The sequence below is a fragment of the Mustelus asterias genome, chromosome 23, assembly GCF_964213995.1.
Source record: "Mustelus asterias chromosome 23, sMusAst1.hap1.1, whole genome shotgun sequence".
Classification (NCBI taxonomy): domain Eukaryota; kingdom Metazoa; phylum Chordata; class Chondrichthyes; order Carcharhiniformes; family Triakidae; genus Mustelus; species Mustelus asterias.
Window position 1 is genome coordinate 45,148,946 of NC_135823.1, and position 121,896 is coordinate 45,270,841.

Here is a 121,896-nt window from a genome sequence, read left to right on the forward strand (position 1 = left end):
AGACTATCTACATAGTCCACAATCTGCTTTTATTATCTAATTATTGGACAGAAATCTCAAGTGTGACTCATTTATCAAGTATTACATGTACGAAAAATAGTGTCACTATTGTCTGCTGATTCATAATTGTGGACACCATTCTTCAGCAAGTGATCACAAAAGATCATACAGATGAGAAGCCTATTTGGCCCATCTAGTCCATTCCTCTGTAGAATTCCTCCATTTTCCCTCCCCCTGTGCCCATCACAGCATCCAATTGCCTCTTTACTAACTGCAGAATTTCAAGATGGCGCCGGAGCATCTAACATACCCTCTCATTCTATATTTTACTCTTGTTTTATGTTTTTAAAACTCTATTTTAATTCTCTTAAACTCTCTAACAATCCTTTAATTCAATATCTTACAGATTTGGTGATATGAGTGGAACACTGCATTCTGCACCCTCTCTTTTCCTTCTCAATGTATGATATGATTTGTCTGTATAGTGCGCAAGAAACAATACTTTTCACTGTATAATAATACACGTGACAATAATAAATCAAATCAAATCAAAATCCAAGTGTTTTTGCCTTCTTTACCCCACACCAGTCTATTCTAGGTATTAATACTTCCTCTGTGAAGTTTTTTTTCTTGAAGTCAGTCATGAACTTGCCCTTTACCAATACATGAATACATATTTATTTTCAATTGAACTTAATGGGCATTTGTAACAAAGCCCACTCTCCCAGTTCCTCAGTTAACAGTAATTCTAAGCACAGTTTGGGACTCTCATGGGAAAGACTTGTATTGGTGTAGGGGCCAGTATTTGTAAGTCCATTCTGCCTGGATCTATCATGCTGGAAAGTCACCCAGAGAGCAACCTGTTGCAACGTTCAATAACATAACTGAAACCAATTTCACTGCCCCCATGATGATCTGTTGAGCAAGAATAGGCATGGCTGAGGGAGCTGACCCCAGACCTGACGTATGTAACAGTGGACCAAATGACCCGAAACAGGTCATCCAATGCAGTTTAACAAGAACTAGTTGCTTAGAGGTATCAGGCAGTGGAGGCTTTCACTATCACCGCAACAATTACCCCAATCATGCTCTCAATGGTACAGTTTTGTGACCACTTTTATGTCTGTAAACAGTGAAAATAAACAGCATTCATCACTGGGCTGGTGAGTGTCAAATAACATTCATGCCACACAAGTGGCAAGCAATGATCATCTCCAACAAGAGAGAATTTAACCATCTCTCTTTAACATTCAATGGCCTTATCATTGCTGAATCCTCCTCCATCTGCATTCTGAGGGTTACCATTGACCAGAAACTGGACCGGATCTGCCTAAGAAATACTGTGACTACAAAAGCAGGTAAGAGGCTGGGAATTTTGTGGTGAGTAACTCAACACCTGACTCTCCAAAGCCTGTCCACCGTCTACAAGGCACAAGTCAGGAGTGTAATGAAATACTCTCGACTTGCCTGGATGAGTGCAGCTCCAACAATACTCAAGAAACTCGATACCATCATGGATAAAGCAGCCCGTCCGATTGGCACCCCATTCACCACCTTAAGCACTCACTCACATAATGTGTACCATCTACTAGACACACTGCAGCAATTCACCAGGCTCATTCGACAACATATTCCAAACCCGTGACCTCCACCATCTCAGAGCAAAGGGCAGCAGGTGCATGGGAACACCATCACCTGCAAGTTCCCCTCCAAGTCACACATCATCCTGACTTGAAACAAAACTGCCGCCGTTCCTTCACAGTCTCCGGGTCAAACTCCTGGAAGTCCCTAACAGCACTGTGGGTGTACCTACTGCCCATGACCTGCAACAGTTCCAGAGGACGGCTCGCCTCCATCTTCTCAAGGGCAGCTAGGGATGGCAATAAATGCTGGCCTAGCCAGCAAAGCCCACACTCAGTGAAAGAATTAAAAGAAAGTAAAGTCGCAGGTCCTGAAACATGCCCAAGTAACTGGCAGTGCCTGTACACTCAAATTCTTGGGGATAAACAGATTTACCAAATCTTCTTTGATGCAAGCACCCTCATCTCTTCTTACACTTCCTAGAATTCCTTCTCAACCTCTAGTTCCCTGAGGGATAAGAAATTCCGAAATGTATCTCCATCCCTTGGTGAAAACCTGGTTCCAGACACCTCCCTTGACAGTAGCTGATTATTTAGCACTGCTGCCTCACAACGCCGGGGACCTGGGTTCGATTCCAGCCTTGGGTGACTATCTGCACATTCTCCCCGTGTCTGCGTGAGTTTCCTTCGGGTGCTCCGGTTTTCTCCCGCAGTCCATAGATGCGCAGGTAGGTGGATAGGTCATGGTAAATGTGCGGGGTTACGGGGATAGGGCAGGGAATAAATATTCTGTCAGAGAGTCGGTGCAAACTCAATGGGCCGAATGGCCTCTTCTGTACTGTAAGGATTCTATGATTTTATTCTATGATATTTTTTAAAATGGTAAAAAATCAACTGTAAAGTGTCAACTGATCTATAAAACTAATAAAAAGTGAGGAAGTATAATAATAAGTGACACTATTCTTGAAAAATGGTGGTTCCTTGTACTTTGCAAGATACATTATTGCTTTCAATAACTTTGTGTGTGGCAGTCATTCCCACATGCCCAAGTTTTATATAGATACAGCAATGATATTGTGCTGGTGGGGAAGGAATTGGCCACATGTTTTTTGAAGCTTTAGTGTGTGTGTCCACTCCAAAAACACAAGCTTCTTGATGCCCCAGCATTGTATTGTCAAAATGCACCAGGTAGGATGCAATAGGCACTCGGGTTTAGCATTTGACATTCTGCTTCTTCTTACCCCAAGTAAAATGAGCTCAAATTTATTCATTAAGAATATATAATAATGGAAACATTCACTTTCTTATTTAAAAAAAAGATGACTTATTCATCCACGCATTTCTCTGAAAATATTCTGACCCACGTCTTGTTCTGCTGTTGAGACGTTTGATCCAATTTCCCACAGAAGGACCTTCACATGTTATCTGGCAAATCCAGCCCTATTTCCTAATGTTTGGATCAGTACCTAGGTATTCTGGATAATGTATCCCACCTGAGACCAGTTTTGTGAGTCTGCCTGCTATTGAATCCAATTTAGTCGACTGACGCAGTTGGATGTTGAGAATACTGTTATCCACGCTGAGAGGGAACACCAGTTACAGCCTAATTTCTCAAAAGCCCACTGGTGCGTGATGCAAAGAACTTGCCAAAATCCTGTGTTTGTCAGTAAATAATTGAAATGTATAATTTCCTAAATGTGGCAGCACTCTTCCTTAAACAAGAAATTATTACGATGAAATGTGAATAAATCTGAATTGTCATAACTAATTTCACAGCCAAAGGGAGAGTGAATATGATGTGGCGATACTTCTTTTGACAAGAATTGATTCATAGAATCATGAAACAGTATAGCATAGAAGGAGGCACTCTGGTATAGCAATGCAATTAATCCCATCCCTCGGATCTTGCCCTCTGTTTCTTTTCACACAAGTTTTTATTCAATTTTCTTCTGAACGCCACCATTGAATCTGCTTCCATCAGCCTTTCATTTCGCACATTCAAGGTCAGAACAACTCTGTGTTCAAGGAATGTTTCCTCCTGTTGCCTCTGATTCTTTAACAATCAACTTAAACCAATATCCTCTGGTTACTAACCTTCCTGCCACTGGAAACAGATTTTCCCTATTTACTTTTCTTACTAAAATCTACTGCATCAAATTTCACCTGCCATTTCACCAAGCTGTCTATAGCACTGCTGCGTCATGGTGCCAGGGGCCCGGGTTCAATTCCCGGTTTGGGTCACGGTCTGTGCGGAGATTGCACATTCTCCCCGTGTCTGCATGGGTTTCCTCCGGGTGCTCCGGTTTCTCTTACACTCTAAAGATGTGCAGGTTAGGTGGATTGGCCTTGGTAAATTGCCCTTGAAATCTGTTACTACCGTCCGCAATGCCTACTGCATTTCAGAGTTTCAATCTGCAAACTTTGAAATTATATCCTTCCTCCCAATTTTGGCTCATTAACATATATCAAAAAGAGCAGTAGTCCTAATAAAACCATGGAAATCACTGTATATATACACCCTCCAGTGTGAAAGCAACTGTTCACCATTATTCTCTGGTCTCTGCCCCATTGCTAGTTTGATATCAGCACTGTCACTACCCCTAACACCATGGACATTCATTTTGTTAATCCACCTATTGTGTGGCACCTTGTACTTACACATTGTGTTGTCAGTGATAAATGCCAAGACCCTGTTGAATTCTGAGCCATAGTTTGCAATAGCTTTTGCTGTTGTGAAATTCACAGGCCTGAGCTGAACAGGTTTTGTTGGAAATACAAAAAGGTCATGTCCGTTCCAGCTGCCAGGTACAAGTAATATGTTGATTGTATAGTCATTCAATGCGTCTAATGCTTCAGCAGCTAGGACTGAATTGCATTCCGAGAATGCAGATTTAACAGACTCAATGTGCAAAGTAATTACTTCTGGTAAATAATCCCGAGGAAGCTGTTTGCACATGGAAAGCTCAATGGAAAATGAACTCATCAGTGAATAATTCAACTTATTGAATGAGGTACTGATAAGGAGTACGTTCCTTCAAAACTTCTCCTTAGAAAACAACTAGAGGAATTATTCCCTCCCCCCACCTCTCGCTTCCCCACCCACCGACCCCTACGCCCAGACTTGATTTATGTAGGACAACTGTGTTGCAAAGAAAAACAACAATAAACCTTCACGCACGATAATTCAAATCGCTTAGGGTTGCAATTTCCTCCAGTTATGTTAGTGGAAATATCGATGCAATGGGAAACACTGCTTTAGACTGAAATACAAACAGAAAGAAAGCCATCAGCATCAGTGATGAGCAAGGGCAGGTTACGATACTATGACTGTGACTGGAACCACTGGAGCAGAGAGGGTGAAAAGGAGATAGAATGATGTAATGCTTTGGGAAAGTATGTCGGGAAAGATTATTTCCTCTTGTTCAGTAGTCCATAACAAGGAGCCATCAATTTATAATGTCACTCGGCGAACAAGGAGAGAGGTTAAGAGAAATTTATTTACAAAGGGCATTATTAGAGCATAGAATGTTTTATTGCAATGACTAGTTTAGGCAGAGACCTTTGTTTAAGCTAAAACATCTAATATTTTGTCTGGATGAGGGTAGTGCAGTTGATGTAGTTTTTATGGATTTCAGCAAAGCCTTTGACAAGGTCCCACATGGGAGACTTGGAAAGAAGATAAATTCACAGAGGATACAGGGTAATTTGATAAAGTGGATTCAAAATTGGCTCAGTTGTAGGAGACAGAGGCTGATGACAGAAGGCTGCTTTAGTGACTAGAAGCCAGTGTCCAGTGGCGTAGCACAGGGGTCTGTGTTGGGCCCCTTATTATTCTTCATTTATATAAACGAGATTCATGACTACGTAGGGGGTAAGATTAGTAAGTTTGCGGATGACACAAAGATTGGATGGGTGGTTAACAGTGAGGCAGAGTGTCTTGGGCTACAAAATTATATAGACAGAATGGTCAAATGGGCAGATAAGTGGAAGATAGAATTTAACCCTGAAAAGTGTGAGGTGATACACTTTGGAAGGAGTAATTTGATAAGAAAGTACTCAATGAATGGTAGGACACTAGGAAGTTCTAAGGAAAAAAGGGACCTTGGCATGTTTGTCCATACATCTCTGAAAGCGGGAGGGCATGTTAGTAGGGTGGTGAAAAAGGCAAATGAAACATTTGCCTTTATCAATCGAGGCATAGATTACAAAAGCAGGGAAGTTATGTTGGAGTTTTATAGAACTTTGGTGAGGCCACAGCTGGAGTACTGTGTGCAGTTCTGGTTGCCACATTATTGGAAGAATGGGATTGCACTGGAGGGGGTGCAGAGGAGATTCACCAGGATGCTGCCTGGGATGGAGCATTTAAATTCTGAAGAGAGGTTGGGTATTCTTGGGTTGTTTTTGTTGGAGCAGAGAAGACTGAGAGGCGACCTGATCGAGGTGTACAAGATTATGACGGACATGGACAGAATGGATAAGGAGCAGCTGTTCCCCTTAATTGAAGGGTCAGTCACAAGGGGACATGGGTTCAAGGTGAGGGAAAGGAGGTTTAGGGGGGATGTGAGGAAAAATGTTTTTACCCAGAGGGTGGTGACGGATGAACACTTGGCACATCATAACATTCAGGGCTATGCGCCAAGTGCTGGCAGATGGGATTAGGTGGGAGTTCAGGTGTTTCTAATGTGTCGGTGTAGACTCGATGGGCTGAAAGGCCTCTCTGCGCTATATGATTCTATGTGTCTATAAGATAGAGCAGTGAAGTCCAGCAAAGAAACAGGGTAGAGATGTTGGGCTGAATGGTTTTGTTCTGTGATATAAGTGCCTGTGTTTAATGATGAGAGCTGTTTGCAAGGAATATTTTTAACATTTATTTGTTTTATTTATTTTATAATCATCCGTACTTTTTGATAGCATTTGTCAATGAGGGACATGCAAGCCCTAAATTTCTATCAAATTAGCATAAGTTTTTTCACATTCTGGGCGGCACGGTGGCACAGTGGTTAGCACAGCTGCCTCACAGCTCCAGGGACCCAGGTTCGACTCCAGCCTCGGGTCACCGTCTGTGTGGAGTCTGCACATTCTCCCTGTGTCTGCGTGGGTTTCCATAACATGCTCTGGTTTCTTCCCACAGTCATTGGGACAGCAAAGAAAATAAACTCGGAGTAAAATTTGCAACAGTAATGTCACAGACTAAAGAGCTGCCTTAATTTTAATTCAAGATAGCAAAAACAAAACAGATAGAAAAGTCTGAAGATGGCAGGACAGGCTATGTGTCAGGATTGTGGTGTGTGGGAGTTTGCGAGCAGCAAGACATCGGAAGGAAATTTCTCTGCCTTCCCTTACTTTTTTCTCAGAGTCATTGAGCTGGAGTGCAAGGAAAGCAGAAGTAGCGGGTTCAACTCTTCAGGAGCCGGGTAGGCGAGATTGAGAAAAAGGTCCCACAACCACTGATCCTGCCCAACAACTACAATGTGTTCTCTACTTGTGAGGACAATGGGAACCACTGGGAGAGGGCAGCCACACTGCAGGCTATGGCATTGTGGCTCAGGTGGCTGTCCAAGGCTGGCTGAAAGAGCAGAATAGAAATGTAGTAATGATAGAAGATTCTATAATTGAGAAAGTGGGCAGCATTCTCTGCTCTCTTGAAGGGTGTGTTGTTGGACTAAGGGATATCACGAGGTGGCTAGAGAGGAACTTGGAAAGTAGAGGGAAAATGTAATTATAGTAGTCCAAGTCAGAACAATCGATTGTTCTGAATGCCAGACATTATAAAAATGGTTATACTTTAGACTGTCTCTTTAAATTCAAGATAAAAGGCAACATGTTACCTGCTAGTGGTTCTGCTTGAGTATAAGCCAACGGAAGAGTGGTGTAATAGATAAGATGTGGAGATGCCGGCGTTGGACTGGGGTAAACACAGTAAGAAGTTTAACAACACCAGGTTAAAGTCCAACAGGTTTATTTGGTAGCAAAAGCCACACAAGCTTTCGAGGCTCTGAGCCCCTTCTTCAGGTGAGTGGGAATTCTGTTCACAAACAGAACTTATAAGACACAGACTCAATTTACATGAATAATGGTTGGAATGCGAATACTTACAACTAATCCAGTCTTTAAGAAACAAAACAATGGGAGTGGAGAGAGCATCAAGACAGGCTAAAAAGATGTGTATTGTCTCCAGACAAGACAGCCAGTGAAACTCTGCAGGTCCACGCAACTGTGGGAGTTACAAATAGTGTGACATAAATTCTGATTCTAGGATCGCATGATAAAGACTCAGGAGGAAAAAAGCAGAAATATTTATGTGAAATAGTGTGACATAAACCCAATATCCCGGTTGAGGCCGTCCTTGTGTGTGCGGAACCTGGCTATCAGTTTCTGCTCCGCGACTCTGCGCTGTCGTGTGTCGCGAAGGCCGCCTTGGAGAACGCTTACCCGAATATCAGAGGCCGAATGCCCGTGACCGCTGAAGTGCTCCCCAACAGGAAGAGAACAGTCTTGCCTGGTGATTGTCGAGCGGTGTTCATTCATCCGTTGTTCATTCAGACGCTGCGACAACGGATGAATGAACACCGCTCGACAATCACCAGGCAAGACTGTTCTCTTCCTGTTGGGGAGCACTTCAGCGGTCACGGGCATTCGGCCTCTGATATTCGGGTAAGCGTTCTCCAAGGCGGCCTTCGCGACACACGACAGCGCAGAGTCGCGGAGCAGAAACTGATAGCCAGGTTCCGCACACACAAGGACGGCCTCAACCGGGATATTGGGTTTATGTCACACTATTTCACATAAATATTTCTGCTTTTTTCCTCCTGAGTCTTTATCATGCGATCCTAGAATCAGAATTTATGTCACACTATTTGTAACTCCCACAGTTGCGTGGACCTGCAGAGTTTCACTGGCTGTCTTGTCTGGAGACAATACACATCTTTTTAGCCTGTCTTGATGCTCTCTCCACTCCCATTGTTTTGTTTCTTAAAGACTGGATTAGTTGTAAGTATTCGCATTCCAACCATTATTCATGTAAATTGAGTCTGTGTCTTATAAGTTCTGTTTGTGAACAGAATTCCCACTCACCTGAAGAAGGGGCTCAGAGCCTCGAAAGCTTGTGTGGCTTTTGCTACCAAATAAACCTGTTGGACTTTAACCTGGTGTTGTTAAACTTCTTACTGTAATAGATAAGTGCAGTATCAGGTTTTTGAATTGTTAAGCTAAGGGGGAATGTCTTTTCGGCAGTTTATTTTATTAGTTGCCGACTATGTAATGTTTACTTGACATTGAATTTAGTTTGGTTCTTACAGGAAAAGCTTTAAAACGTGAAATCTTTCTGTGATCCTTTGGGTGTGAATTCAAGTATTTTTTTTAAGTTATCAGCCTCCAAGGGGATCGTAACACAAACAGGGAGGAGGTCTTGTTGAGGGAAAGGAAATGAATGAACTAGATGGGTCTCTATAACAATCGATGGCCATTTCATGGTCACCATTACTGTGACTAACTTAATTTTTTAAAATTCATTCGTGGGACATGGGCATTGCTGGCTGGGCCAACGTTTATTGCCCTAGTTGCCCAGTTGAGAGTCAACCACATTGCTGTGGCTCTGGAGTCACATGTAGGTCAGACCAGGTAAGGATGGCAGATTTCCTTCCCAAAAGGGCATTAGTGAACCAGATGAGTTTTTCTAACAATTGACAATGGTTTCATGGTCATCAGTAGATTCTTAGTTCCAGATTTTTTTATTGAATCCAAATTCCACCACTGCTGTGACAGGTGTCCCCAGGACGTTAGCTGAGTTTCTGGATTAATAGTCTAGCGATACTATTCCAGTATTCCAGATTTTATTGATTGAATTTAAATTCCACCAGCTGTTGTAGTGAACTTTAAACCTGTGTCCCCAGACCATTAGCCTGGCCTCTATCCAGTGACATTAGCACTAATGACCATCACCTTCTACGCAGCAGTGACTGTAGTGTCATATAGTTTAAGGTATAATTAAGAGGATCATAAGACCAAAGACCAGGGTAATAGCTTGTAGAAAAGTCGACTTTGAAGGGCCGAAAATAGAATGTGGGTCAATAAAATGGACAATAATAACGACACACAATGATATAGGACAGCCATGGGAAACATTTAAAACAATATTCAACAGAATCCAGGAAAAAATATAGTGTGCTAAAAACAATAAGAATATAACCACTGATGAGAAAAATTGGCTGAATAAAGACGCAAGGGAATAATTGAAGGAAAGGAAAGAGGTAATCACAAAGGAGAGCAGGCACGACAAGGGGGATTTGAGGAGATTAGGCAAAAGTCAACACAACAGTTGGAAATGCAAGGAGGAGCTCAACTAAATCATCGAGGGAAGATGAAGCAAAACAATACAATATTTTCCGGGCACAATAATAAAGGAATTTGGGGATGGGAGTGGGGCCACTCGTGGAAGGACAGCATAAGATCACAGGCAGGGATAACAAAATGGTGACATTTGCCTCAATATTTAACGGGGAGACGGATCAGGTGGGCGTGATAGAAAAGGATGTGATCGGAAATGATACAACTGCATTTAAAATAAAAAAAGGAGGTATTAAATACACTGATCAAACTCAAAGCGGATAAAACTGCTGGTCTGGGCAGATTGCATTGATGCATTTTAATTAATCTATAAAGGGATATCCGAAACACTATTACACAAATTTAATAATTTGGTACAAAGCGGTGTAGTGTCAGAAGGCTGGCAGATAGCTAACATTATACCTATATTTAAGAATTTGGACATCACAAGTACTGACGATATCTGTTTTATTCACATATGAAAATAGAAGTGTGAAGAAGCTTGATGGACTCTGGAGTAATGTTTTAAAGAACCAAGTATCCTGATTGCAGCCAAGCAAATAATTTTTAGCTTTTTTTATTGGAAAGTGTTTGAAAGGATTCTGGAGCATTTTTGGAGATGTTTTGGTGAGTTTCTAAATTTGCCAGAGATTGTTGTTGGAAGATTCACAATGGTGGAATATGGGAAGGTGATTATCCATTCAGGGGCTATAACCGGTATGAGGCCTGAGCCTATGGATCTGCTGCACTTCAGGACTATTTAACAGTGGCTGTGGAGAGGGGATGCTCTGTGCCATGCCTTCTGCCAAGTTGGAGTTGACCTCCTCCTCTTTAACAGTGGTAGGAGGCAGTATGACAGGCCAGACAATGCACCCAGAAGCTCAGGGTGCATGTCCAATCAGTGTTCTTGTGTATGCCACTCCATCATGATCCTCACCTGAATCCTCTGCGGCACTACCTATCTGACATCTCACCCTCTGGTGGACTGGCAAACAAGCCATCTTATCCCCCCTGGCCGACTGCAGAGAGTGGTGTCTGACGGCTCACCATGCGCTGAGTGTAAGCTAGCCTCCAAGGTAAGTGCGGGGCCAGTGTCTGAGCCTGAGGCTGCCAGTGTAGGAACAAGGAACAGGGTATCTTCGGTAGTGCTGTATTGCTGCTCTCTCTCCTCTTCCTGCGATTGCTGTGGCTGGGCACGCAGCAAGTCTTGAGTGTCTGAAAGCGGAAGCTTTGCAGGGGAAGGTTACTGTGAGGGACGGGGAGTTGGGGATGGAAGGTATGAGGTCTGTGTATGGTCACACCTCCTGCAGCTTGCTCATTGTGTCAGACAGCAGGATTGGGGTGTGTTAGGAGTCGAGTGGGGACATAAGGCAGGAAGATGACACCGTATTCAACATTCCCAGGAACAATGAACGCTATCGGCCCTCTCCCAGCCAGACCATCATGCAGAGAACTATCCCCTCTATTGGACTAAAGAGATGCAGCCATCTGTGTCCCCTCTCAGCTCTGACATGCTTCCTTTTAGTACATGTCACCTTGTCCTGCAAGAGAGAGCCAGTTATTGTGTAGCCTGTGATCGGGTCGTGTGCCTACCATGGCTGAATAGATGGAAGTATGTGGATGTTATAAGAGGTGAGACTAACGACATTGCTAAGTATGTGGGGTTGAGCTGAAGTATCTGGATGTTAGTGTGAGTCCCGTGAGGGAGTGCTGCTGGATGGGTGTTGGGGTTCAGGAGCATTGAGCAGCATGAGAGATTGGTGGTGTGGTTCGGAGTGTCATGTGAAGATGCATTGGCGTTACAATGGCACAGTGGTTAGCACTGCTGCCTCTTGGTGCCAGGGACCGAGGTTCGATTGCCGGCTTGGGTCACTGTCTGTGCGGAGTTTGCACGTTCTCCCCGTGTCTGCGTGGGTTTCCTTCGGGTGCTCCGGTTTCCTCTCACAATCCGAAAGACGTGCTGGTTAGGTGCACTGGCCATGCTTAATTCACCCTCAGTGTACCTGAACAGGTGCCGGAGTGTGGCGACTAGGGGATGATGCGCGATTAAATCACTCGGGAGGCTAGAATGTACCCGGGAAATAAAGGCTTTTATTACTGACAAGAATGGAGCACACTATATACAATACAATCCCAGACTAAAGGGTCTCCAGGCAGTGCAGTGACCTTTATACTTCCCCTGGTAGGCGGAGCCAACTGGAGTGTACCACAGAACAATATCAACAGGTAGAACAGCCCAACCCTAACACCAACAGTAATTACAGTAACATATCTACAAACCCCATAGTGCTGACCATCCATGGCTCAGCACTCATAGTGGTAACCAACTATGGTTCACCACAGGGTACTTTCTCAGTAACTTCAAAGCAGTGAGAACGTAAGCCTACTTGTAACACTAATAAATAAACTCTAAACTTTAAAATCATTTGATCTCTTGTGGAACTGCTGCCAGAGCCACGAGTCTAAATTTGACTTCTCTGGCCAGTCCCTTCACCCACGTCAAAGTGTCCTGCAATCCCCCTCCGTCGTCACTCGCAAGGACCCTGGTGCCTCCCCTTCTGGCCATCTGCATCATAAATGCCTCCAGTACCTCACCGTCACTATGAATTCCTGTCTATCCTGGAGTCCAGTTTGCAAACATTTCCATTGCAGCAATCATTTTGTGCAGCTTCCCTTTAAGGAGTAGCCGGCCTTTCAGAAAGAGAAGGATGCCATGTGGTCGATAACAATGTTGCTGGGCCTCCTTTATTCAGAGCTCAGCGGCAGCATCAAGAGGGAGAGAGAGGACAGTGCTGGGGACACACTGATTCATATGAAGCAGGTTGATGGATTTTATGCCTTACCCATATTGATCTGAATGGACACAGACAGCCTCCACACTCAAACCCAAAGACAGATGAATTTAGCATCCTGAGTGCCTTCAACATAGAAGCATTTACCTAGTGAATTGCAGGCTCCTGGAGCCCAAATGGAGAGACTGATAACTATTGGATTTGCTTCTCCCTCGAGCAGCTCCCTGTGATCCTTACAGGACATCAGGTGTACTGTGTCTCAGAGGCTCCATATCACTTCTCCATTTCCTTCCAACCTTAAGTGCAATTCTAGCATAAATGGCAGAATTCCTACAGATGAAAGTTCATAGAAACTGGAAGCAGGAGTAGGCCATTCAGCCTTTCAAGCCTGCTCCATCATTCATTATGATCATGGCTGATCATTGAATTCAATATCCTGCTTCTCCCCTGCTCCCCATATCCCTTGATCCCTTTAGCCCCCAGAGCTATACTTATTTTCTTCTTGAAGTCAGACAACGTTTTGGCTTGAACTACATTCTGTGGTAGTGAATTCCACACATTCACCACTCTCTGGGTGAAGAAGTTTCTCCTCACCTTAGTTCTAAAAGGTTTACCCCTTATCCTCAAACTGTTACCCCTAGTTTTGGACTCCCCCACCATTGGGAACATTTTTTCTGAATCTATCCTGTCTGATGCACAATCAATCGAGTCAAGACTAGTTGTGAGCAAGACAAATAGGCTTTTATTAGCAAGAACTTGGAGCCATCCCTGTCGGTGATCTGGTCTGAACTGAGGGCAAGGGGAGGAGCTACCGCCTTTATACCCAGACCAGGGGGGGGAGACTTGGGCGGAACCGACAGGGATGTGCCACATATACAGGTACTGAGAAATACTAACTACGGTGGTTAACCACTACAAATAACATATAACAGTGGTTTACCACACTGTCCAACCCTGTTAGAATGTTATAAGTTTCTATGAGATCCCCTCTCACTCTTCTAAACTCCAATGAATATAATCCTCACTGACTTAGTCTCTCCTCAAATGACAGATCTGCCATCCCAGGAATCAGCCTGGTAAACCTGCACTGTACTCCCTTATTGCAAGGACATCCTTCCTCAGATAAAACTGCACACAATACTCCAGGTGTGGCCTCACCAATGCCCTATACAATTGCAGCAAAACACCCCTACTGCTGTACTCAAATCCTCTCGCTGTGAATGCCAACATACCATTTATCTTCTTTACTGCCTGGTGTACCTGTGTGCTTACTCTCAGCAACTGATACACGAAGAAGGTCTCGCTCAGTATCCACCTCTCTCAATTTACACCATTCAAGTAATAATCTGTCTTCTAATATTGCTATATTCTGTGTTACCAGGTTTGCCAAAATATTCCCTTAATTGCATACATTCAACAATTTGCAGTGTGCGCATTCATTATTGGCACCCAATTCCCCTCAGTATTTCACAAATGTTATGGAAGAAGTGCCACTCACAGACCTGATTTAGGCCTTAACTTGCAATAGCTGTTCTGGAACAACACCATTTCCAATTTCTGTGTTTCACAAGTTCGAAGAATGAGCGCTGATGTGAGGTACCAGAAAATGTCTCGTATCTGTGGACCTGGGCCCAGCAGGAGTCAATACATTTGGCAGAGCAAACAAGCGAAACCAGAAGAAAATTGGCAATAAAAGATTATACTGATCCAGCAATTGCAGCAATTTGTCAACCAGTTCACCTGCACAGTATGATGGTTTCCTTTTCAGCGCTTGCCGATTCCACAAACCTTGCGTTGCTGAGTTTACAAGATATCTTATATTGTGGGATGTTCAATCCAATGGAAGACCAAGACAAACAGTTTTTGACTACTTACTGTAAGTATTGAATCATAGAACCCCTACAGTGCAGAAGAGGCCATTCGGCCCATTGAGTCTGCACCGACTCTTTGAGTATCTTACCCAGGTCCTCTCCCCCACCTCATCCCGGTAACCCCAGAAATTTGTCATGGCTAATCCACCTAACCCACAACTCTTTGGCCTGTGGGAGGAACCCAGAGCACCCGGAAGAAACACATGGGGAGAATGCACAAATTCCAAACAGTCACCTAAGGCTGGAATCGGTTCCTGGTGCTATGAGGCAGCATTGCTAACCACTGTGCCACCATGAAGAAGCTCATTTTGCAGCTGCAAAGAAGATTGAGAACTTCATTTTTAGTTTTACTCAACTTCAGAATTCAAAGATTACCAATGATACTTTTGGAAAGTTACTGTATCGAAACCAAACACAGCATGCTGAAACCAAGATGACTGATTGGTCATGTGCAAAGGCTCCAAGAACTTGAACAAAAGCACTTTCACACTTTCAAAGGAAATTAACTCGTGGATTGGATGTCGTACTCAGTAAATTGGATGTATTCAATCAGTAAATTGTGATGGGAGTAGTTACTTTTTTAAAAATACTTTTCCAATTCAATCAAATCAAGTCCAATTCAGGGTCTCAACAAGTTGAGACATTTCCAATCCAAGCTGACAAGACAGGGTATGCAACCCTCTACCCTGTCTTGGGCCTGATCTACATGAGCCAAGCTGATTGGAGTAGGCAGACGTCTCCACCTTCAAGGCTTGATCTCATTTGCATCTTAGCCAAAAGGCCGAGATGCCGCTTTTAAAAATTGCTTCACATGAAAATGAAGCTTAAATGCAACCCAATGATCTCAACCAAGCGCAGCATCAGCAGACCACACTTGATCTTAGCCAAAAGGCCGAGAAGGGAGTAGTTACTGCTTCAACTCACCTGGTTTAACCAAAAAACACCACAGTTTCCTGCAGAAATAGCATTGTTCCCCTAGAGTGCCTTCAAGGAACCCTTCACCGTGTATTTGAATTGGGCATAACCTTCTGTGGTATTTTACCCAAATCCAATCCGAATTGTATAGTATGAGCAGGTGGATCCAACATCGAGGAACATATTTGTTTATTGGAGTTGAAGATTTGCTTTACTTTTCCTGCATTGAGCTTTTAATCAGTTGTTATTCAGGAAGTTTTATTGCCCTATTTAATCAGCTGTGTAGAGAGTACGGGGAACATGGATTTTCCAATGATATATTCCTATCAGAAAAAGAGGAGAAGGAGAAAACGGAAAAGGAAATCCTTCGAGTGAGGCATCACACAAGTGTCGTTTCCCTAAATGCGCACCCATTCAGCAGGGTTTTCCTGAAGGTAAGAAGGTGTTAATTAGATTTCTCTTCACATCGTTGCCTCAGAAGGCTGGACTTCTCTCTGGAGGCTATTGGGGAGATATGTCAATGATTGGGTGGAAGGACACAAATGCTTTGAGAATGTACATCAAACTGACACGTAGAATTTTCCTGTCCCGTCCACCACGGGAATCATAGAAGGCAGGTAGTGGGCCATACAAAGGTCTGCTGCCCTTGGGTGCGGTTTTCCGGTTTTGGGGCAAACACAGCTAAAAAATCCCGCCTTGTGTATGGTGACACGAAAACAGAACATGCAAGAGAAACTCAGCAGGCCTGACAGCATCTCTGGAGAGAGAATAGAGCCAACCTTTCAAGTCTGGATGACCCATCGTCCAGCTCTGATGAAGGGTCATCCAGACTCGAAATGTTGGCTCTATTCTCTCTCCACAGAGGCTGTCAAACCTGCTGAGATTTTCCAGCATTTTCTGTTTTTGTTTCAGATTCCAGCATCCACAGTATTTTGCCCTGTACTATGTATGGTGAGCCTTGCTGAATTACCAACTTTTTCTTGCCACCACATCTCCAAACTTGCCATCTCTCACAATATTTCTTGTCTGTCTTATTATCTGGACCACTTATTCTTTGCTCAACCTCTACATTTTCAGAATGGGTGCTTATCCCCAAGTTTGCTGCTGCTTTTTATACTCAGCCACTTCTATTTGCAGGGAGACAACACAATGGTGAAGAAATATGACAAAGCAATAGACAGTAGTTTTCACTCTGTTCATCCCATGATTCGGAGAGGTGCACATAAAGGTACCCTTACGCACAGCTTTAAAGGAAAACTGTGATGCACCTTCCTTCTTAACTCATTTTGCTGCGATCCGCCTTGGAATCGTTATTTCCTGCACAATAACCCTGACATGCTCCTCCATCTCTTCCCAACATTGTGAATCTCTACTTTCTGTCACAGCAGGAGAAGATGGTGCAGTACCCATCGGAAATGAATGTCTGTGAGAGAATGGCCTTGTTTGTTTTGAAAGGCCGTGGAGGTTGGAGAATGGATGGAAAATGGGGTTAGCCGGAACTCAGCGGAGTATTCCTCAATCTTTTTAGTAATTTTTACTGCTCAGTGGACAACTCGTTTCCACCGTTCATGCACGAGAGGTGCAAAAACTTCCATTAGATCGCATTTTACGTGTGATTCATTCCTTGTTGGATATCTTAATTCCTTCCTCCAGATGTACAACAGTAGCAACCCCAGTAGGCCATTGCATAGAACACTGACTGCGTCATTAACTACCCTCAAATCTTATATTTATATATATTTCTATTAACAGCGGCAATCACATTTCAATTTGTCTGCATATCAGCACCTCAGGAAGCTGCACTTTGTCAGAGTGGGTCAAATTTTAATGTTTTTTTCAATTATGCTTCCAGTCTTTCTCACCCTAGTAACCCCATTGCCAGCAGCAGTATGAGGGCCATTTTGATCTGTGTGTCCATTTTCTACTTAAATAACTAAAAGTACTGTTGATTATTTTTCTCCAGTTAATCTACTTAGCTACTTGTTTCTCTGGGCTGGATTCCACGCTCCACCACCAGCAGATTTTGCAGGGGGTGACAGAGCTGTCAGGTGGCCTGCCTGCCCTTGGGTCTACTGAGGCCTTTAAGTAGCCAATTAATAGTGTTAGGATCTCATCCCACCACCACAGGTATTATACCCATGGCAGGGGGAGGCCCACGCAAGTCAGGAAACCAGCAGCCTTAGCTGTGTGGGCTAGTGTCCGGGTGAGAGGCTGGGGGGAATGGGGAAATCTCCTTTTCCATAGGATCATTGGAATCATTCCCACCTCTTTAACCTCCCCCCCACCCTCAGTCTCTGAACCCCAAACCCCTGCACCTTCCTCAAACCCCCTCGCTGGGGCCTACCAGCCTGGACCCATTGAGACTCCAGGCTTACCTTTTAATCCAGACTCCTTGCTGTGGTGGACTGCCTGCAGCCTCACTTTCAGGTTCGATGTGAATGTAAGTCAGTGTTGTTCCTGTTGAACACTCTGCAGTTCTTTATTGCCTCTGTTAGTGGGCTATCTCTGTTCCGAAACGTGCCGGCAAGACGTGCTAACCTTGCAAAACGTTTTGCTGGTCACAGCACACGAAAGGTAATAAGTTCCAGATTATTGAATTTGGAGGCCTGCCTGAGGAAATTGCTTTTTGCTGTGAATACAAATACTAAAGAGGTGGAAGAGATTCTGAATTTTAACAGCAGTTTTAATCAGCACGGGTGGTACTTTGGATGCATACTCTCAATTTCTCAAAAAATTAAACTTTCTGGATGGGATTTTCTGCCCCCCTGCAACTCCCCACCGCCCCCCACCCCCCGCCCCCCCTCCCATGGTGTGTTTTCTGGTGGTGGACTTGGTTCGCCATTGGTCACTGGTAGGATCGACTGGTCCCGCCGATGTCTATGGCATTTTGTGTGGCTCTCACGCCCCACCACTGGGAAACCCATCACAGGGGGTCACCTTCAGTAGGATCAGAAGATCCAGTCAGCAGGAAAGTCCAGAAAATCCGGCCCTCTGTTCCCAACTAAGTTATATATGACATTCACAGATGGTCTTCAATGGGGACGCTTGCATTTTCTTGAGTTTGCATTCTTTTGGTGCACTTTGATAGATAGTTAAATCCACTTGTATGTTTTTACAATTTCTAAACAAAAAGCAGTGTTCAGCGAGGAAACTTTGGCACCATTCATTCAAACCTCAACGCTAATGTCACTTGGGACCTGGTTCCGCTGTCCATAGAGCAAATAACAGTGTGTCTCTCCAACCAATCAGATGGAGGAATCCTTACTGAGGCTTGCAGATCCTAAACTGTGGGAGGAATTTTCCCACGTATCGGCAAAGGCTGAAAGAAGCTGGGAAAAGTGACAGTGCCAGGTGGCAGTGTCCGGGTGGCACCAGGGGACTGTGTCTGGGTGGTGCCAGGTCGCAGCATCTGGGCGATGCCAGGTTGCAGTGTCCAGGTGGCGCCAGGGGACTGTATCTGGGCCTGGCCCTCTCCCCCTGAGCAATGCACTCAGCGGAGCTCTTCAGGGAGGTCAGCCCGTTAGGTTCACACCTTGGGAGACCAGTCGTGGTTAACGCGAGTCTGCCATCATGCTGATGTGAATGTACTTTCTTACGGGAGTGTGGGAAGAAGAATGACTCAGGCTTAGAGGCCTGAGAATGAGATATTGATATATGGAAATGATGTTCTCGCCATTGAACATTGGGAATTCTGTCACGTCACTGGTGGGTGGCGGGGACAATTCCGTCATGATTTTACATTGACGTGGTTTGAACATCTCGTGAGATGTTCCATTCCCGTCGCCGAACTCACCCAATGAAAACAGGAGCAGAAAATCTCAGCCTGTTAGTTAAATCAATTAATTCAATATAAAATTATACAGAAAGCAAAATAAGGTGGGGAAGAAAGATGAAATTAAGAGAAAGAGATAGCAAGAAAATTTAAAAAAATATTATGATGATAATGCGCTATTGCTATGGATACACATAAATATATATATATATGTTTTTATAATATGTTTATGTTCATGGGGCTGTTTTAAAGTTCATTTTTTTCTATGGGCAATCAGTATGTCTTGTAGGAATACAGCTCAGATGCTGGGAAAGCAGGATAATTACTCATTTTAGCCATGTAGTGTTTGCTTAGGGGAGAGCTAATGGACTTTTGTTTAATAAAGAAAAAGATCCCCTGGAGTTTTTGATTGAAGAAATGGAAGGTGAGTTTAGGTTGACAGGATCATGTGATAATGTGATTAATAGGAGGAGGTAGGTAGGTAGCAGAGAGAACAGAGCTTTTTTCAGTTCTGGCAGGGGTTTGTTTAAAGACAGAGGTCTGCAAGCTGCTCTCGCCACAAAAATCTCTCTTAAAGCTTCAAGGCTGTTTACACACCTTAATAACAAGTATATTTATGGCTGCCAACTGTATTTAAAGTGGTTTTTGAGTCTGTGAAAAGAAAGTTGCTTATTTGGAACTGAAACAGTGATAAGTTAGAAATTAGAGCTGTTTCTTTTCATGTTTAAATATTGTTCAAATTATTGTTCTTAAATTATTGTTATTAAATTATTGTTCAAATATTGTTCAAATCGTTAATCTGCTTCATTTATTGGAGCTGTGGTTAAACTGTGTTATTAAATAAAATTTGTTTTACATTAAAAGATTCCTAATTTCTCAGCAGAATTACTCCTGGAATGAAGCATCCTATCCTTACATTTATGCCAAAATAGAAAAATTGTTGGAGTCCAGTCTGGCTTCCTAATGTAATTTGGGATTCTGGGCGTAACCAATTTCCAAAAAATTTAATATCTGAAGGAATGAAACCCAACACTTGTAAACAAAGAAACACACTTTCAGTTCCAGAGAGGTTATCTGGTAGTAATTAAGGCTGGGATTTTCCTCTCCCATTTTTTTTGGCTTGGTTTGGCAAGCGGAAAATCTCGCGAGATATCCAAATTGCACCCCACCAGTGACATAAAGGGATTCCTGATCATTCCCATCCATTAACATCTCATTATCAGGTGTTTCCAGGGATGTGCGAGAGAGACGGGGTTAACTCCTGTGCGTTGTGGCGCCCGAATCTTCGAAAAACTAAGTTGCCAGTGGGACAGGCTGAATCAGAGCTGGGTGCCATGGGACCCACTTCTTGCCATTTTATTTTACTAATTCCAGCGCTGTTGGCTTTTCCCACATGCTATTGGTCTTTGCCGATATTCAGGAAAATTTCACCTTTGACTCATCACACTGAAAAATACATGTGCATTTGAAGGACCAGCCTGAACATTTCTGGCATATTTAGAATATATCCAGTGGGTGAATACAGCATATCACACTGTTGCATGTATTTCAATGCCACATGTTTCTTCAAGCTAGTGGAGGTTGTCACTAAAGCATAGATTCCATAGAATCATAGAATCCCTACAGTCCAGAAGAAAGCCATTTGGCTCATCGAGTCGGCACTGACAACAATACCACCCAGGCCCTATCCCCATAACCCCATGTATTTGCCCTGCTAATCCCCCTGAAACTAAGGGGCAATTTAACATGGCCGATCAACCTAACTGGCACATCTTTGGATTGTAGGAAGAAACCGGAGCACCCAGAGGAAACCCACGCAGGCACGGGGAGAACGTGCAAACTCCACACAGACAGTCATCCAAGGCTGGAATTGAAGCTGGGTCCTTGGCGCTGTGAGGCAGCAGTACTAACAGCTGTGCCACCGTGCCACCCAAGTCAAGACATGATGGAAAATATAAGTACGTATGTAAATTTATCAGCTGGACTACTCTGTGCTTTACAAAATGAATATTTGCTGAGCTGACAAAATGTCTCCAGCTGGTCACCTGATACCTTGCAGCACTTTCAAAATAAGAATGGGTACATTGACGGTGAGTCTACTCCAGCTAGCTTTGAACAAAGGCAAACCTTCACAGATCTTATTCTCCCATAATGGTGCTATTGGCCAATGGTTTTGATAAGAGAGGCTGTTTACCAACCCGAAACCAGTGTCACCGAAAACAAAGAAATCCTGACTCCAATTGAACACATAGATTCCAGGCTTGGGAAAATACATCGGCGGAACTGATTTCGAGTATTTCCTGTTTGACCTCCAATGTGAACAGAACTCCAGACAATAACCTGCGCTATCTACCACCAAGCTGGTGGCAGCAGAAAGAAACCTGGCCCTCATCAAACCCGCTAACTGCTGGAACCTCGGAATTCGTGCCTCCAGGCTAACTCATTCTACGTGCCTTCTCCCATTGTGGAAGTCTCACTCTAAAAAGATGGAGCATTCTACAATCGACATTCTACAATCAATCAACCTCCTCTTGGAAGGAATATTCCAGTTGACTTTTGATTCTGGACACTGGGCACATGTAAAACCCAACTTTTATTTTATTGTGGTCTTGTCCTGAACTCTTGCCCTTTTTTCTTATCCAGCATTTATTGCATAAGAGTAAAAAGGGTGGACATTGCAAAACCCCTGTCGTGCGAGTGTGTGTGGGAATGAGATTCTCTGGCCTCCCCTCAGCATTTCTTTTGGCAGCAGGAGGTGGTGTGCCATTCTCCGCACCGCTGGTCCCATCATTGTCAATGGGAATTCCCATTGAGGTCACCCCACGCTGCCAGGAAGCCCATAGCAGGGAGTGTGCCATGGATCATAGAGTCATAGAGGTTTACAGCATGGAAACAAGCCCTTCGGCCCAACTTGTCCATGCCGCCCATTTTCTTTAAAAACCCCTCAGCTAATCCCAATTGCCCGCATTTGGCCCATATCCCTCTATACCCATCATACCCATGTAACTATCTAAATGCTTTTTAAAAGATAAAATTGTACCTGCCTCTACTACTACTTCTGGCAGCTTGTTCCAGACACTCACCATCCTCTGTGTGAAAAAATTGCCCCTCTGGACACTTTTGTATCTCTCCCCTCTCACCTTAAACCTATGCCCTCTAGGTTTAGACTCCCACCAAGCTGGTGGCAGCAGAAAGAAATCTGGCCCTCATCAAACCCGCTAACTGCTGGAACCTTTGGGAAAAGATATTGACTATCTACCTTGTCTATGCCCCTCATTATTTTATAGACCTCTATAAGGTCACCCCTCAGCCTCCTACGCTCCAGAGAAAAAAGTCCCAGTCTATTCAGCCTCTCCTTATAACTCAATCCATCAAGTCCCGTTAGCATCCTAGTAAATCTTTTCTGCACTCTTTCTAGTTTAATAATATCCTTGATCAGAGAATCCCATCAGCGTGAGTGCGCATGTAAAAATAAACTAATCTTTTAATTTTCATCTTATTTTGAGTTTGCTGTGCAAATTACTAACAGAGGATTGGAACATTTCCAAATTTAAGGGTTGGGGAAAATATGCCACCATTTTAAAAAAGGGCAAATTGGAATAAGAACACCTTTTTGTGTATGGACAGGTAGAGACTGGGGAAATCAGGGCAGTTTAAATTCACTCCCCTCCTGTCTGTGACAAGGTGAAGGGTAACTCAAAAAGCAATTTTCTGTTTTTTGTGTTTACTTGTGCAGATTATGGATGTTCAAAGTTTCTGTCTGATTTTCTCCATAAGAATGGTGAGTGTTAAGAGCCTTGCTGTCACTCTAACAGCTAAATAAATCCAAGACTATGGCTGGAATTTTACCGCCTCACAGATAAAAGGCTTACAGAACAGAATTCTCCATCGGCCTCCGTTGGGATTTTACAAGCCTCGGCCGAGTGAGGTCGTAACATACCGGCCTATTTCTTTGTTTTAGCGATGTTAGACGAGGAATCAATATTTTCCAGGACAGGACAGGGTCTCCTTCTCCCACTCCTTTTCCAAACAATGTCATGGGTTCTGATACAATCACCACCTGAGAAGGCAAACGGGGCCTTGGTTTCATCTCTTATCTGGAAAACAGTGCAGCAGCCTCTTCGCATTGTACCCGCCCTGTCTCGAGAGTGGGAATTGAACCCACAGTTTCAGACTGGCACTGGGGCAAATCAATGACCTCAGGGAAAACAAAACAGATGAATGTTGTGGATGGTGCCATGCATCAAACCTGATCCAATTTACAATCTATTACCATTGCAAAGTGAACCTTTGAAAAAAACCAAGCCTGGCATGTAACCATGTCCTTCAAGTTGCATTCCTCAGCTGTCAGTCAGGGGAGCAGTATGAGAGTCGCTTGGTGACCTGGGAAATGAGGCTGCCCTCTGCTCAGCTCACTGCTGCGCTTGAAGAGATGGGCAGGGAGGGAAGTGAAGGGAGCAACTTACCTGGAGTTTTACGGTAATTTTTATTCATTGGTACCTTTCGGTACTTCATTTCTAATCAAAATAGCCAATTCAAATTAAGTCCAATCATGGTCCCCACATGAGGGACAAACTGAGAAGACAAGACAGTGCATCCCATCTTGAGCTCAATCAAACCAGATCCAAGCTGACAGGATGAGGCATTGCACCCCCTCCTGGGCTTGATCTAACGCTTCATCTTAAATTGATAATTGCCGCTGCTTTCAAGCAGACTAACAGTTACAGAAAAAGTGTGCACCAGCGTACCTGTCAGAGTGTGTGCTGAGTTTCTCCATTAACATAAATGTAACCGGAAAATGGAGCTAAGGATATTCCAGCTGTCACCACCAAGAGTAACATCAAGGTTTGGTGGTGAAATTGTCTGGAGGAACTTTACCCCTCACTCTGCAGTTTCACTGTTTCGCCCGTTCATCTTTTTACCTTCCTTGACTGTAAATGTTTCTGCATTTGGGGCGGCACGGTAGCACAGTGGTTAGCACTGCTGCTTCATAGCTCCAGGTACCTGGGTTTGAATCCTGGCTCGGGTTGCTGTCTGTGTGGAGTTTGCACATTCTCCCTGTGTCTCCGTGGGTTTCCTCCGAGTGCTCCAGTTTCCTCCCACAGTCCAAAGATGTGTGGGCTAGGTTGATTGGCCATTCTAAATTGCCCCTTAGTGTCCCGGGATGCATAGGTTAGAGGAATTAGTGGGGAAATATGTAGGGATATGTGGATAGGGCCTGGGTGGGATTGTGGTTGGTGCAGACTCGATGGGCCGAATGGCCTCTTTCTGCACTGTAAGATTCTATGATTTATTTGAACATCCTTTTAAAATGTTTTTGCCGTACTGATTGGGTCTGTGTTGATTATGGGAGTAAATTGAGGTTCCAAAATTAATACCTCTATATTAAAACTGCAACTGATGTCTGTTGTATGACAGCAAAGCGTAGCTTTAATATAGTCAAGTTGATGTAGCTTGCTGCATATTGCAGCCGTTGTTTGATTTTAATGCAATGCTCATTTATATTAAAAATGTTTACTGACTTCCTGAATCCACACAGCACTGAGACAGCTGTGTTTGAGCATTGGAAAGATGTTCTTCTGACAATTATAATGAATTTACCAGGAAATGTAAATTGAAATGTAATGTCCAATCAGCAATCCAATTCATGATGTTGGCTTATAACTAGCAGACCTACTATTGACATGGCTGCAGAATGATTAACTGATTTTGATTGACAAAAGCCTCCAAGTAGCAGTTAGAGCAGTAAATGAGGTGGAAGTGCCAGGTACGTGACTTTTCATCAGTTCACCGATGTGGTAAACCACTGTTAGCTTATTACCTGTATATGTGACATGCCTGGACACATCCCTGCCGGCCCTATCTGAGACTCCTCCCCCCCCGGTCCAGGTATAAAGGCGACTGCTCCCCACCCCCCTGCCTCAGTCTGGACCAGTTCATCGGCATGGGTGTGCTCCAAGTCTTTTGCTAATAAAAGCCTATTTGTTCTTGCAAAAAACTAGTCTTTGCTCGATTGATGGTGCATCAACCGGTTTCATTAGTTCAACACTTTCCATAGTGTTGATGGAAGGTCGCAGACCTGAAATGTTAACTCCACAGACGCTGCCAGACCTGCTGAGACTTTCCAGTGTTTTCTGTTTTGGTTTCTGGTTTCCAGCATCTGCAGTATTTTCCTTTTAGTGTTGAAATCCAGAAGTGTGTCCTGTTGTTGTACTTTGGGAGTGAGCCTTGTATGGGCGGTACGGTGGCACAGTGGTCAGTACTGCTTCCTCAAATGCCAGGGACCCGGGTTCGATTCCTGGTTTGGGTCACTGTCTGTGCGGAGTCTGCATGTTCTCCCCGTGTCTGCATGGGTTTCCGCCGGGTGCTCCGGTTTCCTCCCGCAGCCTGAAAGTTGTGCTGGTTAGGTGCATTGGCCATGCTAAATTCTCCCTCAGTGTACCCGAACAGGCACCGGAATGTGGCGACTAGGGGATTTTCACAGTAACTTCATTGCAGTGTTAATGTAAGCCTTACTTGTGATAATAATAAATAAACTTAAAGCGGTTAGTCGCTCTGTGGTGCAGTCGCTATTTTTATTGTTTGTGGATGCACAATCAGTAAAATGAAATTTCAGGAGGGGAAACTGAAATGCCTTGATGGATATTTTTAACCACTTTTAAAGACGTTAGCGAGGGAGTGCGAAATGCCTTTTGCTATGCCAGTGTTTAACTGAAGGAAATAGCTGTTAATCAAGACGTAAATGTCAGACAAGCGAGCTGACGATACAGAGGCAGTGGAGGATTCAAGTGAGGGAAAAGTGAAGCTGGCTGTTATCAGCATAGGCCTGGAGCCTGATGTTTTCTCCTCAATTAATATTGCAAAAGAGCAGCATATGGTTAATGAAGATAAAGGTACTGTTATGGTTTGTGGTTCCCAGCAGTTTAAAATAATCACACTTTAGATTCAAATGCTGCAGCATCAGGGAATGTACTTCTCAGATTGCACCATGAGCTGTGTGCGGGGCTGATACCTTGTTGCTTGGCAGGTTAACTGTAGTGCAGTTGTGAGTGATGTGACATCCTGGATACTTAGGTCTACATACACATATCAATATAGTTCCCTACTCTCTATCAATATTACAATATAACATCTCTCTTTCTTTAATAAAATATAATGCCTCTATAATTGTTCCAATCATCAGCTTCATCGCGTTGTGAAAGAACAAGAAAAGATTAACAATTAACTTTTTATAATTCACGTGAACACCTCAGGTGGGCGGAACAGTGGAACACTAATTAGCATAGCTGCCTCACAGCGCCAGCGACCCAGGTTCGATTCCCGGCTTGGGTCGCTGTCTGTGCGGAGCCTGCGCCCATTCTCCCCGTGTCTGCGTGGGTTTTCTCCGGGTGCATCGGTTTTCTCCCACAGTCTGAAAGATGTGGGGTCAGATGCATTGGCCATGCTAAATTCTCCCTCAGTGTATGTTTCTCCTTATGTTTCTCTTAATAAAGAACAGTTTATGTGCCTGTCTTCCACCAGTTTTACAATTTCTTGCTGCCCTCAATCCACCTTCATATTAACAGTCTTAATTACTACCTCTGCCAGTTACTCAACTCTGCAATAAAGGACATTGAACCAACAATCGGGGCGATCTTATCAGAATTTATCAGAGTGTCAATTCCGGCGAGAAAAATCTAGTGAATCCCGTCGACGGCTCCAGTGTAATTCCACGGGAATCAGGCCGCACCCATAGCGGCCTCTGTCTGATTCGCCCAACACTTAATCACACCAATCACTGGGGAGCTGCATTAAACTACTTGCTGCCATGATCCTCACACTTCAGCTCCCACTCTAGACCCACCTCATCACCACCTTAAATGTCAACACTGCCGTCTACACTCTCCCTAACTGTGGCATTGCAGGACAAACTCAACCACAAGCGTGAGCAGGCACGCCCAGCCGGAGTAATGCAGAACGCAGAACCCTCGCATGTTTCGAGGAGAGAGTCCTGGAGCTGGCCGGGGAGGAGGGAGAGTGTGGCCTGGCTGATGGTGAGGTGGGGGCAGCAGACAAATGTGAGAATCCTCAAGACACGCTGTCATTCGTCAATTCTCAAGTGAGTACTCAGTGTTCCCTCTTTTATTCCCTGTGATGTACTACTGCCATCTCCCGCTCTTACAGGCAAAGCAGCCCAGCAGCCTGGACAATCGTCGTGGCCTCTGGACCCTCCAGACATGAGCTGCTCCGAGGGACGCTTCTAAGACCCCACCACTGACGTGTATCACACCTGTCACCCTCACCTGGCACCAGCGCAGACACTCACACCCTCATGGGTTTACTACGTAGGCAGGCTTCTGGGTCACTCATTGGTGAGCACCTCACAGCTGAAGGTCTGCAGCTGGCAGAGGCAGGAATGTCCAAGGGAACCGGCATTCGGAGGGATGCCAGAGGCCAGGACTCTGTGAGGTACTTGGCCAATGACATGCCCCTGGGCCTGGTCATCCCAGAGCTGATGAAACTGCAAAGCAGAGTGGCAAGCATCAGGAAGGGTTAATAGCATCCCTTCTCGGACTGTACGGCCGACTGGAGCAGTCCCTTCGATCTGAGGAGGTGGTGCCGTCACTCCACTGCAATGAGGCCAACACTGCGAGGGTGGCATCCACAATGGAGACCTTAGCACAGGGTGTGAACTCTATCGCGGGAGATGTCCACACCAGGGTTCAGCTCATGACCTCCATGTCTGAGCGCTCCAACCACACGGTACAGGCACTGGTGGGAATTCACGAGTGTCTGCGCCAGAGGACGGAGAGGCTTTTGAACCTCACTCCAGCTGCCCCTCTATCCCATGGCGGACCATCGGGCACCCAAAGGATGAGGATCATCTGGTGCACAGCCCAGGGCCTTCCACACAGGAGACCCTGGGAGTGTCCAGCCTTCTTGAGTCTCCCGCTTCCAGTGAGTGACACTCCTCCAGCCCCACTTTCTGAGGAGGGCAGGATTGCAATACCCATGCTACCCAAAAGCAGGCCAGCACCCTCAAGGTCCAGACCCCCCAGGGGACACCCGCCAAAGACATCTCAGGCCACAGGGCATGGAAGTCAGCAGGCCTCCTCAATCCCAACTGCGGGTCCTGGGGAAGCACTGAGACATAGTGGGAAAGTGAAGGAGATTAGGAAGTGATGGGCACCTGGTTGGCACGGGTGAAAGTAGGCACCAGTGTAGAGAGGTCACCACTGTGTATAGTAACAGATAATAAATCACTGACACTGAACGCACACACACACCCAGCGCGTCATTTCCATGGAGTGTGAGAATGGCTGTGCTATGTCTCACCCACACTTAGGACAGAGGAAAGAAGCTCTGGCAGTGCCCCCCCACTCCCCTTAACCTCCCCCCACCTCCCACAGCCCCCAACCCTTGGTTACCATTCCTGGGACTCAGTTCATGGAAGGAGAACCTCCCCCCCAATCTCCCTCCACACGCGCGTCCAGCTGGACTGGAGCGGTTCAATTTTGCATTTCTTCAGCTGAGCGGGAGAGGCCAAGGGGCTGTGGAGGTGCTGATTGGCAGTCCACCTCGGGTGGGAGGTGAGAGTGAAAGCCTGGCCACATTGTTAGAGGGGCTGCAGTGCCGGAGAATATTTATTCCAGCTTTGCTGGACCCCCTGATGTGCCCGTTCATTGGCAAGGCCCATGCAGCTCTCTGTGAGGCAGGAGTCAGACATATCACTGAGGGTGAGAGAAGCATCGTTTTGTCCTCGCTCACGCCATTTAAAATGTGCAGCCAATTGGTTCGATAATGCTGACACTACATCATTGGTTTGGCCTTACACCAATTCTGGCAGACCTCACCACCTGCTGCTCCCACTCATCCCTGAAACGAGAGGCGCTGGTGCCCAATTCTGGCCCAGTCCACTGCCCAGCGTTCTTCCTCCTCCTCTTTAATATCGTCAGGCCCACCTGTGGGAGATCCCTCTGGGAGCTGTGCTGTAGGGCACCTCCCCAACCGGCCCAGGCACCGCAACCGCATCTTCAACAATCCAATCGCCTGCTCCACCAACACGCGTGTTGAAGCATGAGCCTCATTGTAGCGAGTCTACACTGGTGTTTGTGGCCTCTGCACTGGCATCATCAGCTACCTCCTGAGTGGGGACCCCTTGTCCCCGAGGAGCCATCCTTCCAGCCGCCGCTCTTTCTCAAAGACAGCTGGGATTTGTGAGTGACCCAAGATGTAACTGTCATGGGCGGTCCCCGGGAAACAGGCACACATCTGCACGAGGCGCATTGTGTGGTCACAGACAAGGTGGATGTTAAGAGAGTGGAATCCTTTGCGGTTCCTGAAAGGCACAGCATTCCACATGGGTGCAGTCTATCAGACCTTACACCTGGGGCATCCCTGCTGGGTGGGCAAAGCCCTTGGCCTTGGCATCCTAGCTCACTTGATCCTGGTCAAAGTTGATGAACGGGACAGCATGGTGGCACAGTGGTTGGCACTGCTGCCTCACAGCGCCAGGGACCCGGGTTTGATTCCTGGCTTGGGTCGCTATCTGTGTGGAGTCTGCACATTCTCCCTGTGTCTGCGTGGGTTTCCTCCGGGTGCTCCAGTTTCCTCCCACAGTCTGAAAGACATGCTGGTTAGGTGCATTGGCCATGTTAAATTCTCCCTCAGCGTACCCGAACAGGCGCCGGAGTGTGGCGACTCGTGCATTTTCACAGTAACTTCATTGCAGTGTTAATGTAAGCCTACTTGTGACACTAATAAATAAACTAAACTAAACATATCAGCCCTGGCATAAAGGGCAGCTGTCACCTCCCATCTGGGAGATTCCGCAGGTATTCCCTGTGCTGTCCTGTAATGAACCAATGGCATAAAGGTTCAGAGTTGCTGTTAGTTTAAAGGCTACAGGCATTGGATCCTCCAGTTCCGTGGGGTGCCAGCTCATGCAGTGTGTGACCAAGGTGGCCCAACGTCCCATAGGACAGATGCAGTCTTCTCCAGCACTGCAGCTCAGACACTGGAAGATTCTTGGCTGGTACTGTCTCCAACGTTGCTTCTCCATGTGTGCTCCCGCTCCATGAACCGCTGCAGGCCGCTGGTCCTGGCCAAGCACAGTAGCACGACATTGTCTCTGCTGCTGGTCAACACTGATCAGTAGAAAGGCCAACTCAACAGGTTCCATGATTCTCCTGAATCATGCACTGATAAAGAACACCAAGATAATCATAGAAACCCTACAGTACAGAAAGAGGCCATTTGGCCCATCGAGTCTGCACCGACCACAATCCCACCCAGGCCCTACCTCCATATCCCTACATATTTACCCCCTAACCCCTCTAACCTATGCATCTCAGGACACTAAGGGCAATTTTAACTTGGCCGATCAACCTAACAGAGTCCTGACCCTCATCACTCCGTGCATCTGCAACCATCACCTTTGTTAACCTGCGTCCCCAGACCATGTAACTAGATCTAGCTCTGGATATTAAGCTGGCATGCTGACCTCCTCAAAGAATCATCAGTTATTGCTCTAGCAACAACATTCATCTTGATGAGACATAGCTGAATCCTGCGAGGTCTGTAACTTGCTTTTGAAGCAATTCCCTCGAGAGAAGCTTCATTCTTCAGGGTCATCTATGCTGTGCAATTAAGCAGCGCTGCATGAGGGAAATCCATGCACTCTCACTGCTGTGCCTGTCAGAGTTCGCAGAGATGTGGATTGGAACTTCCTGTCCAGTAATCCCCTCTGGCCTCACATTATTGGCAGGGTGAGTATTGGAGATTTCACTGCATTCACTCTCCCTCCAGTGCGAGGGTCTTTATGCCTCATGAGACAGGGTAGTTCCCCATCACTGAGATCCCCACCCTGCCCCCTGGCCTTCCCCAAAACAGGACTGCGGGACCTTATAGTCACACCCAGTACTGCCCCTCTGCCTTCCACCCAGTTTGTAGCTCCCAACAAGGAAGGGTAGCCCCTCGGCTACTGTTTGAACAGTAACCCAGCATGGAGGAACCAGGAAGCAATGTCTGCTTGGCAGCCAGCCCTTGGAGCAAGAGGCGACCCGATAGAAAGGGAAGACCTCTGAGCTACTCACTCACTTCACAACCACCACCCACCACTTCCCCCCCTCCCCCACCCTCGATGGCGACAGTGAGCCTTACCCCGGTCCCAAGCTGCATTTCTCTGCGTCACGATGTGGAGATGCCGGCGTTGGACTGGGGTAAACACAGTAAGAAGTCTCACAACACCAGGTTAAAGTCCAACAGGTTTATTTGGTAGCAAATACCATAAGCTTTCGGAGCACTGCTCCTTCGTCAGATGGAGTGGAAATGTGCTCCCAAACAGTGCACAGACACAGAAATCAAGTTACAGAATACTAATTAGATTTTAGTATTCTGTAACTTGATTTCTGTGTCAGTGCACTGTTTGAGAGCACATTTCCACTCCATCTGACGAAGGAGCAGTGCTCCGAAAGCTTATGGTATTTGCTACCAAATAAACCTGTTGGACTTTAACCTGGTGTTGTGAGACTTCTTACTTTCTCTGCGTCCCCAGCATTCTCCCTGGTGCCACTTGAGCGTTGAACTGCCCGAGAAGTAATGGCCGCCTGTACGCTCCCCTCCAATATCCCTCACGGAGGTGATGGTGTCAGGTTCACGCTTATGTTGAGCTGTTGTAAATGGTGCCGACGCGGCGTCATGCTGATGGCAGCTGAATATTCAGTGCGGACTCTGGAGTGAGTGTTCGCTAATGATATGCTGATGCATTCAAATTAGAGTCCCGCCCCTCCTGAGCATGTCCCATGTCACTCTGAGGCCAGCTCAAATTCAGGAAAGCCGACCTCGCCGGCGAGAATCACCTTTTCCCAAAGTCTCCGCATTCTGAGTCCATGCTGCCATTTCCGTGGACGGGGAGAGTGGACTCAGGATCCCTCAGGATCCCTCAGGATACACACGCCATTTCCCATTGCACGCTCAGAACTTGTTTTCAAACCACTCCACAGTCTAAGGTTAGAAAATTTGATCAATTAGAAAAAGTGATGTCTTTCATGGCTAAAATAGTGATAGCGTTAACATTATGTCTCAGCCATCTTTTATCAGTTTGACCTTTTCCTAGTGTGGGGTGGAGGGTGGTGGCGGGGGGGTGCTGGTGTGGGGGGAGATGGTGAGCCAAGACCACTTCCATTCGGTTGCTTCTTTCAGCCGACCCACAAGGGAACGGGCAAGGAAGGTAAAATGAATAGGCACAATTTGCAATGGTACAGGGAAAAGGCAGGGGAATGGCACTGAGTCATGATGCCCGTTTGAGAGCCGGTGCAGACACGATGGGCCAAATGGCCTCTTTCTGGGCCCTAACAATTTGATGATTCCGTGAGGAGATGAGTGACACCTTCAAACATGCTCCTGTGGTGCACCGCCTTAAGCAAGGTGATGGCAATACTGGAATCCAATGTCTGATAGGCAGCAGTTTTGATCTATTTTGCCCGGCAGAAAGAAAGGCAATGAGATAGTGATGGCTGCTAAAGAGACAAGTATGTATGCTCAGGGCTTCATGTGTGTGTTGCGTGGGCGACGAATCAAGTTCTAAGCAGAATGCAGAGTGTTTCATTGAAAGGAAAGGAACTGGAATCAGAACAGAGGAAGCAGAGTGATAGAATTGTTCGTCATTTACCAGCTGGGTGAGAGCAGAATGCTGTAGTGATTGTTGTGAAGGCAGCAAACAAGTGGTATGTGTGCAATTGGAATGAAGGGAAGTGGGAAAGTGGCCACATGATTCGTGAGGAAGGATGATGCAGAGGTGGAAATTGTAGAGAGTGAAGGAAGAGGAAAGCGGTGTCTTCTCCAGATGCAGTACAGATAAATGGCAGTATGAAGACCTGGACTGGGGTTGGACTGGCCGGGTCACTGTAGAACTTCCTGCATTGAATCCAGGTTCTGGTGGTGATGCTCCATGTGTCCCTGACCTCTGCCCCTGACTTAGGCCTGCAGCAAACATCCATCAGCTGGAAGCAGGGTGTCCCTCTGAATGAGTTAGCCATACATGTGTCCGAGAGAGACCCTGTTGAGTTCCAGCTCATACCTGGAGGGCACAATTTTCCATTCCTCTGCAATATGTTTTTCTGCAGCAGATGTGGCTCGCATTGGCCCTGGCATGATTTACCGGTTGTACCGATGTCCATGGCGTTTTACGCGGCTCACCCAAGCTGCCACCGGGAAACCTGCCGCTGGGGTGTTGCCTTTGGCGGGATCACAGCAGGGAAAATCCCAACCAATGTTGCATAAGACAGAAAGCAAAGAGCTCCGTTTCACTCACTGAACTCAACTTTATGCTTCAAAAAAACCATTCCAGTCATTCACAATTACTGAACACAAATATTATTCTCATATCCAATATGCAGTGATCCGTCAAGAAAATATTGCATTAGCAATGATGTTTTAGTACTCTGCACTGGCAATCTTGGGATTTAATGGATAACTCCCCTGTCCTGTCTTTGAGCCCAATAATTTTGTCATGCCCTCGACTGAAAATCCATGTTCTATGTTTACCTATCTTATATTATACCCTATACTTACCTATAGTTGGAATTGTAATACAATGGAATGTGACGGAACAGAAATTCACCCTGTGTGCTTTTATAAAATATATCCTCATTATTATTTCTTATTATCATAGAATCCCTACAGTGCAGAAAGAGGCTATTCAGCCCATTGAGCCTGCACCAGCTCTCCGAGGAGCTTCTTACCCAAGCCCACCCCCTGCCTTATCCCTGTAACCCCACACATTTACCATAGCTAATGCACCTAACCTACACATCTTTGGACACTAAAGGGCAATTTAGCATGGCCAATCAACCTAACTTGCACATCTTTGGACTGTGGGAGGAAACCGGAGCACCTGAAGGAAACCCACACAGACACAAGGAGAATGTGCAAACTCCACACAGACGGACACCCAAGGTCGGAATTGAGGCAGCAGTGCTAAGCACTGTGCCACCGTGCCGCTCTTATGTTATGTTTTGGACTTTTCAGCTGAACAAAGACTATTAAAATAGCTGACCCTCTGTTTGTGACGTATCATCTGTGACTCTCCAGGACAAAAGAATTCACTTCTCAATTTAAGGAATGTCATACATCATTATGTCAAAGGAGCTTCTACCAGCCTTCTACCAAAGCAAGCGACTGGAAGGCTATTTGCATTTGACAAACTACGCTTGCTGGTGGAGTCTGTGAGTCTACAAAGACAATGGGCAGGATTTTCTGTCCGTGCTCACCCCAAGGCTGGAAAATTCCGCCCGAGAACACATGCATGGTCCGTGTCCCACCCGCTACGATTTCTGTGGTGGGCAGGACAGGAAAATTCCACCCAATGACTTCCCAAACACCGGACCCTCAACAAGTAGCAACTCTTTCAACCCATAATGGCTGAGACATTATCAGCCTGGAACACAAAGCCAATTTTCAGACCCTGGTAGAACATCCTTTGTTGAAGACATTGTGGAGTGATAAGGTTCAATGACTTAAGACTCTGGTTTGTTGAACAGACTAATATGGCTTCCTGAGCTGCAAGCTCCAGTCTGCTGTGGTGGCATGGTAAATTAGCAGGGTAAATGTGTGGGGTTACGGGGACAGGGCGGGTGGTGCGCCTGAGTAAAGATGCTCTGTCAGAAAGTTGGTGCAGTCTTTATGGGCCAAATGGCCTCCTTCTGCACTGTAGGGATTCTATGATTCTATGATCATCTCTGCGTGCCTGCTTCATCTTGTGACAGCAACACCACAGGAAAAGCAGATTTTACAATGCCGATTTTCAGCTCACTGACCTCCGTGAAGGAATTCCTCATTGGATGCTGCTGTGGGACTCTGGAACTCATGTGAAACAATGTTTATTTTCTCTGTAATCTGGGCACTGTGAAACCTTCTTTTCTCTAGCCCTCCCTTCACTATGTGAATGTGGAGGGGGAAGTTAATGTATGCAATAAGTTAACCTGAATTAAACCTACCTCGTGTGTGCTGTGGGTCATGAGTCAAAATTGGATCACACAAAAACTGACGGGTTGGGAAATATGCCAGCGCTTATTTTTTAAAAATCAAAATGCTTTCTGTTTATGGATGGGTAGTGTTTGAATTGACTCCTCTGCTGTCCATAACAGGAAGCTAGATGAGTTAAACTCAGGTAAATTCCGTTAGTGTTGAAGTTATCAAGCATTCCAGCCAGCAGAATAGAAAAAGCTATCGACCAATGCCTGCAAGGAGCCGAAATTCCACAGTGATCAATCTGGATTAGCTGAACATTTGTTTGGCACCAACAAGAGAAATAATGCCAAAATCAGGTGTCACGTGACCATGCCAACCAATCGAAGGTGATTGGTTGAACCTAAGCCTGCTCAAATTTCTCTGTGAATTGACTTGCAAAGCGTGCGAGAATGGCGAAACCTGTGAGAAGGTTAAAAGCACTGCCGCTCGGAGAGCAGGTGGAGTTAACCGAGCAAGTGGAAAACCGCAATGTGAAAGGGAAAGTGGCTCAGGGGTGGAGGGTTCTGCCGCCAAGCGTGTCCACCATTCTGAGAACCAAGGAAAACATCGTCAAACTTTTCAACGAAGAAGCATTCTCTCAAGCAAGGGAGAGGATGTGAACGGCTGTCTATCCTGATGATAAAGAGGCTCAAGGGGGCGATCTTACCAAAATAATTCAAAGTCCAGAGCAGGCGTGAAAAAACGAGAGTTTCAGATCTATTTTTGGCAAGGCTACCAGTCAAATGTGATGCACTCTGAGCAATAAAAAAACCCTCAATCTGATTTCTGCCTGTAGGGGGACTGGACGGGGCCGGAATTACCCAAAAGCCGGCTGATAGCAACAGAGGGCACAATTGCACATTTGCAGGTCTCTATGCTGAGAGGAGCAGAGACCTGTCACTGCCTCTGTTGCTACAGCTGGCCTCCATGGTCCAATGCCCCCACCCCCTCCCCCCCTCACACTGCCGCAGAGCTCAGCGGCCGTTTGCGACCCTTCTCACCCAGGACGATGGCCACCCTCCCACCCTATCCCACACCGAATACTGTGCGGAGCGGTAGCATTCCCCCCTCCCTCCCCCCCATTGATCGCTGTGCAGGGAGCGAGGCTGATTGCGTCAGGTATCCGGTGCTGGTAAGATCGCGAGAGGTGAGCAATCGGGCGTGAACCTGATTTCTTGGCTCTCTCGCAATCAGACTGGCTCGCCCTGCCCATCAGCCGGTGGGGCACAATGGGTATACTCACCCCCCTCAGTGTTTCTTTACTCAGCCTTGAATTGGGATCACACAGTCAGGATTATTTTTTAGGCATATCGGATTACACAGAGACATAGTCATGTGGCTAATTGGGCCTCCGCGGTTGTCACCATGTTCTGCTTAATCCGAATTGAAGGCTGCACCCAGGGAATTGATTCATTGAGATTTTACTGTACTTCTTGTTTTTTTTAAAATATTAAAGTGTATATTAAAACTGCTTTGATCTCTATAAAAATACATTTTGAAGGAAGGAAAGCCTTTAAATTAATTCCAGAACTGAGGGAATGAAACTATGACCAGTGTTTAATTTCTAAGGAGTATTCTTTTCAGAAGTACTGAAGTTTGAGAGGTTTGGAACATACAGGTACAAATCCGAACTTTTCCTGTCCAATATGAAATCAATTTCCCAAATTCTTTCCGTCATCATTAACAGACAATGTCTTTGAGCGAAGGATTGATTGGGCGAGTGGAAGGGGAATGACCATGGATGTACTTGGAAATGTCGGAATGCTCCGGCCCTGTGGATATCTGATGCCAGCGTAAGAAGCTTTTCTTGCCTCCCAATATAAGGAAAAGATTGTATAACGGGCAGCTGAGCCTGAGTTTCAACTCCTGCCCTTATCAGCCTTTGGCTCATTGGAAGGATCTCACCTCTGAACCAGATCGTGAGATTGAGCATGTTATTCAGGCGGACAGTTCAGTGCAGTACTGAAGGAGTGTTGCACAGGCTGGGTGGTTGCCCTTTCAAATGGATGTGAAAAACTCTTGTGTGCTATTTACGGAAAAGCAGGGACATTTTCCTGATATCCTGACCAGCATTTCTTCCTCGACCAACGCCACTAAAACTGATATTCCTATTATTGCTGTCTGTGGGATCTTGCTTTTGCTCACATTGGTTCCCTATATCTTGGCAGTGATTATACTTCAGAAGTACCTTGTTGGCTGTGAAGCATTTTGTCCCAGGCACATAGCACCATGGTGGCATAGTGGTTAGCACTGCTGCCTCACAGCGCCAGGAACCCAGGTTCAATTCTGCCCTTGGGTGACTGTGTAGAGTTTGTATGCTCTCCCCATGCGGTTTTGTTCTGGGTTCTACGGTTTCCACCTACAGTCCAAAGATGTGCAGGTTAGGTGGATTAGGCATGCTAAATTCCCTCTTAGTGTCCCAAGATATGTAGATTAGTGGGGTAAATACGTGGGGTTATGGGGATAGGGCCTGTGCAGATTTGATGGGCTGAATGGCCACCTTCTGCACTGTAGGGATTCTAAGATTCTCTGAAAAATCTCCATATGAATGCAAGATCCTTTTCTTCTTGCTGCAGTCATACACAGATATATATTGTGGTAGATGGGTAAAATGTAAGTATTAGTGGAAGTGGTATGAACAAAACTTGCTATTTTGGAAACATTCTCTGTGTGTGACACCTACTAAATTATGAGTGGCTATAAAATGTTAACTGGTAGTAATGTATAAAAAAGTTGACTCACTTAGTCATTTCTTTCTATTTAGTATTTCTTGGGATGTAAGCATCATTGGTAAGTCCAGCTTCTGTTGCCCTTCCTTAATTGCTGTTGAAGTGAGTGGTTTGCTATTTCAGAGGACACATTGCCAAGGAGTCATACATAGACTAGACAGGGTAAGTTCAGCAAATTTCCTTCCCTAAAGGACAGATACATTTTTAAACAATAATGGTCACCATCACTGAGACTAGCTTTCATAAAAATTCCAGATCTATGAATTGGATTCCACCAGCCGGAATGGTAGGACCTGAAGCCAATGGACTGAAGAGTCTCTTGGCTGTTGTTTCATTTTAAGCGTGTATTCACACCCACACTTTTTTAATGCTTTGGGGAATAGTGGCGAGGAAGTGGTGGAAGGATTCCTGAGCTGATTATGTTGAACCACATTGAATGTTCGCTCCCTTCAGTGACCAACAAATCCTGCTGTTGGAATTGAACCAGGAGGGGATGGTCTAGTGGTATTATTGCTCGACTAGTAATCCAAAAACTCAGCTAATGTTCTGGGGATCTGGGTTCGAATCCCGCTATGGCAAATTGTGGAATTTGAATTCAATAAAAAATATCTGGAATTAAGAATCTACTGATGACCATGAAACCATTGTTGGAAAAACCCATTTGGTTCACTAATGTCCTTTAGGGAAGGAAATCTGCAGCCCTTACCTGGTCTGGCCCACATGTGACTCCAAAGCCACAGCAATGTGATTGACTCTCAACTGCCCTCTGAAATGGCCTAGTAAGCCACTCAGTTCAAGGGCAATTAGGGATGGACAATAATTGCTGGCCAGCCAGCAATGCCCATGTCTCATGAATGAATTTTTTAAAAATCCGGAGCTCCTGAAGGGATGCTACCACTGCGCCACAAGGTCTTGTGCTAGGCTGTTAGCCAGAGAGGATTCAGTTACGATGGGAGACTTTTCCCAAAAGAGTGACAATGAAGAGCTGTGATAATGGAAGGATAAAAGTGGTGGTATTATTAAGAGGGCAAAGACCTCAAATAGTCACAAAAAGAATTATAGGGGAAGTTGTAAAGACTTTACACAGGGTGTTCATTCTCTGCCACAAATATTTTCTTTTGAAGGTAATTGGATAGTTGCTTTAAAAAGAAGAAATACTAACTGGAGCAAACGTGAGAGTTGGTTTAGACTGAGTGCCTCATGGAGACAAACACCAATGCACATTTGATGGGTTGAATGGCTTCTGTATAGTGAACAATCTATTGGGATAAAGTTCACCTGTGATTGGAGGGCAAAGTTGGCAGCGGAGAATTGGCCGCCCACCCTGGACTCCATAGAGTATAAAAGTTGGGGTCTGATGTTGCAGTTGTATAGAACGTTGGTTCGGCCGCATTTGGAATACTACGCCCAGTTCTGGTTGCCACACTACCAGAAGGACGTGGAGGCTTTGGAGAGAGTGCAGAGGAGGTTTACCAGGATGTTGCCTGGTATGGAAGGGCTTAGTTATGAGGAGAGATTGGGTAAACTGGGGTTGTTCTCACTGGAAAGACGGAGGATGAGGGGTGACCTAATAGAGGTGTATAAAATTATGAAAGGCATAGATAGGGTGAACGGTGGGAAGCTTTTTCCCAGTTCGGTGGTGACGTTCACGAGGGGTCATAGATTCAAGGTGAGGTGGGGGAGGTTTAACACGGATATCAGCAGGACGTATTTTATACAGAGGGTGGTGGGGGCCTGGAATGCGCTGCCGGGCAAGGTGGTGGAGACGGACACACTGGGGACGTTTAAGACTTATCTAGATAGCCACATGAACAGAGTGGGAATGGAGGGATACAAAAGAATGGTCTAGTTTGGACCAGGGAGCGGCACAGGCTTGGGAGGCCGAAGGGCCTGTTCCTGTGCTGTATTGTTCTTTGTTCTTTGTTCTATTTTTCTTTCCAATGGGTGTCCAGCACAATTGAATTTTATCCTCTTTTGATTCTAAAAGTGAAATTAGATGGTGCAAAGCCACCAAGTTATGTTCATCTTACAACAGGTCTTTGTCTAAATGTTATAGCAGACCACAGCAATATTGGTATAGGGGTGTGGTGTATTACAAAGCTCTTGTGTTAATCCAAATCTGTATTACAGGCTGCCCAGGTCAGACACTGTACATAATGATTACCTACAAATGGTACTGTACTCAAGTATAGAATACAGTCATGTTATAATATTTATCGCATTACATTTTAATAATAACAGGCTCCTGTTTGAGGAGCCCAGTGCTTAGATATAATAAATATATAATAAAAGGAGCTCCAGTGAAAGTGCATTTTCTCTCTTAGAACAGGAAATATTTTCTGTGCCCTATTTTGCTGGCAGAACACTGGGGTGGGTTTTATATCCCAGAATGGTTTAGATTTTCTGATTTTCCTTAATTTTCATTTAAGGAATCCCAAAGGATTGCGCACATTGAATGTTCATTTATTACGCTTACCAGGGATCTTTTTGTTGATGTATTTTGGTTTGGATTTACACTCTTTACCCTGTTAGACTGGTGTGAGGTAGTTTCCTGGAGGAGGTCTCACACTTCAGGTCTTCATTGTGCATAATAGTCTTGTGGGTTAGACTGTCATTTTACATTACTCCCCGCGTCCAAAACCATCCTGCATTGACACAAAAAAAGGTTGTATGAATACAGCTTTAGTGACTCAATGTTGAATTATTTATTTCGCTTATTTTTAAACTTCTTTTCTTTTTAGATTCCTTTGCATTATACAGATGACTACCTCCTACCAGTCTGTCGGTTCCAATGTCCGACAACTGCCAGTTTCCAGATGCAATTTTACAACTCATCCGCTTCATCCTGGGCCACAATGTCATCACCTTCAACAACCAGTTCTTCATCCAGACACACGGAACAGCCATGGGGACCAAATTCGCACCTCAATATGCCAACATCTTCATGATGTGGAGATGCCGGCGTTGGACTGGGGTAAACACAGTAAGAAGTTTAACAACACCAGGTTAAAGTCCAACAGGTTTATTTGGTAGCAAAAGCCACACAAGCTTTCGAGGCTCTGAGCCCCTTCTTCAGGTGAGTGGGAATTCTGTTCACAAACAGAACTTATAAGACACAGACTCAATTTACATGAATAATGGTTGGAATGCGAATACTTACAACTAATCCAGTCTTTAAGAAACAAAACAATGGGAGTGGAGAGAGCATCAAGACAGGCTAAAAAGATGTGTATTGTCTCCAGACAAGACAGCCAGTGAAACTCTGCAGGTCCACGCAACTGTGGGAGTTACAAATAGTGTGACATAAATTCTGATTCTAGGATCGCATGATAAAGACTCAGGAGGAAAAAAGCAGAAATATTTATGTGAAATAGTGTGACATAAACCCAATATCCCGGTTGAGGCCGTCCTTGTGTGTGCGGAACCTGGCTATCAGTTTCTGCTCCGCGACTCTGCGCTGTCGTGTGTCGCGAAGGCCGCCTTGGAGAACGCTTACCCGAATATCAGAGGCCGAATGCCCGTGACCGCTGAAGTGCTCCCCAACAGGAAGAGAACAGTCTTGCCTGGTGATTGTCGAGCGGTGTTCATTCATCCGTTGTCGCAGCGTCTGCATAGTTTCCCCAATGTACCATGCCTCGGGACATCCTTTCTTGCAGCGTATCAGGTAGACAACGTTGGCCGAGTTGCAAGAGTATGTACCGTGTACCTGGTGGATGGTGTTCTCACGTGAGATGATGGCATCTGTGTCGATGATCCGGCACGTCTTGCAGAGGTTGCTGTGGCAGGGTTGTGTGGTGTCTTGGTCACTGTTCTCCTGAAGGCTGGGTAGTTTGCTGCGGACAATGGTCTGTTTGAGGTTGTGCGGTTGTTTGAAGGCAAGAAGTGGGGGTGTGGGGATGGCCTTGGCGAGATGTTCGTCTTCATCAATGACATGTTGAAGGCTCCGGAGGAGATGCCGTAGCTTCTCCGCTCCGGGGAAGTACTGGACAACGAAGGGTACTCTGTCCACTGTGTCCCGTGTTTGTCTTCTGAGGAGGTCGGTGCAGTTTTTCGCTGTGGCGCGTTGGAACTGTTGATCAATGAGTCTAGCGCCATATCCTGTTCTTATGAGGGCATCTTTCAGCGTCTGGAGGTGTCTGTTGCGATCCTCCTCATCCGAGCAGATCCTGTGTATACGGAGGGCTTGTCCGTAGGGGATGGCTTCTTTAACGTGTTTAGGGTGGAAGCTGGAGAAGTGGAGCATCGTGAGGTTATCCGTGGGCTTGCGGTACAGTGAGGTGCTGAGGTGACCGTCCTTAATGGAGATGCGCGTGTCCAAGAATGCAACCGATTCCGGAGAGTAGTCTATGGTGAGCCTGATGGTGGGATGGAACTTGTTGATGTCATCATAGAGTTGTTTCAGTGATTGTTCACCATGTCTGGAGACAATACACATCTTTTTAGCCTGTCTTGATGCTCTCTCCACTCCCATTGTTTTGTTTCTTAAAGACTGGATTAGTTGTAAGTATTCGCATTCCAACCATTATTCATGTAAATTGAGTCTGTGTCTTATAAGTTCTGTTTGTGAACAGAATTCCCACTCACCTGAAGAAGGGGCTCAGAGCCTCGAAAGCTTGTGTGGCTTTTGCTACCAAATAAACCTGTTGGACTTTAACCTGGTGTTGTTAAACTTCTTAACATCTTCATGCACAGGTTCGAACAAGACTTCTTCACCGCACAGGACCTTCAACCAATGCTATACACTAGATACATCGATGACATTTTCTTCCTTTGGATTCATGGTGAACAATCACTGAAACAACTATATGATGACATCAACAAGTTCCATCCCACCATCAGACTCACCATGGACTATGTTGTACCTGTTAATTCTCAGATACTTTCAACCAGTTTACTTACTCCAAGGTTTTACCCCGGTGCCCTTATTTGCAAGGTGGACAAAGGACAAACACAAGTAAAGATTCAACAAGTTTATTAAATAACACTATTAACCCTTAAATTACCCACATAAAACAAGAGGATACCCCAGCAGATTCAAGTATACTACCCGTAAAGATGGCTTGGTTAAACTGCAGGCCCGATTCTCTGAGTCCCCTCTGGTCTGTCGTCATGAAGGTGAGTCTCGATGGCCGCTTCTTCCTTCCTTCCTTCTCTGGTCAGTCTTCCGAATGGACACGGCTGTCTCCCCTGTCGAGTCTTCGCTCCTTGTGCTTCTGAGTGTGTCCCTTTATCCCCAGCCTGCTTGCCTTTCCAGAAACTTCTCTGGCTTCTGGCCAATGAGGTCCCAGGAGGGGGTTCCAATACCCAGTGGGTTTCTTGATGTCTGCCTGACAGGACACCAGGGTCCGCCCCCCAGGTGTCCATCTCCACGTTGTTAAACTTGTTATCAGGTAAGGTTTCTACAGGATCTCTTGGTGACAGAAAGTCTGGCCCGATCTGGGCTTCTAACAATAGACCGATGCATTTCAATGAGGTGCCATGATCTCCTGCTAAGTCTCAAGTAGAGTGTAACGACCTTTGATGGGTGGTTGATGGGTCAGGCCCAGACACATTTGTGTATTGTACAATTGGCCTGCCTGCAGTTTGACTGTGTTTGATTTCAAAATGCCCAATTCTTTAATTTAGGATATCCAATTTTATCAACCTTAAAACTAGGCCCTGTATATATCACCACAACTACTCTCCGGAATCGGTTGCAATCTTGGACACACGCATCTCCATTAAGGACGGTCACCTCAGCACCTCACTGTACCGCAAGCCCACGGATAACCTCATGATGCTCCACTTCTCCAGCTTCCACCCTAAACACGTTAAAGAAGCCATCCCCTACGGACAAGCCCTCCGTATACACAGGATCTGCTCAGACGAGGAGGATCGCAACAGACACCTCCAGATGCTGAAAGATGCCCTCATAAGAACAGGATATGGCGCTCGACTCATCGATCGACAGTTCCGATGCGCCACAGCGAAAAATCGCACCGACCTCCTCAGAAGACAAACACGGGACACGGTGGATAGAGTACCCTTCGTCGTCCAGTACTTCCCTGGAGCGGAGAAGCTACGGCATCTCCTCCGGAGCGTTCAACATGTCATTGATGAAGATGAACATCTCGCCAAGGCCATCCCCACACCCCCACTTCTTGCCTTCAAACAACCGCACAACCTCAAACAGACCATTGTCCGCAGCAAACTACCCAGCCTTCAGGAGAACAGTGACCACGGCACCACACAACCCTGCCACAGCAACCTCTGCAAGACATGCCGGATCATCGACATGGATGCCATCATCTCACGTGAAAACACCATCCACCAGGTACACGGTACATACTCTTGCAACTCGGCCAACGTTGTCTACCTGTTACGCTGCAGGAAAGGATGTCCCGAGGCATGGTACATTGGGGAAACCATGCAGACGCTACAACAGCAGATGAATGAACACTGCTTGACAATCACCAGGCAAGACTGTTCTCTTCCTGTTGGGGAGCACTTCAGCGGTCACGGGCATTCAGCCTCTGATCTCCGGGTAAGCGTTCTCCAAGACGGCCTTCACGACACATGACAGCGCAGAGTCGCTGAGCAGACACTGATAGCCAGGTTCCGCACACATGAGGACGGCCTCAACCGGGATATTGCATTCATGTCACACTATCTGTAACCCCCACAACCTGCCTGGGCTTGCAAAATCTCACTAGCTGTCCTGTCTGGAGACAATACACATCTCTTTAACCTGTGCTTAATGCTCCCTCCACCCACATTGTCTGTACCTTTAAGACTTGATTACCTGTAAAGACTCACATTCCAATCATTATTCATGTAAATTGAGTTTGTGTCTTTGTGCCCTGTTTGTAATCAGAACTCCCACCCACCTGACGAAGAGACAGCCTGTTCCGAAAGCTAGTGGCTTTTGCTACCAAACAAACCTGTTGGACGTTAACCTGGTGTTGTTAGACTTCTTACTGTGTTTACCCCAGTGCAACGCCGGCATCTCCACATCATGGTTCCAATGTAGAACAGGTGTCTGGAAATTGTGAAGTGACTTGCCATTCTTTCCATTGCTTCACGCGGAGAGGTTTCGCTCTCTTCCACTCTTGATGGCATGGGGATCGACAATGTGGCATTTGGAGGAACAAAAGGCCACTTTGCAGTGAAGTGCACTGATACAGTAATCTGATGCTCCATGGGCAACTTCACACTGCCTATATGGATAGCGGTGGCTTGGAGACTTTTTAATCTTGGAAAATTTGTCCAGTCTCAGAATATTGAGGTATTTATTGAGAAATAAACCATCAACAAATGACAATGTAAAGGGTGGAATTCTCCCATGGCCTGGCCAATGCGTTCAATGGCGGGTGGCGTGGGAGAGAATTTGGCAGCAATGTAAAAATCAGTTTCATGCCAGCATGAATTTCCTGTGGTATCTTCCATTGGTGCCCACCATGGCAACTGGCAGAACCTGCTGGAAGCTAGCGTGAAACTGATTCTCATCCCGCTCGTGGAATGCGGATGATGGCTCAATCAGAATTTTCCACCCATGCCCAATTGTCCGTGACATCAGTCTGGTGCAATGCACATTTGGAACAACGTGGCGTCCAGATGTCAGGACTCATCTGAACAATGCCTGGAGTTGCTTCCAGAGTTCAGAATGGAGGCCGCCAACAACCCTGGATCTGAAAGATCACAGCAGTGGGTGGGTAAATCATTGACAGGTGACCTTCCAGATTCACTGTCATCGACAAGGCCCATCATCCAACCTCAGAGTGTTTCTGGAGTCCATCTTCTTTCTCAGGAGGTCCATATCCTTTTCTCAATGGTGGGTCAGTGATGTTGGACACTTCTTTGATATGGCGCCCGGAATAGATGATGGACTAGACTCAGTCAGGCCTACCCCATCATAGAGTACAGCGCAAAACATCCTGCTGCATAATTAATTGGGTAGGGGCCAGAAGGTGTGACATGGTTTTCCACCAGCCATCCCAATCCCATCCCCACCATGGAGCTTAGTCCCAGATGGAAGAATTCTGCCCAGTCTTGTGCTTGAGTTATTCAGGATACAATAGTTGAATGAATTCTTGGTTTGATTTGTTATAATTGTGATGGACTGCTGTGTATTTTGCTGCAAAGATCAATTGTACTCCGGTGTAGCATTGAAGAAATTGCTGTATTCAAATTCGAAGACGACTGTCTGATGTGCTCTTGTATGGAGTGATACAAAATAGTGGGGAAATAAACTATACCATGGGGGGATTAGAACAAACAATTCACTACAAATGATGAAGAGAAGGGCAGCCTGCGTTAAGTTACAAGAAGAAGAATTGGGTTCCGTGACAGTGCTCAGTGATTGGAGAAACACAGATGCGGTGAGATTGGTTTTAGCCTTTTCTGATTGGTTATTCTGCACTCCTGGTCCTGTGAGTGGGAGCTACAGGTGATTTTCATGCTTGTGACATCCTTTGGTTAAACCAGATGTGCAGACACCACGACCCCTCCTTTCCCCCTCAACTTGTGCTAACAGGAAGCTTCCTCCAAACTGCACTGAAGTGGACGGCACACTGGCACTGTGGGCAGCACGGTGGCACAGTGCTGCCTCACAGCGCCAGGGACCCAGGTTCGATTCCCGACTTGGGTCACTGTCTGTGTGGAGTTTGCATCTTCTCCCCGTGTCTGCGTGGGTTTCCTCCGGGTGCTCCAGTTTCCTCCCTCAGTCTGAAAAATGTGCTGGTTAGGTGCATTGACCGGAACAGGCGCCGGACTGTGGTGACTAGGGGAATTTCACAGTAACTTCATTGCAGTGTTAATTTAACCCTTACTTGTGACGAATACATAAACTTTTTAACTTTAAGTGTCTGCCTAGATTAAATGCTCAGGTCGGTGAGGTAGGGCTTGAATCAACGATCTTCTGACTGAGAGCTGAGAATACTGATCAAAGGCTGATCGTGTCCTGTCCGATTACTTTGATAACTTGGCACGAGTCTAATTAAATACTTTGGGTGGGATTTTCCCATCCCGCCTGCCACAGGAATGGTAGATATATTCTGCACCCTCCACTTCCCTTCTCCCCCATGTACTCTATGAACGGTATGTTTTGTCTGTATAGCGTGCAAGAAGCAATACTGCTCACTGTATACCCAAACGTGTGACAATAATAAATCAAATCAAAGAATCTTCTCAGTTGGGAGGACCAATTGCATGCAAACTTCTAAGCAGTTTGCCTCTGCTTAGCAAGAAGAAATGCATCTGGAACAGCATGATGTCATTTTTTCCCTCCTGTGGGATGGAAATCCCAGCCTTCACATTTCCTACTTCATCTGGCGGTTCAAAGAGCCCTGATTAGACACAAAGCTCAAGCAAGTGAGCTTGAATGATTGATAGCTATAATCATGTAATTTTCAACCTTGTTGAGCCCAGTCTAGTGTGTAACTGCGCACGTCTTGTTGCTGAAATGGTACAAAAAAAAAATCTGCTGCTTCTGTAATTGTAATGTAAACAAATCATCATTGACGTGCACATAATGCAATGTCCGCATGGCTCAAAGAAGCTAATTTAAAACGTTCCCCGTCCTTGTTTATGGTCGGGCTCATAAATTATGCAGAATATTCTTTTGAAATATCATTTCACTTGTAGCAGATCTGTCATATTTAGAGGGGGCTTTAGTATGTCAGGCAGCTAAATGTTTACAATGGTATTTTGCCGTGTGAAAATTTAATGTGGTTTAAAAAGTATATAGGTGTTATTATTTTTAATCTCGTGATTTAGATGATGTATTGTGATGGGGAGGAGAGGAAGTGAAAGAAAAATGAAAGCAATGGGACCAATATATTCATAAGAATATGTAAGGTAAGCATACTTTGGTATCAACCAGAGCAAGTTGTCCTTAGTTTCACTAAATCATTCGAAAAGCCTTTTAAAATATATTTTATTTGCATGAAAGATTAAAATGTGATGCAGTATTTCCTTCAGCTAATGGAGGAGCATGGTTTAAATACAAGAGATTTCTCGATTTTCTTTTTAGCGTGTGCCATTACACTGCTAGAAAGCGGTGCTTGCCTGCATTAGCAAGAATGTATTATTGCATTCTCCCAGGTAGCATAGCGGTGTTACACAAACCTCAGGATTACAAATACCCGTCAGTGAATTGGGAGTATTACATATTCTCGCTACACGGGGAAGCATTGTGTTTGTATTCAAGTGTGTGCTGCATGTGGTAGGAGGGAGATGAGATCATAGACATCTGCGAGATAATGACTGATGGGAGTTGAGAGCAGCATAGCATTAGAGCAGCTAGCAAATCAATAGCGTCTGCAGACGAATAGGATTTTTACATTACAGTTCCATTGCAGTCAGTGTGTAGCATGTGAAATCCTCTTGTCCAGGATTACTTTCTTTTTTTGGGGGGGTGGGGGATATTTTTCCTCTTTTATATACCTTATGGGTGCAGTGTAAAGGATATTTTGTTCTGCTTGTGGAGGGTTTTTTTTTATTGTGCTGATTTTTGAGTGAGGCAGCATCCACACTGTTTGGAGAAAGATTACCATGCTGGGCTTGGATGTGTGTGAGTTTGGCAGTCAGCTCCTGGAACTTATGTGGCTGACAGTATGCTACAAAGGTGAGGCAAGAGTTTTTTTTCTTAAATTACTGCTCTGTGCTTTTTAAAAATTCAAATCCAAGTGCCCATCCTTTGTTTGAAGGTCTATACCGTGTATTTCCTGTAAGACCAAGCCTGCACTCCTCACTGCTGACTGAGCAGATTCTCCCCAGTATCTGTGTTAAAATATTCAAATTGTTATAACATTTCCGATCAGATGGCTCACTAAATTAGCTCGTGGTGTAGAGATGTATTATATCAATGTTACTTTGTGATATAATGTGCTATATATGTTAGTCTAAATTAACACTGGTAAGCCACACCCATATGCATCTTGCAGATGAGAATAACTTTTTGTTTCTTCCAGCAATATGCCCAGCATTTGAAGTGAGCTTTGTTACTGTATTGAATACCGAGAAAGGCTCAGTATAAATGACCATGATTAGCGGCGCGGTGGGCTACTATCATGGCAGCCCAAGAATTATGCTTAATCTCAATTTCGCTTATCCTGCTACAGCTTGATTCAAATTGTTCTATTCCCAACTCCGTGTGTCCGAGAAAAAGAAAATCCACTGGATTTTATTTGCGTTTCATGTTTTCTTTTCGTCGGTTTGAACTCTGATCTGTCCAGAATCATTCAGGCCATCGGAGTTCGCTTAATACAAAAATGACACCTTTTAAAAAAAGAATCTAATGATGGTCTGGTAATATTGAAAATTCATGTATCGTGGTTTTCTCCAAGTGAACCAAGCTGGTTGTGGATTGCACTCGCATTACCTGGGGTTTGTGAAGTCCCTATAATCCCACCATGTTGCAGTTGTGCTCAAGTAGTTTAACAGGGAGAAGTATTTCTTGAACTGAAACTGTTGAGCAAAAATAATGTTGTGATCTTTATTTATTTTCTCATTGGTAATGTAAGTTTCGAAAGGTCTTGGCATTTGGGGTAGGCTACCAAAAGGAAATATTGCAGCGAGACTTTCCAGGCACAACTACCTCCTGGCTGCACACCCTTCCAAAAAGTATCTACCCTGATTAACATATGGTGCAGTTTAAGGCAGGGCCATCTCACACATAGTTATTAGCCTTCAGTACATGACAATGCTTATTTCTTCAGGAACATGTGTTGGAGCATTGAGGATTGAGTTAAATCAGGTTGAGGGCGTGCTTTTCTGCCAGAAAAACCAATCTGCAAGTTAACTCGCTAAAATTATTATTCCTGGGGTGTGAATCCTGCACCATTTTCCTTTTTCAACTCATCCAGTGATCAGATTGCAATGGTCCCAAAAAGGGCTCCAACAGTTTCTAGTGTTGACTCTGAGGGACAAGGCACTTGGATTGCTCCGAATTGGAAGCTGCAGTTAAGATTTCAGCCTGCCCAGCTGAAACCTCAATTCTGTTCTCGAGAGGAGAGATCTCTCATCACATACGCTTACCCTTGTGGATTTGGCTCCTCCCACAGTAATATTTGCATTACCTAAACATTTAAGTTAATCACGATAGATTTAAAATGTTAATCAATGGTCCATAGGGCAGCTACTTGCATCTAGTGTGACTGCTGGGCTTATGCTCCATCTGGTATCTGAGACTGGCCCCCTCTCACACTTTGTTTCATGTTGGATTCAGGTCTTCGTTGCAAATGCTTTACTCTGCTGCTATAATGAAAGTTGAGATGAAATCTTCTTGGAACTCTGGGGGAAACATTATACTTTTCTGTGTTTGCCACATCCCAGTGTTTTGACAGCCAGAACCTCTGCCCTGGGTTACAAGATGCATGTATAAATAAGTGTCCAGAAATGGCATCTCTGGGGTTATTGTCTGTTGAGATACAGGGAGAAAGTGAATACTGGATTACAGTTTCAGCGACCCTACTTAACTCCTCGAATCTGAGAATTATGCAGTGTTCATTTTAAAGAGAAAAAGAAGTTTGCATTTATATAGCACTTTGCATGACAACCAGATGTTGCAAAGGACTTTCCTGTGAAGTACTTTGTTTTGAAGTGTGGTCACTGTTGTAATGTAGGAAATGCAGCAATCAATTTGCATGCAGCAAGCTCCCACAATCATTTAACAATGAACAAATAATCTGCTCTTGTGATTTTAATCGAGTGATATATATTGACCAGTTCACCAGGGATAATTCACCTACATATCTTCAAAATAGTGCAATGGGTCTTTAACATCCACCTGAGATGGCAGCCAGAGAGCCTAGTTTTGATGTCTACTCTGAAAGGCAATGGCCAAAATTTTCCGGACATTCCCACTGGCAGGATCTTCTGGTCCTACCGACAATGATTGCCCCCACTGCCCCGCCATGGGTTCCCCAGCAGCGACGGGTATGGACTGGAAAACCTGTTGACAGCGGCGGGACCAGAAGATCACGCTGCCGGCCAATGGCAGCCACCGCCGCAAGACATGGGGGGGGGGGGGGCGGGGATCCCACCCAGCACCTCTGACAGTGCAGCACTCACTCCCTCAGTATTGCCTTCTATTTTTGAATCTACAACATCCTGACTGAGAGGCAAGAATATCTGAATTACAGCTGACCATTTCACAGTGACTGGTTTAGAAAGATCCTTGTGCCCTATTCCTTCCTCATACCTCTTAAAAATATTTATTTAAATCATTTGCCATTTCCAGTTTAGAAAGTCATTATAAATTCCACTTCTACAACTGTTCCATTTCTCAACAACCTCTGTTTTCTTAAATTCTGACCTCTTCCGACATTCTTTTGGTGCTGATTTTAAATTTAGACCTTCTGGTTGCCAACTCACCCCCTATTAGAAATAGTTTATCCAAATTTAACTCAATGAAAGATCTTTTAATTTGGAGCTCCTCAGTTAGATCTCCAGCTGTGACCTTCCTTGTTCTGATGGAAGGAGCGGCAATCCCTTTAGCTTCTTCTTATAATTAATGCTCCTGATCCATGCGATCATGTTACTGAATTTCATTGGCCTTCTTTCCATGACCCTCATATTCTACCTAAAGCAAGGGCCAATACGGAACACTGTATATGGTGTAGTGAATGATTGCTACAGGCTTACTATTGCTTTTGCGTGCTAGGTTTAGATTCCATAGGTGCGCTTACCCCTTCTGCACCTTTAAAGATTTTCCATGTTTGGCCAGGAAGCGATTTTCTGGACCATTGTAAAATTTAAAACATGAAATCGTATCTGGGCATCTTCTGGTCCAAAGCTGCTTACTAACTGGCTCTTACTGGTGGCTTGGAAACTGTCCATAGTTCGAATATAGAATCATAGAATCCCAACAGTGCAGAAGGAGACCATTTGGCCCATCGAGTCTTCACCGACTCTGTCTGACAGAGTACCTTACCCAGGCCATTTCCCCCCCACCCACTCCCCATAACCCTACACATTTATCAAAGCTAATCCATCTAATCTGCACATCTTTGAACACTAAGGGGCAATTTAGCATGGCCAATCCATCTAACCTCCATACCTTTGGACTGGGGGAGGAAACTGGAGCACCGGAGGAAACCCATACAGACGTGGGGAGAATGTGCAAAATCCACACAGTCACCACCACAAGGCCAAAATTGAATCTGGGTCCCTGGCGCTGTGAGGCAGCAGTGCTAACCACTGTGCCACCGTGCTGCCCTTGTCTCTGAATTAAAATTCAGTTGACTTCCAAAGGACGTTGTTTGAATTGACATTTTAATATTTATAGGGCTCCTGGCTCAGCACTCCCAAGAACCTAAACAAATGGTAGGGAAGAGCTACACCAGGGATAAGGTCACATCTATCCAGGTTCTCAGGAATGAAATCTCCTGTCATAACCTTAGTGTGTGAGGGGTCTATGTTCCAGGAAGGCTATCCCCACTGAAATGTGCTGCCTGGTGCAGCCATAACAGCAACCTGAGAGTGGGGCCAGAATGGTATTGCCTGTGGCTGTGAAGGTGACTGCAGTGAAGTTTTATCCATCTGACTCCTTCCAGACTGGGGCTGGAGATATTTGCAACATCTTGCAGTTTACTGACCACTATTGCATTAAGAAGGTCACACAGGCTCTCTGTTCAAAGAGAGCTATTTACATTTCATTTTCTATTGCCAAAGACAAGCAGGTGAAGAAAGCTCACAGCTTCACTAGAACTATAGGCTTTCAGGGTACCATTGGCTACACACACTGTGTGTCAACTCTGCCCTACACCGGAACCAGTCGGGGTTTTAATCCCTCAACATCCAGTGAACAAATCAGGCAACTTGATGCTTGGCATCCTGGCAGCAGTCATGATGCCTTCATTCTGTGGCAACTTCCATCACAGTAAACCTGGGTTCCTGGGCAGCAAGGGCTATCCACTGACAACATGCCCAATCACTTCCATGTGCAAAGGGCCAATGCACACATACACAGCATACAGGAGATGAAAGGCACCCAGCTATACATGCCATAGTCGAGGAACATAAGGAGGAGGAGGAGGAAGAGGTAGGGAGGAGACAAGCTAAATGGCTCTTTCTGCCTAAACAGTGGACAAAGAAGTCATCCTAGTGTGATACAACAACCGCAACCTAAATTCCTCATTCACCAACAGTTCCGAACCTCACTGAGCATCATGGTGTCTATTTGGCTGCAATCCAAAAATAGGTGCACCGCAAAATAAACATGAAAACCATGCTAAATTGCATGGAAAATTCAACTAATCAGTTTTGTGCATCCCCTTAGTGCCTGTCTTGCAGCCTGTTCAAGTGCACTCTGCAGTTCTGACCCAAGGGGTCAGTGGTATTATCACTAGACTATTAATGCAGAAACTCAGCTGATGTTCTGGGGACCCAAGTTCGAATCCCACCATGGCAGATGTTGGAATTTGAATTCAATAAAAAACATCTGGAATTAAGAATCTACTGATGACCATGAAACGATTGTCAGAAAAACCCATTCGGGTCACTAATGTCCTTTTGGGAAGGAAATCTGCCGTCCTTACCTTGCCTACGTGTGACTCCACAGCCACAGCAATGTGGTTGACTCTCAACTGCCCTCTGAACAAGAGCAACTAGGAATGGGCAACAAATGCTGGCCAGTCAGCAATGTCCATGTCCCACAAAATGAATTAAAAAAAAAAATATCTGTATCGTGGCTGGGGAAAGATTGTTACTTTCAGCACTGAGACGCAGATGACACAAAAATAGGTGGAAAGGCAAGTGGTGAGGATGACACAGAGGCCGGAGTTCTCCGGCTGTTCATTCTGGCAGGATATTCTGGTCCAGCCGACACCTTATCTCCGCCATGGGTTTCCTGGTGGTATTGGGTGCAGTCAATGGGAAAAATCATTGACAGTGGCGGGACCAGAAGACTCTGCCCCAGCAAATGGTGTACCACCTCGCACCGCATGAAGCACTCAGCAGGGAGACCAAAGAATCCCACCCCCTGCCCCCCTCAAAAGTATGCACTGAGGGATATAGACAGGTTAAGTGAGTGGGCAAAAACTTGGTAGATGGAATATAACGTAGGAAAATGTGAAGTTATGCACTTTGGTAGGAAGAATAAAGGAGCTGAATATTATTTAAATGGAGAAAGACTGCAGAAAGCTGCAACACACAGAGATTTGGGAGTCCTTGTGCAAAAAAACGAGCATGCAAGTTCAGCAGATAATAGGGAAAGCAAAGGAATGTTGGCCTTTATTTCAAAAGGAATGGAGTATAAAATAGGAAAGTCATGTTAAAACTATACAAGGTACTAGTTAGACCATTCCTGGAATACTGTGAACAGTTTTGGTCCCCTTATCCAAAGAAAGCTATACTAGTATTGGAGGCAGTCCAGAGGAGGTTCACAAGGGTGATCCTGGGTATGGAGGGATTTTTAATGAGGAGAGTTTGAGTAGGTTGGGCCTGTGCTCATTGGAGTTTAGAAGAATGAGAGGTGACCTTATTGAGACATATAGGATTCTCAGGCAGCTTGACAGGATGAGAGGTTGTTTCCCCTTGTGGGAGAGTCTAGGACCAGAGGGCATAATCTCAGAATAAGAGGTCCCCCATTTAAGATAGAGATGAGGAGGAATTTCTTCCCTTCGAGGATAGTGAATCTGTGGAATTCTTTACCGCAGAGGGCTGGAGAGACTGATTTAACAGGTATTTAATCAAGGGTTATGGGGTTAAGGCAGGAACATAGAGTTGAGGATTATCATATCAGAGCAGTCATGAGCTTATTGAGTGGTGGAGCAGATCAAATGGCCTGCTTCTGCTCCTATTTTCTATGGTCTTATGGCAACTACATGATTCCCTCCCCTGGTTGCAAGTTACTCATGTCCAGTGTCTCAACAAGTCCAGATTCCTTCTCAGAGCTACCCTCCATGTTATGTGCAGTCAGTATTTGAGCTGCCAGTTATGAGGGTGACATCAAGTGGCTGTGCTGTGTTTTCATCATCATCTTGGTCTTGTGTTCCTTCAATGTCTGGCCAGGTTGCTTCTCATGGGAAAAGGAAAGCAAAAAAGCAGGGGTGGCTGGAGTTAGGGGAGGCTGCAGGGGAGAACCATGTGAATGCTTACACCACCTGCAGCTTGCAAATCAGAAGAGATTGCCAAATGAGGATGTGAGAAGGAGGATTGGGTATGAGGTACACTGCTTCTGATAGCATGTCGAGGAAAGTGTGTCAAATCAGTGTGGCACAATGAAAGGGTTTGTCATATGAGGAACGGTTGAGGACTCTGGGTGTATACTTGATGGAGTTCAGAAGGATGAGAGGGGATCCAATTGAAACTTATTGAATACTGCGTGGCCTAGATAGATGGGCGTGGAGAGGATGCTTCCACTAGTGGGAGAGACTAGAACTCGAGGGCACAACCTATAGGAGGGACACTCCTTTAAAACTGAGATGAGGATGAATTTTTTCAACCAGAGGGTGGTGAATTTGTGGAACTCATTGCCACAGAGGGCTGTGGAGGCCAGATCATTGAGTGTCTTTAAGGCAGAGATAGGTAGGTTCTTGATCAATAAGGGGATCAAGGGTTACGGGAAGAAGGCAGGAGAATGGGTAAGAGAATCATATCAGCCATGATTGAATGGCAGAGCAGATTCGATGGACTGAATGGCCTAACTCTGCTCCTACATCTTAGAGTCTTATGGTCTTAAGGTTTTCATGTTTGAATAGCTGAAAATGTGCACCAGCTCTGAGATGAGGGTGTCAGGCCAATTATTAGGGGGTGAGAAGATTGTTGGTAGGTGAATGATAGGAGTGCGGTGATTTGAACAATCACTGAAGCTACTGGTCCCACTGGTAGGAAATAATATTTCAAAATGTACTCACTGATCTTGCTCACTGGTGAGAATTCATTGAACATCTTGCGACAATGCATCCTGGTCCTCAGGACTTGACTCCTGACATTGACCTCCATTACTTTCTGTACCGCTGCCTTTTCATTATGGCTCTGGAACGATCTTCTCTGGATATAAGACAGCTCTCCTCCTTTCCACCTTCTTTGCCAAGACCTTCAGCGCAGCATCCAGTGCCGAATAACTGAGCATTATGGAAACATTCGAACCTAGTTGCATGATTCTGTAGTTGGCAGATTTGATTGGGAGATCATTTAAAAGGAGCAGTCATGGTAGGTGTTAACCACAAAGATGCCCTCTGGACTTTCTCACATGCAGATCGTACAATCATTGAATAATACAACACAGAGGAGGCCATTTTGAGCATGGAGTCTGCAACAGACTTTTCCAACAGTGATCATGTTAGACACTCTCTCCAGTTCTTTCCCCATAGCCCTGCAGGAAACAACAAGTTGTGGTAAATGGGTAGTTTTCAGACTGGAAGATGTTAGACAGTGGTGTTCCCCAATGCTGGAACCACTACTTACTTGGAGGAGTGGAAAATGATACAAATTGTAACAGGACATAGAGGAGATGACAGAGAAGGGGCAAATGGAGTTTAATGCAGAGAAGTGTCGGATTATGCAATTTGACGGACGGGATAGGGAGAGACAATACAGACTTAATGATAATGAGCTCAGTGCTGAGTTCAAGCAGACTTCATTGTTGGCTGGTGTAAGCGATTTAACCTGCAACATTGGACCCATGAATTCATGGAGTAGATGCAAACACCCCTGAAAGATGAATAGAGCATTTTCAATTGTCATGATTTGAAAATTTTAAATCTCTTCTTGAAACTATAGAAAAAGAAACTGGCTGCAGCTGTTAGTGATTGTTTTAAAAAAAACCCGATGGACTGCTTTGATTGACAGATCATCTGGTGTAGCATCTGTTTGTGCAGAATTTGTTGACATTTCTGAAAGTTTCACCAGCATGTCTCTTCTTTTCAGTAATTCTCAAGTTCTTTGCTACCAAGTGACTAAATTGTTAGAAGTATATTTTAATCTCCACATGGCTCCTGAAGTCTGCCCGTGGATATGGGTGAGTTGGCATTGAGTGGTCATGGAGGACATGAGAAGCCTTTGGGGAGTTTGTGAGGGGATGGGAGGAGTGAGGGATAACAGGTCTAATGACTTTTACTACATCTGGAGCATTGTCCTTGTGAACCTTCCAGTTAGTCCGCCTTGGCATTTGCCCACCCCCATGGCCACCTAGGACCTGCTTCTCAGGTCTGACTTTATCCTGCACCCCGGAGCAAACACTGCATGCGACTGGGCATCTTAAACTGAGATGCGTCTGCTGAGTCAGACAATTTCCCAACTCATCTACCCACCTCGGTAGCAAAGATCTGGCCCTCTGACTCTGTAGCTATATATATCGATCCATTTCCTTTTTGAAGGTTATTATTGTATCCATCACTCCATTAGGCAGTATATTTCAAACCTTAACCACTTCCTCCATCACAGGATCGTTCCTCATGTTGTCTCTGGTTCATTTAAGCTGAACTTTACTGTGGTCTTCTGGACCCTGAGGTAGGCCGGAAAAGCAGGCCCCGAACCTACACTTCCCAGTATAGGATTGGCTGCAGGTGGCCTCCTAATTGGCTGCCTTTGCGTCCGCTGTGCAATTAAGGATGGCGGTTGGGTTCCCCATGTGGCCAGCCTAATCAGCTGTCTGACAGCCCCATTGGGAGAGGTACGTACAATTTATATTTCGGAATTACTCCAGCAATGCTCCACTGATCACCGGTCAAGCCACTCTGAAAGGATTGAGGGATCCCAAATATACCAATAAAGCCCTTACAACAACCAACAATGAAATCTGTTTGAACTCAGCACTGAGCTCAAGTGACCCTGCTGAGTTTGGGTTTCTCCTATATTTGAATTAAGCTCCTTTCCTCAACTGGTAAAAATGGGATCTGTTGGAAATGGCAATTGGGGGAGGTGGGGAGGGGGGTGGTCTTCCACATCAATGTCCCATCCACTATTGTCTCCTCAGCAACATGGAGCCTCAGGCTCTGATGGTCAGCTGGGCTGCCACAGGGAGGCCATGCCTGTCATTTTGTTAATGTACTGCCCAGTTCCGGCAATGAGGAGTGGCCAGTGAGATGCAGTGATGTGCAGCTCTTCTTGAGATGCCACCAGTCTACAACTGGTTCTTAGAAGGAGCAAGAATTGAAGAAGTTCAATTTTGATGACCCATGCTGTGAGGTGTCAGGTAGTTGGCAATGAAGGTACAGGTGTCAGTAACCATCTGCCTGAAGAGTCACAGCCTCCAGTGCCACTGATCCACAATGGAGCAGGTAGCCCCATCTTCATGTGTTGAAGGTTTTGACCTCTTTACCTCTGTTGCCTTCCAGATCTTATTTCCTCTCCCATGCCCTCCTGACACCCGGGATTCTGCAACTTGAGCCTTCCTCCTCGGCAGGTAATCGCCCAGTTGTCCTTGGTAATCTTGCCTTTGCTCTCACTCCCAGGATGCCGATGGGACAATGGGGGAAGGAGAGGGGGGTTATTGATGACCCCATTCAAAGCCTGGTTGCTGAGTGCCTACTCTCTGCCACTTGTGCAACCCCCAAATGACCAGTCCTCTTTTGCCCACTGACACATTATGGGGACGGGTGTTGCCCTGTGGGTGCCTTGACTACTCTTCAATATATAGTCACTTCTCCTCAGCTGTCCCCAAACTGACAGCTTCTGAAGCCTGCCAAGTATGTCCCCCACCCACTTCAACAAACTCTTAAAAGAGCTTTTTAACAAATGTAATTAGCCTCAATGTGGAGGAGAACAGGGTTGCCCATGTCCTGTTGATTATATTGCTGGCACTGGAACTGGCACATTGATACTGACATGCTGTCCATTCATTCAGTGGTATATTTGGTACCCTCAAATCTTTTCCCACATTTGGGAGGGAGCCCCCCAAATTCAACCCTCTGTTGTTGCGAACCAATTGACTTTCAAAAAGACTGCCCTGCAGCAATTGTTTTAAACTTGTTGGGCTTTAACCTGGTGTTGTGAGACTTCTTCCTGTGCCCACCCCTGTCCAACACCAGCATCTCCGCATCATGTCCTGCAACAAAACTAAGTTGTGGACAGCACTAACATGCTCAGTGTGGTACCTGCACACTCCGGTGGAAGGAAGTCCCAAAGAACAAAGAACAAAGAACAGTACAGCACAGGAAACAGGCCCTTCGGCCCTCCAAGCCTGTGCCGCTCCTTGGTCCAACTAGACCAATCGTTTGTATCCCTCCATTCCCAGGCTGCTCATGTGACTATCCAGGTAAGTCTTAAACGATGTCAGCGTGCCTGCCTCCACCACCCTACTTGGCAGCGCATTCCAGGCCCCCACCACCCTCTGTGTAAAAAACCATCGAGAGATCTTGTAGTTCCAGCAGTGACGGAATTCAGTTGTGGGCACTGCTACAGTCCCATAAAGAAAACAGCATGGATACTGGACTCAGTTGTGTCCTGGACACTTCGACAGGGAGAGATTGGGCAACCCAGTGGGCTGTTGGTGCTTGGAAACCCAGGGGAGAGGAGGTGAGCAGAGAAGAGGGTACCATCTGAGGTGGGGGGTTGGGGGGTGCTTCCAGTGTGCATGGGCATATCCCACCCACTCCCCCCACCAGAGAAGGCACCCTCTTCCTTTCCATTTTTTCACCAGAGTTGGTGAAAAGCAACTTGTCCACTCCCAACTGTATTATGGCAGTGGAGGTGGAATCAGACCTTTAATTGCCCCTTAAATGGGCAGTTAAAGGCCTCAATAGGCCAAAAGATGGGCAGGCTAGCACCCACAATATTATGGAGAATGGATCAGGGTTGGCGGAAAGGTGGTGGGCTAGCCACCCATCATATTTTACTTGCCCCCTACCCACTTCCAAAAGCATCCCTGGTGGAGAATGGTGGGGGGGAGGGTGGGGGAGGGGGGGGTTGATGGGGCTGTAAAATTCAACCCCAGGTTTCTAACATGATGTAATAGCAAATTCTGACTCCCACGGGTGCAGTCCCAAGTGTCAGGCCCGTCAAGGGAATGGACGCACATCTGGTTCAGTCTTTTGTTTAAAACCTAAATGAAGTCGAACAGCCTGGCTTTTGCTGTTGGCAGTGGTAGAAATGCGAGTGTTAGGCAAAATTACTTTTTAGCCGAGCCAATAAGTGACAACTAAGTAAAAAAAAATAAAAGTATTTGATAATCCGTTGCACAAAATATTGCAAGGAACAAAAGCACGGTCGACAATCTATTCTTCTGACAGTGCGTCATTAACTTAAGATGAGCTCATCGGTTGAAGCTGAATAACAGTGTTATTGTTTTCTAAGCAAGGCATGCCCTGTATAAGATGTATATTAAATGTATTGAGCTAGAAAATAGCTCAAGAGAAAATTCCAAATCTAACAGACCATTAGCAATAGTGCCATTGCATTACTGCACATCACTGAGAGCTTGTAACGGCTTTAATAGTGTTATAGAAATGTTAAGTTGTTAATGATGTTAAGCTGAAAGCATCACTTAAAAATTGAAACTATCTGCCTAATGTAGGGGGAAATCTAAATAAATAGAAGCAGTCTTTTTGCTGTTTTCATTTAAATTGCTCTTTTCTTTCCTGATCAGCTAAAGAATCTATAACTTTCATAGCATTGATTAACATAAATTTCTTCCAATATCTTTACTAGTGCTTTCCTATTAGTTTGATCCCATTGCTCCCATGTTATTAGTGTCAAGTGTGTTAGAACATCAGATGACTCAAGGGGGTGTAACACCAGGCAGAAAAGAGTGCAGCAGCAGCCCATTTTGTACTTTGTAAATCAGGCGAGTAAAGCATGGTTTCTCCTTTTGTTCATAGAATCCATAGAATCCAGACAGTGCAGATGGAGGTCATTCGGCCCATCGAGTCTGCACCGACCATAATCCTACCCTGGCCCTATCCAAATACATTTACCCTAGCTACTCCCCTTGACACTAAGGGGCAATTTAGCATGACCAATCCACCTAACCAGCACATCTTTGGACTGTGGGAGGAAACCGGAGCACCCGGAGGAAACCCACGCAGACATGGGGAGAATGTGCAAACTCCACACAGATAGTCACCCAAGCCAGGAATCGAACCCAGGTCCCTGGCGCTGTGAGGCAGCAGTTCTCTGCCCAGTACAAATTTTACCCACAATAACTTTTATTTAATTCCATTCATCAGAGTTCGGCTCAAGGACTTTGCACCGTTGATTTTACGAAATATGCCCAAGTCTATGAGATCTTCAACATTCATCCAACACTCCCTCTGCACAAATTTATGTACACACAATCAGCTATGCCTGCGACTCGCAAAGGCAAGAACCCTCAAATTGGAGTCTTATCTGAATGTCTCTTCACACTGTGACCAAATTTCCAGGCACAGCAGGGAAGAAAGCTATTTCCTGGTGTTTTGCTGCGACTCTGTTTTTTTTCTCCTTTCCCTCACTGAGTTTGCAACTGTTTTCTGCTTGTTTTGATGCATTTTGTGACCTAAATCTGATTCATATTAAAAATTAAAAAGCTTCCCCAGTGGCCAGGCCCTACATATGCTTAGCCTGACATGCATACTGAACAAAGGTTTTAAATTTGAAACAAAAACAGAAAATGCTGGAAAATCTCAGCAGGTCTGACATCATCTCTGGGAGGAGAATAGAGCCAACGTTTGAAGTCTAGATGGCCCTTCGTTAGAGCTGGTATTTTGCTTTTACCTAAAGGGTTGGAATTGGTGCTTCCCTGGCCCTGATTGCTGTGCTAGTTAACACACATTGACACCAAGTTTAAATTTGGGTGTATTTTAATGAGGTTGGGTATGACCTCACATTGGTAAAATGGGCACATTGGGCGTATTTGGTAGTTTAATTTGTGGGTTCCAGCCACAGATGAAAGTCTAGTTCTTTGTGTCATTCTAATTGCACCCAAAAGATCATAGAATCACAGCATCCCTAATGTGCAGAAGGAGGCCATTCGGCCCATTGAGTTTGCACCGACTCTCTGTTCGAATACCTCACCCAGGCCCTCTGTCCGGTGCCATCCCCGTAACCCCACACATTTACCATGGCTAATCCAGCTAACCTAGACATCTTGGGACACTAAGGGGCAACTTAGTATGGCCAATCCACCTAACCTGCACATCTTTTGAGTATGGGAGGAAAGCGGAGCATCCAGAGGAAACCCATGGAGACACAGGGAGAACGTGCAAACTCCACAGTCACCTGAGGCCAGAATTGAACCCGGGTTCTTGGTGCTGTGAGACAGCAGTGCTAACCACTGTGCCACAGTTTTTTTTAATGCATTCATGGGACATAGGCATCGTTGGCTGGCCAGCATTTATTTTCCATCCCTAGTTGCCTTTGGAGGCTGTTGAGAGTCAACCACGTTGCTGTGGCTCTGGAGTCACATGTAGGCCAGACCAGGTAAGGACGGCAAGTTTCCTTCCCTAAAGGACATTAGTGAACCAGATGGGTTTTCCAACAATCGACAATGGTTTCATGGTCATCAGTAGATTCTTAATTCCAGATTTTTTTTAAAAACCTAAGTCCTCAGAACATTAGCTTAGTTTCTGGATTAATTGTCCAGTGATAACACCACTCGGCCATCACCTCCCCGCAATGTTGTATTTCTCTGCAATTTGTCACCAGACTGTACTTGCAAACAAAATAATTTGTTAGATAGTGCGGAAGATGAATAAAACAAAGACTATTTCCTCGGGTGGATGGAGCTATTACAAGGGGGCATAACTATAGGGTTCATGGTGGGAGATATAGGAAGGATATCAGAGGTAGGTTCTTTACGCAGAGAGTGGTTGGGGTGTGGAATGGACTGCCTGCAGTGATAGTGGAGTCAGACACTTTAGGAACATTTAAGCGGTTATTGGATAGGCACATGGAGCACACCAGGATGATAGGGAGTGGGATAGCTTGATCTTGGTTTCAGATAAAGCTCGGCACAACATCGTGGGCCGAAGGGCCTGTTCTGTGCTGTATTGTTCTATGTTCTATGTTCTAACTACTTATGCACAATTGTCCCTTTAACGCATTTTAGAGTTTGGCCTACATTGTTAGTTCCTGCTTCGAAAGGCTAACTGAGCCATCGAGACATTTGTGCTGATGTGAGACATGGGATCAAATGTAGGACCTCCATTCATAAATCAAACCCACATTAGCATAATCCACATTAGCACCCAGTGTCTGACTTAATGAATCTTGCAGAGGTGTAGTAAATTACTACTGATTGTCAGACTGGGGCAAGATAAGTAATCACAATGTTGAGTGAGCAACTAACCAAACATGGAAAATGCAGAGCTTTTTCTTTGAAGAAAATGTGATTTAAGAAAGGAATAAAAAGGATGGCATGTGGTTATATAACAACTTCCACGACCTTAGGATTTGCAGTTGTACATTGCAGCCAATGAAGTACTTTTGAAATATAATCACTGTTACCGCGTAGGAAACGTGGCAGCCAATGTGTGCACAGTGTAGTTTTGCAAATAGTGATAAATACATGACCATATCACTTGCTTTTGGCATTGGTTGGGAGATAAATGATGGCTAGGATGCCAGAGGATTCCCCTGCTCTTTTTCCATTAATGTCATAGGATACCCCACGCGCACCTGAGAAAGCAATGGAAACTATTTAATCATGCAAAGAAAATACTGTGGATGCTGGAAATCTGAAATAAAAACAAAAAATGCTGGGGAAACCCAGCAGATTTGGCAGTGTCTGCGCAGAGAGAAACAGAGTTACCGTTTCGAGTCTTTGGAGTTAAAGAGAGAGAGAGAGAGAGAGAAATGTGATGGATTTCATACTGTTTAAGGGTGATGGAGCAGGTGGAGCAAAATAGGTCAGGGATCAGTGGGAACTAAGGAGAAACTTGAGGAAAAAAATTGGATTAAAATAGGGGTCAGGGTGGAGGAGAAAGTTTATGGTCTGGAGTTGTTGAGAATATGAAGTTCAAAAGGTTGTAAAATGCCCAATTGAAAGATGAGGTGCTGTTCCTCCAGTTTGCGTCGGGCTTCACTGGAACATTGCAACAGGTGAAGGATGGACCTGTGAACATAAGAGCAAGATAGAAATGGCAAGCAACAGGAAGGTCTGGGTCTTGCTTGCAGGCTCAGTGAAGATGTTCCAGAAAGCAGTCACGCAATCTGCGTTCAGTCTCACCCGTGTAGAGAGCAGCGGAAATAGTAAACAAAATTTCAGGAGTCATAGAGGTTTACAGCATGGAAACAGGCCCTTCGGCCCAACTTGTCCATGCCGCCCTTTTTTTTAAAACCTCTAGCTAGTCCCAATTGCCCACATTTGGCCCATATCCCTCTATACCCATCTTATCCATGTAACTGTCTAAACGCTTTGTAAAAGACAGAATTGTACCCGCCTCTACTACTACCTCTGGCAGCTTGTTCCAGACACTCACCACCCTCTGTGTGAAAAAATTGCCCCTCTGGACCCTTTTGTATTTCTCCCCTCTTGCCTTAAATCTATGCCCTCCAGTTTTAGACTCCCTTACCTTTGGGAAAAGATATTGACTATCTACCTTATCTATGCCCCCCATTATTTTATAGACCTCTATAAGATCACTCCCTCAGCCTCCTACGCTCCAGAGATAAAAGTCCCAGTCTATTCAGCTTCTCCTTATAACTCAAACCATCAAGTCCTGGTAGCATCCTAGTAAATCTCTCCTGCACTCTTTCTAGTTTAATAATATCCTTTCTGTAATAGGGTGACCAGAACTGTTCAGTTTCCAAGTGTGGCCTTACCAATGTCTTGTACAACTTCAACAAGACATTCCAACTCCTGTATTCAATGTTCTGACCAATGAAACCAAGCATGCTGAATGCCTTCTTCACCTGTCCCCCTGTGAATCCACTTTCAAGGAGTTATGAACCTGTACCCCTAGATCTCTTTGTTCTGTAACTCTCCCCAACGCCCTACCATTAACTGAGTAAGTCCTCCCCGGTTCAATCTACCAAAATGTATCACCTCGCATTTATCTAAATTAAACTCCATCTGCCATTTGTCAGCCCACTGGCCCAATTGATCAAGGTCCCATTGCAATCCGAGATAACCTTCTTCACTGTCCACTATGCCACCAATCTTGGCGTCATCTGCAAACCTACTAACCATGCCTCCTATATTCTGATCCAAATCATTAATATAAATGACAAATAACAGTGGACCCAGCACCGATCCCTGAGGCACATCGCTGGTCACAGGTCTCCAGTTTGAAAGACAACCCTCTACAACCACCCTCTGGCTTCTGTCATCAAGCCAATTTTGTATCCATTTAGCTACCTCATCCTGGATCCCGTGAGATTTAACCTTATGCAACAACCTACCATGCGGTACCTCGTCAAAGGCCTTGCTAAAGTCCATGTAGACAACATCTCTTGTAGATCCGCACATAGATGACCTTGTTGATCCTTAAGAGGCCCTACTCTCTCCCTTGTTACTCATTTGCCCTTTATGTATTTGTAGAAGATCTTTGGATTCTCCTTTGCCTTATCTGCCAAAACAATCTCGTGTCCCCTTTTTGCCCTCTTGATTTCTCTCTTGACTCTACTTCTACAACCCCGATACTCTTCAAGGGATTCACTTGATCCCAGCTGCCAATGCATGTCATGTGCCTCCTTCTTCTTCTTGACCAGGGCCTCAATATCCCGAGTCATTCAGGGTTCCCTACTTCTACCAGCCTTGCCCTTCACTCTAAGAGGAATGTGTTTACCCTGAACTCTGGTTAACACACTTTTGAAAGCCTCCCACTTAGCAGACATCCCTTTGCCTTCCCACAGACTCCCCCGATTAAATTTTGAAAGTTCCTGCCTGACACCATCAAAATTGGCCTTACCCCAATTTAGAATTTTAACTTTTGCGCCAGAGCTATCATTCTCCATAGCTATCTTAAAACTAATAGAATTATGGTCACTGGTCCCAAAGTGATCCTTCACTAACACTTCTGTCACCTGCCCTTCCTTATTTCCCAAGAGGAGGTCAAGTTTTGCCCCCTCTCTAGTCGGGCCATCCACATACTGAATGAGAAATTCCTCCTGAATACACTCAACAAATTTCTCTCCATCCAACCCTCTAATACTATGGCTGCCCCAGTCAATGTTGGGAAAGTTAAAATCTCCGACTATTACCATCCTATTTTTCTTGGAGCTATCTGTAATCTCCTTACATATTTGCTCCTCAATTTCCCGCTGACTACTTGGGGGCCGATAGTACAATCCTATCAAAGTGATTTCACCCTTCTTATTTCTCAGGAGGTTCAAGTGAAGCACTGCATCTGTCAATTCCAACATGATGACACACCAAATCCATCTTTCCATCACCCTCCCACGTAACCATCCTATAAGGACTATTCATTCCGTAACACCCTGGTCCACTCCTTCATAACCGCTGTCTTGAGGCAAACCAGAGTGGATAAATCCCCAGGACCGGACAGAGTATTCCCACGGACCTTGAGGGAAGCTAGTGTTGAACTTGCAGGGGCCCTGGCAGACATATTTAAAATGTCAGTATTCACAGGGGAGGTGCCGGATGATTGGAGGGTGGCTCATGTTGTTCTGTTGTTTAAAAAAGGTTCCAAAAGAAATCCGGGAAATTATAGGCCAGTAAGTTTGACGTCGGTGGTGGGCAAGTTATTGGAAGGTGTGATAAGGGATAGGATCTACAAATATTTGGATAGACAGGGACTTATTAGGGAGAGTCAACATGGCTTTGTGCGTGGTAGGTCATGTTTGACCAATCTATTAGAGTTTTTCGAGGAGGTTACCAGGAAAGTGGATGAAGGGAAGGTGGTGGATGTTGTCTACCTGGATTTCAGCAAGGCCTTTGACAAGGTCCCTCATGGGAGGTTAGTTAGGAAGGTTCAGTCGCTAGGTATACATGGGGAGGTAGTAAATTGGATTAGACACTGGCTCAATGGAAGAAGCCAGAGAGTGGTCGTGGAGGATTGCTTCTCTGAGTGGAGGCCTGTGACTAGTGGTGTGCCGCAGGGATCGGTGTTGGGTCCATTGTTGTTTGTCATCTATATCAATGACCTGGATGATAATGTGGTAAATTGGATCAGCAAGTTTGCTGATGATACAAAGATTGGAGGTGTAGTGGACAGTGAGGAAGGTTTTCAAAGCTTGCAGAGGGATTTGGACCAACTAGAAAAATGGGCTGAAAAATGGCAAATGGAATTTAACGCAGACAAGTGTGAGATATTGCACTTTGGAAGGACAAACCAAAGTAGAACGTACAGGGTAAATGGTAGGACTCTGAAGAGTGCAGTTGAACAGAGGGATCTGGGAATACAGGTACAGAATTCCCTAAAAGTGATGTCACAGGTGGATAGGGTCGTAAAGAGTGCCTTTGGTACATTGGCCTTTATAAATCGGAGTATCGAGTATAAAAGTTGGAGTGTTATGGTAAGGTTATATAAGGCATTGGTGAGGCCAAATCTGGAGTATTGTGTACAGTTTTGGTCACCTAGTTACAGGAAGGATGTAAATAAGGTTGAAAGAGTGCAGAGAAGGTTCACAAGGATGTTGCTGGGACTTGAGAAGCTGAGTTACAGAGAAAGATTGAATAGGTTGGGACTTTATTCCCTGGAGCGTAGAAGATTGAGGGGAGATTTGATAGAGGTGTATAAGATTTTGATGGGTATAGATAGAGTGAATGCAAGCAGGCTTTTTCCGCTGAGGCTAGGGGAGAAAAAGACCAGAGGGCATGGGTTAAGGGTGAAAGGAGAAAAGTTTAAAGGGAATATTAGGGGGGGCTTCTTCACGCAGAGAGTGGTGGGAGTGTGGAATGAGCTGCCGGATAAAGTGGTAAATGCGGGGTCACTTTTAACATTTAAGAAAAACTTGGGCGGGTTCATGGATGAGAGGGGTGTGGAGGGATATGGTCCAAGTGCAGGTCAGTGGGACTAGGCAAAAAATGGTTCGGCACAGACAAGAAGGGCCAAAAGGCCTGTTTCTGAGCTGTAATTTTCTATGGTTCTATGGTTCTATAACCCCTAACTTCCCATCTGCTTCCCATGGCACCTTCCCATGCAATCGTAGAAGGTGCAACACCTTCCCCTTTACCTCCTCCCTCTCACTGTTCAAGGTCCCGAACGCCTTTCAGAAAAAGCAGCTCTTGCCCCTTTTACAATTTAATAGAATCCCCACAGACCATTTGGCCCATCAAGTCTGTACCAACTCTCCGACAGAGCATCCCACCCAGGCCCACCTCCCGCCCTATCTCCATAATCCCACATATTTACCCTGCTTAACCTACACATGTTGGGACAGACACCAACGGTCAATTTAGCATGGCCAATCCACTTAGCCTGCACAATTTTAGACTGTGGGAGGAAACTAGAGCACCCGGAGGAAACCCACGCAGACACAGGGAGAACGTGCAAACTCCACACAGACAATCACTGAAGGCTGGAATTGAACCCAGGTCCCTGGCACAGTGAGACAGCAGTGCTAACCACTGTGCCACCATGCTGCCCTTGAGTCTACTATTTTTGCTGCTCCCAATGCGATTACCTTAACATTGGGGAGACTAAATGCAGACTAGGTGACCGCTTTGTGGAACATCTTTGCTCAGTCCACAAGCATGACACCCAACCTTCTGTTGCTTATAATTTCAACTCAGCATCTTTCTCGGTTGTCCATCCTTGGCCTGCTGCAATGTTCCAGTGAAGCAAACTGATCAAGCAGCACCTCATCTCCTGATGAAGCACTTTACACCCTTCTGGGCCTAATATTGAGTCAACAGCTTTTGATCATGAACATTCTCCACCATCCTGACCCTTTTTAAAATCAATTTTTCCCCAAACCACCCACCACCCCCACCACCCATTGGGCCATCTGTCACTTGTTCTTATGTTTTGCTTTCAGGGTGCTGATCCTTGTTCTGCCATTAACACATTCTGCTATCTCACCTTTATGCCACTGTCAGCACCTTCTTTAGTCTTTAACACCACCTTTCATATTCCCTTTGACTTGTGTTCCATGACATCTTTGTCAATTCTCTCCTTAGCTCCCACCTCTTCCTGATCTTCTATTTTGCTCCACTTGCTCCACCCTCTTTTACATTTTAAAATCCATTGCATTGCTGCCTCTATTTACCTTTGAAGAAAATTCATATGGGCTCAAAACCGTGACTCTGCTTCTCTCTCCACAGATGTTGCCAGACCTGCTGAGTTTTTCCAGCATCTTCTGCTTTTATTTGAAACCATTTAACATTTCATCAGAAACACAGCACCTCTGACAGTGCTGCACTCTTGTGGTGCTGCACGGAAGTGCCAGCCTGAATTACTGAACGTGTTCATATCTCTGGAATGGAGAATGAACGCAAAAATGTTTCGACTCAGAGGTAATAGTGCTGCCACAGAACCAAGGTGGTCACCTAAAGGGGACTTATAACGTGGGTGGGCAGATTGGATTGCGTGAAAGGAGAAAACCTCCGTGTCCTGGCTTCAGCCTCTGATCTCAGTCCACCACACCAACCGATTTCCAATTGAATGTGGGCCATATTGGACAGCATCTCCATACCTCTCCAGGTATCTGAACCTCTGCTTCAGTATTCCTGTGCTCCAATCAAGAATCTTCCTGGTGGTGCCCTGGCTTTGATAATAATTTATCAGGAATGGTGGCTTTGTCAAACGATGTCACAAGCCACTTATATAGAGATTCCCTTTTCCCTTAGCCGCATTCCTGGGAGTCTGCAAATATTGGGAAGGATGGATAAATACCCTCCAACAACTTGCATTTAATAGTCTGGATTTTACGGTGTTAATGAAGGAAAATCTGTCAGCATTCGCTGCTATTACTCCACCAAAGCTTACAGAAATGTAGAATAATGTGGAAATGCAGTGATGATGTCAATGGTCCTTAGTCCTCTGCTTGTGATCGTGCTGTGACACCCCCAGACTGCAATCCCCGGGCAATCTTCCACTTTCGTGCTGTCAGTCTCGTGGTTCAAAGCTCTTGAAAATGTTACACCTTGTCGAATGAGATTTTTTAATCGTGGACTAAATTCATCATTACTGCTAAATATCCTCACTGGCCCTTTGTGGTGATTTGTGGTGATTGTCCCTTTAAGGGCAACACAGCAGAGTAAGGGTCACCTGGCTTGCGTGACCAATTAGGACTCAGAGTGGGGAATCACCTCAGGGGGTGGAACCCTCTCTTAGGCCAGAGACACATAGGATGCCAAGTGTGGCCATGAGGCTGTTGTTTCCTTATTAATAAATCCTTTTTGTGTTCACAGATGACGTCTGTGAAAGTGCATCATTACACCCTGACAAGCTAATTTTATGTTTGTGAAGTGTCACATTTCGCTATTATAAAACAAGTCCACAATTTTTTAAAGCAAAGCAGTTTAAGTTATATCTCAATCCAATCATAAGCATTGATTTTTGCTATCTGAAATTGGAGATGAAAAGTGAAGGACTATGAGTACTCTTAACTTCCTGGTTTGCTGTCTGAGGGGATACTTCAATGTGATTGGCTACTTACCCTGCTTGTTGACATCACAGCTGCTAGGTGCCTGGAGATCCCCTTGACTTTGTTCCAGGTTTAAACCACCACCAGGAAAGGGGAAATCCACAACACAGAGGCTCTTCGAGGTCAGTGACAAGTGCCACTTCTTCACTGCTGACCACAATGTCCACCCAACATGTAATAATTTAGAAATCCAATCTGTAAGCAAGCCAATGTTTGTCACATTGTAAGCTCCCTGGCTTCCAAACATTATACAATAACGAAGATGTTATTAGTTAATTTTGCGGAATTCTTTGTTCCCATATGGCTGCCTTCCTTCCATCTATAAGAGAAGCTGGGAATGTAGCCTCAGATCTTTGGTGAGGTCAGATGAGATAATCTACTGTTCTTCCTTTGATGGATGAGCAAGCTAATTCTGGAAAGGCAAAGTCTTACCCAACTGCCACACATGAAATTGTTCCTTGATAGTGGTGCGGGATGATCTCTGCTTCCGCCTTTGGAGCTTCTGAAACTACATGTCAATGTAGTGGTGAACTCCTCACAATAGCTGGTGTCACCATTTGCATCAGTGTCAGCTAGAGTTTCCAACTTGCCATTAATGTTGAGGGCTTTCATGTCTATTTTAAAAGTATTCTTAAATCGGGAACCTGGTGTCCTTGCACAGACTGCCTCCCGGTATAACATATCCACAGAGATTCACCCATGTTCCAGCCTGTGCACATGCCCAAGCTATCAAAGCCTTCATTGCTTGACTAGCATTCTTGGCATGCTTGCCCTAGAAAGGATTGTCTCATTATCTTTTCATATGATGCCAAGGATGCGTTGTTGGCACTGGAGATGAAAGTCATTGAGCCTCTGTTTTTGGTAGACATAAGGAGCTATCCAGGGACAAAACGATTTGCTGTTTGTTCCTATAAAATATTAATATATCCATTCAAAAGTAGCAATATTTTTCTCAGTGTAGGTGCCACTGTTAAACTGCAAACCAATATAATAGGGTATGATTGGGAGGAGATGGCCTAGTGGTATTATTGTTAGACTATTAATCCAGAACTCAGTTTTGGGGACCGGGGTTTGAATCCCACCACGGCAGATGGTGGAATTTGAATTCGATAATGCCCATGTCCTGCAAATGAATTTTTAAAAAATTAGTTCTTTCTAAAAAGCATGAATTTCAAAATCTTCATGCAGTTTTTCTTATTCAGATAACTTTTTAATTCCTAAATTTGCAACCAAAATATATTTGCCCCTGCATCATATTGCATAACTTTGTGTTAAATGCATTCTAAAACTGCAAGTACAGTGAAATAAGATATTTTCCTTTAGATGACACTTTTCCAGACACCAATTTATATGTTTGCATAAATATCCTACAAATTGACACATCCACCAGAATTCTACCGCCCCGCCCGCCACGGAATTGGAGCAAACGAGGGGCGGTTAACAGAAATGTCCGTTGACCTCAGGCGGGGATTTCCAGTCTCGCTCAAGCAAGGCCGTAGAATCCTGCCCTGGTCTACACTTGCCTGTTATGAATTGCTGCCATGATTCACCAATGACTCTGGTACTCAGTGTGGCTGGGGCAGTCAGTAGGGGGCGATGTTGATGTAGTGGTGATGTCACTGCACCAGTTATATATATAAGCCCAGGCTAATAATCTGGTAACAAAGGTTCAAATCCATCGTGGGAACTAGTCTCAGTAATGGTGATCATGAAACTATCGTTGATTCCTGTAAAAACCCATCTAGTTCACTAATGTCCTGTGGGGACGGAAATCTGCCGTCCTTACCTGGTCAGGCCTACATGTGATTCCAGTCCCACAGCAAAATGGTTGACTCTCGACTGCCCTCTGAAATGGCCTAGCAAGCCACTCAGTTCAAGGAAAATTAGCAATAGGCAACAAATGCTGGCCTTGCCAGTGTTGTCCACATCCTAAGTGAAGCAATGTTTGGAACAGTATGTCATTTAATGCTATTTTAAACCTCTACATCCCCCATTCTCATCAGAAAAGGGGAGGCTGAAATAATTTCCTGATCACGTGAGCTATTTAATCTTGCTGCAATAGACCGGTTTTGCCATTTTGTAGAACTGAAGCAGGATTAGTTTGCCAGACTTCAATCTTTCATCCTGTTCTGCAGTGGCGCATATTTCCAACCTAGAACTAGCCAAGTTCTTGAATTATCATCAATTCAAATTGTTTAACCTACTCACAATTCTTTACACACAATTTAAATATTGTTACAGCCAGGTCAGGACTCAGCCTTCCTTTCCCACTCATCGAATAATTATAACAGGGTTTCTTTTTTTATAATTTATAAGGATGAAGGCATTAATTAAGTGTTTGTACTTCACCATTTATATGCTGATTGCAGAGAAGTCAGTGAGACTTTGATTTTAAACACAAAGAGGTCAATGTTTATTGTGCTAAAAAAACACCCAGATAAGGATATAAAGATAGTTAAAAGATAAACCTATGTCCCGACTTTCGCAATACACACACACACATAAACGCATGCAAAATTACAAGTTACACAGTAAAAGGTTAATTTTGGCCAAATTTAAAATTTGACGAAAAAAGGTAAAAAAAAAGAGGGTTCACAGTTTAGGAGTCCTTCACTGTTGCCTGTGGTTGACGTAGTTTTTTTCATGGTGGTCTTAAAATTCCAGTGGGGTTTAAGCTGATGTAAGTTGCACTTTCTGGAAGCAGTCTCTTTTAAACCATAATCTATCTTCTCCAAAAGTCGGTCCAATTGCACCCAGGATTTATTTTTCGATCTAAATTCTTTATTGCTATGGCAGCTTCCAAAATATATCAGAGATCGGGTCTTAGGCTTGAGAACAAGGGAGAGAGATGGTGTTACTGCTCCACTGGTAGATTTCTCCTGGACTGATTTTAGCAGCTTGGGTGTTGTAAAGAAATACATTTCAAAATGGTTATTCTGGTCACATGATGTCTCTGCCCATTGTGAGTTGGTAATTGATTAGCTCATGTCTGGATTGATCTTGGCTGTTGTGTTACAGTCTAGGTGATTAGTTTCTTTCATGTCCCAGACATCACTTCCCTATGGTCCATTCTTCCTTGTGGTGAGCTGGGAGGAAGACCTTCGATATAGCCATTGTCCTGGTGGACAATCTGTCTCTGCGTGAAAAATAGCTGCATAGAAATGTAAATGGTGAAATCCAATTACTATTTCAGTTTGTCTCTGAAGTCATTTTTTTGACATTAGGAGGTGTGAAATTCCATCGGAGGTTTGGCTTGGCATGTCCTAATTGTAAGCCACATTGGAAACTTCTAGAAACTGACCAACCTGTGATACCAGGTGCGTCAGGTGACCTTGCCATCTTAATTCAGCACCTTTACTTTCTTTCAAAAAGTCCTTTTAAAGCAGTTCAATATGTACCTGAGCAGCTAATGAAATTAAGGATTAATATCAACAATCATCACGTCATTGTGACAAGATTAATATTATGACTGATATCCTCACTATGTGTCATTGGAATTTTTAATTCAATTTATCAAGAGGTATATTCAAAACCAACTATTGCAGCTGATCTAAATACTCATTTTCTTTCTCAGATATTATGTCAGACAAGGATGCAGAGCTATATCCTGTCGAAGCGGATGCCTTAGTTGACTCAAACTACAAAGCACCAGCACAGAAGACACTTAAAGAAATTCAGGAGATGGACAATGATGACGAGAGTTTGAATAAATACAAACAAGCTCTTCTTGGCTGTGGGCCTCTGGACTTAGGTTGGTATTTAGCAGATATTTATGTACTAGGTTATGTGACAGTTAAAGGGATGGTGGTCATATTTCCTGTCTTTAAACAGCCTTGAAGTAATGATAGTATTAAATGCACTAGTATGCAAAAACAATGGCATTTGCAAAACAGATGCGATGCCTAGAAGATGTAGAACAGGCGGAAAAGGCTATGCTATATTGCTGAATCATGGAGTCGACTCAATAATAAATATCCTCAGTCAAATAGAATAACTGGAATCATGAATTTATAAACAGCATTTGCTGGAAATGTAAGTACAGGGTCTGAAAAGAGAGAAAGTCGCTTCATGTTTTCAGATGGAAACATTTCATTAGCAATTAACAAAAGCATCCTTATACCAGGAATCTTTCCTACCATGCCACTGACCCCCTCTCCCATTCCCTCGTACTCCCAAAACTCTGGGACTGTACCTTCCTCAGAGTGGCAATCAGTATCAGGTTTCCACTCCATGACCAATTACTTAGGTGAAATTTCTTCTGTGCCTGTCTCACCCAAACTTCCAACTCAGACCAAGTGAGGTCAAACAGCGCGGCAGTCCTTGAGTCCCAGAATCGGGAGGGTGTCTGTAATTGGAACAGGGGTGGGGGTTTGGACCTGCCAGGGTAAAGGGTGTCAGGTCAGACCCATAGGGGTAGGGCCTGCAAAGGAGAGGGGCCTGCAAGGGGAGGGGCTAGGTTTTCTTACGGGGAGTGGGAGGGAGGTGGGGAAATACTGTGGGGAGTTTAGTTGAGAGAGGATGTGGTGGGGGAGTCCCATTTGGGAGAGTAGTTGTGGGGCGGAGGGTATCCCTTGGGGTGGGTAGTCAAAGGTTTTGTTTCAGTTGAAGTTTTGTTGGTTTTATAAGCTTTTATTTACAGAGCAGATGGGTAATCTACATCTAATAAGCTGGATCGGAGGGGGTGGGTGGGGGAGAGGTTAACAAGACTTGTTTAAGGCTTGCAGTGGAGAGAGAGAATGGGGAGAGGGGATTAGGTGATCATCATCCATTTTAAGAACAGGAGGTAGGAAGGAGAATACAGCCTTTCATCTTACATCTTCCCACCTTCTCAGTGGTTGTGCCTGAGCGGTAGAAAGTATGGGGGAGAATTTACATGCAGTCTTTCTGAACAGCCACCGTAACGTTGGTGGAAGACTCATCAAAAATCTACATTTGCCCCAAACGTTTCGGCAGGCCATCAGGAGAACAGCTGCAAAGATTCACCCCATGAAGAAATTATAGCTACTATCTTAGAAGGTCTTGTAGCTCAATGGGTAGCATCCCTGTCTCTGAGGCAGAGGTTCCAGGTTCAAGTCCCATCCCAGGACTTGATGGCCAAGGAAGGAGCATTCATAACACAGTCAAACAGGTTGAGTGTCAACCTGCAAATCCTTCCAACATGCCAACCACTGGTGGTAAGAGTGGGAGAGACTCCTGTTCAGCCACGCTTGTGCCATCCCTCGCAAGCTCCTGGTGACAGACTAATGACCTGTTCCGGGAATTACTAGCTATGGAAACAGCTGAAAGTCTGCCTTAGTGCACCACGAGGTGTGGGGAAGAGAATTGGATGTAAATTTGACATCACTACTAATCCAGTTTCTGTCGTGACTCCTGAGTTTAATTTAAAGTTTGCTCTGTACTATATATATTTTTTAATGGCTTAGATATAATTCAGGCCTCACCCCTCCCTCTCTCTTTGTAACTTCCTCCAGGCCAATGATCACCTGAAATCCTGAGTTCCTCCAATTCTGACACCTTGTGTATCCGAGATTTTCATTAAAGTAAAGTAAAGTTTATTTATTAGTCACAAGTAAGGCTTACATTAACACTGCAGTGAAGTTACTGTGAAATTCCCCTAGTCGCCACACTCCGACGCCTGTTATTATTCCACCATTAGGTGCTCATGTCTTCAATTGTCCAGAGCAGGAGTGGGAAACCTTTCAGGAGTTGTTTGCCAAGTCTTCACATTTATTCACTCCAATGGAAGGTTTTGAGTGAGATTGTCTGGCCTCTCATGATGTTGGAATCTTCCGGTCCTGCCGAAGGTGACCCCCCCCCCCCCCCCCACCCCGCCCCCCACTCCCCTCCACCCCAACCATGGCGGGTTCCCGGTGGCGGGTCTGTCAAGCCACACAAAACGCTGTAGACATTGGCGGGACTGAAAGATCCCGCTGGCAGCCAATGGAGAGCCTCTGCCACCACTGGAATACACACCGCTGGGGGGACGGGGGGGGGGGGGGGGGGGGCGGGGGGTGTGGAATCCTGCCCTTTGTGTGCCAGTAATACACTTTAACATTTATATGGCCTTTATATATAGTTAAACTATTAGTATATGTGAAGTAAATAAGGTTCATAAAATGTTTAAGAAACTTCATTTAAAATTAATAAAAGCAAATTACTGTGGGTGTTGGAATCTGAAACCAAAAGAGTAAATGCTGGAAAATCTCAGCAGGTCTGGCAGTATCTGTAGGGAGAGGAAAGAGCTGACATTTTGTGTCCAGATGACCATTAGGTCATTGGGCCTGGGAGGTCTTTCTTTGGTCATTTCTTAGACAAAGGGTCATCTGGACTCGAAACATCAGCTCTTTTCTCTCCCTACAGATGCTGCCAGACCTGCTGAGATTTTCCAGCATTTTCTCTTTTGGTTTCATTTAAAATTAACCTAAAGTGCAAGGCCTTACCAGTTTAATGTGATCCTTACCCTTGCTTTCCCTGGCTGAGTTTTCCAGTGTATTTGGATACTTTAGGCTGCACACAGGGTTCTGAGTGATCAGTTGTTGACCAGGTCTGGGGGGGACAGAGGACTGACTGCATGTGTGAAAATACCTGTTCACACAGGTCTGTGGATCCAAAAGGCCAAAGCACAATTTTCTTTCTTCACTGGTGTGGACATTCAGCAGGATCAGAATACAGGCCTCCGGGTCTCTCTCAGTAGCTTCGAATGCACTCCGCAGATCTCTAAACTATGATGGCCGGAATTCCGCTTCATCAGGAAAGGATTTTCCGTGCTTCGCTTGAAAATGTCGTTGAACGTTTTCACAATGGAACAGCAAGAAATGACCTTCTTTTGAATAAGTCTAAATGTGTCTGTCCAAGAAGGCTGAAATGAATAAGGACCTAAACTTTGGTTATCTTTGGTTATCTTGTCAAATGAATCCCTCAATTTGCAAACACGGTGCTCAGATCCACATTACATGATACTGGTGTAAAGCAGCAAATTGGAATTTTGAAATATCTCAGTCATGAATAAAACACGAGCATTTACAATTAAAATTCTTTTATCAACATAACATACCTTCTCGGGATCGGTAAATGACAAAATATTAGACATAGAACCTTTTCTCCCGTCAACTGGACTAGCAACGTGAGTGCCGCTCAAAATCATCTCACATGCCACTCTTGGCACATGTGCCAAAGGTTGCCAATCCCTGGTCTAGAGTCTAAGAAATCCTTCCTTAAACATCTTACCTCTCTACATCTCTCCGTCTTTAAGATGCTCCTTAAAATCTACTTCCTTCACCAAGTTTCTGGTCACCTGTCCAAGATCTCCTTTTCTGGCTCAGAGGTAAATTGTAAACTTTCCTGTGAAGCACATGGTGATGTTTTAAGCACATTGAAGACTTAAAATTTATTTCTTAGTGTCACGCGTAGGCTGACATTAACAGTGCAATAAAGTTACTGTGAAAATTCCCTGGTCGCCACACTCTGGGGTCTGTTCGGGTACACTGAGGGAGAATTTAGCCTGGCCAATGCACCTCACCAGCATGTCTTTCGGATTGTGGGAAGAAACCCACACAGACACAGGGAGAACTTGCAGATTCTACACAGACAGTCAACCCAAGCTGGGAATTGAACCCGGGCCTCTGGCGCTGTGAGGTAGCAGTGCTAACCACTGTGCCACCCTATATAAATACAAGTTGTTATTCATTTCTTTCACCATTAAACTGACTGTCTAGCTCCACGACAGTTTTTAGGTTGCTACCTGAAATTATAGTAGGTATTTGATATGAAGGTATGTGTTTCAGACATCGAATCATTCAGTCTGGAGGGTGTGGAAGGACCTGTATGCGCAGAAAATAAAGGAAATTGGCTCATATTTCAAATCCTCTTAATAGCAACCAAAGTAAAACATTCTGCCTTCACTTTTCTTTTTTCCGTGGAAATGGAGAGTCTGTGAAAAAGTTAACCAGTATCCCAAAATTCCAGCTGTTTAAAGCAAGAGTAACGCTGGCCATAAATGCTCGGTCCAGAGCTGCAGCTTAAATCATAGCCGTCCTGTCATAGAATCATAGAAACCCTACAGTGCAGAAGGAGGCCATTCGGCCCATCGAGTCTGCACCGACCACAATCCCACCCAGGCCCTACCCCCACATATTTTACCCACTAATCCCTCTAACCTACGCATCCCAGGACTCTAAGGGGCAATTTTTTTTTTTAACCTGGCCAATTAACCTAACCCGCACATCTTTGGACTGTGGGAGGAAACCGGAGCACACCCACGCAGACACGAGGAGAATGTGCAAACTCCACACAGACAGTGACCCGAGCCGGGAATCGAACCCGGGACCCTGGAGCTGTGAAGCAGCAGTGCTAACCACTGTGCTACCGTGCCGCCCTGTCAAATCTCAGTCCATGCGTCTATTTATTTCTCGGATATTATGATACAGTTTTATCATAAAATACATTCAACATTTCTATTTAATGAATTTTATGACTTTCTGGGTTTTTCAAAATAATTATGTAGTTCAAGACCAGCAGATTATAGATCCAATTTCCTCACAGAGTGAGTGAATTTACAACAAAGTTGCTCCCAAAATGTTACATTCAAACAGAATTATGAATTATAGACAATTTCAGCAATTTAAGTCATAAAAATGCACAAATAGACACTAAATGGGGGCTGTGTTAATAAGATATCCTTGTTTTTAAAAAGAAAATTGCCCCATCCTTAAAATTACAAAGTCAATGTTCAGATTGGACCGGGCAAACCCAATTCTATTCCTTCCTTGCTCCAAAACCCAAATTCAAAATCCAACTGAATCCAAATCATGGTTCCCACAAGAGAGATAAATGAGATCCAAGCTGTCAGTTAAGGCAGTGCACCCCATCTTGGGCTTGAACTGATGCTTAAAAGTGCATAGTTTTTTGGGGTTAATTGATGACTATCAGGGTTTAAACAAGTCCGGAGGCACCAGTACAGACGTCTGCATGTTTGGCACTCAAATGCTGATCAGAAGCAATTTTCATGAAGCAGTATACACGGTCTTCACTTCCACTGAAGGTGTGCAGTGTGCTGGTTGACTTACAGCAGTAAGTTCCAGGGTGGCTCAGTGTCCAAGGAAGGCACAGCTCTCACACATGGCACTGGAGATCCTACTAGAGGAGATCCAAAGAATGAAAGATGTCCTGTATCCGCACGGAGGGAGAAGTCCATCATGTCTTCCTATCCTTCCTGTCCTTCTCTCCTCTGCAGTCTTCATGTCCTCCTCTCGTTCCTCTGTAGACCAAGGCAGACCATTGGGAAGAAACCCATGATCCAACATTCCTTTTCTCATGGTGATTTTTAGAAGGTAGAGTAACATAGGACTTACTCTTTCTAGGTGCAGTTCTCAGAGAATTTTCTGAATAAATGTTGATAAAGTGTTGGTGAAGCCTTGACAATGTATCCAGAAAGTTTCCTGATGGGCGGGATTTTCAATGCCACCCGTGGTGTGTGTCACAGAGGTGGACCACCATTGGCTGGTGCAGAATCTTCTGGTCCCGTTGCTATCAATGGGGTTTCCCATTGTATGCATCCCTGCCAATGTGAAACCCGCAGCGGGCACTTACTGTCAGTGGGAACAGCCAGAAAATTCTGGCTGGTGGGCAAAATCTTACCAAAAAAGGGCCGAATGTTGTTTCTGGTGATAAAACCAGCATGTTTCTCGCCAGAGAAACCACTTGGTTTTCTCTCCAGACCTTAAGACACTCTGCGAAAACAAAATCAAGCGGGCGTGTTTCTTACCACCATGCAGGGGGGTAGGGTGAGCCCGGCTGCACTAAGTTTGGGGCGTCATGTTTAAAGGGCACCCTGATCAGAACAAGAATAAACCTCCCCTGCCCCACCCCCCACCCCCTCCAGCCCACCATGGAAGCCTCAGGGGCTCACCTCCTCAGACCCACCCCATTGGAGCTGGCATTCAACTCTGCCCCTCCCCCCCACCCATCATCAGCTTCTTCCCGCCCGACACCCTCATAGTCGGAGCTAACACCCAACTACTCCCCTCCAGCAAACAGCCATTGGCAGCAACCCTGGCTCTCCCATCCACTCTGGTCTACCACCACCTATAAATGAATCTCCACTCCCCCACCTCCAGTGAGGTGCCTGCTGGGGTTTGCCCCTTGGCACAGTTGGCACTGCCAAGGTGCCATGGTGCCAACCTGTGCCAAGGGGGCATTGACCGGGCACTCCCTGGCCATGTCCCTCTCCCCCGGGGGCTATACTCACTTTTCTGCCCCCGGGGACACACCCATGACAGGTTCATGTCCAGGTGAACCTGTTGTAAATGGTGCCGAATATACGGTGTGGGGGGAGTCACTATCTGGCGAGGGAGCATATTATTCATATTCAAATATATTAAATGTAATGGGCGTGACATTGCCAGCGAGGAGCAGGGAAGATCCAAAATCGCATTCTCGCCAGCGAGATCTGCGACTTCTGGATCTTGAGCCCCCGATGACATTCCCGCAGACAGCGGGAGTGGCCTCAAGATTACCCCCATAGGCTTTGAAAAGTCCTTTTCAAAGCTGCAGCAGCAAGTGAACAATTTATGACTTCAAGTAATTTTTGAAATCCTCATCAGTAACTTGGTTACTCCTATTCACCTGGTTACTGCAAGCAGAGGGCATTAGGTCAAGCAGCATCCTCCAAAATTGCACCAAAAGTGGGTTAAACTGCTGCTTCAGCTCGGAAGACCCCCATCTTGGCCTGTGCTGAAAGAAGTCACCAAACTTTGTGTAATGACTTCAGTCAGGCCATTGGGGTTGACCTATTGGAGTATGAACTCCCTGATTAAGGAGTCAATTGATGGGTCAATCAGGAAGTCTTTGCCTTGTACTGAACCGGGAGAGTCAGTTCCTCTGGCACTCCCGAAGGTAACTGCTAACTGATAGCACCCTGTGTACTGCTGTTAGAGTTTGTCAATAAAGGGATTTTGTTGAAGGGACTTCTGCCTCTGCAGACTTGTTACACTTTGGCCCTCAGTTTTCAGACAGATACCTTATTCCATTTAGTTTTAATATAAAATGGTTTAAAGAAGTGTAGCCTCAAACAATGTGAACACTGCCTTTGTATATGGTATGTTACATTGTCGTGCATTGTCTGACTTGAATCTCACTGCAGTGACATAATGTTAAAATCAAGCTCAATTATGACTCTCTGCTTGTTCAGATATCCTGATCTGCCTCCTTTGTCTTCTGCTTGTTTAGACTGAGGTACTTACAGTTTGGATCAATATCAAATGGAACATTACAGCTTTCTTTTTGCATGTCTATTTACAAATTATTGATAAGTAACTCATGCAAACCAAGGATGAAGGGTTGAGAGATATTGGACCAAAGATTCTCTGCAATAATTAAGTCTGGACTCCAACAATACTGGTAATACCAGTAATCCCACTCACCACCGGAATTTGTGTGGTTACTAATAGTTGTAATGGATGGAATTTAATATGGGTGATGGGAATTTGGGACGAGAGGTAGGAGTCACTTCTCTCTGAGAGACACAATCCTGGATTATGTTGGGCCTCCCACATCATCATCAAACTGGACAGTCATTATTCCATTCTTGGCATCTTGGCAAGAGATGTCAACATAAACTTCTATTTATTATTGGATATTTCTCAATGGACTTCCTCAAATACACGTACATTCATAATGAAGGCCCTCGAGCAACCACAAGGGCCCATCATGCTGCCACTGGTATCCATCCAGGGAGGATGGTGGAACTCCTGCCCTCCTGAACTGTGAGGCTGAGAGGATGGCAGCTCTCCTGTACCAGCGCCACTGAGAGCACTGGTCACTGCCAGTACTACATCCAAACCTGCAGGAGGAATCAGCCATAGATCCGAGATTGAGGTAAGTGAGGCGAGGATGAAGATTGCAGGGAGGGGGTGGCGGGTGAGGGGTTGGGGAGATCAGAAGCAAAGGCAGGAGCGTGCCTTTCAGAGGACACCCCCTTCCCCAACGCCGCATCGCTCTATCAGACACAGAGTGCCTGTGAATAAGGGGCCCCTGCAGGTAGGCTGCTGGCAAATCCAGTAGGGTTGCTGGGCATCCTCCCGAGATGGATACCAGTGGCAGCATGATGAGGCTCTTGTGGTTGCTCAAGGGCCTTCATTATGAATGTACGTGTATTTGAGGAAGTCCATTGAGAAATATCCAATAATAAATAGAAGTTTATGTTGACATCTCTTGCCAAGATGCCAAGAATGAAATAATGACTGTCCAGTTTGATGATCACAATATAAAACTGAGCAATCAAGTCGTATTACAGCTGGAAGGATAATGGGTCTGGGAAGATCATTTTGTAAACTTGTTGGGAGCTTTGTGGAGAGTGATAGAGAGAGTGGAACAGGATCGTGTGGAGAGAGAGAGAGAGGAACGAGATTGTGTGTTGAGTGAACAGAACAGGATTGTATAGAGAGAGAGAGAGAATGGAACAGGATTGTGTGGAGAGTGACAGAGAGAGTGGAACAGGATCGTGTGGAGAGAGGAACAGGATTGTGTGGAGAGGGACAGAATGGAACAGAATGAGAGAGAGAATGGAACAGGATAGCTTAGAGAGAGAGAGAATGGAAAAGGATCTTGTGAAGAGAGACAGCAGAACAGGATTGTGTGGAGAGGGAGAGAATGGAACAGGTTAATGAGAGAGAGAATGGAACAGGATAACGTACAGGGAAAGAATGGGACAGGATAATGTGGAGAGAGAAAATGGAATAGGATTGTGCAGAGTGAGAGAGAGACTGGAACTGGATTGTGCAGAGAGGGAGAGGGTAGTGTGGAGAAAGAGAATGGAGCAGGATAGTGTGGATAGTGTGGAGAGAGAGAATGGAACAGGATTGTGGAGAGAGAGAATGGAGCAGGATTGTGTAGAGAGGGAGAGAATGGAACAGGATAGTGTGGAGAAAGAGAGAATGGAACAGTATAGTGTGAAGAGAGAGAATGGAGCAGGATAGTGTGGAGAAAGAGAGAGTGGAAGAGGATATGGAGGGAGCAGTTACTGTGCTGAATTTAGAGAATCAGTCATTCCTATTTAGAACATCAATTCTATGGGTTGTCAGAATATGAAAATGTAATTTGAGATGAAATGATCTGACACTGATTTCTCCTCTAAGGATCATTTGAACAAATTTATGTTAATATTTTAATTAGACCCATTTTCAGCACTCTTTTGAAAATGATCTGTTCAGTTTATCCAGCTCTTTTAACAAAGAGTAAAATTTAGTCACAAGGTCAGTTTCCATTGTCCAAAAAGCATGTGATACTTTTTTTTTGTTTGTTGTGATGTTTTGGAAACCTACCCCAAACATAAGTGTAACTTCTCACTCCGATCAGCAGTCAGCAGTGCTGCCTGTCAAACTACGGGCAAGATTTTCTGTTCAGCCCACTGCGGGAATCAGAAGGGTGGGACAGAAAGTTTGGCAGACCAGTTAACGGTCCATTGACCTCGGGTGGGAATTTCGGGTCTTGGGGCACACGCGACTGGAAAATCCTGCCCACATATGGATATGAGAAATGTTCCTCTGTTACTTACCCAGCCCAACCTCCCTGACAACCATTAACAAGATAAGGTTTATAGTAGTATCTCTGTAATGGGTACACCAATACTGGAGACCATTTACGTCTTGACTCAAGCACCCAGAAATTTAGCATACATTGTGATCTTAACTGGCAAGTTAATTCTTCGTTTATTCAGTTCCCGAAGACTCTTCTGAACAGGTTTTTTTAACTTGCAAATTACACTTCTGGATTGAAGAAATGGATTTTCCACTCAGAATCCCCTCTATTCCTTTGCTCTGAAGAAGGTGAGGATTTGGAAGATTATAATTTGGAGGCACGAATAAGGTGTCGTAAAGAACATAACTTATTGAATTCCTTTACCCGAGTTTTATATTTTAAAATGGACACAAACCCCTGAAGATGGCTGAGAATGCGTCATCAATGGAGACGGGAGAGGTTCCGGAGGATTGGAGGATTGCGGATGTGGTTCCGTTATTCAAGAAAGGGAGTAGAGATAGCCCGGGAAATTATAGACCAGTGAGTCTAACCTCAGTGGTTGGTAAGTTGATGGAGATCCTGAGAGGCAGGATTTATGAACATCTGGAAAGGAATAGTATGATCAGAAATAGCCAGCACGGCTTTGTCCAAGGCAGATCATGCCTTATGAGCCTAATTGAATTTTTTGAAGATGTAACTAGACACATAGACGAGAGAAGAGCGGTAGATGTAGTTTATATGGATTTCAGCAAGGCGTTTGATAAGGTGCCCCATGCAAGACGTATTGAGAAAGTGAAGGGGCATAGGTTACAAGGGGACATTGCCTTGTGGATTCAGAACTGGCTTGCCCACAGAAGGCAAAGAGTGGTTGTAGATGGGTCTTTTTTAGCATGGAGGTCAGTCACCAGTGGAGTGCCCCAGGGATCTGTTCTGGGACCCTTGCTCTTTGTGATTTTTATAAATGACCTGGATGAGGAAGTGGAAGGATGGGTTGGCAAATTTGCTGATGACACAAAGGTTGGTGGTGTTGTGGATAGTGTAGAGGGATGTCAGCAGTTGCAACGAGACATAGATAAGATGCAAGACTCGGCAGAGAAGTGGCAGATGGACTTCAACCCAGATATGTGTGTGGTGGTGCATTTTGGCAGGTCGAATAGGATGAAAAAATATAATATTAAGAACAAAGAACAAAGAACAAAGAACAATACAGCACAGGAACAGGCCCTTCGGCCCTCCAAGCCCGCGCCGCTCCCCGGTCCAGGATTGAATCCTGAATCCAGGATCCCCACCCAATTTTCCAGCCTATCTACATACCAATATCCTATCCACCGAGCTGTCCCTCACAGCTACGATGCTTTGTTCATTACAACCTATTAACTCACCCCCACCCCCCCATTCCAGACCATGTGATCTCCAGGGAGAGGCGAAAACCCAGAGTGAAAAACCCCAGGGCCAATATGGGGAAAAAAAAATCTGGGAAATTCCTCTCCGACCCCCTGAGGCGATCGAAACGAGTCCAGGAGATCACAATGGCCCCGATCGGAAAATGCTTCCCAACCCTAGTCATTTCCACTTCCACGAACACCATATGAATCCCCTGCCCCCGAGACAGGTTCCCAACTATCCGCAGTCTCACTCTGTACTGGCACCAGCAAGATGATCGTAGAATGAAGCCTTGAAACGAGAAACCAGGAACAATTAGCCCGCGCCGCTCCCTGGTCCAAACTAGATCACTCTTTTGTATCCCTCCATTCCCACTCCGTTCATATAGCTGTCTAGATAAGTCTTAAACGTTCCCAGTGTGTCCGCCTCCACCACCTTGCCCGGCAACACATTCCAGGCCCCCACGACCCTCTGTGTGAAATATGTCCTTCTGATATCTGTGTTAAACCTCCCCCCCTTCACCTTGAACCTATGACCCCTCGTGAACATCACCACCGACCCGGGGAAAAGCTTCCCACCGTTCACCCTATCTATGCCTTTCATAATTTTATACACCTCTATTAAGTCTCCCCTCATCCTCCGTCTTTCCAAGGAGAACAACCCCAGTTTCCCCAATCTCTCCTCATAACCAAGCCCCTCCATACCAGGCAACATCCTGGTAAACCTCCTCTGTACTCTCTCCAAAGCCTCCACGTCCTTCTGGTAGTGTGGCGACCAGAACTGGACGCAGTATTCCAAATGCGGCCGAACCAACGTTCTATACATCTGCAACATCAGACCCCAACTTTTATACTCTATGCCCCGTCCTATAAAGGCAAGCATGCCATATGCCTTCTTCACCACCTTCTCCACCTGTGACGTCACCTTCAAAGATCTGTGGACTTGCACACCCAGGTCCCTCTGCGTCTCTACACCCTTTATGGTTCTTCCATTTATCGTGTAGCTCCTCCCTACATTATTCCCACCAAAATGCATCACTTCGCATTTATCAGGATTGAACTCCATCTGCCATTTCCTTGCCCAAATTTCCAGCCTATCTATATCCTTCTGTAGCCTCTGACAATGTTCCTCACTATCTGCAAGTCCTGCCAGTTTTGTGTCGTCCGCAAACTTACTGATCACCCCAGTTACTCCTTCTTCCAGATCATTTATATAAATCACAAACAGCAGAGGTCCCAATACAGAGCCCTGCGGTACACCACTAGTCACAGGCCTCCAGCCGGAAAAAGACCCTTCCACTACCACCCTCTGTCTTCTGTGACCAAGCCAGTTCTCCACCCATCTAGCCACCTCCCCCTTTATCCCATGGGATCCAATTAAGGGTAAGACACCTGGCAGTGTGGAAGATCAGAAGGATCTTGGGGTCCGGGTTCATAGGACGCTCAAAGCAGCGACGCAGATAGAGACTGTGGTTAAGAAGGCATATGGAATACAGGCCTTCATCAATAGAGGACTTGAGTTTAGAAATCGGGAGATAATGCTGCAGCTGTATAGGACCCTGGTCAGACCCCACCTGGAGTACTGTGCCCAGTTCTGGTCGCCTCATTACAGAAAGGATGTGGAAGCCATAGAAAGGGTGCAGAGGAAATTTACAAGGATGTTACCTGGATTAGGTGGCATGCCTTATGAGGATAGGTTGAGAGAGGTTGGTCTTTTCTCCTTGGAGAAGCGAAGGATGAGAGTTGATCTGATAGAGGTGTATAAGATGTTGAGAGGTATTGATAGTGTGGATTCTCAGAGGCTTTTACTCAGGGCTGAAATGGTTGCCACAAGAGGTCACAGGTTTAGGGTGCTGGGAAGTAGGTACAGAGGAGATGTTCGGGGTAAGTTTTTCACTCAGAGGGTGGTGGGTGCGTGGAATCGGCTGCCGGTAGTGGTGGTGGAGGCGGATTCGATAGGGTCTTTTAAGAGACTTTTGGATAAGTTCATGGAAGTTAGTAAGATAGAGGGTTATAGGTAAGCCTAGTAGGTAGGGACATGTTCGGTGCAACTTGTGGGCCGAAGGGCCTGTTTGTGCTGTAGCTTTTCTATCTTCTATGTTCTAATGTACAGTTGGCCACTGACAGGAATGGCTGTTGGGTGTTTCTCAAAGGGACAATGGAACCCCTCCCATGTTTCCAGACAAGAATCCAAAGACTGATTACCTCAAAGACCCTGAGTGTAATTGTCTAGACTGACTAGTGTAGTCCAGTTTACTTTTGGAATCCTCAAAGAAGGGGCTAAGAGGTTTGCCTGCTGCCTGTCTGTGTGCGTGTTTCTGCTTGTGTGCGTGTGTTCATGTGTGTGTGCGTGTGTTCATGTGTGTGTGCGTGTGCTGCAAGCAATTCGTAATGGCCCGCAATGCTCCATCTATGCCATGCAAAGTATGAACTGTTCCATGTACCATTTTATTCATATTTACATACTAATGGACTCAATTCTTACTTCTAATCCATATGAATGTAGATGCATGTGTTTTATCATTTCTCCTTACCTTTTTAATCGTTAATAAACTTACTCTAGTTTAACTCAGAAAGCCAGGTTAAATTGGCAATTTTTCAAACATAACTATTGGATGTAGAAAAATATCCAAGGGAACCTTGTTAGATTAAAACTTGTTGCTACCAACAAAGGGGCGGCAAGGTGGCACAGTGGTTAGCACTGCTGCCTCACAGCGCCGAGGACCCGGGTTCGATTCCCGGCTTGGGACACTGTCTGTGCGGAGTCTGCACTGTCTGCCTGGGTTTACTCCGGGTGCTCCGGTTTCCTCCCACAATCTAAAAGACATGCTGGTTAGGGTGCATTAGCCATGCTAAATTCTCCCTCGGTGTACCCGAACAGGCGCTGGAGTGTGGCGACTGGAGGATTTTCACAGTAACTCCATTGCAGTGTTGGTGTAAGCCTACTTGTGACTAATAAAGTAACTTTACTTTTTACTAGCAGAGGGTGGGTTGAATAAAGACAGGGAGCCAATCATCCCTCCTCACCCGGTTTCGGAACAATTTGGGGGCTATCCCAGCCGGATGGTGACAAATTGAGGGGTCTCGCTCAGATCAACAAATTTGGGGAATCTCATCTGGGGCTGGTTGTAACTCTATGCCTGTCAGTGCCTCAAAAGAACCTTCTCCCGAAGGTTATCATGAGGCCCTTACAAATGTTGGCCGACCATTCACAGCTTACTTCCATTCGCAGAATGCAGTCTGTGACAATGAAAGAAACCTCTGCCCTGAGTTTTTTAGGCCACTTGCAGGCAGCCTTGGGAAACCTTGTTTGATTAAGTCAGACAGCAGAACCTGCCGCTATGATGTATTGTGTCCCAATTCGACCCAGTCAAATCTTGGAAGCCCTGAGAATTGTCTTTGTTCAGGTTGACTCTCAAAGCAGCTCATGAAGAAACAATAGCTGCTGCTTGTTCTGATCCTTGGCCTCATTAGCAATAATTGCCTCCAGTTATCCCATTTTATTTTAGATGCTATGCGGAGAAACTTAATTGGTTTTAAGAATCAGTCCTCTCACATTTTTACCATTAATTTTATAATTATGTTCTATAATTTCATCTGGTCACTTATCTTGCCCCTATTCCTTCTCATCTCATACCTTTTATTTCCCAGGTCCTTCACCCAGTGTTATAAAGCCTTACCTACGGCCCTGTTTATTTGCTTCACTAGAACCTTATCCCATTTCACTTCAGATGGAGCCTGTTGTTAATGATACAGATCTTTGCTTGTGCAGAACTTATGCCAGTGTCCCGTGAAATGGAACCATCCTTTTCTCATTCAATTTTTTGCTGAAGAAATATTTGCTTTTCATGATCACTCCAATGAAGTATTTTTAAAGCGTAGCCACTGTTGAAATCCAGGAAACATGACAATTTATGCACAGCTATATTGATATTTTTCTCTCCTCAGCCTTTTCCCTCCTGCTTCTTCTAGTCACTCCTGCTGGGAGTATCAAAGTTTAATTAAATGATTACACAATTACAAACATTCATGCTTTAAATAAGATTGAAGGGGTTTCTCCAAATATATCATACACAAAGTGTGATTTCACTAATCATAGAATCCCTACAGTGCAGAAGGAGGCCATTCGGCCCATCGGGTCTGCACCAACAACAATCCCATGTATTCCCTGTAACCCCCAAGTACTTACCCTGCTAGTCCCCCGACACTAAGGGACAATATAGCAAGGCCAATCAACCTAACCCGCACATTTGTGGGAGGGAACCGGAGCACCCAGAGGAAACCCACACAGACACGTGGAGAATGTGCAGACTCCGCACAGACACCCAAGGTCGGAATTGAACCCGGATACCTGGCACTGTAAGGCAACAGTGCTAACCACTGTGCCACCGTGCCACCCCTATGCTAGCTGGTTCTGCGTATCTTGCCCTTTAGAGGAATAGTAGAAAGAGGATGAGGTGATTGACAGTCTGGTGCACCCAGAATTTCCTTGGATCTTCTAAACAGCAGCTGAAGCTTCAGCAGAAGATTGGTAGAAACTGGAAGGGATCTCTACTGATCTTCTGCTGAGATTATGGCCGACAGTCAGGATAACCCCAGAGGAAATTACCCTTAATGGTGGCGATACATCTGTTCCAGAGCTGCTGATTCTCCAATTTGCATGCAGGTTGGAGGAGGAGAATGAACACAGTGGTTACGATTTCTAATGAAATGTTCTATATGAGTACTCCTGAGTTGCTAAGGATTTCTTGCATTACCTAAAGCCATGCCGCATTACAGCAGCATGGTAGCACAGTGATTAGCACTGCTGCCTCACAGCACCAGAGACCTGGGTTCGATTCCAGGTTTGGGTCACTGTCTGTGCAGAGTCTGCACATTCTCCCCATGCCTGTGTGGGTTTCCTCCGGGTGCTCCAGTTTCCTCCCACAGCCTGGAAGACATGCTGGTTAGGTGCATTGACCATGCTAAGTTCTCCCTCAGTGTACACAAACAGGCGCCAGAGTGTGGCGACTAGGGGATTTTCACAGTAACTTCATTGCAGTGTTAATGTAGGCCTACTTGTGACACTAATAAATAAACTTTAACTTAAGCCCAGCTCTCACTGTTCATTTGCTGTTGTGTTTGACGAGACATTCTGGTGTACATCAGGAGGGGAGACATTCTGGAGCTCTTGATGAAGATTTCACCAACATTCTTTTAACATTTTACCCAGAAACATGCACAGCTTCATGAAAATTGCTTCTAATCACGATAGAGTGCCGAAGCTGCAGGGTGTCTGTTTTAGTGCCTCCAGGCATGACAATCATTAATTAGGCCCAGAATTGTGGGAAGGAAGCAGACTTTCAAACAGACAGGTCTTGTTAGCATACCACTCGCTTAGCTGTGTTTTCATCCTTTCCCCAAAGTAAACCTCATGTCTTTTAGCGTGAAATTATCTGCTGCCCCTTTGATCGATTGATCAACACACATGGATCTTTTGTGTTTTAGTTGTACGGTTTTGTGTCAAAAACCTGGTCGAATACTTGCCACAATTTCTCTGCAGGCTTACTCATAAAGGTTCAGCCCGGTTTACCGTGGTCCATTTATTTCTTTGACGTTTGCCTTGCTTAAGTTTCAGGTTTTGGCAGGCAATTTCCATCTCCCTACCAAATCCAATAGCAATTCAATCATAGTGTGTTTACTGTTCTGCAGAATGCTCCTTTATTGTCGGGTTGTTGACTAATTCGGATTCATTACTCATCATTAAACCTAATAATAATAATTTCCTTTTGCAAAACAGAAGACAGGAATAAGTCTAAACACTTCAGAGGCATTAACTTGCTTACTGTACCTGAGGCTTGTTCTCGAATAAAGAGGGGCCTCATTAGAAGCAACTTCAGAATGGGATGGGGACGGATGAATTCCATCTTGAACTTTATCAAAATGGCTGGACAGGCAGTCTGGTTTATACACCGCTTGATTTTTCTTTTCCCCTGAGCTAATTCCCATAGTGACAGGTGATTTTGTTGGATGGGTTGGTAATATTCCTAAAATAAAATGTTTAGCAGCAGCCACTCCCATTGTGGAAAGGTCGTTTGCTGGGAATTTCCTTGTGAGATCTTCCAATTAACGGCCTGTGCTTTGGTCTGCAGCAACTCGGGATAGGTGTGTAAACCAATTTTCTGCAGTTGTAATGTGTCTGATTGAGAGACCAATTATACAGATTACACAGTAAGGCATCTGGATAATTCTAAGACTAACAGTTGGGAAAGTAAGAGAAAAATGGAGGAATAGAATAAAGTCTTGATATTACCTTTAGGAAGAAAACTAAAATAGCATAAATGAAGATTGAAATAATACCTCTGTGGCCAGTGTCCCTTCACCAAATTTAGATTTATATACATAGTGAGCAACACTCAGACAGGTACTTCCTTGTACAGAGTATAAACCCAGAGTGCCAGTAACCCTGACACTTGACGTTACGTAGACATGTAGGGCTCCCTGACTGGACAAGCCATTTCTGCCTTAATCCGGAAGTTCATATTCTAAGAGGTCCACATTGTGGGCCTCACTAAAGTCGTTACAAAGATGTTTTGTCTGAGCTACAGTTATATTCAAGGAGGAATTGGGCGGGTGAAAATTTAAGATGTTGCATTGGGAGTGGTGGCTTGGTTTACACTGCAATCAATTTTAGTTTCCCAGTGCACTATAAGATGGGCTGCAGATTTGCTAATGCCCGTTTCGCACTTCAGCTGAAGAAAGTTCCACCAATCACTGCTCGTAATTTTCCAGTTCATAGAAACTGCTTAGTCAAAAGTGCAATAAATATGTTGATAGGATGGCGGTTGCTGAACTATTATGCTGAAAAATGCAATAATGTAATAATGGGCGGCATGGTGGCACAATGGTTATCACTGCTGCCTCTTAGCGCCAGGGGCCCGGATTCAATTCCGGCCTTGGGTCACTGTCTGTGCAGCATTTGCATGTTCTCCCCGTGTCTGCGTGAGTTTCCTCCGGGTGCTCTGGTTTCCTCCCACACCCCAAAAATGTGCGGATTAGGTGGATTGGCCATGCTAAAGTTGCCACTTAGTGTCAGGGGGGCTAGCAGGGTAATTACGTGGGGTTACGGGATAGGCCTGGATGGGATTGTTGTCGGTGCAGACGCGATGGGCCAAATGGCCTACTTCTTTGCTGTAGGGATTCTATGAATAAGCTGAAAATATTGCACACTGCTTTTTCTGCTGCATGTAGAAGCCACAGACTTAAAGGTGTTCTGATGGATGTTTACCTTTTGCAGATCCCAGTATACCCAACGTTCAGGTAACAAGATTGACCTTGGTCTGTGCTTCTGCACCTGAGCCCATTTCCATGGATCTAGCAGGTAAGAATTTTTATTTGAACCCTGATCTCTGTAGTCCATTAAGTGTGATAATTCCAGCTGTTCACTTTGATGTTGCCATGAAAATACATCAATTCATAGGAAAGCTACATGTTATACATATCCCTTAGCTGTATTTTATATAATCGGTCCCCAGTTAGACTCCCAGATGGGAACCTAATTTTATTGAGCTCCCAGGTGAGGAGGAATGAGCTGGCTCCCCTTTTTTATTTGCCCCATCTTGGTCGCAACAAGGTTACTTTAAAAAGGATCTCTTCCCCCTCCCCCCATCATTACTTTTTCCCAGTCCAGATGTATTTATTTTTTGGAAGGAGCCAATTCTTGAGGCTTTCTTGAGTCAAAGAGTAAATTTATTAGTCACTAAAACCCAAGAAAAATAATAAAAAGGCAACACGTACAGACATGCACTGATCAGAGGTGAACAGTTCAGAGTCCAAGTAAAAGAAAGAAATACATACGAATCAGTCTTTGGCTTGGCTATGAAGCATCGATGGTGGTATGTTTCGCCCATTACGTTGGGTGATTCTGGTAGAGTTGACTGTGGAAGGTTAGCAGATAGTTTGGAGGCACTGGGTTCTGCAGAGTGGTCTTTGCTGAGCTTTCTTCCAGCAAGAGAGGGAGGGATTTTAACCTGTAACCCGTAGGGGTGACGGACTGTTGTTTCTTCTTATTTCACACACACGCCAACACACCAGCACATTAGTGCCCCAGATCATGCCTATGTCCAGCCTTTCAACACATTTCCCTGTGTCATCCTGAAAGGGAAGTCTTGAACCTAAATTCCACCTTCTGTCTTTCTCAGACCATTTCCACATTCTGAGAGAGAAATCAACAGGGGATGGGTTTGGATGTCCGCCAAGACGTACAATCAGCCTTTGTGTCTCCACAACTACAGGAGACTAAAGTTCAGTGTTTTGCATCTTTCCTATCTCCCTTTCAAATCCTCCTGTTTGAAGACGTCTCTGACACCTTTCAGGTGCCAGCATTCTATGTTCTCTCAGGACTGGTCGATGAAATATAATCCACGCAGCCGCTTTCCAGAAAGTGGCCACTTCACATTATCAGCCATCTTATGTTGAGTGTCTTTGCCTGTATTTCTTTCAAAAACAGATGTGCCTTCCTTACAAAGTTCAATATGGCCCTAAGTAACTTGGATTGCAAAGCACTGCCATAACAATTTCCATTAGTCTGTGCATAATCTGAATGTCAGAGATGTTAGATTTAATTGTTGATTTATCCTGCATTTCACTTATCCTGCTCGGTGTGTTTTTGGTGTGTGGGGGCGGGGGACATGTAAAATAGGGCAGGTGTCCCCCACCACCTTCCCACTCACCCCTATGACTGTGCGGCCAAATTCCCCTCAAATTCGATTTTCAAGTTTACTGACGACACCACCGTAGTGGGTCGGATCTCAAACAATGACTGGACATTGAGATAGAGAATCTGGTGAACTGGTGCGGCAACAATAGTCTCTCCTTCAATGTCAACAAAACGAAGGAGATAGTCATCGACTTCAGGAAGCATAAAGGAGAACACGCCCCTGTCTACATCAGTGGGGACAAAGTAGAAAGGGTCGAGAGCTTCAAGTTTTTAGGTGTCCAGATTACCAACAACCTGTCCTGGTTCCCCCATGCCGACACTATAGTTAAGGAAGCCCACCAACGCCTCTATTTTCTCAGAAGACTAAGGAAATTTGGCATGTCAGCTACGACTCTCACCAACTTTTACAGATGCACCACAGAAAGCATTCTTTCTGGTTGTATCACAGCTTGGTATAGCTCCTGCTCTGCCCAAGACCGCAAGGATCTACAAAAAGTCATGAATGTAGCCCAATCCATCACGCAAACCAGCCTCCCATCCGTTGACTCTGTCTACACTTCCCGCTGCCTCAGCAAAGCAGCCAACATAATTAAAGACCCCACGCACCCCGGACATTCTCTTTTCCACCTTCTTCCTTCGGGAAAAAGATACAAAAGTCTGAGGTCACGTACCAACCGACTCAAGAACAGCTTCTTCCCTGCTGCTGTCAGAGCTTTGAATGGACTTACCTTGCATTAAGTTGATCTTTTTCTACACCCTAGCTATGACTGTAACACTACATTCTAAACACTCTCGATTCCTTCTCTATGATCGGTATGGTTTGTCTGTATAGCGCGAAAAACAATACTTTTCACTGTATGTTAATACATGTGACAATAATAAATCAAATCAAAATCAAATCAAATCAAATCAAAGAAATGATATGCGTGGTGGGCAGGTGCCGATTTCACCATTTAATTAGATAATCAAGGGTTAATTAGATTTGTTACCAGGCCAATTGACCCCAATAATATGCTGCCCACACCATAAAATGGTTGGCATGGACAGATGGGTAGGAGAGAGCAACCCAATTTTTTTCATTTCAAAGGGCGGGAAGGAAGCGGGTACAATCTTCAGGGGCTGCCCTTTGTAGATCACAGGGCAGATCCCCTAAGATAGAACTTCCCTCTTTCTTCCTACTCACCTGCTGGCTTAAACCCACTACTCTCTCTGATCTGCCCAAACCTGCTCAAGATCCTGGACTTAACTGTTTCTGGGGATCCATGGGGCCATCTTCTGCCTCCTCATTACAGCCTGGGTGCTGGCCACTTATGTACTCCTGGCACTGCCAGGACTGATGGGATTGTTGGCCAATCGGACTGTCCAGGAGCTCACACGGGTCTTCTTCCCCAGTGGAGTGGGTTGGCTCCACATTGGCTCTGCTTCATGGTATGGGAGGGGGGAGGTGGGCAGGAGTAGGTGGAAGGGTGAGCTGTCCACCTCCCTATTCAGCCTCTGGTGTTCACCCTTATGAGCCATTGAAATTATGGTTATTTTCTGAACATTAAAAATGACGCATTCTTGAGTTCCCTAACGAGTAAATGCATTGGGTGATGCACTCTTCAAATTTGCAGCCTAGGAAAGCCTTAGACCCCAAATCCATCTCTGGATGACCTAGTTGTAAGTTCAGCAAAAATTCATGTAGACAGGTGAATATGTTTGCCTACAGAATTGAAATTTCACTTGAGACGTTGTGAATCTTTGGAATTATCTAACCAGGGGGATTGTGATCGCTCCAGTTTTGACTGCATTGAATGCTTAGGTAGACAGATCTGTTTTTCTTTCAGGAAATTGAGGGATATGGGGAATAGGTGGGAAAGTGGGGCTGAACACAACCATGACCGTAATGTTGGAGTGAAGAAGTTCCTCCTCATCTCAGTCTTAAATGATTGTCCCTTGTCCTGAGATAGGAAAGGATTCTGCCCGCCCACGCACTCCCCTTTGTGGTGTAGATTCCCCAGGCAGGGGAAACAGCCTTTCAGCATCCACCCTGTCAATCTCCTTCAGAATAATCTGTATCTTAACGAGACCACCGTGAATCGAAACACCTCCCTCCCACACCACTATTTGAACCACATGTTTCATCTCCTACTCTGCTTGACCGTAAGCCAAGTGGAGCAAGGCTCGGGCAACGATACGGAGACTGTTCAATTAATTCAAAAGTAATGAATTGACTGTGATGCACTTTGGGATGTCCTGAGGGTTTGAGTGATACCATATAAATACAAACAGTAACAGAAAGTGCTGGAAAATCACAGCAGGTCTGACAGTATCTGTGGGGGGAGAATAGAGCCAACTTTTCGAGTCTGGGTAACCCTTCTTCAGAGCTGAACAGGGCCAAGGTTTCGAGTCTGGGTGACACTTCAGACGAAGGGTCATCTAGACTCGAAACATTGGCTCTATTCTCTCTCCTCAGATGCTGTCAGACCTGCTGAGATTTTCCAGCATTTTCTGTTTTTGTTTCAGATTCCAGCATCCGCAGGATTTTGCTTTTATCATATAAATACAAGTCCTCTTTCACAAACTCTAACTTGGAACTTTAGAATAATTAATTAGGGCCCACAGATTGATGGAAAGATGATTCCGTCTGTGCATGAAACTAGAAATGTCAGATTAAATGGCAATGAAATGAATCTAGAGGTACAATGAATCTATGTGTCATTGGAGGTGGCAGTCAATGTTGCTGTGAGTGATGGTTTCCAGTAATTGCTTATTTTTTTGTTTGGTATCCGACATGAACAAGTGCGATGGTGAGGTAGATCATTATATAAAGGTCATCCAGTTGCCAGGAATTCCACTTTATCTACGCAACGTCTTCTAGCAATTAGGACTTCAAAGAATTGCTTATTTTTCCATAGGTAATAAATCTTTAGTTGATCATTTTAATGTGGATTTGTCATAATATTGGTGAGTAAATTAAATAATCTGGACAAATCCCATCTAGTGTATTGTAATCGGGTGGGCAAAGTATCGGTGCCTCTGTTTCAGGTTGATGCCAGAGAGAGAGAACAAGACGTCATCCTGTTAGATTCATTGCCAGTGCTCACATGTATGTTCAGTGCAAGTCAAGATGTATTCTTGCCCTGTCTTGACAGAGCCAAGGTTGTGCATAATTGTGTCTATGGCAATCTCTCTGACAACCCTGCTGACAGCATGGGGCTTGAAGTGAATGGTGTACTTGAACTTTTCAGAGGGGCAAACATAGCTTGAGGGGAATGGTGAGTAATCAAAGTCCAACACACTTATAGAGGAACAAAAAAATAAGAAATGGTGCAAATAAACACCAGATTAGTCAATATTTGTCAAGAGAGAAAATAAATCCATGCTGTTAATAATAACTGGGACGGGAGAGAATTTTTGTATTACGGTCATTATTTTAACCAGGGAATGTGCAGATTTGTGGTAGATTACATTTTTATTACATTGCTTAATTTAAATGGAATATCTGAATGTCGGAATTCTACCTTCCCGCCTGCCACGGGAATCGGAGTGGGCGAGGAGTGGACCATGGGAAGGTCCATTGACTTTGGGTGGGATTTTACGGTTTCAGGACAAAAGAGGCCCTAAAATCCCGCCCGAACTGTGCAAGGTAGGGAGAGTGAGGCGGAATCTCAACCAGATACCTCTTTTAGAATCATAGAATCCCTCCAGAGCAGAAGGAGGCCTTGCGACCCATCGAGCCTGCACTGACAGCAATCCCACCTAGGCCCTATAGCCACAACCCTACGTATTTACCCTACTAATCCCCTGACACTAGAGTCATTTTAGCATGGGCAATCCACCTAACCTGCCCATCTTTGAACTGTGGGAGGAAACTGGAGCACCCGGAGGAAACCCATGCAGACACATGGAGATTGTGCAAACTCCACACAGACAGTAACCCAAGGCCGGAATCGAACTGACGTCCCTGGCGTTGTGAGGCAGCAGTGCTAACCACTGTGCCAACATGTTTTGGCTTATGTTAATGTCCATGTGGTTATTTGAAGGTGACTCACCTCTGGAAGTTGAGTGTTTTGGTTTTGGATGTTTTGTGGTTCTTTGCTGTTTTCTCTACTTCTGAGGCAGTCCCTCAGAGTCAAGGGTGACTTGCTCTCACAACAAAAATTAGTTCTCAGGTGACTGAGGAGTCCAGTGTGCAACCTACAGTCTCTGTCACAGGCGGGGCAGATGGTGGTTGGAGGAATGGGTGGGTGGGCTGCCTGGGTTGCCACGTGCTGCTTTTGCTGTTGACACTTAGCTTCAGCTTGCTCTTGCCGATGAAAACTCGAGCTGTTCAACTCCCTCCCGGATGCTTTTCCTCCACTTTGGGGCAATCTTGGGCCAGGCATTCCCACGTGTCAGTGGGGATGTTGTATTTTTTCAAGGAGGCTTTAAGGGTATCATTGAAGTGTTCCCTCTACTCTCCTGGGGCTCGCTTGCCGTGTCGAAGCTCCGAGTAGAGTGCTTGTTTCCAGAGTCTCGTGTCAGACATTTGGATGATGTGGCCCCGCCCAGAGGAGCTGATTGAGTGTGGTCAATGTTTCGATGTTGGGGATGTTAATCTGAATGAGAAACCTGATGTTGGTGAGCCTATCCTGCCAATGGATTTGCAGGATCTTGCGGAGGCAACGCTGATAGTATTTCTCCAGGGTTCTGAGGATCCTGCTGTATATAGTCCATGTCTCTGAGCCAGATCGGATGGGCATCACTACTGCTCTGTAGACCATGAGCTTGGTGCCGGGTCTCAGGTCCTGGTCTTCAAACACTCTTCATCAGGTGAATGAAGGCTATGAAGGCACATTGAAGGCAATGTGAATCTCGTTGTTGATGTCTGCACTGGTTGAAAGCAAGCTCCCAAGGTATGGAAAGAGGTCCATGCTGTCCAAGGCCTCAAGGATTTTGATAGCTAGGGGGCAGTGCAATGTGGGGTGGTGGTGGTGGTTTGGGGTGGGGGGCGGGGGGTGGGGGGGTGGCGGGGGTGCAGTTTGATAGAGGACCTTTGTCTTGTGGATGTTTAGTGTAAGGCTCATCCTCTCGTACACTTTGGTGAAGGCGTGGATAATGGCCTGGAGCTCCATCTCCGAGTCTGCACAGGCGCAAGCATTATCTGCATACTGCACTTCAATGATAAGGGATGGGACAACCTTAGATCTGGCCTGCCGGCAGTGAAGGTTGGACAGGTTCCCATTTGTTCTGTAGTTTAAGCTCCACTCCAGGGGAAGCTTGCTGAGGGCAAGGTGGAACATTGCAGCAAGAGGTGATACTGTGGCACAGTGGTTGGCACTGCTGCCTCACAGCGTCAGGGACCCGGGTTCAATTCCAGCCTTGGATGACTGTGTGGAGTTTCTCCCTGTGTCTGCGTGGGTTTCCTCCGGGTGCTCCGGTTTCCTCCCACAGTCCAAAGATGTGCAGGTTAGGTGGATTAGCCATGCAAAATTGCGCCTTAGTGTCCAAAGAGGTGTAGGTTAGGTGGATTAGCCATGGTAAATGCACATGGTTATGGGGACAGGGTAGAGGGATGGGGTTGGGTGGGATTTTCTGTCAGAGAGTTGGTGCAGACTCAATGAGCCAAATGCCCTCGTTCTGCACTGTAGGGATTGTGTGGCTCTAAGGAAGATTGAGAAGGATGTCAGTATGATGACACAGCCTTGTTTGACCCCAGTCTGAATGTGAATTGTGTCTGTAATGGATCCATTCATCAGGAACATGACTTTCATGTGATCATGGAGCAAGCGGAAGATGGTGACAAAAGTTTGGGGACAGCTGAACAGAATAGGACTTTCCATATTCAAAGGCCTTCGTAGGGTCAAAGAAGGCCATGTATGAGGGTTGGTGGGTCTCGCTTAGGGCCATGATGCCAATGTGGAAATGCCTGAGATCCTGGGCAATGATATCAAGACGCCATTCCAGCCTGTCACTGTTCGAGTTGTACATGAGGGCCCTGACTTTCCCGAACTTCATTCTAAGGATGGAAGATGCCTGTGTGCGAGTTCTTTAATGTCAGTTGGCCATTGCACACTCGTGACCATATTGGCCTGATGGAGCAAGGATTTGGTCCAGTGGCAAGGGGTCCAAGACAACTGGAGACCAGGCTCCGCTGTATGGGCATAGGACATCCAAACACACTTACTCCAACCATCCTTTCTCTTTCCCACGGGATCTCTCTCCCTGGCATTCATGCAGTGCAGTGGAGGTCTCATGAGGGTGGCACTGACCTCTCGCCGTGAGTGGGTCGGCACGGTGGCACAGTGGTTAACACTGCTGCCTCACAGCGCCAGGGACCTGGGTTCAATTTTAGCCTCAGGTCACTGTCTGTGTGGAATTTGCATGTTCTCCCCGTATCTGCGTGGGTTCCTCCGGGTGCCCCGGTTTCCTCCTACACTCCAAAGATGTGCAGGTTAGGTTGATTGACCATGGTAAATTTCCCCTTAGTGACAGGGGGCTAGCAGGGTAAATATACAGGGTTACGGGGATAGAGCCTGGGTGGGACTTTTGTCGGTGCAGGCTCAATGGGCCGAATGGCCTCCTTCTGCACTGTAGGGATTCTATGATCCTATGAATGGCTCCATTGTTTCTCTCTCACTCTTCTAGATGGTGGTTACTGCCTCCTGGGTCTGTTGCTATATACAGGCAGGAAGACCAGATGACCTTGTGATCCAGTTCTGCCTGTGGTATGCATACTGTGGTTGTAGTGCCTTTAGGTCTACAATATGATGGAGAGATGGAGCAGAGAATGCAGAGACAAGGAGATCTCTGCATATGAATCCCGCACAGGATTTTTGAGAGCACTTCTCACTTGAGAGCGCATTTGGTGGGGAGAAGGGTAAGGGGAGGGTTGCAAAGGACAACTTCCCTATATTACCATGGATCTACCATCCCCTACCATTTCTTGATTCTGAGACACCCCATCACAACATGCCCTGGTCAACATTATCCATCAACAAAATCCAGGATGTTACTGATTGTATTGTGCTTGAGTGATATGCCTGCCATACCTTTATGGCTGGAAGTATGTGGAGGCAGCAAGAGATAAGGTTGGCATCATTGGAAGGTGTGTGAGGGTGAGGTGGATACTAGGCATGAATCCTGATTGCCAGAGGGTGCCGCTGGGTGAGTGATGAGGGTGTGATGCATTGAGCAATGTGAAGTGTGATGGTGTGATGACTATGAGATGTCCTATGAAGATGTACACTCTGACCTTGATGACCAGCATAAAATCATTAAACTTCTTCCTCTGCTGATGTCAGGTCATTGTTGCCAGAATTTGGAAGTTGACCTCAGGTCATATGCTCTTGTTCCCTCCGGAGAATAGCCCTTGAAGGCCTTCTGTGCCCCACAACCACCACCCAACACAAACATGACGTCTCTCCTCCTGTTCACCTCCATGGCCCAGGCCTCTAATGCCACATTTGTGAACTGAGGAGGCCTGGCCTGAATTTTTATGGGAATGGAATGGGTCTCCACCTTAGTCAAAATGGTGTCAGGGCCTTGATTCTGGAAGTCCCACACAGAATTCCCAAAACCTCATTTACCCCATGGGGGAAATTGGGGCGCGGGTTGTAGTTTGTACAGCTGTGGTTCACAGAAGTAGCTGCACATGTAAAAGTGTAGCTGCCTTCAAGCTGGTCCAAATTTCTGGGGTGGTGTGTCCAAACATGAATTCTGGCCTTTACACCATCCAGGAACACGTCTGGGAGAGGTAAGGTGCCCTTTGGGAGGCAACAAGTGCCCATTGGGTCTTGCATGTGTGTAAAAATTGGAGAAACTCATTGGAATTGTTAAGCTGTCAACGCTTTTAAATCCCCTGCCCTATAAATTTTAATAGAGTCTGCAACTAAAGAAAAAAGGGCCACACATTTTTGTTAAGGGGGCATAGGATAGCATGGAGGGGACGTAGGACTGTGAGGATGTGTGTGTGCAGCATGAGGTGGCATGAGTTGGTATAGATGAGGCATGGGGAGTCTATGGGAGTGAGAGGTTGTGAGAAGTGAGGAATATAGGTTTTTTTTTGTTCTTTTTCTTACACATCCTGGAGCAGGTCTTTCAGAGAGCAACCCTACCCCCCCTGACCCCCACCCTGGCCTCCCCCCCCCCCCTTCATACCACCAACCTATGGCTGCTGCCATACTGTTTCCAGGGGTTACAGGCCCAACTCCCATTCACACCTGCCCCTCCCCCAAATGAAAATGAGAACATCGAGGGAATTTCTTCCCGAAACAGGTTTGTGGAGTTGGGAATTCTCCCAATTCTGCACTCCCAACTTGGAGGCAAAAATCCAGACTCCTGTCTCTGCCCGGGTGCTCCATTTCCCTTTGAAGCAGCCATTACAATCAGCAGCAACCTCCCTTGATTCGGTGCAGCTTCCTTCTAAGAGGAACAGACTGCCTTTAAGAGCTGGAGGCGACCACATGCATGCTGCTCGGGCCCTCCTGTTGTGCAGACAGCCAGCCAGAAGCAGTGGTGGTGCTGGGCGGCACACAGAAATCATGGCAATGAGGAGGCCTTGTCTCAACCTGCATGCAGAGTTTGGCTATCAGTTTCTGCTCGGCGATTCTGGATTGTCGTGTGTCGTGAAGGCCGCCTTGGAGAACGTTTACCCAAAGATCGGAGGCCGAATGCTCTTGACTGCTGAATGTTCCCCAACAGGAAGGGAACATTTCTGCCTGGTCATGCGGTGTCCGTTCATCCGTTGTCGTGGCGTCTGCATGGTCTCGCCGATGTACCATGCCTGGGGACATTCTTTCCAACAGGTTTATTTGGTAGCAAAAGCCACTAGCTTTCGGAGCACTGCTCCTTTGTCAGGGAAGTGGGAGTTCTGTTCACAAACAGGGCATATAAAGACACAAACTCAATTTACAAAATAATGGTTGGAATGCGAGTCTTTACAGGTAATCAAGTCTTAAAGGTACAGGCAATGTGAGTGGAGAGAGCGTTAAGCACAGGTTAAAGAGATGTGTATTGTCTCCAGACAGGACAGTTAGTGAGATTTTGCAAGCCCAGGCAAGTCGTGGGGGTTACAGGTAGTGTGACATGAACCCAAGAGGTTGAGGCTATCCTCATGTGTGCGGAATTTAGCTGTCAGTCTCTGCTCAGCGACTCTGCGCTGTCGTGTGTCGTGAAGGCCGCCTTGGAGTACGCTTACCCGAAGATCAGAGGCCGAATGCCCGTGACCGCTGAAGTGTTCCCCAACAGGAAGAGAACACTCTTGTCCGGTAATTGTCGAGCGGTGTTCATTCATCTGTTGTTGTAGCGTCTGCATGGTCTCCCCAATGTACCATGCCTCGGGACATCCTTTCCTGCAGCGTATCAGGTAGATAACGTTGGCCAAGTTGCAAGAGTATGTACCGTGCACCTGGTGGATGGTATTCTCACGTGAGGTGATGGCATCCATGTCGATGATCCGGCACGTCTTGCAGAGGTTGCTGTGGCAGGGTTGTGTGGTGTCGTGGTCACTGTTCTCCTGAAGGCTGGGTAGTTTGCTGCGGACAATGGTCTGTTTGAGGTTGTGCGGTTGTTTGAAGGCAAGAAGTGGGGGTCTGGGGATGGCCTTGGCAAGATGTTCGTCTTCATCGATGACATGTTGAAGGCTCCGGACTGTTGGACTTTAACCTGGTGTTGTGAGACTTCTTACTGTGTTTACCCCAGTCCAACGCCGACACCTCCACATCATGACATTCTTGCCTCCAGCGTATGAGGTAGGCAACACTAAGGTGGCCTTCAAGACACACGACAACGCAGAATCGCCGAGCAGAAACTGATAGCCAAGTTCCGCACACATGAGGACGGCCTCAACCGGGATCTTGGATTCATGTCACACTACCTGTAACCCCCATCATTTGGCCTGGGCTTGCAAAATCCTACTAACTGTCTTGGCTTGAGACAATTCACACCTCTTTAACCTGTGATTATCCCTCTCTCCATTCGCATTGTCTGTATCTGCAGGGACTTGATTACCTGTAAAGATTCGTATTCCAACCATTATCTTGCAATTGAGTCTCTGTCCATATATGCCGTGTTTGTGAACCCAACCCTCCACTCACCTGATGAAGGAGCAGTGCTCCGAAAGCTCATGATACCAAATAAACCTGTTGGACTTTAACCTGGTGTTGTGAGACTTCTTACTGTGCCCACCCCAGTCCAACGCCGGCATCTCCATATCAGCATGCATGGTCAGATTGTGAACCAAGACTCCCATGCCTGAAAATGGTAAAGTCAAATCATTTCCCCTTAATATTTTTGAAGAGCGAAATGTGCAAAATTGTAAGTAAAGCTTTCTTATCTGATACATGAACCCTTAGATCAATTTTAATGGGTAAGGAGGTGTTGCATAACACTGAACATGTTGAGTTTAATAGTATAAGGATATTTGGTTTGTCTGTTTCAAGCATCAGATTTACATCCAGTGCAATAACCTGTGTGAAAATACTGGGAGGCTAACAGATTAGACACTCAGGAGCAGGCTGAAATAATAGCCTCAAAATCAAAGGGAAATTGTATCTCAAATCTGTCTTTAAATACAAGACATTTCTGTTGGGTTTTCTGGATTGTACCCTTGTTCTTTCACAGTTGAAAGATGTGATTATGGCAAGTGGATATTCTGGTTTCCATATTGAGCACTTCCGAATGATTGTAGGATGAATTCCCCCTGTCTGGCTCTCTCTAAACCGCAATTCATAAAAGGTATTCCCGCAAAATGTTCCAGCTTATCATAGACTCTCAGGGGCGAATTTTACCGTCTCGCCTGCCATGGGAATCGGAGCGACCCCATGGGGTGGATCATGGAACGGTACGTTGTCCTCAGGCAGGATTTTACGGTTTCGGGATGAGCACGGCTGTAAAATCCCGCCAAGTCACAGAGCAATACAGCACGGAAACAGGCCTTTCAGCCCAACCGGTCCATGCAGACCATGGTGCCCTCCCAGCTGGTCCCAATTGCCTGCGTTTGGCCCATATCCCTCTAATCCATTCCCGTCCATGTACTTATCCAAACTCTTGTCAAATCGTATTTAAAGAATTACTAGTAACTGGCATGATTATCCAGTCAGGGCAAAGTTGAGCAGGTCATTTCACTGCTGCATGTCTTAATTAACAATTATGAATGGGCAAGGTTATTCCACTTGGCCAGCTAACTGAGGCACATTCAAAGCCAGGGTCCAGAGGAAGGAGAGCGAGCCTGTGATCCATTGTCACCCAGTGCCTCCCATTTATACATTTAGTGGAGCTGGTACATACTCTGCCGGTTTAGTGATCACTTTAGGAAGTATGTCATCGTCTGGAATGAGGTTGGTGCTATCGAGGGAGAAACCTGCATTTAATCTCTCGGTGATAATGAAATGCTTCCACTGCGCAGCTCTGAGAATCAATTGCTGGTAATAAAAACATGTCTTCCTGCACTCAAACCTAACCAGTTCAATATAATTGTTTTTGTTATACTAACTGAATATGTAACTGCTTCAATATTTATCCCGTTCAACTATTGAGCTCAGCCAAATCAAGCTGTCAGGTTTTATTTTGGAGTTTGTCAAAATTTAATTGAATATAATGTCAGCACGGGTAAATGTTGTGCACTAATATGGATTAAACTTTGAACTGCTTCTTAAGTAGAGCATTGCCTTTACCTCTTTATCCATTCCCAATTATAGTTATTTTCAACCTAATGCTAACCAGGGTGTTAAAGATGTGTGTGAGTCTGTTTTCATGCCGATTTGGATGATATGCTCTTTATTTTTAACCAGTATCTGTCATTTTGAGTTGTCGATTCCCATTATCCTTTGGTTCTTTTCTACTTTTTTGCTGGTGTTTCTGTTTTTTCTCCAACGAGTCGAAATTGTTTCTCTTTACTTACCCTGCCTATTCCCCTTGATACCTCGAAAACTTTGATCAAATCACCTCTTAATCTTCCAAATTCCAGTAAATACAAATAACCGGTTTGGTTAACCTCTTCTTGTAATTTAACCCTGGAGTCTTGATATAATCCTGGTAAATATCTTCACTGCCTCCAAGTCCAATATATATAATATAGAATATATATTTATATTGGGAGGGGAGGCGGTGGTGCAGTGGCATTATTGCTGGACTAGTAATCCAGAGACCCAGGGTAATGCCCTGGGGACCCAGGTTCAAATCCCACCACGGCAAATGATGAAATTTGAATTCAGTAAAAATCTGGAATTAAGAATCTACTGATGACCATGAAACCATTGTTGATTGTCAGGAAAAACCCATCTGGTTCATTAATGTCCTTTAGGGAAGGGAATCTGCCGTCCTTACCTGGTCTGGCCTACATGTGACTCCAGAGCCACTGCAATGTGGTTGACTCTCAACTGCGCTTGGGCAACTAGGATTGGGCAATAAATTCTGGCCAGCCAGTGATGCCCATGTCCCATGAATTAATATAAAAAAATATTCTTTTCAAGATGTGGTCTGACCATGGCTTTGTTACACCTGAAACTTGGCTTCTATCTCCTTGTATTCGATTCTTCTGAATTGGTGATTCATAAACCTTTTTGTCCGCGAGCTATTTAGGTGGGACAAAAGACCCTGTGGACTTCCTACCCCACCCACTTTCACTTGTCTTGGCAATGCATCTCAGCAGAATTAATGGGTAGAATGGCACTGCATCTGATGAAACATCAATGAGGTGGAATCTGGTTTCAGGCTGCAGCTTCAGTCTCGTGTCAGGCTTCATGTTCAAACAGTTCAGCCACAGGTGGCACAGTGGCTAGCACTGCCTTCTCACACCGCCAGGGTCCTGGGTTCAATTCCGGCCTTGGATGACTGTGAGGAGTTTGCACATTCTCCCCGTGTTTGCATAGGTTTTCCTCCAGGTGCTCTGGTTTCCTCCCACACACCAAAAATGGATGAGGTGGATTGGCCATACTAAATTGCCCCTTAGTGTCCAAAGATGTATAGGTTAAGGAGGGTTAGCCATGGTGAATGTGTGTGGTTATGGGGATAGGGTGGGTGAGGGACAGGCCTGGGTAAGATGCTCTGCCAGAGAGTAGGTGCAAACTATGGTAGTTCCTCTTATTTGTTTTCAACCCCACATGTGCCAAAAATCCTACCTCACAGTTGTATGTTGTAACAGGAACTAAATTCTGCTGAGAAACCTTTATTGTTGGTGCTGGCACTTATGGAGACTCATGCTGCCCACATGAGAGCTGGTCTGGTTGTGTGGCACCACTCGAGATGGTGCAGATGAGGATTCGGACCTGCTCTCTCATCTGGCCTTGGTCATGACGATGTGTGTAAAGGAGTTGCATTCACACTGACCCTCATAGCACCTGGCGGACTCTTGTGGACCACACCTTGTGAACCACTCCTGAGGATATGATGAGTAATGGGGAAAGTTAAAATAAAAACATGAAATGCTGGAAATACACAGTGGCCTGAATTTTCCGTCAGGTGGGCACACACACTCGGCGGGCCTGGAAGCAGGTGCAAAACATGTTTCTGGCCGCAGTCAGCCCCTGAACATGATTTTATGCTGGTTGGCCAATTAATGGGTAGCTAGCATGAAATGCACACTGGGAAAGGCTCAGCGCTGCCACGGAGAGCAGGAAGAGGGCAGGTAGGACATATTGAAGGGTGCTTAGCAAAGTTTCGGAAATAGGGACATTGGCTAGGATTTTTACTCTTGCATTTAAATCCCCTCAAGCACTTAATCCTTCCAAAAACATACCTATTCATAACCTCACATCAAAGACTGCCAATCATTTAATAATCTCTTAGAGTTGTCAATCAAACTTACAGTCCACACCCTCCCAGACCACAATGATGATCATAGGTTGTGGAAAGCTGTCAAATTTTAGTAATCATGGAACCATAGAATCCCTACAGTGCAGAATGAGGCCATTTGGTCCATTGAGCCTGCACCAACCACAATTCCATTCCCCGTAACCCCATGTATTTATCCTGCCAATCCCCCTGATACTAAGGGGAAATTTATTATGGCCAATCAACCTAACTCGCACATCATTGGACTGTGGAAGGAAACCGGAGCACCCGGAGAAAACCCATGCAGACACAGGGAGAATGTGCAGACTCTGCACAGACAGTGACCCTAGGCTGGGATTTTAAAGATAGTAATTAGGGTTATGTGAAGAAACATTAATTGAAACTGCTAAATCAGATTTTTGCCACCTTGCCACCAGCAACTGATAGTTCCACAGACCTTATCCACTCTTCAAGAGAATTAACTTCTTTTAAAGATTCGCAACTTCCACAATGCGTGATAAGGCCTTTGCTCCAGTGAAAATAGGGTCTACCTGAACTCTGTGTTGAGTTAATGGCCCTGCTGAATCTGGGTTTCCCACATCACACCCTGCCGGCCTTTTCCCCCATCCACCCCACGCACCCCCCGGCCACCCTCCCCACCCCACAACCTTGGTGAAAAACGGTTCTGTCAGAATTAAGGGCGGGAATTTTGGATCTGGGATCCATCCACCATTTTGGAAATGCTGTGGAGTCTCCAAGACACTGCAAAAATCCAGGCCAATGAATGTAAAAGCAGATAAGTTATGCTGAACCTTTCTAAAGCTCTGGTTAGGCCACAACTTGAGTGCTGCATCCAGCCCTGGTTACGACATTTGACAACGAGCTCTCGAAGGTGCAGAGGAGATTTGTCAAAATAATTCGAATGATGGGGCTCCTCGCTGCTAGGTAAGTTCGGAGAAGCGGGCTTGCTTTCCTTGGAACAAAGGGGATCGAGGGGCAATTTTAATGTAAGAGATTTTGATGGGTTTGGATTAGATATTCCATAATAAAGGGAACAGTTTTGGGAAAGAAATGCAGGGAATGTGAGGAAGATTTTTTACTCAATGAGTGATAACGGCCTGGAACATGCTGTCCATTAGGGTGATGGACTCGGGGACAATCAATCATTTCAAAAATAAATTGGATGGGGATTTGAAGGAACAGGGGTTACAGGAATAGAACAGGGGAATGGTACTGACTGGTTTTCTCTACAGTGAGTTGATGGATGAATCGTTCTGTGCCCTTCCTGTCGGTGGGATCTTCCAGTCCCACCAAAGGTGACCCCCCCACTCCCCCCCCCACCCCCCCTCCCCCCCCACTCCCCCCCACCATTCCCACCACCCCCCCAACACCCCTCCAAAGCAGGTTCCCCAACAGCAGGACAGGCAAGCCATGCAGAATGCTATAGACACTGGCGGGACTGGAAGATTCCAGCAGCCTCTGCTGCTGGAGAACACACTGTGGGGGCACTGGAAAACCCACCCTGTGATTTTTATTTAAAGGAAGCATTCAATTAGCCTTTTTGATTTGTTTCTTTGTCTGTTCGTGGCACGGTCTATGTCCCTGCTCCACCAATTCTCTTTGGACCTCCACATCTTCAAGTCTTTTCCCCAATTGGTCTATCAGCACTCCAAGTGCCTTCTGGGCAGTAAAATGCTGCGAATTCCCCAAACACTAAACAATTGTGTAGTTCAGTTTTGAAACTGGGTTTGTGTTCCAAAACACCTGCATCTCTCCTGACATTTCTGCTGTTGTAGGCTTTTCTCTGAAAGTGATAAAGTTCCATTTGATTACTACATGCCCTTCACTGTGGCAGTATTGACGAAATGAAGTGCATTTCTGTTTGGATACTTGATATTCGAACAGCACAAAGAAATATTTATTCTGGTGTTATTGTGAAAATAATGCAAGTCCCAGACATTTGTCACATTTTTAAACGCAGGGACAAATTAGTTCTTAGAAAATGGCCGCCATAAAAACATCTATATCATGAATTCAGTCCTTCTCACTTTGTTTAAGCTGCTGAGTTTTCCTGAGATTCAGGAAAGCCAAATGCACATAGTTGAAAATTGCATCTTTGTGAAGGCAGCCTCATTATAATATTTATATGGCAAACCCATTTCCAGACACAGTTTGGATGCCAACCCAACATCTCGCCACCGTTAAAACTGGAAGTTCAAGTTTGAGGTGTATTGAGTTCCTTTTTCAAATTTCTTGCGTTTCACCCATGACCCCCAATCAGCCAAATTCAGCTCTCTCTTGGGTACTCTACCAAAACCTTTCATCATTTTAAACACCTTTATTCAGTCACCCAATAGACTTGGCTTTTCAAGAGAAAGGAGACCTGGTCTCTTTATCCTTTCCTAGCAAGTTTAACTTTGCATTTCTGGTCGTGGTCTTGTAAATCGCTTTTGTACTCTCTCCAGTGCCCCTCTATCCTTTCTATAATATGGTGGCTATAATTGTACGCAGTACTTCAACTGTGGCCGAACTGAGGTATTTAAAGGTAAAGTTTTTTAAAAAGTTTATTGATTAATGTCACAAGTAGGCTTACATTAACACTGCAATGAAGTTACTGTGAAAATCCCCTAGTCGCCACACTCCAGCACCTGAAATCATAGAATCATAGAAACCCTACAGTGTATTTAGCTAACTTTTCAATTCTCGCCTATTGGATAGAAATCGTAGTTCTTTGGTTTTTACATTTACGTTACATTAACTTGAGTCACAACTTTTAGTAATTTATGTATTTTTACTCTCCAAGATCCTTTGCTCCTATATCTTGTACTGTGCAATTAATAAGACACTTCCTTACTTTTCTTAACAAAATATAATATCCCACACTTACCTGTGCTGAAATTCATTTGCCAATTAAATTACCATTTTGTTTGTTTATTAATGTCTCCTTGTAATTTGTTGCGGTCTTGTTTAATATTCATTCTCTCCCCCATCATAAGCAATAAGGTATGAATTGGTCTGTTATACAATTTATTTTCCAGGTGACCTGGTAGCTCTAAAGAAGATCTTTGTGCTGAAGGAAGGTGTAGAATACAGATTGAAACTTAACTTTAAAGTAAGAAATGTTATAATGCCATGTTGTGCATTGTTATATTCTGGCTCGCTCCCACAGCTTGCATATACAATAAAGATTACGAGGTCTAATGGTCATTTGAACCTTGATTATATTAATGCTTTAATATTGCTTCCTGGCATTTTAACACTTACGGTATTTATTCATTATTTTATGTGTGAATTTTGTTGTCCCATTCAGTTTTGTATTACCTGCTGCTGAGCATCAACCTATTTGTGTGCTGCATGTGCTTCATATTTACTGATCATCCCACCAGAAGATTAATGAGAATGAAACTTGCTTTTGGCAACAGCATTTAACAGACTGATTCATTGTTGCCTGGTTTGTACTATTTATGAAGACTAATTTCACTCAAGTGATTCTGATATTACTTCAGAGCTCTAATATTTTGTATCAGCACATTCTTTCGACACAACATATATTCTGCAAAAACGTAGGAACACCTCTTTATTTAAGGCAATGTTTGCATTTGAACAAACGCATCTGCCTGCAAGTTTACTCCTTTCCCCTTTCACTAGTTCACTTTGTTGTTTTAATGCAAGTTCATCCATATGATTCATAATACAAGATTTTTATGAGCAGCTGCGTTTCTATAAAAAAATGTTATGTGAGGTTGCATTGGAGCAATGATACTCAGTCTTTGACCAGGACCACAATCCCATGCTTAAGCCTTGCTTAAGGGTCATACTCTGAAATGCTGGAACATTTTGCAACAAAGGTTTTCAAGCACTTCTGTGTAAACGTTTATGCGCTCCCAGGGACCTGGGACAGATTGGTGTCCAACTTACGGTCATCTTGCACACTCCTGATATCGGCCAGATTGCTCTGGGCAAAATGGAAGCCAAATGGTTTGCCACAGGAGGGTGAGAAAAATAGAGAACACAAACAATTGCATTTTAATCGTATCCTTTCACTTGTTGCATAGAAACTTGGCTAACCTGGTCTACTGATAGACCTTGCCATCTTTTGTTGGAGAATCAGTAAAGGAAAGAACACAGTAGCTCTCAGTTGTGTTAACATCCTATAGCCAGACAGGATGTTTCCGAGAGGTACACGGAGCTGCAAATCTACTCAGAATTGAAAGGGAGATGGGTTGGGATTCAGCCACTGCTATATAATGAATGTAACTGTATACGTTTAATGAGGTTAAGATATGGCTGTAAAATGTAATCCATTTTAGTGCATTGATAATGGTGAAATTTAAGATTCAAATAGCCTATTGATTTCTCTTTTAGGTTAACAGGGAAATTGTTTCAGGCTTAAAGTATGTCCATTATACATGCAAGGGCCGTTTGCAGGGTGAGTTGCAAGATATGGTATGCATTTTAATATCCTAAATTGTTCATCTAAAACCCATAAAGTCATCCTCATCTTTGTTCGAAAGTAAGGAGAGATAGTCCGGTTTGTCTACGCAGTATATGCATATCCTTGGGACTGCTTCTACGAACATATGAATTAAGAGCAGGATAGGCCACTTGGTCCTTTGAGCCTGCACTGCCATTCAATAAGATGATGGCAGATCTAATTTTCACCTCAGCTTCACATCCCTGCCTACCCCTGATATCTTCTGACTGACCCCCCCAGCCACCACAACCCCTTGCCTATCAAGAATCTATTGACTTCTGCCTTAAAGATAGTCAAAGACTAGCTCAACCACATTTTAAGGAAGAGAATTCAAAAGTCTCACAAACCTCTGAGTTTTTTTTTACTCATCTCAGTCGCAAATGGGTGACCCCTTATTTTTAAAAAGTGGGCCCTAGTTCAAGATACTCTCACAAGACGAAAAACCCTCTCCACATCCACCCTGTCAAGTCCCGTCAGGATCCTACATGTTTCAATCAAGTCACTTCTTACTCTTTTAAACTCCAATGGATACAAGCCTGGCCTGTCCAACCTTCTCTCAAAAGACAATCCACCCATTCCAGATATTTATCCACTAAATCTCTGAATTACTTTCAATGCATTTAGAGATTTCCTTAAATAAGGAGACCAGTACTATAAAAAAAGCTCCAGATGTGGTCTCACCAATGCCCTGTATAACTGAAGCATAACGGCTGGAATTTTACCTCCCCGATTTCGGGGCAGGCGAGGCTTGCAGAACAGAATTCTCCATTGGCCTCAGGCGGGATTTTACAAGCCTCGCCTGAGCGAGGTTGTAAAATCCCGGCCAACATCTCTCCTTTTGTATTCAATTCCCTTCACAATAAACAATTAGATTTGCTGATACTTGCTACACCTGCATACTAACATTTTGCAATTCGTGCACTAGGGCACCCAGATCCCTCTGCATCCCTGAGCTCTGAAATCTCTCACCATTTGGATAATACGCTTCTGTTTTATTTGGCCTGCCAAAATGGACAGCTTTCGCACTTTCCCACATTCCACGAGAATTCGCCAATGTTGTATGCCCGCTGCCAGTGAGAATGGAGAATTCGGCGCTCAGCCAAATCTCCACTCACAGCGGCGGGACTGGAGAATCCAAGCCATGGATAAGGTCAGAGAATTCCGGCCTTAGTCCTATGATGGGAGAATTCCGCCCATATTCTACATTTGTCAGATCTTTGCCCACTCACCTAACCTACCCATATCCTTTTGTAGCCTCCTTATGTCCTCTTCGCAACTCACTTTCCTACCTATCTTTGTGTCATGACTATAATCGTTTGTGCCACTTCAGGTTCAATGGTACTTTATTTCTTCACAAGTCGCAGAAATGCTAAAGAGCTGGTCTTTTCATGCTTCGTGATAGAGTTTCATGCACTGTGCTGCCTGATTTTTATCTTACATGAAGCAAATAGTACATTTATAAAAGAATATTATTTCAATAACAAACTTATGCCCCTTAATGAAAGATCTCTGGGTAGGTCTCTTAGATATTTCCCATATCTAATCGGTACTTCTCTTTTTTTTGTGAATAATGATTAATGCAAAGGCAAGTGCTTAATCTTTGCTCGGTACTAAAGATGCTATTTTTCACGGGCAATAACCCTACTGGAGCAAAATAAATCTCATGTTTCTGCACCGTGATTTTATTTGCATATATTATTCGCAAGGAAAATGAAAGTTACGACTCCACATCAAGTTACTTGAAAATTATGTTCACTGAACCATGAGCCCTGAAGGCAGCCATATAACCCATTGTACCTATCCTGTACCATTGTTAGTCATAGGGTTAAAGCTGCATGTTCTGATGGTGGATGTCACTGAGGAATTACTTGAATTGGTTGGAAATATTGCAAATTCTTCTTACCTAAATCTTCATATCTTATCCGTGGGCGGCATGGTGGCACAGTGATTAGCACTGCTGCCTTACAGTGTCGGGGAGCCGGGTTTAATTCTGGCCTCGGGTGACTGTGTGGAGTTTGCACATTCTTCCCGTGTTAACGTGGGTTTCCTCCGGGTGCTCTGGTTTCCTCCCAAAGTTCAAAGATGTGCAGGTTAGGTTAATTGGCCATGCTCAATTGCCCCTTATTGTCAGGGGGATTAGCAGGGTAAACACGTGGGGTTACGGGGATAGGGCTTGGGTGGGATTGTTGTCGGTGCAGGCTCGATGGACCGAATGGCCTCTTTCTGCACTATAGGGATTCTATAATTTTGTAAATATTAATTGTATTCATTCATTATTTCAAACAGCGAGTAAGGACACCTACATGGTTGGCAGCTACGGCCCTAGAGCAGATGAGTACGAGTTTATAAGCCCAATTGAAGAAGCACCCAAAGGAATGATGGTAAGGGGCATGTACACCATGAAGTCCCATATCACAGATGATGACAAGAGTGACCACCTGCACTGGGAGTGGAAGCTCAATATAAAGAAAGATTGGAAGGACTAGGACCTGGCTCACTTTAAAATAAGATAGAAACCAGTAGTCAGAAGGATTACTGTCCTTTGGTACCAAAGTTACTTTAAGGCTTTTTAATTACTGTTCCTAATTGTGTACATCATTAAATGTGCAAAAGTAACTATTTGTCTGCAAAACCTGTTGTTTTTAGTACAAGTGCTTTAGGTGTGTTCTGATGTTTTTATGGGTGATATGAAGATCTATATCAAAACACTGACTATTCAGAAATGACTACATGTAAACATTGGATATGAGAAAGAATAAATTGTTTTGAATGGTTAAAAATATACTATGTAACAGCGTTCAAAATGTGAATAGAAAACACGTGAAATGGAACACTGGATATGCTGCTATACTTTGCATTCAGTCACATGTTCTACAGTACAAGACCATAAGATAGAGGAGTAGAATTAGGCCATTCGGCCCATCGAGTTTGTTCCGCCATTCAATCATGCCTGATAAGCTTCTCTGCTTCTCCACAAAACTTTATCAGATGTAAAGCTGAAATAAAAAAGAAAATGCTGAACGTGTGCTGCAAGTTAATTGGCATCTAAAAAAAGGGAATCCATGTTAACGCTTCAGAAGCGATACTTCATCAGAACTGCAGATATATACTGCCCTGAATTCCCTTATTTTTGGCTCCCATGGGTTGAATCTTACTTCCATGTGAAAAGCCATCTGAAATGTGGTTTTAAAAAAAGAAATAGGTCAGTAATATTTTAAACATTAAATGATGGAAACAACTTTCTGGTCCATTTGCAACACAAAGTTAAATAATTAATATGAATAGTCACTACGAAAGTGTACATTTAACATCTTTACCATTAACTACAGTGGTTACACTTCCAAAGTATTTATTGGTTGTAAGCTCTTTGGGACACGCTGAAGTTGTGAAAGATGCTATATAAATGCTTCTTTCTGTCTTTTCTTTCTTTAAGATATTCACGTTAAAACTCTACTTTATCACATCATAACAGTAGTTCTGAATGCAGGAATATTTGCTAATGACAGACATTCTTCGCATCTAGAAATCTTAGTGATTTGTACGACCAAAACATGCTTTACTTTTCTCTGTTTCACTCCGATGATTTTTGCTTAAGGTGCAAATTGAAATGTTAATGCATTGTTGTGATTTTTTAAAATCTTTCTAATTTTGCCTTCCACAAAGCCTACCCCCATTCAGATAGCTCTTTTGTGATTATTGTGGTGAAGGCAGCATGTTCAATAGTATGAAAATGTATGTTAAAGTGCACAGGAGTGAACCATGATGGAGTGAATCTAATTCACTTTTCAGCTTTCGCTATTGTGTCCCTCTCTGTGAGAATCAAGTATGTTACTTACAAATATGCACATTCCTGTTGATCTCTTTCATTTCAGAGCTGTTTGTGGCATTTTTTAGCAAGAATCTGAAAATGTAATGAGGTCCAGGTCTCTTGCTAATTGCAGTTCAAGGTTTCATTGTGCTATCAAAACCTGTTTTACTCAGTTACATACATGCTGTCTTCTTGTGAGGTTATTATTTTCTGTAACCTGTATCTAAAGAGATGATGCTTCAAATAAAGGTTGGGCATGAACAGAACTCCAAAACTGATCTTTTTCTTTGTTTGATAACTATCAAAAGCACGTACTCTTATTATATATTGGTTTAAAAAAAAAACTAATCTCTGGCCAAAGCTCATTTTTAAGAAATCCTCATTCGTTTTACCTTGGCAAAGAACGTTGGCGAGATCTAGTCCAGTGATGCTTTGTCCATCGTGATCTGTTGCACACAATGTAATTTTTAAATCTCAGGGGTCAATGGTCACTTCTGGTAGCTGATGGAAGACAGGTCACAGCAGATTCATCTTGTCTTTTTTGCACAGTCTCATCGTTTTCACATTGACTTCACCCATCTGTTAATCGCATATAGGTAAACTCTTGGGCTGGATTTAGTGAAACTCTCCGGAATGGGAATGATGGTTGAGAATCGGACAGGAGTACCCACCCCCTCCAATTCCTTACATTGGGAAAACTGTCCCCAATTAAGTTGGAGTGGAAAATGCCTCACGTGGGAATCCCGCTTGATGGCGATGATGGCTCAGGGATTTAATGGGACTTGCATGGGTCTCCTGTGCCTCCCAAAGGACATCCACCAATCTTGTCTGGTTTGCCTCCAGCCATGTAGTGGGAGGATCCATCACTCACAGGCACTCAATGTCTGTTCAAGGGACGTGAGATCAGGAAGGGGAGGGTGCTAAAAGCCACCCCCTCTGCCTTTGCTTCTGACCCCATGCACACCAACCCCCTGCTCCCCAGCGAATCCCTATCTGTGAGCCCCATCCTGCCCCACTCAGCACAGACCTGGTGTCAATTCTAGACCTCAGAGCAATACAGGCAGAAGCTCCTGGCCTCTGATTACCTAGCAGCTCTTGGGGTTGGCATTTCCGCCCTGCGGAGTCCCTAATCATAAGGTTAGTAGTCTGTGCTGCCCTGTTAAGTGCATGAATGCCCTTAAATTGCATCTGGCCTCTCAACCAGAATGAAGGCAGGGCTCCCACCAGTTTCCCAACCGATGTTGGGGGCAGGGAGGGGGGTTCCCGTTGCTGGAACAAAATTCCACCTCTTGCTTTTGAAAGAAACTAATCTTGCTGTTTAATTTTCAACTGAGAATGGGGAGGAAATATTTACCCCAAATCAGATACATAAGATTCTAAATTCTTTAAGTGCATCTTTATCAAAATCACTGTGTTGTGGGGGGATTCTCCGGTCATTAATGTCAGCGGGATTCACTGGTACCGCTGGCAGCACATCTCCTCCTGCAGGTTTTGCGATGTCATGGAGTGACATCAATGGGTAATGCCATTGACAGCAGCGGGGACCAGAGAATCGCACCGCCAGCGAACAGTGCGCCACCTCCTGCCACCCAAAAAACGCGCGGCAGGGAGGCCGGAGAACTCCCCCTTCTGTCTCCAGACACTGCAAATTGGCTGTCTGCATGTGCACACTGGTCCACACAGATATCACTCTGCTCAGTCAGGGACAAGTTAATGTCATGGTTACACACAGGATATGATTCTGGTACAAGATGGTGGGCCAGAATACATTTTGCACTGAGTAATTGAGACAGACTTGGTTCATAATTTTATATTTGAATGTGAGTGTTTGCAGTATAAGTTCATTCAATTTGAAATTGTGAAAAAGACAAACACTTTGAAAAGGAGTTACCGTATAAGCGTGAACAACATGTAGCAAATGACCGCAAATTGAACATCTAAGTATATCAATGACACAGCTTTAAACTCTGTCGGTCTCTGCCGCCCACACTCACTGCCACCCAACTCCCCCTATCCCCACACCCACTCCAGATTCAGATCAGTGTGGGTGCTGTCAAAGGTTCAGTCTAAGAATCAGTAGAACAGTAAAGATAGTGGATAAACACTGGAACTGCGCATGCAGCAAGCACAGCCTTTCAAAATATATGTATCATTCAATTCCACAAAATAAGCTTTCAGTATTTTTTTTAACTATTTATTTTGAAAAAGATAAAATTCAGGATAATAAATGCAGAATTAATGCATTACACATAAATTTAACTAAGGAGCTTTTAAAGTCAATTTATATTGTCGATTTAAAAACTTGTTTTTTTATATGTATATTTTACTGACCTGAAGTTGGGCACTGTGGGCATAAATTAAAAAATCCGAAGGGACACAAAACTTAGGAATTCAGCAAAAAATGGGTAAGATTGTAATAGATTGAAGGAGGACACAAATAAACTGGCAAAATGGAAAGACTGCGTCAGATGAAATTTCATACAGAAAAGTGTGGAATGATGTATTTTGGAAAGAAGAATGAACTGTGTCACTAATGCCCTTCTGTGAAGAGACGCTGCCATCCCTATTCCATTCATAGAATCCTACAGTGCAGAAGGAGGCCATTTGGCCCATCGAGGCTGCACCAACCACAATCCCACCCAGGCCCTATCCTCAGAACTCCAGGCATTTACCTTAGATAGTCTCCCTGGCACTAAGGGGAAATTTAGCACGGCCAATACACCTAACCTGCACATCTTTGGACTGTGGGAGGAAACCGCAGCACCCGGAGAGAACCCACGAAGACACAGGGAGACTCCGCACAGACAATGAGCCGAGGCCGGGAATCGAGCCTGGGTCCCTGGCCAGTTATGCTGGAAATACAGGGATCAGCAATAACTGCAACTTTGTAAGTGTCGTTCATATTCCTAGCAAAAGAAAAATGGAATAGCAGTAATCGGCATATATTTTATTCAGTTTGAAATGTTCAGTACTTATATTTACAAATGATAGTGAAATATATTTGAACAGGTGTCTGTTGTGACCACTTTCACTTTGTTAGCTATGAAGATGGTGGTGTGGATTTTCCTCAAAAGTGGTGCCCTTTTCATTCAAGAAATATTCAAGATGGGTTATTTGGCAATGAGCCATCAGTCACTATTTGCAGAGAGGCCTCTGTGGACATCCTGGTCATAATGGTTACTGGTAAAGTCCAACTTTGTGTGATATTCTAGGGTTGGATAATATATGTGAGCTCTAGAAGAAGCTTATCTATGCAGATAGAAGGTGGCCAAAGGGGAATTCGTCTGAAATATTGTGAGTTTACAGATTTGAATCCATGCATGGAGGGAATATTAGCTGCAGCACTAACATAGAATGAGCTGAAGGCATGACAAAAGATGGTGGAGGTGATAAGCAGGGGTATTGCCAGCCCCAGTTTGTAGACTAGTCGGGGGGGGGGGGGGGGGGGAGTTTTCCCGTCACGCCCAACACGGGAATCGTAGCAGCGGGGGAGGCAGACCATGCAAAGGTCCGTTGGCCCCGGTCGGGATTTCTGGTTTTGGGGCGAGTGCGGTCGGAAAATCCCACCCCAGTTGTTGATTCCCGTGTATTAGATGTGGAGACTTTGTAAGTGGCTGCCTGCTGCTGACACTGAACAGAGAGAGGTCAGTTAGTCTTGACCATGAGGAGGAAGATAAATTGCCACATAATAGACGTGTTAGTGAAACTGAAGCCACAGGATTAAAGGGGCAATGGCAACATGGATATGAAATTGGCTAAGAGACAGAAAATAGAGAGTCGTGGTCAACAGTTGTCTTCCAGACTGGATCAAAGTATAGAGTGGCGTCGCACTCCCAAGAGGCCACTATTAGAGCTATTTGCTTTTTATTTCCATATTAATAAACTGGACTTGAAGGCAGATGACACAAAACTTGTAGTTTATATTAACAAGAATAGTAACAGACTTCAAGGGACAGAGACAGACTGGCAAAATGGAAAAACACATGGAAGATTAAATTTAATGCAGACAAGAATGAAGTTGTATATTTTTGGAGGAAGAATGAGGGGAGACCATATCATCTAAGTGGTAACATTTAGAGGAAGGGTTGGAATGGGAAGAGAGAGACCTAGTGGTTGACATACACAAATCTCGAAGGTGGCACGGCAAGTTTCTCGAGTGGTTTGAAAAAGCATATGGGGCTCCAGGATTTATAAGAAGAGACATGAGTTGGATCTTCATGAAGGATTTGGGAAGATGGAGCTAGGGCACATCTAGACTCGGCAGACCCGCTCCCCCTAAAAAAGCCCCCATCCACCATATTTTTGTTCAGGGGAAGGAGGTGTGATGGAGTCAGCAACAGAGGAGGGTGGATGGAGAGGCCAGCAGGCTAGAAAGCACGTCTCCATTTACTGGGACATTGGCCCAGTCAGAATGTCAGGTCCTCAAACCCTCACTCCTCACACCCTCCCCCTTGTAGTTAAACGTACATGTCCCTTCATATCCGTTCCATGCAACCCATGTGATCTCCATAATAGCTACTCATCCAGTATCCATTATGGGCAGACCTCAGGAGCCATGGAATTCCCACAGTGCAGAAGGAGGCCATTCAGCCCATCAAGTCTGCATCGACTGTCCAACAGAACATGGCACCCAGGCCCTATTCCTGTAATCCCATTTATTTACTCTGCTAATCCCCCTAACCTACACATTTTGGGACACTAAGAGGCAATTTTGCATGGCCAATCCACCTAGCCTGCACATCTTTAGCCTGTGGGAGGAAACCAGTGTGCCTCAGGGTCAATATACGGTGAAGGGAGTCTTTAATAATATGCTAATGTATGGAAATGCGTTACAATCAGGTTCATGTCCATTGTGGGCATGAACCTGATTATGTCGCAGTCGAGGGATGGTGAAAATCAGGAGTCACAATCTCGCCAGCAAATTTCGTGAATTCCAGGGTTCACCGAATCATAAGCCCCCACTGCCATTCCAGTGGACAGTGAGTGTGGGCTCAAGATTGTCCCCATCGCATTTTTTGGAGAGGTGACTAAATGTAGTGGACAGGGGAATGTCTATGGATGTTGTTTATATGGACTTCCAGAAGGCATTTGATAAAGTCCCATATAAGAGACTGTTAACTAAGGTAGGAGAGCCCATGGAATTGAGGGAAAATTACTGACATGGCTGGGAAAATGGTTGAGTGGTAGGAGTCAGAAAGTAGGGATAATGGATAGGTACTCAAATTGGCAGGATGTGACTAGTGATGTACCCAAGGATCTGTGCTGGGGCCTCAATTGTTCACATTATTTATCAATGACTTGGATAATGACATAGAAAGTTGTACATCTAAATTTGCTGATTGTTGTGGGAAATGTACCACTGAGTCAGGCTTGAAGGTTTCAAGAATACAGTTTTATTTTAGCGAAGCTTCATGGAGAAAAGGCACTAACAAGCAGCAAACCTTCTCTCAATGAGACAATAGGAGCGGTCCATCTTTATACCCTTTACACAATAGATGGACCGGACATCTAGCCATTATCACATCGTTGAAAACAAGTAGGTGATCGACCGTTAACACATCGTTATAGACAAATACAGACAGATACAGACATAAGCATGTTAACATCGCATTGTTCTATGAATGGATACATTTCCTATGTCAGTGGCTATCAATAGTTTTAGTTTCAGTCTATTCATATCGTAATTTACAGTAATTGGTTTTCCTGCAGTTATGTATTCCCGATACCACCTGTAGCTAAACTCTTTACCCAACCCTATTGTCCTTATCCGAAAGAGTGCCTCAAGCCCTGGCTGGCTTCCTGCAGGATCTGATTTCTGCATGTCTAACTTTAAATAGCTGTCTGTCCTTTATGTTTTAATCTCAGGTGTCTGTCTGTACTAAAAGTCAGTGCCTGTTTAATGTCTCTTTCCCAGGTG

At 44.9% G+C, this 121,896-nt stretch overlaps 1 protein-coding gene across 1 annotated transcript; it reads left to right on the forward strand.

The window, feature by feature from the left end:
- The first annotated feature begins 48,254 nt into the window (after nt 1-48,254).
- On the forward strand, nt 48,255-116,243 carry arhgdig (Rho GDP dissociation inhibitor (GDI) gamma). The gene is made up of 6 exons (XM_078239821.1): nt 48,255-48,577; nt 73,943-74,119; nt 92,542-92,625; nt 110,736-110,809; nt 112,063-112,126; nt 114,458-116,243. Exons 1-6 carry the CDS (start codon nt 48,505-48,507, stop codon nt 114,655-114,657), a joined length of 672 nt encoding a protein of 223 aa, XP_078095947.1. The 5' UTR covers nt 48,255-48,504; the 3' UTR covers nt 114,658-116,243.
- Nucleotides 116,244-121,896: the final 5,653 nt, after the last annotated feature.

Bases quoted from the DNA above. Each gene is read 5' to 3' on its own strand.
- arhgdig (XM_078239821.1), top strand. From the start codon at position 48,505: ATGCTGGGCTTGGATGTGTGTGAGTTTGGCAGTCAGCTCCTGGAACTT. The intron at 92,626-110,735 runs GTAAGAATTTTT...TTTATTTTCCAG, and splicing joins CATTTCCATGGATCTAGCAG to GTGACCTGGTAGCTCTAAAG. The intron at 110,810-112,062 runs GTAAGAAATGTT...TTTCTCTTTTAG, and splicing joins GATTGAAACTTAACTTTAAA to GTTAACAGGGAAATTGTTTC.